General features: G+C 36.8%; 2 protein-coding genes, 1 long non-coding RNA gene and 1 pseudogene across 11 annotated transcripts; 1 reads left to right on the forward strand and 3 right to left on the reverse strand.

The window, feature by feature from the left end:
• Window positions 1-30,153: 30,153 nt before the first annotated feature.
• On the forward strand, window positions 30,154-62,341 carry LOC140877560 (uncharacterized; annotated as a pseudogene).
• A 7,818-nt stretch (window positions 62,342-70,159) lies between these two features.
• Window positions 70,160-70,867, reverse strand: LOC140877561 (uncharacterized). The gene is made up of 2 exons (XM_073281098.1): window positions 70,823-70,867; window positions 70,160-70,636 (listed from the first exon to the last, which is right to left on the reverse strand). The coding sequence occupies exons 1-2, from the start codon at window positions 70,865-70,867 to the stop codon at window positions 70,160-70,162; spliced, it is 522 nt and encodes a 173-aa protein (XP_073137199.1).
• Window positions 70,868-84,482: 13,615 nt separating this feature from the next.
• On the reverse strand, window positions 84,483-88,702 carry LOC140882153 (uncharacterized). 9 transcript variants are annotated; one of them, XR_012150150.1, is made up of 5 exons: window positions 88,489-88,702; window positions 87,069-88,291; window positions 86,270-86,295; window positions 85,654-85,797; window positions 84,483-84,730 (listed from the first exon to the last, which is right to left on the reverse strand). It is a non-coding gene; the product is annotated as an uncharacterized lncRNA (long non-coding RNA). The 9 variants fall into 9 exon arrangements; XR_012150149.1 differs by having other exon boundaries at window positions 85,654-86,010; XR_012150145.1 differs by adding an exon at window positions 85,905-86,010 and having other exon boundaries at window positions 86,270-88,291.
• A 31,636-nt stretch (window positions 88,703-120,338) lies between these two features.
• Window positions 120,339-126,321, reverse strand: LOC140882792 (nuclear pore complex protein NUP35). Its single transcript, XM_073288994.1, has 4 exons — window positions 126,164-126,321; window positions 124,951-125,557; window positions 124,314-124,425; window positions 120,339-121,569 (listed from the first exon to the last, which is right to left on the reverse strand). Exons 2-4 carry the CDS (start codon window positions 125,541-125,543, stop codon window positions 121,261-121,263), a joined length of 1,014 nt encoding a protein of 337 aa, XP_073145095.1. The 5' UTR covers window positions 125,544-125,557; window positions 126,164-126,321; the 3' UTR covers window positions 120,339-121,260.
• Between the last annotated feature and the right edge of the window lie 17,858 nt (window positions 126,322-144,179).

Raw genomic sequence — 144,179 nt, forward strand, 5'->3', positions numbered from 1 at the left:
CTTCGCTTAGGTTTTTATTTCTGTTGTTATGGGATTGATACAGCTTTTCGATATGGTTGTATAATCTAATTGGATTTTTATAGATTCCTTGCCTTGGGATTGTAATATTTGTAATGTTTCCGTAGTTTATTCTGATATCTGTTTAATTAAGTTAATTACATGCCTAAGTTCTGTTTAGTAGGTGATCCGTGTAAGGGTCGCTATATTTATGGTATCAGAGCGTGCAATAAGATTCTTTGGGACATAGTATTGATTTTGGATTATCCTTTGTAGGATTACAAGTTGGATTCAATAACGATATCAGTATCAGGAATTGGAATAGCAGGATGTCTAGGCTTTTCCAAGATCGTCATTGCCAAGGTTGGCAGCAGAAGTTCGTATTATGTGGATCCCAGCAGGATGTAGCTGGTAGAGAAGATTCAGTTTTCAATGCCAGGTGCTTCTCCAGGTTGAAAGGAATGTGTGACATGTAGTCATCCATTCTGAGTCGACTAAGGAAGCCACCCCGGAAGACTCTCCTCTAGTAGTTGGAGAGATTGACAAGAAAATCTTTTCTCATCTACCAGATAAGGAACCCAACAATATTTGAAGGATCCAGTAGATTAGCAAGATTTTATTCTTTGAAATCTTGTGAGGTAGAAGTTCTGCTGACATGTGTAGCAGACGGGAAACTTCACGTTCAAGATCAGTAGACGGAATGAAAGACTTTCGCATGAATTTAAATACTGTATTTGGTTGTAAACAGTATTTCAGTTGTAATCAGATGTATTAAAGATTTCAGTATTTGATGTACTCAGTTATTGTTGTATTGTACATCTTTCACTGTAATCTTTTGATTAAGTTATGTATTACATGGGATTGTAATAAAGATTGTATTAGAACATGGATTTGTGGTTCAAGTGTTGTAATCTTTAAGATTAACTTGGTTATTTTGAATAAAAGACTGATCACTGTTTTAAATGAGTACTTGGGAATTTTGCATGTTTTCAATGAATAGTTCTAGATGTTTTACCTAGAATATTCTATTAAGCCAAGTGTTTGCCAGGGATGATGTGACTCATCAAAACGCATGAATGTTTGTTCTAGACGTATTTTCTTAGAACAGTTGACTGCTTTGATCCTTTTAGGTTGTTACCTAGTGATGATGGATTTTCATCAGGATGACATATTAACTAATACCAAGAGTTGTGGATTGTGACCAGTACTAGACATGAGGGGGCGCCACCCTTAGTCGGTTATTCCTTTGGAAGTTTCTATACTTCGGAGATTGTTTGGAGGCCTTGGTGCTCCAGGGACTATATAGGGAAGGCTACTCAGTTTAGAAATTTGGCAACAATCACAACAGGGTATGACTTTGGATAGGACAGATACCAGGTGTAGTATCAAGGTTTAGTTATCGTTTATTTGAGATAAAGATGTTCCGTTGTCAGAACAGCCTTGAAATGGATTTTTCCTTGACAAGTAATTGTTCTGAGTAGATAAGTTTTTGATCTTGATTTGTGATATCGGGATTTAATCCAGGAGATTAGTTGAATTGATATTCAACAGGATTTAATTATCAGATGCTTGCAGACTCGGGATTTGAGTTGTGCCTCTACAGAGAATTTTCCTTGACCAATGATTTTGGTCCAGAAAGGAATGATTGCATAATATCATAGACTCAGGGATGAGTTATGCCAGGGTGCTCTTGACTGTCGGGTTCCGAGATGGTATAGTAAGTGCGACCTTATGCCGGTGTACTCTGAAAGGATTCTTTTGTTCCAGTTTGGCATTATAGGAAGACTTACCTCAGTCTCGTTGTTTGTATAGTCATAGCAATAGGTATAATTATCAGGAGAATATTCAGGATTTATTTGAGTCTTCTGGAGTTATACTTGGTACTGGATTAGTTCCAAGGGATTTGAGTTATCGTCTGACTTCATCAGAGATACAGACTTTCGTTTTCGTGGACATAATAGTCTTGGAAAGGATTCCTTGACAAGTGAATATTCTGGACGGGTAGTTCTCGCACGTGATACTGGGGGAGAACCAGGAGGTTTTACCAGTATTGTCTGATTCTATCAGAGGTATTTTAGTGATCAGGATCTTGATTACGAGATGAACAGGAAATTCTAAGTGATGAGTTTACTTAGGTAAATTTTCCTGTAAGAATTGGAATTCAATCGATGGATTGTCAAGAAAAGAAGAATTTTATCAGGGCACTGTAATGACTTATACTAGGAGACGTGAACTGTGATCAACGATAGACATGAGAGAGTATATTTCCATTGATATTCTGGAAGTCTTTTGTACTTCAGGAAAGGATGGTAAATTTACTCAGTCTAGAGATCATTGCAACAGTTATGTTAAAAATATAGTTTGGTGTCAGTTTGATAACCTTGAAAAGATACTCGATTCTATTGACAGATGTCATGAGCCTGCTAAATTACAGCATGGATTCATCAGTATGAGAATTCACTTGGTTGGTGAAAGCTGGGCACTTAGGTGTTCATGTATGTTTTGAAATGGTCAGTTAAACTGGTGCAAGTTTGGTGCCCAGTGACTATTTGCAATTTTATCTGAGCCAGCTTTGTATTCGTGAATTCGATATGCTCAGATGTCTGATTCGAAGACCCAACATTTGGCTCGCCTAGCCAATGAGGGTAGTACGTCTGGATTTCACTATCAGTCAGATGGTTTTCTGTGTTTGTCTGGTAGGCTTGTGATTCCAGAGGATGAAGAGTTGCGAGATGATATTTTGTCTCAGGCGCATCGCACTAAGTTGAGTATTCATCCAGGGAGCAACAAGATGTACAAGGATCTACGTACTCATTTTTGGTGGAAAGGAATGAAATGCAGTGTGTATCAGTATGTTTCGAGATGCTTGGTTTGTCAGCAAGTCAAGGAAGAACACCGACGACCTGGAGGTTTGCTTCACAGTCTGCCTATTCCTGAGTGGAAATAGGAGTTGATCACGATGGATTTTGTGACCCATTTGCCAATGACCTCGAGGAACTGTGATGCTATCTGGGTGGTGGTAGACCGACTCACCAAGTCAGCACATTTCATTGCCTATAGCCGAGAGTATTCTGTGGATCGTATGGCGCGGTTGTACATTCAGGAGATTGTTCGACTTCATGGAGTGCCTGTGAGCATTGTCAGTGATCGAGACCCCAGGTTTACTTCTAGGTTCTGGGGGAGTGTTCAGAGTGCGATGGGTACTACTCTCGGTTTGAGTACTGCTTATCTCCCGGAGACAGATGGTCAGTCAGAGCGCACTATCCGTACTTTGGAGGATATGCTTCGAGCGTGCACTATGGACTTTGTTCAGCCTGGCAAGATCATTTGCCTTTGATTGAGTTCGCGTACAACGACAGCTATCATACTAGTATTGGGATGTCACCTTTTGAGGCGTTGTACGGGCGACATTGTCGTACTCCACTCTTCTAGGAAGAAGTGGGGGAGAGACAGGCTGAGGGACCGGAGTTTATCCAGCAGGCGGTAGACATTGTTGATCAGATCAAGAAACAGATTAAGATTGCACATGATCGTCATGCCAGCTATGCTAACACCAAGCGTAGGCCTTTGCAGTTCGATGTCGGGGAGAAAGTGTTTTTGAGAGTGTCACCTTTTCGCAAAATTCTCAGATTTGGACTTAAGGGCAATTTGTCTCCCAGGTTTATCGGTCCGTTTGAAATCTTGGAGAGCATTGGCGATTTGGCTTATTGACTAGATTTGCCACCGCATCTTTCCAATATTCACGACGTGTTCCACGTATCTCTGTTGCGACGGTATGTGGCGGATGAGTCTCATATTCTACAGCGGTCTGAGGTTCAGGTGAGCAAGGATTTGACCTATGTTGAGAAACCTATTCGTATCCTGGATCATAAGGATAAGGTTTTGCGGAACAAAGTCATTTCTCTGGTTTTAGTTCAGTGGCAGCGTCGAGGCACTGAGAAAGCTACTTGGGAACTCGAAGACTAGATGCGCACAGAATATCCTGAGTTGTTTTGATTTCATTTTCGAGTTGTATTCAGTTGTAAACGTTTTATAAAAATAAAGAATGTTTCTGATTTCTGTATTACATTCAGTACTTAAGATCTTATTTCGAGGACGAAATATCTTAAGTGGGGTAAAATGTAGTAGCCCAGTTCCAATTTACAAGATTAATTGTTTAATTATATTTTATTAACAAGAGCACAAGTTAAGATCAAGAACACATGACATGAGTAGCTCGGGTCGGTCATGAGTAGCTCGGGTCGGTCATGGTTGTTCAACAATAGCTCGGGCATTAAGCAAGAGCTCGGGCATTGAGCTAGAGCTCGGGCATTGAGCTAGGGCTCTGGAATGTGTTTGTGCTTGACTCGGGTTGGGGCTTAGGGTGCTCAAGAAAGTGATGTGCAAGGCCAGGTTAGTGTTCGGTCATGGGAAGAACACATGGTATTCAAGTCGGGAATGGACACGTGGTTGGAGCTAAAACACGATTAGTGTCCTGCTAGGTGTCATGCACTCGATTGAAACCTGTCCCGGCTCATCTTCTATAAATTGGAGTCGAGGGTTCGGTCATTTTACACCATTTCATCTCACTTCTTAGTTCTACTCGGACCAAGGAGTAGCTCGGGAGCTCGGGAAAGAGTAGCTCGGGAGTTCGGGAAGGAGTAGCTTGGGGCTTGACCAGGAGCAGTTCAGGTCGGGCTTGACCAGGAGCAGTTCAGGTCGGGCTTGACCAAGAACAGTTCAGGTCGGGCTTGAAGGGAGAGGTCAGGTCGGGTCAGTCTTGAGACCAGGTCGGGTCAGGACTTGAACCTAAGGCAGCTAGGGGTTGTATTCTTCCAGCTTAGTTCAGACTTCGGTGTTAGGTACGATAGTACTGTTCGAGATATCCTGACTGAGTATGCATGTATTATGTGACTGCATGATTTATATGTCATTGATTTATGCTGCATTCATCTGCATATTGAGCTATCTCCTTCGAGATGTATATTAGTAGGGTTGTACCCTTTCTTGTTAGTGGATGGACTTCCATCGATTTGGGTCCGGCATATCCACTGGTATATTGGTATGGGAGCCACCTCCTGCAGTGACGGCACAGCGTGCTACATACCAGGGCCCGGTCTGTCTCTGTTATCTGATCTTTGACCTCGAGTTATAGGGAGTTCACTTTGCATGCATGTATACTCATACTCTCGTACTGAGCGTTTTATGCTCACGTCTCGTACATTGTGTTTCTGGACACCCTATTCTATGGGGCAGGTTTGCGATTGGACGAGGCGGGTGGTTCCAGGAGGGGCTAGGCAGCGGTTGGTCAGCTGGAGCTTTGCTTAGGTTTTTATTTCTGTTGTTATCGGATTGATACAGCTTTTCGATATGGTTGTATAATCTAATTGGATTTTTACAGATTCCTTGCCTTGGAATTGTAGTATTTGTAATGTTTCCGCAATTTATTCTGATATCTGTTTAATTAATTTAATTGCATGTCTAAGTTCTGTTTAGTAGGTGATCCGGGTAAGGGTCGCTACAAAAATAGTCTTAATTTTATTTAGAAAATTAAACTTTAGAGGTTTGATGACAAATTAAATAAATAAAGAAGGTTATAAAACACGCGCACACACAATCCTTAATAGGTTATCAATCAGAGAAAAATAGTCTAGAGGTTTGATTTCACCTGGTCTCGACAATATTCATTCCTAATCAATCTATTTTTCATGATTTCATTTCAATTAATAACCAAGAACACATAGATTATACTATTTCCCTCTCCCGAGTATCAAATAGAATGTATCAATCACAGATCGATTCTAATATCACTATTGAGAATCTACTTGTAATGATATGTGTAAAACATTGTTCTTTTTAGGCTCTATTAAAGCTATAAGCTCTCCCGAGTCATATAAACAATTAATAGTGTGAATTCTATTAATCCTATTCTAAATCCCCTCTCCCGAGTGCCGGATTCTGAATAAATATGACAAATCAATTTATGGCCAGTAAATTGAAAAGACCTTCAAAACTAGAATCACAATTAATTTAGAATAACTCAATTCATTAAAATCAACAATTCATAAATATGTCTTGACCAGGCTACATCAACCTCTAGACATAAAAATTTTAGTTCATGATAAAATTCATAGCAACACAAATCATGTTTAAGAAACTAGACATCAAATCAATAATATAAATTCAAGAGAAAGAAAACAAATTCAAATATTTGATCTTCCCTTGTCCGGACGATCTATCTTCGTCTTTGTTCTTTGATGTTCTTCCAACTTGTGCAGAATTTTCTCTTCCAAAGTCTCCAAAATCTTCTCCCGATCGATCCTTGATGTGTTTCTCTCTATGCGGCAGCTTCTCTCTCAATTGTGTGGAAAAGAATCCCTTTTATATGTGCTTCAAATCCAATAAATAAAAGCCCACGAAAGTCCGAAGGTTTCCTTCTCGAAAAACCCAAAAAACTAACTTTTGCGATGGCGCGCCCGCTCCTGAAGAGAGGGGCACCCGTGCATGACTCTCTGTCTCCGGATGCTCTAAATTTGCCCTGACGCGCGCCCGCGCGTGAATGAGGTGCACCCGCGCATGCCTCTCGGGTTAGAAAATCTGCATCGCGCGACAATTTTCAAAAAATCATATCTCACAATCTAACCGTCGGATTGAGCTGAAATTTTGACAGTAGCTTCAAAACATCCTAAATTTTATAGATGGTGAGGATTGGATTTTGATGCCTCAATAATTCCCAGTAATTTTCTGATGTTGATACTCCATAATGCATCATTTCGCTTCTTCTTGCTACTTTTGCACAAATCCTTGCGACTAACAAAAACAACAACTAATACACATAATATCCACTTGATACATCACAAAAGTCAAGCCAAATCATATATAAATTAAGTGCATAAATTGCACTTATCATAAAAATACCAGGAGTTGTGGACTGTAACCAGGACTAGATGTGAGGAAGCGCGACCCTTAGTCGGTATTACTCTGGAAGTTTTCATACTTCAGAGGTTGTGTTGGAGGCCTTTGTGCTCCATAGACTATTTTGGGAAGGCTAATCAGTCTGGGAATTTCGGCAACAGTCACAACAAGGCGCAACTTTAGATTGATAAATACCAAGCGTGGTATCAAGATTTGGTTATCGTTTGTTAGAGATACAGATGTCTCGTTGTTAGAACAGTCTTGGAATGAATTTTCTTTGATAAGTAATGGTTCTGAGTAGATAAGTTTTGATCTTGATTTGTGATTTCGGGATTTAATCCAAGAGATTAGTTGAATTGATATTCAACAGGATTTAATTATCAGATGCTTGCAGACTCAGGATTTGAGTTGTGCCTCTGCAGAGAGTTTTCCTTGACCAATTATTTTGGTCCGGATAGGAATGTTGCATAGTAATAGAGACTTGGGAATGTGTTATGACAGGATTGCTGATGACTGTCGGGTTTCGATATGGTAGAGTAAGTGCGACCTTATGGCGATGTACTCTGGAAGGATTCTTTTTCTCCAGTAAGGCATTCTAGGAAGACTTACCTCAGTCTCGTTGTATGTACAGTCATAGAAATGAGTATAACTATCAGGAGAATATTCAGGATTTATTTTAGTCTTCTGGAATTATACTTGGTGTTGGATTAGTGCCAAGGGAATGTGGTGAGTTATTGTCTGACTTCATCAGGATAAAAACTTTGGTTTTCGTGGACAGAATAGTCTTGGAAAGGATTCCTTGACAAGTGAATATTCCGAACGGGTAGTTCTCACACGTGATACTGGGGGAGGACCAGGAGGTTTTACCAGTATTGTCTAATTCTATCAGAGGTATTTTTTTAGTGATCAAGCTCAGGATTACAAGATGAACAAGAAATTCTATGTAATGAGTCTACTTAGGTATGTTTCTCTGTAAGAATTGGAATTTTATTGATGGGTTATCAAGCAAAGATGATTTTTATTAGGACACTGGGATGACTTATACTGGAAGACGTGAACTATGATCATTACAACAGTTACGTTAAAGTATAATTTGGTGTCATTTTGATAACTTGAAAAGATACTCTATTCTACTGACAGATGTCATGAGCCTGCTAATTTACACCATGGATATGACAATATAAGAATTCATTTGGATAGTGGAAAGATGAGAACTTAGGTGTTCATGTGTGTTTTGAAATGGTCAGTTAAACTGGTGTAAGTTTGGTGCCCAGTGACTATTTGAAACTATTTGTCTGAGGTAGATACATATGTTATAACCCCGTGATGGGGGAGTTATATATTCTTTTGCATAAAGAATGATTGGAATTGTTCACTTTTTGGTAGACTAATAAGATGAATATAGTACTCAGATATTTAGTTCTCAGAAACATTTCTGCAATCTTACTGGGATTATATTATCACCAATTGATCTAACAAGTGTTGGAATTTCAAATGAGTAATATCAGGATAGCATCAAGTGTTTAGAGATGGAAAAAGGACAGCAGCTTAGATCAAAAGTTATCAGATCTAGCAGGATTGTTGTCACTGATTTTTTGGGATGTCTAATGGATGCGTTAGACCATTAATAAGTCAGATTAGATGAGATCGAATCAGGGGTTAGCTAGATTGTTTTGATTTAAGGACTTTGCCAAAGAAGGATGAAACAGTTTTTTTCATCTAATAACGTAAGTCAGAATTCAGCAAGGAATTGTTATCTGTGGTAGGATAATCAATATTCTCATTTTCAGATGTTATCTCAAGTTATGAGATAGATGTCATTATATTAGTACTAGATATTGTACTAATCGAGTTTTGAGTCAATAAGAATATTTGTATTGATATTTCCAAGAAGAGAACCTGAGGGGTTCAGGAAATCGAGAATTGTGGACAACGACGTTGTCACATGTGTTATGACAAGTATTAGTCATAAAATTTGAGAATCCTTTTGGTGTACAAAGATTTGCGTACGAGATTCTTTCTGGTGGAAAGGAATGAATAAAAGTGTGTATCAGTATGTTTCTAGATGTTTGGTGTATCATTAGGTCAAGGCAGAACACCAACGACCTGGAGGATTGCTTCACAGTTTATCCATTCCTGAGTGGAAATGAGAGTTGATCATAATGGACTTCGTGACCCATTTACCTATAAGCTCGAGTAATTGTGATGTTATCTGGGTTGTGGTGGACCTACTCACCAAGTCAGCACATTTCATTCCTTATAACTGGGACTATAGTTTTGACAGGATGGCACGTTTGTACATCCAGGATATTTTTCGATTGCACGGAGTGCCTGTGAGCATTGTCAGTGATCGATACCCCAGGTTTACTTCCAGGTTTTGGGGGAGTCTTCAGCGCGCTATGGGTACTACTCTCAGCTTGAGTACAGCTTATCACCCAGAGACTGATGGGCAGTCAGAGCACACGATTCGTACTCTTGAATACATGTTACGAGCATGTTCTATGGATTTTGGTCTAGCTTGGCAAGATCAATTGTCATTGATTGAGTTTGCGTACAACAACAGTTACCATCGCAGTATTGGGATGGCTCCGTTTGAGGCATTGTACGGGCGACAGTGTCGTACTCCACTGTTCTGGAAGGAAGTGGGGGAGCAAGAGGTTGAGGGACCAGAGTTAGTCCAGCAGGCTGTTGATATTGTTGGACAGATCAAGAAGAAAATTAAGATTACGCAAGATCGATCGGCTAGCTATGCGAATATCAAGCGCAGACCCTTGCAGTTTGAGGTCGGTGAGAAAGTATTCCTGAAAGTCTCACCATTTCGCAGGATTTTGAGATTCGGTCTCAAAGGTAAGCTATCTCCTAGGTTCATTGGTCCATTTGAAATACTGGAAAGTGTTTAAGATCTGGCTTACAGGTTGGCGTTACCACCGTATTTGTCAAGTATCCATGACGTGTTTCATGTTTCACTGTTACGACGGTATGTGGAAGATGAGTCTCATATTTTACAACCGTCTGAAGTACAGTTGGATACGGATTTGACATATGTAGAGAGACCTTTGTGTGTCATAGGTCATAAGGATAAGATATTAGGCAACAAAACAATTCCTCTTGTTCTAGTTCAGTGGCAGCGCCGAGGCACTGAGGAGGCCACTTGGGAACTTGAGAGTCGTATGCATACAGATTATCCAGAGTTGTTTTAATTGTTGTATTTTCTGATAGAAACTTGTAAAATGAATCAGTTTGAATAAAATATGTTTATTTAGTATTTACTGCATTCAGTACTTAAGATTGTTCGAGCACAAAATATTTTAAGTAGGGGGAGAATGTAGTAGCCCTGTTCAATTTTACAAGATTATGTGATTTTAAACATGTTAGAAAATGACATATAATTTTAAAATTGTCAAAACATGTTCAATGATTCCTTATTTGCTGAAATTAAGTGGAAAATCAGATCCGGAACGTCCAAAAATGGTAGGGTAAGTCCCGGGGGTCCAAAAATGGTAAAAAAAAAAGGGTGTTCACTTCGGAGCCACCGTTGTGCAGATCGGAGTTGCCGGTACGAACGGAAGTTCCGATGCATCAATGGAGCTTCCGATGTACTGTCTGAAGAAGTGGCGATTTGAATTGTACACGTAGCTGCATGCAACACATCGGAGCTTCCGATGGCACATCGGAGCTTCCGATCTCAACCAGTTGCAGCCTGGATTCCATGCACAAATCGGAGCTTCCGATTGTTCTCTATAAATAGTGGCGGAAATGGCTCATTTTGAATGTCCAAAATCCTCTCCTTAACCCATTTTAGTTCGTTTTACGAGCTTTTGGGTACTATTATTTTAAGAGTTGGAGTAGGTATTAGTTTTTTTTAGCGGACAGTGTCCGCAGTAGCAGCCAGGTGGCGGAGCTCTGGCGAGGCGTCCAGGGGTCGTAGCTAGGCTATGCCCAGGCTCTGGGGCATGCGTCATCAGCGGGCTGACGACGGACGAAGGTATGGCTTTGGTTCCCTATAAAAAATAGGGAGTAGGCTATAGTTTAATTAAGGCTTTTAGAGCCTAGTAGGTGATGTTTGGCATGCTAGGTAATGCATGAGTTATTTATGTTGTAGTGATGCATGGTAGGCTTGAACCTAGAGGGAAAGCTTCTAGAATCTGACTTAGTAAGGTACGGAAGTATTTATTCGAGATATCCATATGAGTATGCATGCTTTATGTGTTTGCATGGATTATATGATTGAATTTTTTATATGACTTTATATATATAGCATGTCACGACTGTATGTTGCATACAATAGCATATTGAGCCTTTACCTTAGAGGTATTCTGTAGTAGGGGTGCTCACCCTACGAGTTTGTGGATGGTTGAATACGTAAGTCCGTGTCAGGTCACCTTTATGGTTGGACACATATACTAGTATCAGGTCACCATTATCCACTGGGTATATGAGCCACCTCCTAAGGCGACGGCGCAGCGTGCTATATACCCTGGGCCCGGTCTATGAGCTTGTTTCTTGACCTGAGAGTCTTGGTACCTAGTTCACTTTCATACATGCATACATAACACCGTATACTCATACTCTCGTACTGAGCTTATCATGCTCACGTCTCGTACTTTGTTGTATCTGGACACCCTATTCCATGGGGAAGTTCTGCGGCTGGATGAGGCGGGTGGTTCCAGGAGAGCTTAGGCAGTGGATGGCCAGCAAGGTTTTGTCTAGACTTTTGTTTCTGTTGTATTTGGGTTAATACATTGGTTTATTCGATATGGTTGTAAACAATATCTTAATTGTTGTTTAAGATTTCCGCTGTTATTTCTGATGATTTATTTGTTTAAGTTAAATGCATGTTTAAGCTTCTGATTAGTAGGTGATCACGGTGCGGGTCACTACAAAAAGCGTTTTTTTATTTTTTTATAATTTTAATTATATTAAATTAATTAATACAATAAATAACATATAAACCTAAATATTTTAAAATAAATACATAAATTTTTAAGTTATAAAAAATGTAAGTCTCAAAATAACAAATTATCTAGAGTAAAATGTTTGCGTTAGATCAGATTTCATCTCTTAGTCGCAAAAAAAGGAAATGTACAAAACAAATTTAATTTTGATGTATTTAAATGTTTTTTTAAAAAATATATATATTATTAAATATTTATCATTTAAAATAAAATTCAAAATTTAAAAATATTAAATAAAATTTTAATTTTAATTAAATATTTTTTAAAAAATATATTTTTTTTTCACGCTTTTTTCGAGTTTTTTCACGCTTTTTTGCGCTTAATATGGTCAACTAAGGGGTTGATCGTTTTTTCACGCTTTTGTCCAAAGCAAAACTTTTTGCTCACGCTTCACGCTTAAGCGGCGCTTTTTCGCATTTTTTAGAACACTATTATGACTGCATACTACAATATTTATTATATAGATGATCGAGAAAATTATTTTAAAAATATAATATAATCATATTCATATCCCTTTCATTCTTGAATTTTTTGTGATAAAAAAATTTGATGGCATAAGAAATCATTATCTACCTGTTTGCACATAAAAATTGGCAAATTTTGTGTGTTGCGAGCGTACCAGGCACAAATGTGCCAAAAATGAAATAAATATGAAAATATTATCTAACTTCTAAAAATCAAGCGAAATGTGAGTCCCGGTTTTGTTTTCGGTCTCAATTCCACCGGTTAAATGTCAAAGAACACTAAAAAATCATTAATAGCAATTGAAATTTCAACACTGCTACTAAAAATTTGAAAATGACAAGTGTTTGCAATAAAACAAAATAAAAGATGTTGCTAGAAAGCTCGAGGAACTACGAAATATAACTGAAAATATGTAATGGAAATCTAGAAAAATACAAAAACAATGATGAAATTTTGAAAATGTGCAGAAATATGCTGAAAAATTCGAGCTTTTGGAGCATGGAATTGTTGGACTGTTGGTTGTGTATTTTGTTCTGCATGAATGCCCCTTTTATATGATGGCTCCAGAGTCAGTTCCTCAACTGCTCACCTTCATTAGTCCATTACTTGCAGCACTAACAGCCCACTAACATCTCTACTAACTCTTAACTACTTTGACTTGGTATTCCACTCTCTCTTTCTCAGCTTGGTTCCTCGAGTGTCGAAGGTTCTCCGAGTGCCCAACTTCACCATCCCACTACTAATAACTGTTTTGACTTGGTCTTCTCCTCTTTCTCTGCTTGGTTCCTCGAGAGTCGATCCGGTTTCTTGAGTGCTCAACTGCACCATCCCACTACTTGCATTGTGGGTCTTGGAAGTTGTTGACCAATTCTTTGCAGTTCATGTAACTTTATTAGGCTTTAATTCATAGAGACCTATCATTAAAATTTTTAATTGATTAAATGATAAATTGATGACACAAAATAATTTATGGGTCAAACAAATGCCCCCCGCAGGCTTTTGGCTCAACGGGCCAATATGTCTGGATATAATACCACGCATTGAGCTGAGTTTCCTGCAAGATTTTGTTCCAACCGACCAATATGCTCGAGAAAACATGTTCCTTGATTTTGAAATGTTGTTCCTTTGCTGGTAAGTATCGCTTTGTGGCCCTCGGACCATGGTTCCTACTCATATATATGAGCAGTTTTTTGATGTCACATTTCCACAATGATATAAAATGTTCCTTGGCCCGTGGGCCATGGTTTCTCCAGTATGCGAGTAGTTCCTCGACCTTAGGATTTTGGCTCCTCCAGGACATAATGGGTTCATCGGCCCTCGAGTGGTTCTTTGATACACTTTGTACTTACTTTTGTACCTGTACAAAAAGTGTGTGATAACCAAAGGTTGAGGGAGATATGGTGTTCCCCAGGCATTCATAGAATTGTGTTATCGATTGATGGTTCCCTGTAACCCTACAGAACACTTTTGGTCAATGACAAAAAATTTTGAAAAACTGGAATCTTACTATTATACTTCATATTTTGGGGATTTCTTTTGCACACTTTCTCTTATCTCTTGGATGGTGAAGTGTATCGATCAGCATCATTCTCTTGATTGAGATTTACCAAGAGGCGTGTATCGCCTGCTGGGGAACCTCCACTGGATCCTCCACATTCTTGGGGTTTATGACTTTCCTCAGCAGTTTTCTTCGGGTTAACTGTCTGTTCCTGAGATATGGTGACTTTAGGAACAAATTCTTCACTAGATTTGATTTTGATCATCTCACCTCGCAAGAATGCCCATGGCCGAAATCACAAGCCTATGTGCCTCCTCCAGACGTTTCTTGGTGTTCAACATTATTTCCATCATCTCCAATTTCTCAGTGTTGATGGAATCGAGATGAACTGAACAGATCCTCGCACTTTTTGATCCATAATGTTCTGGTGGTTCCTCGGACTCTTCTTTCTGTGCAAAAAAATCGTCACCACCTTCGTTAGTGATTCCTTTGGTCTTTGACGACATTGGTCCCACTGAGCATGCCAAAATTATGTTTGCACATAAAAATGGCAAATTTTGTGTGTTGCGAGCGTGACAAGCACAAATGTGCCAAAAATGAAATAAATATGAAAATATTATCTAAATTCTAATAATCAAGCAAAATGCGAGTCCCGATTTCGTCGTTGGTCTCAATTTCACCGGTTAAATGTCAAAGAACACTAAAAAATCATTAATAGCAATTGAAACTTCAACACTGCTACTAAAAATTTGAAAATGACAAGTGTTTGGCCGAAAACAAAATAAAAGATGTTGCTGGAAAGCTTGAGGAACTACGAAATATGACTGAAAATATGTACTGGAAATCTAGAAAAATAAAAGAATAATGATGAAATTTTGAAAATGTGCAGAAATATGCTGAAGAATTCGAGCTTTTGGAGCCTGGAATTGTTGAATTGTTGGTTGTGTCTTGTGTTCTGCATGAATGCCCCTTTTATATGCTGGTTCCCGAGTTAGTTTCTCAACTGCTCACCTCCATTAGCCCACTACTTGTAGCACTAACAGCCCCACTAACAGCTCTATTAACTTTTAACTGCTTTGACTTGGTCTTTCCCTCTCTCTTTCTCAGCTTGGTTTCTCGAGTGCCGAAGGTTCCCCGAGTGTCGAACTTCACCATCACACTACTTATAACTGTTTTGACTTGGTCTTCTCTTCTTTCTCTGCTTGGTTCCTCGAAAGTCGATCCGGCTCCCCAAGTGCTCAACTGCACCATCCCACTACTTGCATTGTGGGTATTGGAAGTTGTTAATCAATTCTTTGCAGTTCCTATAACCTTATTGGGCTTTAATTCATCGAGACCTATCATTAAAATTTTTAATTGATTAAATGATAAATTAATGGCACAAATTAATTTATCGGTCAAACACTACCTTATCTTTGATAATTAGAAAATATATATAATTTGTTATAATATATTTTCTTAAATAAATTAATAACATTCCCTGACTATGATCAGAGAACCAAGTATTAATTGGCTCCATGGAATTTATTAACCCAATGCGTTGGTGTAATTATTTTTCGAATATTGGTACTATTAATGAATAAGTTTTACCGTACTACATAGTATATATCAAACCTGGCTAATTCCAAATTTCCCATGTTCTGCAACTCGAATCAGTATAATAAAGTTTATGAAATAATTAATATGGGATGCATGAAATATATTCTTCATGTTTAAAAAATGCATATATGGTAATATATATGAGGTTTTACTTTCTCAATATCCTTGATTGTGTTGAATGTTGATCTCAAATTAATGAGATTCTTATTTTACTGGTAAATAAAAATTAAATTAAAAAAAACTTGAATGAAGCTTTTTATTTAGCAAAGTCATATTTATTTGATTATAATTAACCACACAAAGTAAAGGTTATACAAATGAAAGAAAATCAATAATAATTAGTTCATTAAATTACATTAAAAAATAAAAGTGTGATAAGCTTAATTCATAATAAAAAACTAGTACTCGGATGCACACAACTTCTACTGTACATTTTTTTTTTACTGAAAATAATAATCTCTTCTATATTATTAACTTTGAAGCTTACATAGAAACTACATTTGGTAGGTTATGTCATACCATTTTTTATCTTCAAAATACCCTTACCCATAACTATCATAATTCTTTTTAAATAAAATAAATAATCAAAAATTAATAACAAATATCTTCTATATTATTAAGTTTGAGGCCTACATAATAACTACTTTTGGTAGGTTATATCATACAATTTGTAATTGTCTCCAAAATACCCTTACCCATAACTATCATAATTCTTTTTAAATAAAATAAATAATCAAAAATTAATAAAAAAACATAACATTAAATCTAAAATTTCTAAATTCTTATTATATTTCATATAAAGTTTGTTATACACGAAAAAAATTTAATTTATATGCACGCATCTTGTGCATAAATTTACTAGCAATAATAATAAATAATAAAATAAAAAATAATTTTTTTGTAAATAAATATCCCTAAAAAGGACAAAACAATATAGTGAAAATGACATTTTCGATAATAAGTAGTTATCAATGGACAAATAAAATGACATTTTGGTAATTAAATATATATTAAAGAACAAAATAAAAAAGAGTTGGGCATACCACTATATCAATCCTTCAACTTTAATAGAATAGAACGATAGAATGATATTAAGATAGAATGATTATAAATATGATTTTGTGAACAAATTAGAGTGTCTTGTGATAAAATGTGAATTGCGACAGGATTTCCCGGTAAATATTTAATTTTATATATAAATATATATATATATATATATATATATATATCTACTTGTCATGTAAACAATAATTTTAAATAAAAATATAGTTTATTTATACAAATTGACCTTTTTTTTCCACGGATTTTTTTAATGCTACGTACACTTGAAATATTTCTTGTACCCTTGTATCGACACCGAAAAGAATAAACATATAATCACCTTTTTGCAAGACAAATACGTTAATGGCTACACCAACACTCCTAGCAATGTTTTGGAAACTTTTAGATGCTAGCAGGGAATATTCTTCCTTTCATATAAAATGATGTTAATTGTCAATCACTCTCTAAATCACTTTACAATTTATTTATAAATACCTACCCACTTAAAACTTAATTTTTACTTCATGAAAAGAGAAAATTTTGTTTAAAAATACTCATTCTATCCTTCTCTATTAACATCCTCATCAACCACTAAACCAAAATACTAAAAAAAAAAAAAGTATGAGAGAATGAAAACTAAAAACAAAACCAATCCAAATAGTATTTATATAAAAATTCAAATAAAAATAAAAGAGCATAAACCTTATCATATACATGCTTATATCGATACAGGAGCAAGTATGTGTTTAGCAAGTAAACATATACTTTCAAGTCATTATTGGAATAAATATTACCAAAGATTAAAGGTTCGAATAGGATATGGATCAATAATCATGCTCGATACAATAGCAGAAAAATTAAAAATCGAAATTGAGGAAACAAAATTTATAATACCAATAATATATCAAATAGAATCAGGAATGAATATTATAATAGGAAATAACTTCTTAAGAAAATATCTTCCTTTCACACAATTTGAAGATCATATAACTTTAAACAAAGGATCATCAATGATTTACATTCCTAAAACACGAACAGCATTTCGTGTAGGAAATGAAGGATTTATAAAAAATTTCCACAAACGGAATACAAATCCAATAGAATTAAAAATAGAAAATATTCTAGCAATTAATCCTGAAAAAGAGATCATGAAGAAATTTCATGATATTTGTTCTGAAAATCCTCAGGACAAAATTAAGAAAAGAAAACAATTTATTGCTTCAATAAAACTTAAAGATCCAATATTACAATCCGCGAAGCACCTAGAAGATGCAACATGGATGATGTAAAAATATTTGAGAAAGAAGTTCAAAAATTACTCAAACTCAAGATAATCATTCCAAGTAAGAGTCCTCACTCTTCACCAGCTTTTTTATGTCAGCAAAAAAAAAAAACTGACAAGAAAAGAATGATAATTGATTATCGGAAAATGAATAGTGCAACAATTATGGATGGATATTACATCCCAAACAAAAATGATTCATTATCTTATATAGGAGGAATGCAATATTTCTCCAGTTTAGATTGTAAATCAGGATTCTGGAAAATTCAGCTAGACCCATAAATCCAATTACTTACAGCATTCAGTTGTCCAAAAGGACAATACCATTTGATAGTATTACCTTTCGAACTAAAACAAGCACCAAGTATTTTTCAAAGATACATGGATGAATTAACATCCTCATCAACCACTAACCAAAATATAAAAAAAAAAGTATGAAAGAATGAAAACTAAAAACAAAACAATAAACTTTGTTGTGACAAAATGAAATTCACAGTAAAAGAATATGGTTGTAAAACAAACATGTCACACAAACATTTAAAAAGACAGAAACAAAATAAATCTAATAAACCTTATAAATCTTTTAATAGAAAATTTATTCCCTATAAGAAAAAAAAATTTAAAAAGAATTTCTTCAGAAAACCTTATAGACGAAAATTTTATAAAAAATTTGATAATAAAAAACCACCTAGCCCAAAAGATAAAGGAAAGAGTTGCACATATTGGTTGTGTAATGAAGAAGGTCATTATGCAAATGAATGTCTAAAACGAAATGAAAAGAAAAACAAAGTTAAACTTTTAGAAGGATTATACATTCTTGGATTTTATCCCGTTGAAACAATTGAATGTTCATCAGAAGATGAAAATATTTATTACTTTGATGAATCAAGTGGATCAGATTCTGAATCAGACTCCACACTTGATAATTACGAAATTAATAATGCTTAAAGATAAGACAAGATCATTTTCAAAAAAAAACATATCTAGGTAATAAACTCAAACTTTTGTTTGGCTTGGGTACCTATTTCCAAGTTTCCCATAAAATGATTCATTTTTTTAAATAAATATTTCTAATACTTATTTACATTTTCTCGAGTAGTTTATTTTATATTCCTTCCTTAAAATTTCTGAATCCAAGCTTAATTACGTTGAATATTTTGTTTGATGTTATTTAATATATACCTGAATATGTCGCTTCCTCAAGATTCCCGCAATCAGAAAAGTTGGGAAAATTTACTCGCAACAACTCTCAAAGTCTTATGTCGTTTACTGTGAAAAATACAAAAGATTTAGTTGATCATGCTATAGCAAGATATATTTTTAATGTGACACGCACGTATCATTGGATTAATTAAAAAAAATTATAATTTTGATCTTTTGTGTTTTCTTTATTACGATTTTGATTTTTTATATTGTCAAATTTCAATTTTGATCAAATATTTTCATTTTTTTGAAGGTATGATATCTTCATTTTAGTTGTTCTATGTGCAAAATTTCAGTTTTGCTCCAATATATTTTATTTTAGTTATGTACATGTGTAATTAGCTCTTTGAAATTTTGAAATAAAATGATCCTCACTATTATATATTTCTGAAAACCATTTTAATTTATTTAAGTAAATTATTTTATAATCATCTATTACTATTTAATAAAGCAAGAGGGTGATATAGTAAACTTTTTGATATTTTTATGTGAACCTTTTGGTATTTTATGTGAACTTCCAAAAATAACCATATCCAATAAATAATAAATACACTATTTAGAAATTTCAATTTATTTTCACACATGTTTCCCACTATTCATACTTTACTTTTGACATATTTTAATTTCAAAATTCAAAAATTAACTCTCACATATATTACATGCTTGAGATTGGTTTCTTAATTTTTTTTTAAAAAAATTAACAACTTTTATCATAATTTATTTTTTAATATGATAATTTGATAAACATACGCATTGAGTGTGTGTAAGGCGCTAGTTTATAAAAATTTATGAATCCAATCTTTATTACGTTGATAATTTTGTTTTATGTTCATTAATATATACCTGAACACGTCGCTTCGACGAGATTCACGCGGAAAAACGTTGAGAAAACTTAGCTTACTCGCAACTACTCTCGAAGTCATATGTCATTCACTCTGAAAATTACAAAAGAGATAGTTTATGCTGCAACAGGGTGCATAAATTTCATGTAACCGGGGTTATAAAAAAACTTAATTAAGTCTCGCGCTTAAGCTTGACACTTCCCTAAAATGCCTCACTTTAGCCAAAAAAGGGGAAAATGTCATAATTAAATTGACCACATAAACACGTTTAATTACGCTTAAGTGTGACATTTTTAAAAGAAAAATCGATGGATAACGTTGTGACCCCATTCCAGAATCGCCAACTAATCAATACTTAAGCATGCAATAAAAATTTTAAAGAATAAAAATCAATAAAACCAGCGAAAACTAAAATGATACAACTAAAAACCACGGTGGAATAGAACCAGTACTGAAATCAAGTGTAGCCAAATGTTATACAATCCTATCAAATAATAGTACTTAAAATCGACTAATAGAAACCTAATACGGTACAAATCCAACTTTGCTTCAGTTCAACGACCGCTACCTCCCTGTCCGTCCAACCTAAGCCCTGCCCCATATAATGGGGTGTCCAGAACCAAAAATCAAGAACATGAGCTAATAACACTCTATACGAAAGTATGAGTATACATATTTTATGAATGTGAATGAAAATGAAAGGGTACTGGAAACATATCACAGTAAAACACTATTGCTCAAACAAACGGCCATGGTATATAGCACGCGAGACCGTCGCATCAGGAGGTACTTTCATACCATAATAATAAGTGGATAAAAGTAATCGGACTCGAATCCACGGAATCTATCCACAATAACTCGGGGCTGAGCAACCCTCTACTAGTAATATCAAGGTATAAGTTCAACATGATAATGTGTGTAGTAGTAATAATCGTGGCATAATAAATGCACATAAGTCATGCCAAATAAATTATGCAAACATAGAACATACATACTCAACCAGGATATCTCGGATAGTACATCCGCACCTCTATTAAGCCACTCAAGCAACATTGCAACACTGACTCTTTAGTCCAAGTCTATGAGCAGATAATCATCATATCACTTACTGTCTACTACAAGACATCTCCTACACACCTTGTACTAACCCAGTGACCAGCCTTAACCCCAAAAGCTCACGAGACCATCCCCTACTCCTAAAAACTTGGACAACCCCCCTTTAACACGTAAAATTTCTTCACCGACCACTCGGCGCTAAATAGCCCTTAACTTGACCAACCCTTAACCGAAACAACTCAAACCTGAACCGAAACAAACCTCACATCCTAGGATCGACCTGGGACCAGCCCACAACCACCCCTAGCGACCAGAACCATCCACCTGAACCGAGGAGCCACAGACACATCGCATAGGCACAAAAATCTGCACACACGCACAAGAGCAAAACACCTGCTTGCACCCCTTAACCTCAACCGACCAAAGACCAGCCCCTACACACACACCATGGACCCTCCCTAGGACCAGCCCTAGCCCCCGGAACAGCCCATGGTTCGACCAGCCCATTCCAAGACCCAAACTAACCCAACGACACTAACAACCAACAAACAAAATGTATCTCTTGCAACTCCTATTTTTCCAGCCCCTATAATAACCACAACCAACATCAAAACACCAATAAAACACAATAGAATCATGCTCAAACTCATAACTAGGGCATCCCTTAATCCATGTAATGCAATCATTCAAAAAAATGCATAAACAATCCAACATGAAGACTATAAAATTTTCTAACACCAGGCAACCTTCAAGGATAAAAAAATGACTCATTTTAACACCCAAAACACACAACAAATCACAAAAATTGAGCATGCCCCTACTGGAAGTTTGAAATTGCTCAAACCCTTGTCCAAACTTACAAAACTCACAAATACAAGGTAAGAACAACACATACAACATAATAGATTCACTTGGTGGCCAAAAAACTAATTTATACTTGCCTCGAATCAAAGAAAAAGAGTAAGAACAAGCTGGGAACGAGATGGAGGAGCTTACTACACGTTGGCCTAGATTTTTCGGTCGGCTTGGTGGTCTTGGGCGGGGGCTGGACGGTGAAGGGAAGAGGTGGCCGTGAGTTGGGGAAGAAGGGTGAGGCGGCTAGGGTTGGGATAAAAGGGTCTCTCCCTTTTTTTGTTTGAATAATAGTGTGTGTAGATACAAGTGTGTGTATAGGTGTAAGTATATATGTGGGTAGGTGTAGTTGTTATTTTTTTAAAAATACTACTAAAGTTGCTACTTGGGCTAGTGACAACTACTACACCTCACACACTAAAATTATTAAAAATCAATTTCATTGAAGTTGCAAGTTGGAAGAATTTAAATAATTTCTATAAGGATTTAAAAATACTAATTTTGGAAGGAAATTAAATAAACTATACAATTTTTTTTAAAATAAACAAGACTACTCGAAAATCCTAAAAATGAAGTTTTACCTACTTTCCACGACTCTTAAGGATTTAAATAAATTATGATGTTCGAAAATCCTTAAAATAATCATTTAATAAATTTCTCTAGTTTACTACATAAAACTCAAAAATAAATTATAACTCGCGACTCGGCTTCCGCCCGTCGGCCATTAAATAACGGAAACTCAAGAATTCTTTAAAAATTCATACTTAAACTTTTTGATGTCACAACGATAAATAAAATATTTAAATAATAAATGGAGCGGAATAAAAATCTTTAAAACCAGTTGGACACTTAAAAGCATTTAAATAAATAAGCTATAAATTTATAATAATTTAAATAACTAACCGATAAACTCAAGTCATTTTAAATAAATAAACTGGATAATTAAATTCATTTAAATAAGCAAGCTTAAACTTTTAAAATCATTAAAAAAATAAGTTTTTTTTAAAAGACGCCTGTTGTGGCGGGGGGTTAGGTGGACCCCTACCCATTTATTAGATAAAAAATAGAAAACAAGAGAGGGGGACTAGGCCAAGACCTCTCTTATGAGTTACAAGAGCACAAAAAAGAAATATAAACATAGAACCAAAAGCCAATACAAAAAGTCTAGCTACTGCGAATATAAGGCAGACCCGATCTGTCAAGTCTGCAAATCCCTCACATCTGCGCTTGGATATCCTTAGGCCATATAATAACTGAACCATTGACCAATCCCATATTAGCCAATTTGTTCGCCGCAACATTCGCTTCCCTATAGATATGTGACTTCCTCACCACTGAAGAGCTAATACTCCATTGAATTTGAGTTAAAATTCCAATGAATTCCCAGCACGTACAATCCGCATCGATAATGGATAGGGGCACCATCGAATCCACTTCAAGCCATAAAGGAAAAATATTGTACAACTGACAAATTTGAAGCCCCTTTAGAATTTCCAAGAGTTTGGCCCTTGTGTTTGTCCCAAGCCCAATCGAATCACGGTAATCAAGGATTGGCATCCCTGTATGGTCTCTAACAATCCCACCAATCCCCGATTCTCCTCCACCTTTGGAACATCCATCGGAATTTAATTTAAACTGCCCAGGAACAGGCGAAATCCACATGAGAACTCTAACAGAAAAAGTTCGAGTGGTGTTGTACGTGAGACCCAACGAACCAGCCACATGCTCAAAACCCCGCCAATGACCAGCCTTCAAAATCCCAACCCGACCAATAGAAACAATAAATTCTTGAATTTGCTTGATAATTCTGGTCGTATGGATGCGAACACCCCTATGCTTATGATCATTCCTCGCCTTTTAGAGGAACCAAATAATCAGAAATGGGATTATTTCTTTTTGCATGTCCATCTTTCCGCCACTCCTCTGCCACCTTCCAATTATCAAAAATTCGGCAGTGATGAACACAAAAAATACGAGCAAAGTAGTTCCAGACCGCCTGAGCAGGAAAACTAAAAAAAAATCGATGGCCAAAAGATTCCTGAACTTGGTAGCATTGACACACTGAAGCTAAGGAAATACCTCGAGACATAAGGATATCATCTACATGAAGTCTTTTATAGAACCATCTCTAGCAAAAGATAGAAATCAATGGTCTCAAGAGCTTGGACCAGCAACCTTTGTACCAGGAAACCTCCGTCTGCCTGTTACAAACCAATTCCCAGACAGATTTGACAGAAAATCTCCCATTATTAAAATTTTTCCAGATAGCACAATCTTTTGCTGCGCGATGAATTGGAACTTCCATAACACGGAATGAAACATCCTGAGGAAGCACAAGAGATCAAGAATCCAATTCCTGCCTTCCAAAAACCAACTGACTAATCTGTTTAACTGACTCTAGATAGGAACTAAAGAAGATAATGGACCATCCGGGAACCAATTATCAAACTAAAAGCTAATATCCCCATCACCGATTCTCCACCCAATTTCCAATTCAGCACAATTTCTTATCTTAATCATCCTACGCCAAGATGCAAAAATGTTTTGTATAATGCGCACTGCTGCCGAAGGATCTGTTATGCAATATTTCATATGTAAAAACTGACTCCATAACGGTTTCTCAGTCCCGAACCTAACCCAAAGTTTAATGGAAAAGACAGTAACTGTATCTTTAAGTCTGCGAATGCCCAGACCACCTTCAAAAATCGAATGACAAATCTTATCCCAAGAAACCTGTAGCAAACCTACCCGGATCCACCACTTAACCAGAGTAATTAGCGCATGCAATAAATAATTAAAGCACAAAGAGAGGATAGTTTAAATACAACAAATCTAATCGGAAGAATACTCCCGACGCCACATTGACCTTTTTACTTTACTTTAATAGGGGAGTTGGATGTCTCCCAGTCGCACACTACACGTCTAATGTTGGCAAGTGAGCCAGGGCATCCCCCGACTGACATTACATGTCTAAGTCACAATAAACTCTCCTCATTCATTAACATTATCTTATTTTTTTAACCTTTTCACATTTAACTTTTCATCTTTCCATCTTTTCATAATTTATACTTCGGGACTAAATCAAAAATAATTTGAAGTCAACTCACGCGAAGGATAAGGGCGTTGAATGAATGCAATGACACGGTCCACAAAGGATAATGTAAACTTTGAATTAATGGATGAATGATGTTTAAGTATCCACCCTTAGGCTTAAGGACCTTTCTAGCATCACTTAGACTTATACCCAAAAAGGGTCAACCCGAGCGTTTGGCCCGTACGGCCCATAACCTAGCCCATTCGTATCCAAAAGACCTCCCGTTCAAACCGACACCTCAAACACATCTTATATCACTCCTAGAATCAGTATTTACCCTTTTATGACAACCTGAACATCCCGATCAAATTAGTTTCCCGGACAGCCCATAACTTTCTGAAAAAATCTGCTCATGACACTTCAACTTAAACCATCCCTTTCCTACTTGATTCTTATCCGAAATAAGCCCAAATTGAACCGACACGACCCTAACATCACAAACCATCAGAAAACTCAGAGTATCTACTGTCCAGACCTCAAGAAGGTCACAAAAAGATCCCATTTCCTAGAAGCGAGCCGCATAGACTAGAAAATTCTGTTTTGGCTCTCCTATTACTAAGGCTTCCCAAACCCCTTCCTCATGGCCTACCATACCAAGAATCTATCCAAAAACCCTCCAAGACTCTCTAAATGACCAGCAAGATCCCTTGAGCTAGTAACTTGCCCGGTGCTAGCTCAAGTCAAATGTTTAACCTTACACTATCACCCGGCATCCACAAACACTACAAACCAACACACCATCTAAAATCCTCCAAGTCCAACACACTTTCAAGGTCACCTTTACATCCTAATAACACATCATGGGCAGCCCCTCAACCCCCTCATACATTTCATCAAAATTTTGATTTCAAACGCCCAAATTTCAACCGAATTTGCAACTTTTCGACATATAACTTTAAGAAAATAAAGTTACATGATACGTGGCTCAATTCCCATCAAATAAACATGCAATGGGTCGAGCCTAACCCATTAAGGCTACTGAATTTTCATCAATTCACCAACACATTTCAATTTATGCAAGATTTTCAACCCATTTCAATCCATAAAGCATTCTAGTAACAAAGCATGTAAATTTTCAAAATTCACACCTACACCTACTGAAATTTTGTCATAAAATCATCCCGTATGAACAAAAGTAATTGCAAAATTTGAAATTAAAGAGAAGGAAACAAGAAAACATATATTCCATGCTTGGGTTTCAATAGAGGAGCAAAAATCTTGCCTAGTTTCGTTTGTGCACAAGAAGGAGAAATAGAACCTGCTGGATGGCCATTTTGCAGCAGTTATGACCTGAAGGTGGCGGCTCCGGGACGTGGTGGAGGTGGAGGTCGGTCGACGGGGGCCGGAAATTCAAAGAAGAAGAAGAGCCGATGGTGAGGGAGAAGAAAGAAGAGGGTGGCGGCCACTTAAGAATTTTTGGACTAGGGTTTGAATATATGAGGTGTATTTTTAGTTTTGATGTATTAATGTGTATATGTATATGTGTATTGTATGTAAAGGTAGGTGTGTGAGTGTGAGAAAAATTTAAAAGTGCTATTTTACTTGTAAAGGTGCTAGTCCAAGTTTTACAAATTTAGCTTCTTCAATTTTTGCACCTACTTTAATTTATAAGTTTAAAAGTCCTAAAATTAAATTTAAAAAAATTAATTTTTACTAGTTCGAGTTCGGAAAGGCTAATTTTAAGAAATATTGAAAATTATGTTCAAGAATGCACTTACGCGATTTTTGGCACCCAGAAATTTTAAAAATGAAAATCCCTTTTTATTTTCCTCAACTCTCATAAATTTTAGCTCTCAAAATTAAAATTTAAGGTTTTATCGCCAAGTCCACCATCACCGTGTGCCAAAGCCAGAAGTCGTCGAATTCAAGAATTTCAAGAGTAATTAACTTAATAATTAAAAAAATAGACATTTGAAGGAATTGAAACAATAACTTAGAAATTAAAATCAACACTATAAATATTTTGATGTCACAACAATAAGTAAAATATTTAAATAATAAACATAACGATTAAAATAATTTAAATAAACTAAATGATTGTTTAAAAGTCATTTAAATAAATTAAATGATTGTTTAAAAGTCATTTAAATAAATACGTAAGCAGAATAAAAACCTTTAAAATGAATTGGACAGTTAAAAATATTTAAATAAATAATCTAGACATTTAAAATGATTTAAAATAACTAACCGCTAAACATAAGTTATTTAAAATAAATAAGTTGGACAATCAACAATATTTAAATAAATAAGCTAAACAGTTAAAATTATTTAAATAACTATTTAATAAGCTTAAGTCATTTTAAATAATTAAACGGAACAGTTAAGATCATTTAAATGAATAAACTAAACAATTAAAATCATTTAAATATGCAAGCTTAAACCTTTAAAATATTTAAAAAATTAAGTTGCATAATAAAATCATTTGCATAAATAAATAAATTTAAATAATTAAAAGCATTAATTAAATAGTTGGTACAATAAAATCATTTGAATAAATAATTAATCATTAAATAAATAATTAACATTTTATTAAGACATAATTCAAATTAAAGAATTTAAATCAATTAAACTTAATTCAAATAAATAATTTAGATTCATTAAACTTAAAAATAATAATCGTAATATTGATTTAATTTAATGCATGAGATTTAGTAGATTGGATTTTTAGGTGCTACAGATTTTCATTTCAGATTTTGATTGGAGTTTATCAATTCAAGTTTTCAAGAGTTTGAGTTGTTGAGAATTTCGATCGAGGTTGGTTAGGTTATTTGTTTTAGAATGTCGAGTTTGATCGAATCAAGTTGTTATGAGTTGATTTAGTTATACCATTTCAGGGATTTGAGCCTTTCCAGAATTTAGAAGATTCAAAGGTATGATCAGACAATGAAAAGAATTGAGATTGAATCCTCAATACGGTTATGAGATTTCTCGAGCCCTTAAAACCACACACTTACTTGCTTATATATTATTTGTTTAATTGATTTGATTCATGAGATTTGATATAATAACATGAGTGTATGTTCACTGATTATTGCTCGATGATTATCGATATTTATGTTCATGTTATATATATGAACCGAATATATGATATGAGATGAGATGATCATTTTGAGCAGAGATTTTGATATATATATATTGAGTTGCATCATCTCATTCATATTGAGCCAGATTTTTATTCAGATTTGATGGCAGAGTTGCCTTTGTGGTAGCGGACGTTTGGGTCTATGCTTGAGTTACATGGGATGCAGAGCAGCTCGTATGGCCAAAATACTCTATATAGTTGCGCCAAAGTCTGGGGTTGAGAAGCCCAACACCCACCCCGATTGGGAGAGTAGTTGGTAGTGTTGTGTTTCTTTTCCCTTGGGATCTCTATAGCCGAGACTCAGATTGAGCCAGAGTTTTAATAGCCCACTTATTCTTGAGCATGCATTTCATTGAGCATTATCCATGCGAGATTATTTATGGATTTAGATTATTGTTGTTGAAATGCTTAAATGCTTATGTGTTTGTCATTCATACTGAGTTTATTCTCACCGGTTTTCTGGCTGTTGCTTTGTCTTGTGTGTGTGCATTGCGACAGGTGGTTCAGGGTTGAGCTATAGAGGACAATGAGGGCTATGGGATTGAGAGTAGAAGTGGAGCTTCGGGTTTAGCAGTCAAGTTGTCGAACTTGTTTTTGAAAATGTTGAACATTTGTATTGTCGAACATTTTGTATCTTTATCTCATTTTTATGGTGTTTGAATTCCTTTTGATTGTAGGATGTGACCATGTATCGAGAATGGCGCTATTCCAGCTTTTGATGTTTAAAAATAAAAAAGAAGAAAACAGCAGGCTGTTCAAAGCAAGAGCGTAGATGCGCTATCTGAGGCGCGCAGATAGCGTAGCTGCGCGCCTTCTACGAAGCATGAGCGCAGCTGCGCTATCTGAGAAGCGCAGTTGCGCTTTTTTTGCGAGGCCCAAGCGCATCTGAGCTTCCCCCTGCGAAGCGTGAGCACGACCGCGCTGCCCCATCTTTAAAAAAAAATTTATCCCGATTTGTTTCTTATCGTGTTGTAGATCGAACCCGGGGTCCCACAACTTTGATGATTTGAGGAGTCGACTCACTACCGCGTCTGTTCTTGTGTTACCATCAAGACCTGGAGGCTATGTAGTTTACACTGATGCATCTCTTCAAGGGTTGGGCTGTGTGTTGACACAGAATGGACATGTGATTGCCTATGCTTCCAGACAGTTGAAGACCCACGAAGGAAAATACCCAATGCTCGATCTAGAGCTTGCAGCGAACGTATTTTCACCGAAGATTTGACGTCATTATCTGTATGGCGAGCGCTTCGAGATCTTTTCGGACCACAAGAGTTTTAAAAATTTGTTCACTCAGGCAGAATTGAACATGCGGCAGCATGGTTGGATGGATCTTCTTAAGGACTATGATTGTAGTAGCCCAGTCTCATTTTTCAAAACTAAATTTATTAAAAATGATTAAAGAAATAAGGGCTTAAAAATATAATTTTGAAAATTTGGTCTCTAGTTTCAAAACACTCTCTTTCAAGTTCAACTTCTAGTCACTAAGATCAAAAGGACTTCTCGGTATATCAAGTTTTTTCAAAACAACGCAGAATTTTGCACCTGGTTTTTATTTTAGCCCCATAAATTACTCGCAAACTTATCTATAACTAAAGATAGGATTCGGATTTCAATCCCCTCATCTATAGCACGGATGGAGTATCAACCCCATTTTGTTCGCAAACTTAGCCATGAATTGATGATTAGGATTTTAATCCCTTTCCAGGCCCGGATGGAGTTAAAATTTTTTCTTTTCTGTTAATTTTGCAACTTTTTAGCTACTCAATGAATTCAATAGAATTGACTACATCATTTCAAAGCTCATATTATTCTACTCGGTTTAGAATATAAATCACCAAAGTTAAGAATCGAATTATCCAATCCACTCACAATGTCACAAAGCTTCTCTAATCACTAGGGTGCCAACAATCAAGGCATAGCGCAATTTTGTGAGAACTCAAGATACAATTCACCAACTTTAGATTCCAATTTCTATTTTTTTCCTCATTCTTCATCATATGCCATTTTTTTCCATAAAAATGCACTTTCCAAATCAGTCTATCAATTCAGGTTCATTTAACTTTTTCACTTCTAAAATCAACAACACAGACATGCAAGAAACTCATTTTCACAAAAATATTAACCCCCATAAATTAGATATGATCATTGTCCCCAATGATTGAAATCAATTAAGAGCAAGGGACTCATACCTCCGATACCGAGCGTCAGGACTCGAAATCCATATCATCATCATCATCTCCGCCATCATCGAAACAATAATCATCCAAAACTGTAGTGTGTGACCATAGCAATGGGGTCGGGTATGTTGGATCAAAAGGGCTGGTGGCTGGGAAGCACTGAGCCAGAACGACATGGAACTCATGCTCATATGTCTTGTGCTGCAGTGTCATCTCCCAATAGGACGTCAATCTTCCTTCCAAAGAATCAAATCGATCAAAGAAAGCTTGCTCTAAAGGCGGAGGCGGATGGTGCTCAGTAGCAGGTAGCAAGGATTGAGGCGGGGGCTATAATGGCTACTGAGGATGTGGTGGCGGCAGAGGGTGCTGCTCAATAGCGGCATGCTGTGCCACTGATAATCGTGTTTTGTTTGCATATTTTAATGTTATTTTGGTAGTAGTTTGAACGCATTTATTTTTTTTTGTTAATGTTTTATCTTAGTTTTGTTTTATTTATGCATTTAGCTACATAATCTACTCCCGTGTTTAATGTGTAGGAATTATCAAGTTTTAAGAAGAAATCGGATTTTTGCAAAGTTTCATGCACTCGATTGGATATACTTTTAGGATCGAGCGCGAAATCTGAAGATTCAACGCAGTAGGTAACACATTTTTCATGCGCTCGATTCAAGGAACTCACGCGATCGAGCGCGGCCGAGGAAATTCAAAACAGTGGGTTCGTAATTTTTCTTGCGCTCGATCCTGCGAACTCATGGGATCGAGCGCGCTAGTCTGTTCGGGGAAGATTTTGTAATTTTGGAAACTCTTTTATTTTGGACTCAAGTTTTTATTAGGCTTTTATTCCGTTTTTGGGAGAGGATTATCAGACTTTGACATCTCTCTAAGGCGGCTAGGTTTTGTTCTTACAATTCTCTCGCACGTTTTCTTCCTTTCTTTTGAATTTTTCTTGAGTTTTTGATAAATCGTTGTAGCTAAACTTTTATTCTTGGTTGAGGGAGACGAAACCTTGATATAATTTATTCATGAGATTTGTTTTTCAGTGTTTAATTATTATTGAGTATCAATAGTTGATCTGTTTTTTTGCATGTTTGTATGCAAAATTTTCGGATTGGCCATCATAGGATTTTTCTATGAAAACTACAGCTAAATTAGAATTCAAATCCGTAATTGTTTGAATTAACTAATTTTCAAAGCAACTACGTTTGATATTTTCTACTGTTGAATTTATTAATTTGTAGGAATAACTATTGACTAGATTAAATACATCCGCTGGTGCATGTGTTGTCTAGATTCGTCAGTTTTACTTGTTTGAATGCTACCTTAGATTTAAATCTAGATCGCTGGAATTCGGGTTAATTTATTGGTAAGGGTTAATTTAGAACGCTGGTGTCTAGTTAACTAAGATTAAGGTGAAACTTGAATTTGATTTCCAATGATGAATATTTGATATGATTAAATATTTTTAGGGAATCGATGATTGAATGAATAAATATCAAGGGTTTAGTCGACTGATACCAAGGCTTGTCTCTTATTGATCTTTCTAGTTTAATTTTCATTCTTGCATGCTAGTGATTATATTTATCTTTAATTGCTTAATTTTAAGTAGTTAATTTCAAAACTCAAAAATCCCCTTTAGTTTATTTAGAACATATTAAATTTACCTTTCCTCGTGGGAACGATCCTTACTCACACTACTACATATTCGTGGTTATCTGATTGAGTTGGGTAATTTGGGCGTGACACGACTTAGCGCTACCAAATTTTGGCGCCGTTGCCGGGGAATGGTGTTTAATTTATTGTGTTCTATTTCTTTTTGTTTTGTTTTGTTTAATCTCACTCTCCTCTCTTTTTTTTTGTTTCTAGTTCTCTCTCGTTCATGCTTTCAGGTGATTTTGCTGAAGAAGACTTTCTCTACGACTCGGAGATTGAAAGGACTTTGCACAGGCGAAGAAGAGAACTTCGTAGGCAACAACAAGAGGAAGCTGCTCGAGCCGCATTCCCAGAAGAAGAGATGGCTGTTAATGCAAATTTGAGTATTAGACAATTGGGCACTCCTGATCCCAACAACAACCCTTATGCATTACTTTTCCTACATTAGAAAATAATGCCACTTTTGAGCTTAAATCTGGGTTGATTCACTTATTACCTGCTTTTCATGGTCTTGCAGGTGAGGACCCGAATAAACACTTGATGAAATTCCATGTGGTTTGCACGAGTATGAAACCCCATGGGGTTTCAAAGGAGCAGATTCAGCTGAGAGTCTTTCCTTTCTCTTTGAAGAATGCTGCTAAGGATTGGCTATATTACTTACCCTCTGGTTCTATCACGACTTGGACTGAGATGAAAAGAATCTTTTTGGAAAAAAATTTTCCAGCCTCTAGAGCTGCGAACATCCGAAAGGAAATCTATGGAATAAAGCAATACTCAGGGGAATCACTGCATGGATACTGGGAGCGGTTTAAGAAGCTTTGTGCTAGCTGTCCGCAACACCAGATAAGTGAAAATCAATTAATTCAATTATTCTATGAAGGTTTGTTGCCTCATGACAGGAGTATGCTAGATGCAGCAAGTGGAGGCATTTTTATGGATAAAATGCCGGTACAAGCGAGGAATTTAATTGAGAATATGGCTGCCAATTCTCAACAATTTGGCACCATCAGGAATGAGCATGTGCCAAAGAAGAACATCGAGGTAAATGTATCTTCCCTTGAACAACAGTTAATTGAATTGAAATCTCTTGTGCCTCAAATGGCTGTAGGGAATGGACAAACGGCAAAGGCATGTGGGATTTGTGCTGCAGTGGGACATGCTACTGATATGTGTCCCACACTTCAAGAAGAACCGGTTGAACAGGTCAATGCTACTGGAGGATTTCCTGGAGCACCACAACAGAAATATGATCCCTATTTCAACACATACAATCTTGGTTGGAAGGATCATCCAAATCTGAGATATGGGAACCCTCAGGCGAACCAATCTGGGCCTCAAGAACCACCGCACAATCAAGCTTATAGGCCACCGTATCCTCAACAACAGCAATGTCCTCAGATTCCAAATCCAGGTGAGTTTCTTGAAAATATTGTTAAGGATCTTGCTACTAATACTGTAACTTTCCAACAGGAAACAAGAGCAAGTATCCAAAACTTGAATACCCAGATGGGACAGCTCGCCACCGCCATCAATAAGTTGGAAGCACAGCATTCCAATGCTTTACCATCTCAAAAAATTCCGAACCCAAGAGAAAACACAAGTGCAATCACTCTAAGGAATGGGAAGGAGTTGAAGATTAAGGAGAAAGAAGTTGAAGCAGTGCCCAAGGAGAAGCCACAAGAAGAACCGAAGGCGACTGATGGAGAAGAATCCAAGGAAGAAGCACTAAGAGGTAAGTTTCCTCCACTTTCTGAGTATAAGCCTGTTGCCCCTTTTCCCTTAGCACTTAAGGAGTCTAGAAAAGATGAAGGGATAAAGGATCTTTATGAGACTTTTCGTAGATGTGAGGTGAATATTCCGTTGCTAGATGCTATTAAGCAGGTACCTCAATACGCGAAGTTTTTGAAGGAATTATGCACAGCAAAGAGGAAACAAACATTGAAGGGCTGTCAAAAAATGGTGCTTGGTGAGAACGTATCTGTTGTGATCCAAAGAAAATTGCCCGCAAAATGCAAGGATCCAGGTATGTTTTCTATCCCATGCACTATAGGGAATGTTAGACTCGAGAAAACCATGTTAGATCTAGGAGCATCAATCATTGTTATGCCATATTCTATCTATGCGTCCTTGAAACTTCGTTCATTGAATAAAACTGGAATTGTTATTCAGTTAGCTGATAGGTCTAATGCACCCTAGGGGAATAGTGGAAGATGTGTTAGTGCAAGTAAATGACTTGGTATTTCCTGAAGATTTTTATGTGCTCGACATGGAAAACAGTAATCACAATACTCCTATTTTGCTAGGCAGACCATTCTTAAAAACTTCCATGACTAAAATTGATGTTCACAGTGGCACACTCAATATGGAATTTGATGGAGAAGTTGTGAAATTCAATATTTATGATGCCATGAAATTTCCTGACAGTGATGACTGTGTATTTTCTGTTGATATTGTGGATTACTTGGCACAAGATTATTATGAGCATGCAGGAAAAGATGAGCTTGAGGTGGCTATTGTTGCACCAATTCAGCAGGATGATGGAATTGAATTCAGCAAAGAAGCGAAAGAGATGGAGAAAATTCTGAAAAGTTCTCTTGAACTACCTCAGTCAGTTAATGTCTCTTATATATCACTACCAATCTCTAATACTCGGCGTCTTCCATCTGTTTTGCAGGCGCCAGTGGTTGAACTAAAGACGCTTCCCAAACATCTTAAGTATGTTTTCCTTGGAGAAGGAGAAACATTACCAGTCATCATATCCAATAGTTTGGAAGCCGACCAAGAGGAACAGTTAGTCAAAGTACTGCAAGAGCACAAGACTGCTATTCGATGGACCATAGTAGACATCAAGGGAATTAGCCCTTGTACATGCATGCACATGATTTTTATGGAGGAAGGAGCGAACCCTCACGTCAGCCGCAAAGAAAGTTGAACCCACCGATGATGGAGGTGGTGAAGGCTGAAATTTTGAAAATTCTTGAAGTTGGAGTCATCTACCCGTTCTCTAACAGTCAGTGGGTCAGTCCGGTCCAAGTGGTACCCAAGAAAACCGGAATTACTGTGGTGAAAAACAAGGATGATGAATTGGTTCCCACCCACATTCAAAACAGGTGGAGGGTTTGTATAGACTATAGGAAGTTAAATGCTGGAACCCGAAAGGACCACTTTCCTTTACCATTTATTGATCAAATGATTGAACGCTTAGCATGTCATCCTTATTATTATTTTTTTGATAAGTATTCTGGTTATTTTCAGATTGCTATTGCACCGAAAGATCAGGAAAAGACGACATTCACTTGCCCGTTTGGCACCTTTGCATTTTGACGGATGCCTTTTGGACTCTGCAATGCACCGGCCACTTTCCAACAGTGTATGGTTAGTATTTTTTCAGATTTCATTGAGCATATCTTAGAAATTTTTATGGATGATTTCACTGTCTATGGCGATTCATTCGAAAACTGTCTGTCTAACCTTGCTCTTGTCCTTAAGAGGTGTGTCGAAACCAACTTAGTCTTAAATTCTAAAAAATGTCACTTTATGGTTGGGAAAGGTGTTGTGTTGGGTCATGTCGTTTCATCTAAGGGAATAGAGGTAGACAAAGCTAAAATTGATATTATTCAGTCTCTCCCTTATCCCACATGTGTGCGGGAAGTGCGTTATTTTCTTGGCCATGCAGGTTTCTATAGAAGATACATTCAGGACTTCGCCAAGATCGCATCCCCCATGTGCAAATTGTTGCAAAAGGATGTTCCGTTTGAGTTTTATGAACCATGCAAAACATCTTTTGACAAACTCAAAGACTCATTGATATCTGCACCAATAATCCAACCACTGGACTGGAGCCAACCATTTGAGATCATGTGTGATGCCATCGACTATGCTATGGGCGCAGTTTTAGGCCAAAAAGTTGGGAAAGCATCGCATGCTATCTAATACGCTTCGCGTATCCTAAACGATGTCCAACGGAACTACTCCACCACTGAAAAGGAGCTCTTGGATGTAGTTTTTGCATTAGAAAAATTTCGCTCTTATTTACTTGGTGCTAAAGTCATTGTTTATTCTGATCACGCAGCTCTTCGTTTTCTGATGGCAAAGAAGGAGGAAAAACCAAGGCTAATAAGATGGATACTACTCCTGAGCGAATTTGACATGGAAATCAAGGACAAAAGAGGGACGGAAAATCGAGTCGCTGACCACTTAAGCCGTCTAGTTCATATCGACGAGGAGCTGAGCTTGCGTGAAGAATTTCCTGATGAACAATTGTTTTCAGCAAGTGCCGAATTACCCTGATACGCAAATATTTTCAATTATTTAGTTACTAAAGGGTTTCCCTCTGAATTCTCCAGGAACAAAAGGACAAGGCGAGAAGCGATTCCAAGTATTATGTGTGGGATGATCCATACTTGTGAAAACACTGCGCTGATCAAGTTATATGTCGATGTATACCTGCGAGTGAGGTAATCCCTATTCTCACATTTTGTCATTCTCATGCAAGTGGTGACCATTTTGGAGCAAAAAGGACAGAGAGAAAGGTGTTGGATTGCGGATTTTTCTGGCCATCCTTATTTCGAGACGCTTACGTCTTTTGTAAGTCGTGCGCTCACTGCCAGAAGACAGGTAATATCTCCTAGCGTAAGGAGATGCCTCAACAACCTATTTTAGTTTGTGAAATATTTGATGTTTGGGGCATCGAATTCATGGGACCTTTTCCAAGTTCATATGGATTTATATATATATATATTACTTGTTGTTGACTATGTTTCGAAATCGGTGGAAGAAAAGGCCACCCGTACTGATGATTCTAAAATTGTTGCAGAGTTTATCAAGCACAATCTTTTCTCTAGGTTTGGGATTCCACGAGCCATTATCAGTGATAGAGGAACATACTTCTGCAACTGAACTGTGGCCAGTCTGCTGAAAAAGTACCATGTGACGCACAGGATCTCCACTGCATACCATCCGCAATCCAATGGTCAATCTGAGGTTTCAAATAGGGAGATCAAGTCCATCCTAGAAAAGACCGTGAATCCTACAAGAAAGGACTGGAGCGTGCGCCTGGATGATGCTTTATGGGCTTATTGAACCGCTTTCAAGACGCCGATTGGAATGTCCCCATATCGGCTGTTTTTTGGAAAACCATGCCATCTGCCAGTAGAATTAGAGCATAGAGCCTACTGGACTATCAAAAACTTTAACATGCAGAAGGATGAGAGTGGCGAGAAGCTACAATTGCAAGAATTAGAAGAGATCCGCAATGATGCTTATACCAGTTCAAAGATCTACAAAGACAAGACAAGACAAGACAAAGACATTCCATGACAAAATGATTTCTAGACGGGAATTTGAAGTCGGTCAGAAAGTTTTACTCTATCACTCACGACTTCGGTTATTTCCAGGTAAGTTGCGTTTACGTTGGAATGGTCCGTTTGTTGTAACTAATGTTTTTCCCCATGGTGCAGTCAAAATTCAAAGCTTGGACACATCCAAAACATTCAAGGTCAATGGCCACCGGCTTAAACACTACTATGAAGGAGTCCAAGAAAATGTAGGAGGGGACGAGCATGATATCACTCTAGATGCTCTGCCATTTGTCGAGTAATTCGCAGCATTCAGTCAAGCCAACGACCGTAAACAAAGGCGCTGACTGGGAGGCAACCCAGTGTTTCTATTCCTTTTGTTTTTATTTCGTCTTAGTTTTCTGTTTGTTTGCTTTGTTTTTATTTGGGTTTTTAAAATTTTGAAAAATTACAAAAAGTTTCACTAAAGGAATTCCACGCTCGATCCTACGTACTCATCGGATCGAGCGCGCGTTTTTTCCTCAACTCTCTTCCCCGGAAATTTTATTGGGCACGCTCGATCCTGCAAACTCATGGGATTGAGCTCGCGGAAATCCCAAATTCTCTGCCCCTGCTTTTAAGTTGCGCACTAGATCCTGCGTACTCATAGGATCGAGCGCGCTCCCCTGTGCATGATTTATTACCTTCTTTTTCTTTTCCCCTCTTCCTCCCTCATATTTCCCTCGGCCCCCTAGAACCCTAAACCCCCAAATTTTGAATTCTCTCAAATTTCACCAATTATTCTTCATCTTTTGCAGGCATCATTCCACGGCTTGGAATCATCATCCCTTCTCTCATCTCCACTTCCTCATCGCCATATTTTGCTAAGGAACGCCGGAAATTTCGGTGCACACAACGTGTTCGACGAATTGCCCCTATCACTTTTTCTGGCAATTTTTGCGACACCATGGCTCCAAAACGCAATCGAGAGATAGGCAAATCTTCTCTCCAGGGAACAAGGGCTCCACCCGCTTCACTAAACCTCGCCGGCCGATTCGTCAACCAAACGGCTCGGGATAGGTATGATCATGCTAAACAACATCGCTCCCTTATTACTGAGAGGGGTTTTGATCTTGAAGCTAACGAAAGCAAGGTGGCTGTCCAAATATTGAACCGTGGGTGGAGCACATTCTGCAAGCAGCCTCCCCCGGCCATTGTCCCTATTGTTAGGGAATTTTATGCAAATGCTGCGGAACGGATGGATGGCAAGGCCTTCGTGCGAGGAACTTTGGTTTCTTATACACCCCAGGAGTTGAATAGTCTGCTGGAGATGCCGGATGTCGATGATAGCCTATACCAAAGCATCGCCCTCGCTCAGGATTTACACGAGGTTCTTCTTCAATTGTGCTTTGTCGGGGCTGCCTGGCTGGACCCTGTTACTTTCAAATGCTTTAAGGAGAAATACCTACTTTTGAGTCCGGCCACTTGGTACTCCTTTGTCGCCCACCGTATGATGCCCATCTCCCACACGAGTGAAGTCCACGTTGAGCATTCCGTGCTACTCTAAGCTCTTGATCTTAATTTTCCGGTCAATGTCGGACGAGTGATTCATGATAAGATACAACATTCAATCAATTCTAGGACAACAGGTCTTTTCTTTCCAATGATCATCACACAGCTGTGCCTACGCGCCAGTGTGCAACCTCGACCCGACGAGGAATGGTTGCAACCAAAATGCCCCATTGACAAAGCGGCTATCGATGCCAAATGAGCATAACAGAGAAGCCAATTCATCGTGGAAAACCACTTTGTACCGGTCCACAATCCCGTACGCCCTGTGCCGCTTCCCCGCCGAACTACTGTCACTGTTATGGAGTTGGCCAACTACGCTCAGCACCAAAATGCATTCAATGCAGCTACAACTTCGAATCTTCAGACCTTGGACTAAATTTGTCGCGGCATCTCTGAGAGTCTATGGATCGACCCTACCACGCTTCCACCGGCTGTACCATTCCCACCACCTTTCGAGTTTCCATTTGCCGATCCTCTCCTTCCTCCCGAGCATGAAGAGGAGAACGACGCCAACCGCTAAACTAGGGGAGTCTTGTTTACTTTTCTTTGCATTGCATTCTGTTTACTTTTTGTTCTTTGATTTGTTGGTTGTTTTTTGTTAGTTTTGTTCTCGAGCATTGAGTACAATGCTTAGTTTAAGTGTGTGTGGGGGGGGGGGGGTGTTTTATGCATTCTGTATGCATTCATGCATTTCTTTTGTTTTTATTGCATTGTTGCATTTTGTTCATGTTAGTATCATATCATTGTGTTGCATTAGTATTGAGTTGAGAAAGAAATGGTAGCCTGGCCAATTATGAAGAATTATTTTTGTTGTTCAGCAACTGAATCAAATGCCTTTTTAACCAAAAATTTTGAACTGATGGAACCAAATATACGGTTGCACTCTTATACACTCGGTGAATTATGCTTAAATGTGAAATTTGAAACATACAAACATAGATAAGATTGAGGCATTCTTTGCATGTTTGGGCTTAAAGTTTTTTTTTCGTGAATTATCCTTAGCTTCCCTGTTGAGCTTTCACGTATACATGAGCACATGAGGTGTGTAATTATGAATTTTGTGCAAGATCATCGTTTACTGTTGATGATTTCTCTTTTCTGTACTGAATGAAATTTGTATGAATTGATGGTGAATTGAGACATGTCTAGAACAAGTTCGGACGACCCTCGAGGCGCAATACGCGTAAACTGTTACTTAGGAATAATGTAGACAATTTTTTCTGAATATCGTTTGAGCTTTTCAAGCCACCCACTGAATTATTTATCCCTAGCACCTTGTTTGAGCCTAATTGAAAAACGAGTGGCACGCATGTAAACGTGTGGTAAACCCCTATTCGGCTTTGTTTCAAGGTCCTACAACTACTACCTATAGCCTAAACACTATTTCCTACCTTAAAGGGAGTAAGTTGAATGTCAAATTTATTTTAATGCTCCTACGGTGTTTTGGGAATATGGAATGGTGTGAATTGAAGAAAACAAAATGGGTAGTTTCGAAAAAAAAATGAGGAAAAAAAAGTGGTGAAAAGAAAAAGAAAGAAGAAAAAAATTAGTTGGTGAAAAGCAATAAAAAGTTTGAATATCAATGAAGTGCAAAGAAGTTGAAATCCGAATAAAAAGGAGTGGACTTTAGAAAAAGAGCATAATTTACTCCCTCGTTGAATTCCTTTCCCTTCATTGTAGCCATAAGCCAAGTCTAACATTGCAAGCTAATTAAGACCTATTGACCGAGTCACTGTCGCCCAATATACTAGTGGAGAGGGGTTGCGAGAATCTTGCCTATGGATTGTCAATTGACACTTTCAATGAGTATGAATTTTTGATCGAAACACGCACACACTAGAATTCTTTGCATTTGACCAATTGTGAGTGTGTTGATTTGATTATTCATTCATTTTGATCCTATGATACCTTGAAAAGTTCTCATGATCTATGAATGTGTGAATTGAATTTGGAAGAGAGTGTTTTGATTTTGAGTTGCGGAGTTTATAAGTTTGTGCGTTGAAATTAGTCCGTGTTTTAAAAATTGTCAAAAGAATGTTAGTGAGTTGGATATGGATGGATGTGAAAATTTTGAAAATTGCTGAGGCCGGTGCTCCGTAGTATTTATTGATTCTTGTTTGTCCTGTTTCATTATGTTTTTGCATGACTTGCTCGAGGGCGAGCAAGAATTAAGTGTGGGGGTATTTGATAGTCATATTTTGTTTGCATATTTTAATGTTATTTTATTAGTAGTTTGAACGCATTTATTTGTTTTTGTTCATGTTTTATCTTAGTTTTGTTTTATTTATGCATTTAGCTACATAATCTACTCTCGGGTTTAATGTGTAGGAATTATCAAGTTTTAAGAAGAAATCAGATTTTTGCAAAGTTTCATGCGCTCGATCGGATATACTCATAGGATCGAGCACAACATCTGAAGATTAAACGCAGTAGGTAACATGCGCTCGATCCAAGGAACTCACGCGATCGAGCGCGACCGAGGAAATTCAAAACAGTGGGTTCGTAATTTTTCATGCGCTTGATCCTGCGAACTCATGGGATCGAGCGCGCTAGTCTGTTTGAAGAAGATTTTGTAATTTTGGAAACTCTTTTATTTCGGACTCTAGTTTTTATTAGGCTTTTATTCCATTTTTGGGAGAGGATTATCAAACTTTGACATCTCTCTAAGGCGGCTAGGTTTTGTTCTTACAATTCTCTCGCACGTTTTCTTCCGTTCTTTTGAATTTTTCTTGAGTTTTTGATGAATCGTTGTAGCTAAACTTTTATTATTGGTTGAGGGAGACGAAACCTTGATATAATTTATTCATGAGATTCGATTTTCAGTATTTAATTCTTATTGAGTATCAATAGTTGATCTGCTTTATTTCATGTTTGTATGCGAAATTTTTGGATTGACCATCTTAGGATTTTGCTATGCAAACTACAGCTAAATTAGAATTCAAATCCGTAATTATTTTAATTAACTAATTTGAGAAGCAACTACGTTTGTTATTTTCTGCTGTTGAATTTATTAATTCGTAGGAATAACTATTGATTAGATTAAATACATCCGCTGGTGCATGTGTTGTCTAGATTCGTCAGTTTTACTTGTTTGAATGCTACCTTAGATTTTAATCTAGATTGCTGGAATCCGGGTTAATTTATTGGTAAGGGTTAATTTAGAACGCCGGTGTCTAGTTAACTAAGATTAAGGTGAAACAGGAATTTGATTTCCAATGATGAATATTTGATAGGATTAATTATTTTTAGGAAATCGATGATTGAATGAATGAATATCAAGGGTCTAGTCAACCGATACCAAGGCTTGTATCTTATTGATCTCTCCAGTTAAATTTTCATTCTTGCATGCTAGTGATTATATTTATCTTTAATTGCTTAATTTTTAGTAGTTAATTTCAAAACTCAAAAACTCCCTTTAGTTTATTTAGAACAAATTAAATTTACATTTTTTCATGGGAACGATCCTTACTCACACTACTACATATTCGTGGTTATCTGATTGAGTTGGGTAATTTGGGTGTGACGCGACTTAGCGCTACCAGCCACTCTCTCCTTATCTCTTTGCAATGGCCCAACAAGATCAATCGGGACCCGAGTGGCTAAAATATGCTCATTGGCGTCCCAAATGTCACCATAAATATGACAAAGACTCGTGATAACTGAGGCGTGGACCATACTGATGGTCGTAGATCCCTTAATCGCAGCTATGATCGAGTCTTGAATCACTCGTCCCACATAAATTTTCTTCCAAGTCACAATACAATAGACAAGACTAGCACGAGCTTTGGAAAATTCATAAGTGTGACCGGAGGGAAGCATCCTGGCAACAACAAATTCATGCCAATTATTGGCCTCCCGGTTTAGATATCTCGAATGAAATGTGACCGGAACCCCTCGATTATTGACCTTGCAAGTTGCCTCATTAGATCATAATGTGCGAATCACAGTCTAAGCAGGAAATACCCCGCTCTTGAATTCCCTATATTCATCTCTTGAAAACCCGGGCATGTTATAAAGTGCATTAATGGTTTTCCGATCAAAGGCCACCCAACAACCCCTCACTTTAACTTTATAAACGTTAGGCTTGACCATCAAATTGTCATAAAACTCACGTACAATGGTCATGACTGCATCTGGTGGTGGTTTCACAAAAGCCTCCCAGCCTCTTCTTCTTGCTTCAACTAATGTAGGGGCATCATACTCTGTAACTCTCATGCCCCTCTCCTTATGCATACTCTTTTCAATCAGCTCAGTGTAATAATCAAAGGCCTTGGCATCACAAAAACGCCTTGTATCATAGGATGCCATAGACGAACCTTTTCCTTTTGTTTTTGGAGGCATTTTCAATCACTTCAATACACGCAAAAATATTTCTCTTACAATGTACCACAATCCCACAATTTGCAATTACCAACTCAACAATCAACACACTCACTTAGACAATTCAACAAGCATTTTACACGCCAAAACCCATGGAAATCTGCTTCCTCAGATTTCAGACAACAATTTGAATACCGTATAAGAAAAACCAATCACCTCTTGTATACGGAGCCCACAAGATCAATAAAGCAACAAAAATCTCCGAGTTGATCTGGAATTTAATCGGCCTAGTAAGAACCCTAATCCCCTGAGTTCAAGCGTCGGATGGAGATATGTAAGGCATGATAAATATTCTTTGATGTCGGTATAATTCTCAAGCCACGAACGGTAGTGTGTTAATTTTGGAGGAGATACGCCGCTGGAGCTTGTGAGGAAGAAATAAGAGATAAAAGTGAGAAAGTGAGAGAAGCCAGTTCTTTTTATTCTCAAATGCAAAGTTAGCGCAGACACACTTTAGGAATTGAAGCGCAGATTTCCTCATGTAAAACGTGCAGGTTCTCTTGTTTGAGCGCAGACGCACATATTGAAGGGCGCAGATGCGCATAACCCTGGGATGCATTCGCACAGATGCGTGGTGTTAAGCCTCATGCGCAAATCTTCAAACTAATTGCTAACAAAGACCAGCGCGGGCGCGCTTACAAAGAGAGGCGGGCGAGCATGACGATCGCTCTTCTCCTCATCGACTTATGCCGGTGCGCAAATGAGACGCACGGGCGCGCATGGGTGTCGCTCATGCACAAATATTCAGGGCACAAGCACGCGGGTGCGTAGACTGGATGGGGCATCCGTGCATTAGTCTCGACCCTGACATTCCAAATGCTGAAAATTTTAGAAAATTGGAGAAAATTTGGCTAGAAAATTCATAAGTTTGCACCATGAAATAACTACGTAACAACATTTAGAGAAAAAACTAAAGCAAAAACAAAATAAAATAAAATGAAATTTTTGGGTTGCCTCCCAAACAACGCTTGGTTTATAGTTTTCAGACTGACTGTCACCGGGCTTAGGCGGTTATCACTTTGGTTGGGGTCTTCTTCTTCACCCTCCAAACAAACTCCACAAACCGCTTTTTAAATTTTTCTTTCTTCTTCTAAGTTTTCTTCTTTGGTACGCTCGGCTCTTTCTCCTTTGGCGACTCTACCTCAATGATATATTTGTGATGGCAATCTTGCTTCTTAACTCGCTCAATCATTCAAAATTACTCGATGGGTGAATCAATTGCTTTCTTGAATATGTTAAAAATGACTTTTTCGCCTTCCACACCCATCGACAACTCACCTTTCTTCACATCTATCTTGGCATCAGCAGTAGCTAAGAATGGTCTTCCAAAAATAAATGGAGTGTTCTGATCTTCTTCCATGTTCATAATCACAAAATCGGTCGGAAAGATAAATTTATCCACCTTGATGAGCACATCTTCTACTATACCAAGTGGGTACGTGATGCTTCTATCCGCCAACTGCAGTTTGATCGATGTCGGTTTCATCTCTCCTAGCTCCAAGACCCTGTAAACAGAAAATGTCATCAAATTAATACTGGCCCCTAAATCACATAAAATAGTAGTAATATGAGATCCACCAATAGAACAAGGTATAGTAAAGCTCCCTGGATCCTTCAGCTTTTGTGGTATTTTTTTTTTAGAATGGCACTACACTCTTCAGTAAAGTTTACAACCTCATTCTCTTGCAGCCTCCTTTTCTTGGACTTCACCTCTTTGATAAACTTGCATAATTTGGAATTTGCTCAAAAGCATCAGCAAAAGGGATGTTAATATGTATCTTCTTGAAGATCTCCAAAATCTTTGAGAACTGCTCGTCCAATGTCTTCTTATTGAACCTCTGGGGATATGGAAGCTGTGGCTTAAACATTGGCTTTTCTTCAACACTACTCCTCTTTTTCTCAACAATTATCTCTTCAGCCTCAGAATTTTAAGCTTCCGTCGGCTTGTCACTCTCTTCTTCTCTTCCTTCGGCCCCTAATTCTTTTCCACTCCTCAAGCTGATAGCATTGCATTGCGCCTTTGGATTTACAATGTATTTCTTTGAAACTGGCCTTTATTCTGGTCCTTTAAAGCATTCGCCAGCTTTCCAATTTGAGTATTTATATACTTCATCATGACACTTATATTAACCATATGTGTCTCCAAGCTGTCGTGACAATTTTTAGTTCGCGCCATCCTCTTACAAGATTCAGTGAAAAAAGTGCTTACTACATCTTCCAATGATAGTCTTCCTTCACCTTTATTTGTATTGAACCCTCTGTAGCATCCATAACCTCTTGTACTGAGCTTGTTCAGGAGGTTGCGACTCATCGATGGCTACCGACACACCTGCTGAATCTGCAACACTCACCTTGTTCAATGCAGCCATTTTCTTAGTCAAAGAAGATAACTGAGCAGATATAGAGGTGAGAGGATCCACTGCATATACATCTTTCTTGACTCCCATACGTTCAGACGACCATTGAAAACTATTAATTGTCATCTGCTCAAGCATATCCTAGGCCTGAATTGGATCTTTAGAAAAAATGGTTCCTCCAGCCGTAGAGTCCACTGACATCCCCGTAGGCGTGTTCAAACCATTGTAGAAAAGCTCGATTTGCTCCCAATCTGAAAAATTATGGTTAGGAAAACGTCTCCACAAATCTTTATACCTTTCCCATGTTTTATATAATTGTTCAGAATCCATCTGCCAAAAAGTACTGATCTCGATCTTCAACTGGGTATACTTAGCAGGTGGAAAATATTTCGCAAAAAACTTAACTGCCCTCCTAGCTGCAGTTATTGTAGCCAACTCATCGCCTGATCCCTAAGAGAAAACGAAAACAAACTTAAACGAATTATATCTTCAGGAACACCATTCATCTTTACCGTATCCATAATTTCCAAGAAATTTCTGAGATACAAGTGAGGATCAACAGTAGCGCTCCCATTAAACTGGTTCTGTTGAACCATATTGATCAACACCGAATTTCGCTCGAAATTATTGGCATTTATGGTTCCTCGAGCAATTCCAGAGTAGTGAGCCTGGATAGTAGGCCGGAAGTGATCTCTAATAGGCACCAATGGAGCCTGTTGTGCATTATCTTCAGTCATCCTATTTAGTTCTTCTCACCTTAGTATTCTCAAAGCTCTTGCAGTTCGTTCGATTTCCAGATCAAACAGTAGAGAATTCGTGCTTTGAGATCTTCGCATAAACTACAATTCAGAATAAGTAGAAATAAATGAGTAACAAAAATTAAAATAAAGGAAAACTCTAAATAAAAATCCAGACTAATTGGTAACAAGACTAAAATAAAATTCAAAAAATTACTCCCCGAAAAACGGCGCCAAAAACTTGTTGCGTATTTTTGTGCCCCCAAGTGCACGTTGTCAAGTTTTAATAAAGAGTGAGTAGAGTGTCGATCTCACGAGGAGTAATGTGAAAATTATTTAGTACTTGTAATTAAAATAGTATAAACTTTATATATAAATTTAAATAAATAGTTTTGGTTTTCAACTTAAATAAATTCAAAAAAATTTCGCAAAGCTCGCACACAACTTTATAAAATATCAATGAGGAAAAATGGTCTAGAATTTTTGATTTCACCTGGTTTCGACAACAACTACTTCTAGTTAAATCATTTTCATGAATTCTATTCAATTAATATCCAAGAACAATTAAATTATATGATTTCCCTCTCCCAAGCAACAAATAATGTGTATCAACTAAGATTCAATTCCAATATCCCTATTAAAAATCTAGTCTTAGTGATATGTGTAAAACGATATTCTTCCTAAAGCTCCGTTAACGTTATATACTCTCCCGAGCTATATAAACAATTAACATTGTATTTTTTAATGTCCTATTCAAAATCCCCTCTCCCGATATATGATTTTGAATAAATATAATAATTCAATTAGTGATCAAATAATTGAAAAGACAATCAATACTAGAAAGAACAATTTATCTAAGAGAATTCAATCCAATAAAAATCCAAATTTGTAGAAGAGTGTACACAAGACTACATCAACCTCTAGACTAATAAAATTTAGTTCATAGTAAAAAACTGATAAAAACAAATCATGTTCAAAAATCTAGACATCAATTCAATAATAATAAGTTTGAAAAAAAGAAAACAAATCCGAATATGCGATATCGTGTCTGATCGATCGATCTTTGTCTTTGTTCCAGTTGAAGCTCTTCAGTTGATGCAGATTTTTTCTACAAACTATCACGTTCAAGCTCTCTATTTTTCTTTGATATGTGGCGACTGCCTCCTTATCTTGTGCATAAAATCTCCTTATATATGTGTTCAAGAATCTCACGATCAATCCCTAAATTCTAGACTCCAAACTTTCCAAAACTCTGCTATTTTCCATATATGCGAAGTAGCGCAGATGCGCTTGATATCATGCGCAGAAGCACTTCTTTTGTTTCTTCAATTCCCAGCTATATCGCATATGCGCCTTGTTTGAGGCAAAGATGCGCTTCCTTGATTTCTATTGCACACCCAAATTTACTCTCTTTCTAGCGCAGACTTGTCTTCTTTTAAGCGCAGCTGCGGTTCAAGAATTCCTATGTTCTAATTCTTCTATGCTTCTTCTGTTAATTCCTTCTCTTTTCTTCTAAATTCTTCTCTTTAGTCAACAACTTACAATTAATCCTGCATGCACACAGACAACAACTAAAACACATAAATCTGCTCGAAAAAAAAAAACCAAAGTTCAATTAAAATCATAAACAAATTAAGGCATAAAATGCACTTATCAAGATTTTGGGTTTTCCTCTTGAACGGGAAGTTGAGTTTGAAATAGAGTTAATGACAGGGACTTCAACTATTTTGCGAGCACCGTATTGTCTGGTTCTGTAAGATATGCGTGAGTTGAAGCAACAGTTGCAGGATCGCTTGGACAAGGGAAATATTCGTTCTAGTGTATCTTCGTGGGGAGCTCCTATTCTCTTTGTGAAGAGAAAAGATGGGTCTATGCGAATGTGTATTGATTATAGACAGTCGAACCATGTGACTATCAAGAATAAGTATCCTTTTCCTCATATAGATGACCTATTTGATCAGCTTCAGGGTACTTATGCATATCCCAAGATTGACATGCGATCTGGGTATCATCTGATGCGAGTTAAGGATCAGCATATAGCCAAGAATGCATTCCGGACAAGATGTGGGCATTATGAGTTCTTGGTGATGCCATTTGGGTTGACAAATGCTTCAGCTATATTAATGGATTTGATGAATCTTGTTTTAGGGAGTATTTAAACAAGTTTGTGGTTGTGTTCATCGATGATATTCTGTTGTATTCTCGTAATTTTGATGAGAATGCATATCATTTGAGGCTCATTTTGAAGACTCTTTGAGAGAGGCAACTTTACGCAAAGCTGAGTAATGTGAGTTCTGGATTGATCGCGTGGTGTTCCTTGGACATGTTTTATCTAGCCAGGGAGTTTTAGTTGATCCGGGAAATATTGATGCTGTGTTGAATTGGTCGCGCTCGAAAACGGTGGCTGAGATCCGTAGTTTTCTTGGTCTGGAAGGATATTATCGTCTTTCATCATGAATTTGTCGCAATTTGCTCGACCTTTGATGCAAATTACTCAGAAATGCATAACTTTTGAGTGGTCCTCAGAGTGTGAGGAGATGTTTTGTGAGTTACGACGACGGTTGACTTCTGCGCCTGTGTTCACACTATTGTCTAGTTCTGGAGGGTATGTTGTGTATACGGATGCCTCTCTGCAAGGATTAGGTTGTTTCCTGACTCACAATGCTAATGTGATTGCAAATGTTTCTAGACAATTGAAGATTCACGAAGGGAATTATCTAGTGCATGATCTTGATCTAGCAACTATTGTCTTTTTACTGAAGATTTGGCGTTATTATCTGCATGGCGAGAAATTTGAAATCTTCACTGATCACAAGATTCTCGGGTATTTGTTTACTCAGACATAGTTGAACATGAGATAGAAAAGCTGGATGGATTTACTGAAGTATTATGATTGCGAGATTAAATATCATCCAGGTGCTGCTAATCTTACTGTTGATGCTTTGAGTTGCAAGGTGCGAATATCTGCATTACAGTCTTGTCTTAGCTCCAGTATGATTCAGAATTTTTGCTCTTCAGGATTCACCTTTAAGCATAAGAAGGGAATGGTGAGCATTCAGATGTTTGCAATTCTATTTGAGCCAGCTTTGTATTCTCAGATTCAGGATGCTCAGATGTCTGATCCAAATACTCAGCAATTGGCTAGGCTAGCCAACACTGATAGTACTTCTGGATTCCATTATCAGTCAGACGGTTTTATAAGCTTATTTGGACGTATTGTAGTACCTGAGGATGACACTCTGAGAGAGGAAATTCTATCTCAAGAACATCGTACCAAGTTGAGTGTTCACCCGAGGAGCAATAAGATGTACAAGGATCTTCGAACTTGGTTCTGGTGGAAAGGAATGAAGCGCATTGTTTACCAGTATGTTTCAAGAAGTTTAATGTGTCAATAGGTTAAGGTAGAACATCGACGACCAGGAGGATTTCTTCATATTTTGCCGATTCTGGAGTGGAAATGGTAGTTTATCACGATGGAATTTGTGACTCATTTGCCAGTGTCTTCAAATAATTGTGATGCTATCTGGGCTATGGTTGATCAACTCACTAAGTAAGATAATTTCCTTCCGTATAACCGAGATTACACTTTTGATCGCATGGCTCGCTTGTACATTTAGGATATTGTTCGATTCCATGGAGTACCTGTGAGTATTGTCAGTTATAGAGTCCCCGTGTTTACTTCGAGGTTCTGGGGGAGTTTCCAGCGTGCTTTGGGTACTTCTCTTAGTTTGAGTAGAACATATCACCCAGAGACAGATGTGTAGACAGAGCGTACAATCCATACTCTTGAGGATATGTTACGAGCCTGTACTATGAATTTTGGTCCAGCTTGGCAAGATCATTTGTCATTGATTGAATTCGCGTACAAAACAATTGTCACCGCAGTATTGGTATGTCACCATTTGAAGCGTTGTACGGGCGACGATGTCATACTCCATTGTTTTGGGAAGAAGTTGGATAAAGACAAGTGGAAAGACCAAAGCTAATACAGCAGGTATATAGTTGATCGGATTAAGAGAAGCATTAGAACTGCACAGGACCGACAAGCCAGTTTTTCTAATGCCAAGCGCAGACCTTTGATGTTTTAGGTTGGTGAAAAAGTGTTCTTGAAAGTTTCACCGTTCCGCAGGATTTTGAGATTTGGTCTCAAAGGGAAGCAATCTCCGATATTCATTGGTCCATTCGAGATTTTGGAAAGTGTTGTAGATTTAGCTTACAGACTAGCATTGCCGCCGTATCTGTCTAGCATCCACGACGTGTTTCATGTATCATTATTGCGACAGTATGTGGCAGATTAGTTTGACATTTTACAGTCATCTGAGGTACAGCTGGATACAGATTTGACATATGTCGAAAGACTATTGCGTATTCGGGATCATAAGGATAAGGTGTTGCGGAACAATGTCATTCCTCTCGTCCTAGTTCAGTGGCAGCGCCGAGAAACTGAGGAAGCCACTTGGGAAATAGAGAGCCACAAGCGCTCAGATCATCCTGAGTTGTTTTGGTTGTAATTTTGTTTTGAGTATTGTATCTTGTAAAATATTCAAGTTGTAATACACAAGTGTTTGTTGATGAATGTTTGGAGCTAAATCTCATACGTCACCCCTTTTTCCACCTCGGAAGGTTTCACTCTAGAAGAATTTGTATATTACAACACTTTACAACATCCCACTCCAAAATTAATACTTACACTCACTGTTCTAAATGGAGGTCTAGGCGTCCGCCTAGGCGGTAGGCAGCCCTCGACTGCACCGCCTTGGCTTTAGGCGGCCCCAAGTTGTCTGACGGGCGAGGCGATGACAAGGCGGTCAAGGCGGGCGCTTGGGCGGGTGAGGCAGTCGAGAAATTTTAAATTCTAGTCAAAGGTCAAAGTCAACTAAATTTAAAAATCTAGTCCGAGTTTGCCAATTTTAAAACCCTAGTTATTTTTAAAACACTATCCACTTTCTTTTCTTTTTCACTTTTGCTTCAAGTCTTATCACCATCAACCACTAAGCCCACACGCCACCACCCGCCCGCTCGCCGTCGCCGCCCACTTTCTTTTTTTAAAGATGGCATTATATTTATGAAGCTTTTTTTGTGCATAAAGATTATTTAATTACACATATTACATAAAAAAATTATGACTATTTTTTATTACATTGCATGTCTATACACTACAAGAAAAATGGCAAACGACAACGCTTTTTCCGCGTTGTTATTGTCACGAAAAAGCATTGTCGTAGCCAGTGTTGTGAAAGACCGCGGTCAAAGACAACGCAGAAAAAGCGTTGTCGTTTTGAGCAAAGACAACGCATAATAAGCGTTGTCTTTGCTCAAAACGACAACGCTTTTTCCGCGTTGTCTTTGACCCCGTCTTTCACAACACTGGCTACGACAACGCTTTTTCGTAACCATAACAATGCGGAAAAAGCGTTGTGATATTTAAAAAAGACAACGCTTTTTCCGCGTTGTCTTTTTTAGCAACAAAAACACTTAAAATACCTACGACAACGTATAAAAAGCGTTGTATTTTCTCAAATAAAAAACAAAAAAAATAAAATTTAATTCACAAATTTTCAATATTATAAATCACTCAATATTCAAAATTTTTGAAAATTGAATCTAATATACAGTATTTCAATGTTATAAATTATTCAAATATAACAAAAATAATTCAAATATAACAAATAATCGAATTCTTCATGTTCATCTCGGCCATGTGCGCTATGCTTTCTGCCTCAAACCAGAGTCGGCGATCAGACCAACTCTCAGAATGCTAAATCCATTTGGAGGACTGGGAATGTGCTGAACAATAGGAGCAAACAAGAATAAAATTTCAAAGCCATGGTTATGAATGGCACAATAAATCAAACATCAAAGAAGAAAATTAAAATGAAAACAAATACATAATCCGCATACTGAAAATGTGCTACTTATCATCCGAAAGCTCCAGCCCCGCATCATTTCAAGCAACCTTCTCTTTCTTCCTCCTAATATAGAAATATATATAGCTAAAACATTAATGCAATACATTAACCTTCAAAATTAATGTTACTTTAATCAAAAACTACAAGCAAATCTCTTGTTACACAACTCTACCATCTATTGAAAAACATGTACTTCTACTGGAGATCTAAGACCAATTTGTCGGTCCACCAACATGTGTTTATGCCTTTAAAACTCTAAGCTCTAAAACCCTGCAATCAAGAGTAGATTTATTTCTTGAAGTCACGTGTAGCGTATTATATATGTTGGAAAAAATAGGTGCTGGAAAAACAAGAAGGATAAGGAACAACATGTGCAACATGTGCAGAATTTTATTGCTCATGTGCTGTGGCTTTTACTACTGGACCACAACCTTAATTCATGTTTCTTGATGGAATTTATGCATTTTCTCCTGATTTTGTGGTGTGATTAATTTCAAGACATCACATCATCAACACAATCAATGAATAAAGAACATATTTGAATAGAAAAATATAAATCAAAAAGTAAAAACCAACTCAAATAATTCTGATCCATAATGTAAATTTACAGATGACCCATATAGATTATTAAAGAAAACCCTCTTATCATACAAACAGATGAATATATCCATATTAAAATAGACTTATACTTGTTACGATCATTAAAGATCAAATGGTTGTCATTTGCTACGTCAAATCCAGGAGGGTTTTAAAGGTTCGAAAGTGAAACAAAAATTAATTAGAACTCTGAAAACCATGTATACAATAAAAAAGTAAAAATCTAAAATAATTTCAATCTTATCAGATCAAATAAATAATGAAAAAAAAACAAAACCAAACAAAGAGTTCTCCAAATTTTCTTAAACGAGGCTAAGGCTGTACTATTAGAGTCATGCATGCATGCCTAAAGAGGGTTGGCAGGGGGGGACTGAAGGTCACCTATTTACTAAAATATTTTTATGTATCATAAAGAGACAAAAAATTATGCCACATTAAGTTTTAACAAGGGAGCTTAACATGGCGTTCAGAAACTGTAATGATCATCTTTTCCTTATCATTTTAGTATGGTGGATTAGATTTTAACAACATATTAGATTTTATAGAATGGTGGAATTTACTTAAATTATAAGAAGTGCCATCTGAACAAATAAATGAGCGCCACCGGACATCGTAGCTATATTTTTGTTGAAATGATAATCTAAAATTTTGATTACTGGGAATCAATGAATGAGGACAAGAAGAACATTCAAGGACAACAAACACCTTGAGGAATATCATCAAAAGGAGAGTACTTAAGAATATATTCAAAACAAGACTTCGTTTGAGGATTTCCAAATTCTTAGTAATCCATTTTACATTTGAGAAAGGAGCTGAAAACAACCTAAAGATCGTGTTTCCTAAAAATAAATGTAGCAAATACTCCCACACAAACTGCTAAACAATCAACGGATCTCTATCCCCTAACACTAATGTAAGAATATACCTTGAAAAAAAAATAAGTCTATTTTTCATCATTATTTTCCGCAGCAGATTCCTTTCGACAAGTTCAAGTAAAACGGAACAAAAATTCCAGCACACGAAACTTACCAGAGTACTTGCATGAATGGATGTTGCATAGATTGATAGGTTCCTTGCTGAACTTCACTCCCGCGGTTCCATTTCAAAATTCCTTCACCAAGAAACAGTTTTCTTTTTTACGTCTAAGCCTCCATAAAATGCATTTAGAAGAACTAAAAACTTTAAATCATAACTCACCATCTCGGAGTTGGGCCTGTTGTTCCATAGTCTGCAGCCGAAACTTCAGCTCATTATTCTGGTTGGCCAGACATGCAGAATCTCGCTGAAAGCAAACAGAAACCCGCCCTCGAGAAAAAGTTTAAAACCCTTAAGATTAATATAAAATACATGCATGAATCATGAACTTAGATTGACTCATAATTGCCACAATTCACATCAACTTCCCAAAAATATTTCCTTTACATGCCCTTAAGATTAATATAAAATACATGCATGAATCATGAACTTAAAAAAATATCATCTTCCTTAAAATTATGCCCGTAAATATATATTTAATTCATTTTCCATAAAAATCATACTTATATCAAAATATACATATACATCTATTAAATATATATATTTACGCACTATTTTGTTTGTCACTGGCTAGTTCGAGTTGTTGCCTCTTAACTAAAGCCCTTAAACTCATATTCGTCTGATAACACTTAGATTGACTCATTAACACTTAAACTGACCCAATAATACTTAGACTAGCCCAATCACACTTAAATTGATCCAATTAGACTAATATTGGCCCAATACTTAGTCCAATTTAGAACTTAGCCCAACCAAATAAATTAAACAACTTAGGCCCATTAAAAAATTTAGCTCAATTGTTAAATTAAGCCTCCAATAACTATCTTAAGTCTCATAAGCTTGGCTCAATAAATAAATCAATTTATTTAAGCCCAAATAACACTTTATCCCAAATAAACAACTCAAGCCCAATAAATAAGTTAAACCCAATAAACATTTTAGACTCAATAACTAAATTAATCCCAATGAATAGACTAAACACTTGGACTCTTAAATAAATTACCCAGCCCAAAAATAAAATAATCCAGGCCCAAACCATAACATATGACCCTAATACATTTGACCCGACACGGATAACCCACTTGCCCGAGTTCTACCTAAGCTTCCCGCTAGATAGACCACCCTTACAACCATCCAACTGTTCATCTAGCCTACACTAGTTCAAGAAATCTTAAACCAAGACCCAAAGGGACCTAACCCTGCCATCAACCAGTGAACAACAACTAAGAATTAGACAGGACAAAAAAATCATTCACATTACATAAAAACACGAATGATGCATGAGTTAAAATTTGAACTATCATATCCACATACAAATGCAACAACACAATTTAATCATCAAAAAAGTAAATATACTGATCTAAATGGTGTGAGAAAGGAAGGGTATAACATGTCTTTGCGTTTAAAACGCAAGAAAAACCTATACAGTTGCGGTTGCGCATATCGGGACTCGGAAATCTCATAATTATCCAATTATGGAAGATCAAATCCATAATCTGCTGATTTCTGCCTCTAATTATCCTCAACGGGCTTCCGATCTGCGAAAAATCATATGATGGTCAAAAGTCAACCATGGTCAACTCTGGTCAAACTTTGACAAAATATTATCGAACTTTATTGTGCTCTCACCGCTTAACGATTTTGAATCACGACTCAAAACATGGATATTCAGATCTATCACGTCGAGATGATAAAAAATTTTTAACTCACCGGAGGTTGCCGAAAAATCGAAGAAGGCGGCGACGACGCGGCGGTCCGGCTGCGACGATTGAAACGTGCTCCAAAAATTATGAAATTTGGCAGGCTTGTATCTCTCGACGAGACGATTCCAACCATATAAGCCACGACCGGAATGGTGGTCTAACGCGCCGTAGATCGGTGATTTACAGTCCGATTCCGGCGACTTGGTTTTTGCTCCGATCTGCACAATTTCTGGACCAAAATGCTACCATGAGCTAGGGAAATATTCTTCACAACTCAAAGAATCGATTACTAGCTTTAAAACCAACAAAAACGAGCTCAAAACATCTAAATCTCACCGAAGAAGACGATGAATAGTGCCGACAAAAATCTGTGCAGAAGCCGTCTTTTCTAACTCAATTTCCCGACGTTCCAACCGTCCGATTTTCAATTTCTTTACACCAATAGCTTCTTCTTGATCTTGGCTACAAAGTGACCGATCGGATCTTTGATCGGAGCGCCGGTGAACGGTCAGCGATGGAAAACATGGGACTGCTACATTGAATCCAAAAATTGGGGAAAAATTGAGAAAAATCTATAATCTGTGTTTTCTTTAGTGTGTTTTGCGATCTATAGAAAATCAAAAATTTTCTGATCATGACTAATTTATCTGGTATCCAATTAGAAAAATTAGTCTCCGTTTAATATTTTTCCGGTACACACACCCAACCTCTATAAACACCATTTTCTGAAATTACAGTCAACTCGGTCAAGTATTCTTCTAAATTAAATTATTGGCATAAATAATTATTTTTATTTCCATTATCTCAATAATTATCTCAAAATGCCAATATTATCAGATATTCAGGAATAGCCAAACTCATTGACTAATTGTTACGTGTATTTTGTAAATACATTCTATAACTCATTTGGCAGTAATAATTTTTTTTTATTCCAACTCAATAATTATTTTAATATCCAATTAATTCGGAAATAAATTTTGGGACGTTACAGTTAAACTGACATTGTATTGTGGACAATCAGAAGTATTTGTTGTTTTTTGGTTGTTGAAGTTGGAACTTATTTGAGGCTATGTTGTTCATGATTCATTCTTACTTATGTCGTTGTTTGTATCTTGTTTTTGCATTTCTTGCTCGAGGGCGAGCAAGAGTTAAGTATGGAGGTTTTGACGAGTGCATTTTGTATGCATTATTTCGTGATATTTTTATGTCTATTTTGTGTGTATTCATATTTTTTTATGTGTTTTTATGTGTTTTAGTGCATGTGTATAATTCACTCTCAGAGTTAATTTTGTAGGAAAATGGATTTTTGAAGAATGAATTACGGAGTAGCCTTGGTTAAAAATTCATCTTATATTTAAAAAGATCCAAATCCGATCTCCACCGTTCAAAATGAATTCAAGATGTTTTGAAGCTGCTGTCCGAATTTCAGCTCAATCCAGCGGCTAGAACTTGAGATATGATTTTTTCAAGAAAACTACGCGTTGGAAAGAACACATACATGGACCCAGGCATGGACCTGGCACGGGGTCCGTTCACATCGCGAAATTTTAAGAATTGGGACAAAAAACTGCTGGCTCGAGCGCCCCTCGAGCCCGCTCGAGCGAGAATTACGGACAGGAAAATATAATACAGAAGATATCTCGCTCGAGCGCGCCTTGAGCCCGCTCGAGCGAGACGGCTTGCAGACTTTTTATTTTTGAAAACTCTTATTCGCAAAGGATGCAATCTTTTGAAGATTTGGGGCATATAAATAGGCTTTTTATCATCAGATGAAGGGTTGCAGACGTGTTCTATCATAGAAGAGAGACAGCTACAGGCTTGGGAGAGAAGATTTATCTTTTCTTTCTTCTTTTCTTTTTATTATTTTTAGTAATGATTAAAAACTTTGTTTGAATCATGATTTCGTTTATGGAGTAGTTTTTTTTTTTTCGATCAAGGCCACGTGATTGGGCCAGACAAATTTATGTAGAAAATTTGGATGTTTGTTTGGTATTTTTTAGACTTGATTTTATTGATTGTTAGATTTATATTTGTCTTGTGAATAGCCTGATCAACTGTTTGCTTGCATGTTAATCGATTCCAAGTCGACAGAGGAGGTATTGATTTCGATCACTTTGATAATCAACACATGGTTAAATCGACTAGAAATAGAATTTGGTTTCAGTGTGCGGTTTGGGTGTAACTGAATTTTCACAAATATTTAATGCATTCAAATTTGATTAGAATTATGAAAGATTAATCCGTCAATATTTGTGTAGGTTTGATTGTTCTAGAAATAGACCTTTGAACAAGATAGGAAAATTCCCGTGATCTAAGATTAAATTTGAATCATTAATCGACTACTTGTTACATGTTTTGTCAGGTATCTACGTGTGTCCTTGATCGAGCTTTTCCCATATTTGAAGTTAATCCAAAATTTCTGCTGCGTTTTTAATTGAATTTTTGGTAGCGCTCAGTCGTGTCGCGCCCAAATTACTTGACTCCAATCAGATAAATAAACTATGTAGCAGTGAGAGTAGAGATCGTTTCCACGAGAAAAGTAAAATTTAAGTGTGTTCTTAAAAATACGGAAATTAAATAAAAAGGTTTTTTGGATTTTTCTAACTACTATGCAAGAATTAAAATAAGAAAGATCAATAAACTAACGAGACTTGGTATCGGTCGACTACACCCTTGAAATTATTCATTCGATCATCAATTCCCTAAAAATAATTAATTCACATTGAATATTCATCATTGGAAATTTAATTTCTGTTTCACCTTAATTTTAGTTAACTAGACACCAGCGTTCTAAGTTAACCCTTACCCCCATAAATTAACCCAATACCAGCGATTAGATTTAAATCCACGGCAGCATTCAAATGAGTAAAACTGATGAATTTAGACAACACAAATACCAGAGATTGTATTTAATCTAGTCAATTGATGTTCCTATGATTTAACAAATTTAACAGCAAAAAATATTAATCATAATTGCTTCACGAATTAGATGATTCAAACAATTACGGATTTGAATTCTAATTTAGCGGTAGATTGTATGAAAGAATTATCAGGTGATCAATCTAGTAATCAAACACACAAGCATGAAATAAATCAGAACAACTCTTGATACTCAAATTGAATTAAACACTAAAAATCAAAATCTCACAAAGTAAATAAAATCAAGGGTTCGTCTTCCTCAACCAATTACTAAAACTTAGCCAACAATATTCATGAATTTTCTAGAAATATTCATGAAATGAAATTAAATCTAAGAAAATAGAGAAGAAACCTAGCCGCCCAAAAGAGCTCTCTGCCTTCTAGCCATCCAAAAATCTTAAAAATCCTCCCCATGACTCTAAAATTCTAGATATCTATTTTAATTAAGGCTAGAGCCCTTAAAAATAAAAATTCCTAAATTACAGATTTTTTTCCCGAAAAAAACCTTTTCGATCAATCGGACGAGTTGAGCGGATCGAGCGCCAGAAAATATACAAGCCTACTATTTTGCTTCTTCATACGGCCGCTGGATCGGTGAGATGTTCGGAGCGAGCGGTAGCAACTCTACCTCCAATTCCTTCGCACACAAGACCTGCGCAAACAACATCTTCCCATGCGTGATAGCGCAAGTCAATAGCTCTTCATGCGCAGATACCAAGCGCAAATGCGCTTCCTTCATCTTTCTACAATAGCGCATCATGTTGTGCAAACAACTTGTGCAAATGCGTTTGATTCTTCCTTGTTTGCACTACTTGTTGTGCAAATGCTCTTCTTATTTTCACTACTTGTTGTGCAAACAACATGTGCAAACCTTCATCCGCGCTCCATTCTTGTGCAGATCAGAGCTCTTGTTTCTTTTCTTCTTGAACTTGCAGCTCATTTCCTTCTTTTCATAAATCAAAACAAAAACATTCATTAGGAACTATACGATGAATTTAATCAATGCACGCTCTCCTAATCACACCAATTAACACACAAAAATATAGGAAAATATCATCAAATCAAATTTTTTTTTAATTTAATTTTTAGTTATAAATCTGAAATTACATCTCTTTTATTGGTTAGTTTAGATTAAGTAAAGATAATTCTATTTTGGTATTCATTCATTTACAGTCCCTGTGGGTTCGACATCTAGACCTTTGTCCACTTTACTATTACTTGACCTGGTACGCTTGCCAGTAGATTTTTAATCACACCGATTTAAGCGGTCATTGATGTGCACAAAGGGGAGTTGATTTTGCATATGAATGATGAGAGTGTGGTTTTTAATGCATTTCATGGCCTTAGATATCCCGTGGACAATTCTGATTGTTTCAGAATTGATGTTAATGATGAATTGGTTGAGTGCTCTTTGCAGGAACATTTGTCTATAGATCCACTAGAGATTTTCTTGACAGGAACGGCGCATGAGGAACATGAGAGTGAGGAAGTTCAAGAGTTCTTGTGATATTTGGATGGAATGAAGCCTCTTGCAAGATCCATTAATTTCAAGATAGGAGAGCTTGGACATGTCCCAAAACCGTTGAAGCCACCGGCCGAAGAGCCTCCTACCCTCAAACTTAAACGTCTCCCCTCTCATTTAAAGTATTTATATTTGTTGAAGAATGATAAACTGCCAGTAATTTTTTCTTCTTCTTTGACAGGTAGCGAGGAGGAAAAATTGCTAAGAGTGATCAGGGAGCACATTAGAGCCATATGATGGAGTTTTGCTGACATAAAGGGAACCAGTCCATCCATGTGCATGCACAAGATACTGATGGAGGCTGAGAACAAGACATCTACCCAGCCACAGAGGTGCCTCAACCCGGCTATGCAAGAGGTGGTGAAGAAAGAGGTGATTAAACTTCTAGACGCGGGTATTATTTATCCTAACTTTGACAGTGAATGGGTGAGTCCGATAAAGGTATTACCTAAAAAAGGGGGAATAACGGTGATAGAAAATGCAATGAATTAATCCCTACAAGGACTGTAACGGGATGGCGTGTATGCATTTACTATCGAAAATTGAATGATGCCAACCATAAGGATTACTTTCCCCTCCATTTTATTGATCAGATGGTTGAGATGTTGTCATGGCATGCATTTTATTGTTTTTTAAACGGCTATTCAGGTTATATGAAAATTCCCATATCACCTAAGGACCAACATAAAACTACTTTTATAGGTCCATATGGTACTTTTGCATATAAATAGATGCCGTTTGATTTGTGTAATGCCCCTGCTACTTTTCAGCGTTGCATGATAGCTATTTTCCATGACATGGTAGAAAAGTTCATTGAAGTTTTCATGGATGATTTTTCTGTGTTGGGTTCATCTTTTGATGATTGTTTATGCAACTTGGAAAAAGTGTTGAAAAGTTGTGAAGAGAGTAATCTAGTATTAAATTGGGAGAAGTGTCATTTCATGGTGCGAGAAGGAATTGTTTTAGGGCATAAGGTGTCAGAAAAAGGCGTAGAGGTGGATCGGGCGAAAATTGAAGTAATTGACAAACTTTCATCTCCCACGAATTTAAAAGGAATAAGACGTTTTTTAGGGCATGCTGGTTTTTATAGGAGATTTATCAAAGATTTTTCTTCTATTGCTAAGCCCCTAACTAATTTTTTGATAAAAGAGGTATCTTTTGACTTTTTTGCTGAGTGTTTATAAGTGTTTCAGATATTGAAGCAGAAGTTGACCAACACTCCAGTAATTGTAGTCCCAGACTGGAGTTTGCCATTTAAGTTGATGTGCGATGCCAGTGACACATAATTGGGAGCCATACTCGGGAAGAAGAGGGATAAAGTGCTGCATGTGATTTACTACGCCAGCATCACATTGTCAGCATCCCAGCTGAACTATGCCACCACTGAAAAAGAACTACTTGCAGTTGTGTTTGTGGTGGATAAATTCAAATCGTATTTGGTGGGGAGAAAGGTTGTTGTCCATACTGACCACTCGACGTTGAAGTACTTGATGAGAAGAAGGATGCCAAACACAGGTTAATTCGTTGGGTATTATTATTACAGGAATTTGACTTGGAAATTGTTGACAGGAAGGGATCGAAGAATCAAGTTGTGGATCACCTCTCTCGTATGGAGAATCAAGGAGTCAAGACGCAGGTAATACATGATGAATTTTCAGATGAGCGGCTATTTGAGGTAACAAATTTACCATGGTATGCAGACATTGCCAATTATCTATCAAGTAAGTTTCTTCCCCCGCATATGAATTACCAACAGAAGAAGAAATTTTTTGCTGAGTTGAAATATTTTTTATGGGAAGATCCATTGCTTTTTAAGATTTGTGTAGATGATATTATTCGTAGATGCATTCCAGCGGAAGAGGTAAATTCTATATTGTCACACTGTCACACAGGCCCGACTGGAGGACATTTTGGAGCGGGTAAAACTACTGCTAAAGTTCTAAAGTCGGGATTTTATTGTTCGTCACTGTTTAAAGATGATTATGCTTTTGTGATTGCATGTGATGAGTGTCAAAGAGTAGGAAACATTTCTAGGCGACATGAGATGCCCTTGAATAATATTCTTGTGTGTGAAGTTTTTGATGTGTGGGGTATTGATTTTATGGTGTCGTTTCCTGCATCTAAAGGGAATAAATATATTTTAGTAGTTGTGGACTATGTGTTCAAGTGGGTAGAGGCACTTGTTTGCAGAACTAATGACTCTAGGATGGTTGTGAAATTCTTGAAAAAATTTGTGTTTGCGAGATATGGTACACCTAGGGCCATTATTAGTGATGGAGGAACCCACATTAGTAATCACCAATTTGACACATTGTTGAGTAAGTATGGGGTCACTCACAAGGTAGTAACACCTTATCATCCCCAAACTAGTAGGCAAGTTGAAGTTTTGAACAGAGAACTGAAAAGAATATTGGAAAAAACTGTAAATTCCAATAGGAAAGAGTGGTCCAATAAATTGGATGATGTGTTATGGGCTTATCGCACTGCATTTAAAACACCTATAGGAACATCTCCTTTTAGGTTGTTAGATGGTAAATCGTGTCATCTTCCTATTGAACTTGAGCATAAAGCACTGTGGGCTACTAAATTTCTTAATTTTGATGCTACTGCTATAGGTGCGGAACGGGTGCTGCAACTGAATTAGCTTGATGAGCTGAGACTGGATGCATATGAGAATGCAAGAATTTACAAAGGAAAAACCAAAATATGGTATGATCAGAACATCATCTCTCGTGAGTTTGAAGTGGGCCAACAGGTATTATTATTTAACTCACGTTTGAAGCTCATGCTAGGTAAATTGCGATCGAGGTGGTCAGGACCATTCACAGTCAAGTGAGTGTTACCATATGGTAAAGTGGAGATTTCCAGTCCTTTGAATGGAGAATTCAAGGTTAACGGCTAGAGGTTAAAAATTTATTGAGGTGGACATGTGTATAAAACCCAGACCACAATTGATTTGCAGGACCCGAAAAAATGAAAGGGAAGTATAACGGGCTATAGACTATAAATTTAGCGCTGACTGGGAGACAACCCAGTGTTCTTTCCATTAAATTTTATTTTATTAGTTTTTAGTTTGTTTTATTTTCTTTTTCTCTTTATTTTGGAAATTTTTGAAAAGTTTTTGAAAAAATTGACCTCGCTCGAGCGGCAACTTCTTGTGCTCAAGCGAGACATTCTCAGGATGTAAAAAAATGTGTCCTCGCTCGAGCGGAAACTTCTGCGCTCGAGCGAGAATAATTCTGAATTTCAAAAATGAGGGATATTTTGGCTGCATGCAAGCGGAGCGTCCAATGTCCAATCCATGACGTAACTACTTATGCCATCTAGATGACATCATCCTGCACACCTGTCCATGCACGTTCCGAGCGTCCGTACCTTGCCACCCTCCGAACTCAAACAGAGAATATGATCCCTCCGAAGACTCGGGACCCTTCGGGTTATTTTAGAGTGTTCTGGATCCTTTTTAAAACTCCTTAGACCCATTTTGAAATATCTTAATCATTTTTTATGGTGATGCTTAGTCGTGTTGCGCCCAAATTAACCCAACTCAGATTAACTGAATAAACATGTAGTAGCGAGAGTAGGGATCATTCCCACGAGGAAGGTGAAATTTATTTGTGTTCTTAAAAATACTGAAAATAAACAAAAAAAGATTTTTGTATTTTGAAATTAACTACTAATAATTAAAAGCAAATTAAAATAAATTTTACCAACTGGCATGCATGAATTAAAATTAAAACGAATTAATCAATTAAAACAAGCATTGGTATCGGTCGACTACACCCTTGAAGTTATTCACTCGATCATCGATTCCCTAAAAATAAATAATTCTCATTGAATATTCACCATTGAAAATTTAATTCCTATCTCATCTTAATTTTAGTTAATTAGACACAAGCGTTCTAAATTAACCCTTACTAATAAATCAACCAAGATACAAGTGTTCAAGATTTAAACCTATGGTAGCATTCAAACTAGTAAGACTGATGAATCTATAGAACACAAGCACAAGCGGTTGTATTTAATCTAGTCAAGAGATATTCCTACGAATTAACAAATTCACAAGCGGAAAATATTAATCATAGTTGCTTCACAAATTAGATGGATCAAAAAATTACGGATTTGATTTCTAATTTAGCAGTAGATTGTATGGAAAATAATCAGGTGATCAATCCAATAATCAAACACACAAGTATGACAATCAATTCCAAACAACTATTGATACTCAAATAAAAATCAAACAATTAAAATCAAAATCTCACGAGATAAATAAACATCAAAGGGTTTGTCTTCCTCTACCAAGAATTAAAACTTACAAGATTTGAAGAAGAAATTAAATATAAGAACAAAAGAAGAAAAACCTAGCTGCCAGATGTATTCTTCACTCTTCAGCCATCCAAAATATTGATTTTCCACTCTAAAAATCGAGATAATATATTATAATTAAGGCTAGAATCCTTCCCACAAAAGTTTCCTTCTCAAAATATAATTCCCAAAATCCGCGTCTCGCTCGATCGGTTGAAACTTACCGATCGAGCGAGCAAAGTTCTGTCCCAACTCTTAAAATTCTGCGATATGCACGGATTCCATGCCAGGTCCGTTCCTGGGTTCGTGCATACCTTCCTTCCAGCACGCAGTGTTCTTGAAAAATTCATATCTCGAGTTATAGCCGTTGGATCGAGCCGAAATTTGGACAGCAGCTTCAAAACATCTTGAACTTCATTTTGAATGGTGGAGATTGGATTTGGTTATTTCTAGAATTTAAAATTAATTTTTTACCATTACTGCTCCGTAATTCATTCTTGCGGCTCTTCTCCTACTCCAAATTCTTCCTTTTTCTACGTTTTTCTTTCATCCTTTTCTTAATTTATTCTCTTTACCTTCATCAAATCACATAAAATGGTTAAGAACTATAAAATGAATTTAATCGATCAAAACGCACCTAATCCTCACAATTTAATCCAAGTAACATAGGAAAATGTCGACATATCAAACTCCTCCATACTTAAACTTTTGCTCGCCCTCGAGCAAGTCATGCAAAAACAATATGCAAACATAACAAAAACATAAGCAATGGTGAATCATGACATCATAGCCTCCGAATAGTTCCAACATACAAAAATAAACTTACGAATACTCTTGATTTTCCAGAATACACCTCCAGTCAAGTGTGAACGTGTGTGTGTGTCATGTTATTCCAGCTACATGAAACTTCAAAAGACATAGTTTTAAAACTGTTAGCCGACCTATGACACATCAGTGTGAGTATTACCATCAAGAGCCCCTTCCTCCCAACAATCTTTAAACACAACACAACTCTCTTGAGATATAATTACGCACCTCCGGATTTTACACCCGATTTTTCTTAAGCCCCAATAATTACCCGCATACTTAGCTATAACTATATAGGATTCGAATTTCAATCCCCTCATCTATAGCCCGGATGGAGCTACAATCCCATTGGGTCCGCAAACTTAGCCATGGAAAAGTGATTAGAATTTCAACCACTTTCCAAGCCAGGATGAAATTGTTATATCAAAATTTTTCAAATTTTTAAGCCCATTTAATCCGCATACTTAGTCAAGAACAAGGCGACTAGGATTTCCATCCCTTGTTCATAACTCGGATGGAACCAACTTTATTTTTTTCAAAAATTTTCATTAAAAAGTTTTAACAGGTGCGCCCAAGATCGTACATGCAATGTCATAAAAATCATTAGAACTCAAAAGACACTATCATGATCAACAAACACCTATTGTCGTGAAATGGTCCAACAGACACAAACATCATCAATTACTTCGCTACATTTCATTGGTCTAACATGTGTGCTTAAAAATATTCAGTACTCAACCTACGATTTCTCATGTCCAATCAAGAGGAAAAATTTTCACATAAACACTTTTTTAACAAAACTTCATCATCATAGGCTAGTGAATTTCAACAGTCATATTCATCGCTAACTATGAGCTCTAAAAAAATATTTTTTTTCTAAAACCGGCTACATCCTATCAATGACTGGCTAAGTGATCTCCCCCATTCTTAAGATCTTACAGTGTCTCCAATGTAAGTAAAAATAACACTAAAGAAAAAAAAACAAAAAAAATTAAAAGATATAGAACAAAATACTCCCCTTGGGTTGCCTCCCAAGCAGCGCCTGATTTTCAGTCTTCAGCTTGACCCTCATAAGAACTCCTCAAAGAGCCGCTGACGCCCAAAATAAGTGTCATATGACACCACAAATGGGTCTTTGTTCCATGTGCCCTCAAGCTTGGCTAGATGTACATAGTTTAAGCCCGTCACCTCAACAACACTCCATAGTAGCTGGTAAACATGGGAAGAGAACATCTCTGTGGGCTCTCGGAAGCCAAAATATTTTGAAACTGGTATTGATGACAAAAAAGGATCTTGGGAATGTGTGTATGATAATACTATCAATGAGCTCAAATCGACAGACTCTTGAACTCCATCATCCTCAAACTTGAGTGGCAACATATTTCCATCATACCCTATTTCTTCCAGAACATCTTCCGACTGAGGTTCAATAAGAAGAGAAGACTCAAACACCTCTAAATCTTCAGCATGATTCGATTCGCACTCCCAATCCTGCTTCTCCGAGTCAACAACATCGAACCAAATTAGGTTGGTCACTGCTTGAGTATCTTGATTCACTTTCTGTTCTTGGAGTTCATGGAGAATTGATCTCTTGATATTCTCTATGTGCTCCACAAGGTGGCATCTAGAATTGATTAGATCTTCTATAGCTTCCTCAGTCGATGCCACAAGCTTGCTCATTATATTCTCCAGCGGATGTAAGATCAATTGAGAACAACTTCCCTCCTCCTTTTGAAGCTAGAATGGTTGGTCTGAAAAATCCGGGTATTGAGTATCTTGTGAGTATTGGTGGCTCCATACCTGTGGTGTAAGATCCCAATATCTGTAATAGTCAAATTCTGCCATATCATCCAACAGGTGTATCATACTATCATCATCTCTGCAAAATAGTGGACTACCGGTTGTGAAAGATCCATTAATTACCCATCTTCTTATCACTGCATCCAAACCCTCAAGAAAAAATTTAAGGATAGAAAGGTTAGAAAAATCATGATACCGAAAGATGGTTGTCAAATCTTTGAATCTCTCCCATGCTGCGTAGAATGGCTCTCCGTGTTGCGGGATAAAACTTGTGAATACATGTTGATTTGACATCTCGAAGTATTACACCATAAGAATTCTTGCAAAACAGATTAAAAAACGGTGAATAAAATAAAAACAAAAACACAAATAAATTAAACGCCTTCCCCGGCAACGGAGCCAAAATTTGGTAACTCTTACTCGTGTCGGGCCCAAATTAACCCAACTCAGATCAACTGAATAAACATGTAGTAGCGAGAGTAGGGATCATTTCCACAAAAAAGGTAAAATTTATTTGTGTTCTTAAAAATACTGAAAATAAACAAAAGAGGATTTTTGGATTTTGAAATTAACTACTAATAATTAAAAGCAAATTAAAATAAATTTTACCAACTAGCATGCAAAAATTAAAATTATAACGAATTATCAATTAAAACAGTCCCTGGTATTGGTCGTCTACACCCTTGAAGCTATTCACTCGATCATCGATTCCCTAAAAATAATTAATTCTCATTGAATATTCACCATTAGAAATTTAATTCATATCTCACCTTAATTTTAGTTAATTAGACACAAGCGTTCTAAATTAACCCTTACCAATAAATCAACCAAGATACAAGCGATCAAGATTTAAACCTATGGTAGCATTTAAACTAGTGAGACTCATGAATCTACACAACACAAGCACAAGCGGTTGTATTTAATCTAGTCAAGAGATATTCCTACGAATTAAAAAATTCACAAGCGAAAAATATTAATCATAGTTGCTTCACAAATTAGATGGATCAAACAATTACGGATTTGATTTCTAATTTAGCAGTAGATTGTATGAAAAATCATCAGGTGATCAATCCAATAATCAAACACACAAGCATGGCAATCAATTTCAAACAACTCTTGATACTAAAATAAAAATCAAACAATGAAAATCAAAATCTCTCGAGATAAATAAACTTCAAAGGGTTTGTCTTCCTCTACCAAGAATTAAAACTTACAAAAATTGAAGAAGAAATTAAATGTAAGAACGAAAGAAGAAAAACCTAGCCGCCAGATGTATTCTTCACTCTTCAGCCATCCAAAAGATTGATTTTCCACTCTAAAAACCGAGATAATATATTATAATTAAGGCTAGAGTCCTTCCCACAAAATTTTTCTTCTCAAAATATAATTCCCGAAATCCACATCAACTCTTAAAATTCTGCGATATGCACGAACCCCTTGCCAGGTCCGTTCCTGGGTCAGTGCATACCTCTCTTCCAGCGCGCAGTTTTCTTGAAAAATTCATATCTCAAGTTATAGCCGTCGGATCGAACCAAAATTTGGACAGCAGTTTCAAAACATCTTGAATTCATTTTGAACGGTAGAGATCGGATTTTGTGCTCTCTATAATTTAAAATTAATTTTTGACCATTGCTGCTCTGTAATTCATTCTTGCGGCTCTTCTCTTACTCCAAATTCTTCCTTTTTCTGCGCTTTTCTTCCATCCTTTGCTCCATTTATTCTCTTTACCTTCATCAAATCATATAAAATGATTAAGAACTATAAAATGAATTTAATCAATCAAAACGCACCTAGTCCTGACAATTTAATCCAAGTAAACATAGGAAAATGTCGACATATCATTTGACTTAATCTAAACATGATCACATGATTAATAATCCATTAATCATTAATTCTGGATATGGGTCACTACAATCAGGCTCTTCATGGCCCTCTTCAAGAAGTAGACCATACCTCATAGGTGGTCTCGAGACCCTCTCTGATCTCCTAGGAGCTTGTATATCATCTCTTGTCTGTTTGGGTATGAGCTCTACAACCGTGGGTTTATCTCGAACCTCTTCGAGTTCTATCATCTCATCTTTTCTATCCAATAGAAATTCTTTTTCCAAGAAGGTTTCATTCCTAGAAACAAACACCTTTGTTTTTTGGGGGATGATAAAAATAATATCTAACCGAATTCCTTGGATATCCCATGAAGTAGCATAAAATGGATTGACTATTCAATTTATCTCCCACTGTCTGCTTAACATAAGCAGGGCACCCCCATATTCTAAGAAAAGAATACTTAGGAGGCTTTCCCATCCATATCTCATATGGTGTCCTATAAACTGCCTCTGAATGGACATTGTTCAACAACAGTGCCGATGTTTCAAGCGCATATCCCCAAAAGGATGGCGGCAACTCCGTGAACCCCATCATAGACCGAACCATGTCCATCAAAGTCTGGTTACAACATTCTGAAACACCATTCAACTGATGTGTAATAGGGGGAGTCCATTGCGAGAGAATCTCATCCTCCTAAGATACTCTTGGAATTCAGCACTCAAGTACTTACCACCTCGATCCGATCAAAGTTCCTTGATGCTTCGTCCCAAATGTTTCTCTACTTCATTTCAGAATTTTTTGAACCTTTCAAAAGCTTAATATTTGTATTTCATCAAATACACATACACATACCTTGAGAAATCATCGGTAAAGGTGATGAAGTAGGCATGTCCATGCTTAGTGGTGATGCTAAGTGGACCACACACATCGATATGGATCAAATCCAACAGACCTTTGTTTCGCTCCAGTTGGCCCTTAAAGGGAATTTTATTCATATTTCCTTTTAGACAGGGTTCATAATTAGTAAGAGAATTAATATCAGACATATCAAACTTGTCTTCTCCCACTAGCTTGTTCATCCTTCTTAGGGAAATATGACCTAATCAAGAATGCCACAAGTGTGCCAGATTCAGAGTATCTTGTTTCCGCTTGTGTGTTGTTGATATTACTTGGACATTATTCAATGGAATATCTTTCAATTTTAAATTATAGAGATCATTTTCCAATTCTCCTGTACCAATTAAACATTAATTCTTGTAAATATTGCAAACACCTTTGTCAAATAATCAAGAATATTCATCTTTACCAAGCATAGAAATGAAAACAATATATTTCACCAAATTTGGTACAAACAAAACATCTCTCAATATTAATTTAAAATAATTTTTCAACAATAAATTAACATCTCCCACAGATTTTGCAGCAACTCTTTCCCCATTGCTCATCCTCAAGTAGGTCTCACCTTCCCTGAGTCTCCTACTTCTTGTAATCACCTGCAAATCATTACAGAGATTTGAGCCACAGCCGGTATCCAAAACCCAAGAAGAAGATTTAATTGAAATGTTTACTTCAATGTATAACATACTCTTTCCAGAACCATTCTGGGCAAGATATTCCTTCCAGTTACGCCTCCAATGTCCAGGCTTCTTGCAGTAATGACAGACGTCACTTGTATTGTCAGTCTTTATTGGTGTGGCTGCCACAAAGGGACTCAGAGCTTGCCTCTTCAAGGGCAGTTCTTCTTGGGAGGATAGATAGAACGCTTCTTTCCCTTTCCAAGTGGTCTATTCTTTGCACCAGATGCAGAACCCGCATAAAGAACCGGCTTCTCCTTCTTGATTGTGGACTCATATGTAACAAGCATGTTTACCAACTCCTCAAGGGATGGCTCCATCTTGTTCATGTTGAAGTTCACCACAAAAGAGTCAAATGAGCTCGACAGTGACAAGAGCAACACGTCTGTGGTCAACTCGGCTGGCAACACAAGATCCATGCCAACGAGCTTGTCCACAAGCCCAATCATCCTCACTTCATGCTCATGGACCGAAGCTCCATCTCTCATGCGCAAAGTGATCAGCTCCTTGATGGTCGCATGTCTAAGGGGGCGTGTTTGCTCATCAAAGAGCTCTTTGAGATGCAAATGAATATCAGCAGCATTCTTAGCACCCTCAAAACGCCTCTGCAGCTCCTCATTCATAGATGCCTGCATATAACACTTGGCTTTAAAGTCATGGTCACACCAATCCTTGAACTTTTGCAGCTCCTCAGGACTGTAACCAGCCAGAGCCTCAACAAGGGGCGGCTTTTCAAGTGTATATGCTATCCTTTCTGAGTTGAAGATGATTTTCAGATTTTTTAGCCAATTGAGGTAATTCGGACCGGTCAGTACATGTTTGTCGAGTATTGCAGATAATGGATTATGAATCGACGCCATGTCAAAATTTTGTACTGAAAAATAATAACAGATAAATGTTAATGACTATTTTAAAATATTTAATAAGATATAAAGTATGGACTTTTACTTTATAAATTTTTGCTCTCACTGTTTTGAAATTTCACTACCCTCTATTGAAAACGAAAAACTCCTTTCATCAGTAGGTGCGTAAAGTCCAATTAGCCAATCATGATCTCGAATAATATTAGCCAATCACAATTCCTAAAAGGTAGTTTCCAATTACATCTCCATGCAACCCTCTACGTAAACTTTTGTCTCAAGCTTGATGAAAACCCAATAATATGACGTCGATCATCTTTACGTGTCAAGCCCTACCCATTGATGTTGAACCTTAATAGACGATCGTCATGAGTTCCGCCAATAATTTGAGCCAAAATCATGGGAGTTCCACGTAGTTCACATCACCATATCAATGGATGTCACAGCTTTCCGGTGTCCAATCCACCCCCCCCCCCCCCCCAATAATATGAGCCGAGCATTGACCGCGGGTAGCGTTCATCATGCACCCATTGTCGATAGAAGATAAGGAAATTATAAACACCTTTATAATTCTCTTTTTTGGGCTTGATATTTGTAACGCCCCGTTTTTATCTTAAATGAGTTTATTTGAGTTAATCAGAGATTACAGAGTAAAAGAGCCGAATTTTTATTGATCGGGGTCTATTTTGCAAAATTCGGATTTTTCAGGCACTAAAACGCAAAAATGAGATTTGTTATATTATTTGGTCTTGGAATTGGGTTGAATAAGTCTCATTGTCTTCTCCATCTTCTTCCCCATCGTGTTCTCTCCATTGAAGCCGCCCAAGACTCCTTCCAAGCTTTCAGATTTAGGTTTTCGGTTGATCCGTCCGTTGGAAATTATTTCTGAAGGCAGATTAGCGATCACTGCAGCGAGAGCTTCGTTATATCGTAAGCATTTCTACGATCAGATACATTCTAGTTTTCGGATGTTGTTAGAATCGTTCGAGATTCGAGTATGTTGTTCTTGGTAGAGTTCTGATCGTTTATTATCTGTCGGTTTTGAAATAGGGCGACGTTCGGATTTGTTATGATTTTTGGAAGCCTATTTTCGAAAATCTAGTTTTGAGATTTGAAGAGTTTTCCTTGTTGTTGTTGTCTTAGCATTGTTATGAGTTAGTATCGTTGTTGAACTACTGTCTGCATTTCCGGTTTATTCAGTTTATAGCCGTTATGCCGCTGTTTTGAGTTTTTGGGATTTCGAACCGTTTTTGAGTTGATGAACTTTGGCTTGTGAGTGATTGTTGTTGTTGATCATCTCTTGTCTTCGTATAGATTCGTTGGAGTTTGTTGAACCCTGTGTTAACAGCATTTGATCGTCAAGAGATTGGAAGAAGAACAGTAAAGAGATTTACCTTGAACCGTAGTTGTTGTTTAGATTGTATAGTCTTTGATACAATCTTTTGTTGTAGCTATCCAGAGTCGAAACTACTGCATTTAAAGGTAAAAGCAGTCATCGTTAGCGGGATAGCATACTCGGGACAGTTGGTTCTCGAATTTCCCTTAAAAATCACATATTGCATCAATACTTGTTCTAGCATGTTGAACTTGTATTTTGTTGATTGAATGAACTCTTATTATGTGGCTTATGTTTTATGTTTTGTTATGCATTCATCTTGAGCCAACTTTGATTTCAGCAGGCAGAACAGCCCTTTTTGTTTAGACGTTTTGGGAGCTATACTGTGAGTAGCCTGGGTGTAGAGGTTCACCTAGTGTCAGCATATTCCTTATAGTTGCACCAAAGTTTAGGGGAGTGAGATGCGTGGCACCACCTCGATTGGGAGAGTCGGTGAGTCGTTACGTGATCTTATCCTCAAGATCCCAAAAGCACAGCAGCAATCCCTTGTTTATCAGAATTGATATCCCTATTTTAAATACATGCATATCATTATCTTGAATTGATTATGTTGTCTTTAAAGCATGTTGTTGAGATATTATATGTATTACTTGTTATGTTGCTTTTACTGGGAATGTCATTCTTACCGGTTTATCCGGCTGTTTCTTTGTTTTGTATGTGTACTTGGCAACAGGTGGGGCAGGACCAAGTCAGAAGAGGCATGATTAGCTTCGAGATCAAGGGATAAAAGTGGGACTCGGTTTGAATTCGTGTCAGCATGTCTACCTAGTGATGTTGGAACATGTTTAGATATCTAACTTTGTTATTATGTTGTATTGTTTATGCGAGCTTTTTGATTTGAATGTGTTGGAATCAAGTTTCTGAGTTTCTGCTCTGTTTTGGCTGTGCAGCAGGGGGCGAACGGTCTGCTGTTTTTAGCAGACCGAGCTCCACCCCCCCCCCCCCCCTTTCGAGCAAGATAGCAGGCTGTTGTCCTGGCCTTGCTTGGTCTGCTATTTTTAGCAGACCGAGCGCATCCCCTGTTGAGCATAACAGTGGGATGCATGGTTGGAGGCGCTCGGTCTGCTGTTTTAAGCAGACCGAGCGCACCCTCTTTTAAAAACAAAAAAAATTCTTTCATTGCTTTCTGTCTTGGATCTTGTTTGCTTAATTGTTGTTTAGTCCGAGAGTAGTTGTTTAGAACCGAGGTCTCACATTAAGTGGTATCAAAGACTTAAGATTATTGGTTGAACTAGAGAGAGCGGGGTAGTTCGAGTCCGCTTGTATTGGCTCCTCGCATGTGTTTGAGTTATTTATGTGTTTATTTAATTCCATGCGAGCATGCTTTATTATTTGAGAATTAATTGAATTACATGATTTTGTGATTTAATTTATAAAGCATGAACTACTTGAGATATAACTGCTTCTGTTATCGACTGGTATCCGGTATTCTAAGCAGTTGTAAGGGCACCAAATTATAGCAATTGAGATATCTTGTGTCCTAACCTTTGATTATCAGATGGGTCCTCGTCGAGTTATAAACAGAAACCCAACGTAAGTTATTCCTACGACTGAACAAGCTAGTACTGAAACTATTCAGATGGATGCTACAGCGACTCCAATGGAAACCTTGCTGAAGAGGTTCTAGTCGTTTAATCCACCGTTGTTGTTGGGTACAGAAAATCCAGTTGACTGTGAGAGTTGTTTGGACAACATTGATCAGTTTTTCGATTCCATTGATTACACAGATGACCGCCGAACCAGGTTAGTCATTCATCAGCTTCGTGGTGTTGCTTAGAACTGGTGGATCATGACAAAGAGATCCATGGAGAACAGAGGTACAGTTGTTAATTGGACTCTTTTCAAATCTGAATTTTATAAGCGGTTTTTCCCTGTTTCGTACCGAAAGGATAAGGGAGCGGAGTTTGCCAATCTGAGGCAAGGAAATCTGAACATTGAGGAGTACGTAGCCAAGTTTGACAGCTTGTTGCGTTTTGCACCACACATTGCCGACAGTGAAGAAGCCAAAGCCGATCAGTTCATCAACGGCTTGAATCCCGACATCTTCACGTTGGTAAACACCGCTAGACCTGATAACTTTGCGGATGCCATGAATCACGTAAAGTGAGCTGAAGCGGGTTTGTGGAGACAGAGAGGGAATCAGATGGTACCTCAACAGCAGAGACAGTCTCAGAACCAACCGTCTCAGTATCAGAATCAGCCACCTCAGTATCAGAACCAACAGCAGAGGTATGAAGGTGGAAGCAGTGGGGAAGCAGAAAGGATCAGTACAAGGCAAGAGGGAAACAGTTCAAGAGGCAGGGGAACAGTTCTTCTAGTTCCAGTGGTTCCAAGCAGTTCGGTTCAGGACAGAGTTCTGGATCATCATCCTTGTACTGCAACACCTGTCAGCAACCGGGACACTTTTCTAAGGTGTGCCCTCAGCGTAGTAGAGATCGAGCTCAGAGTGGGAGTTCATCTAGACCTACAGCTCAGCCTGAGAGACACTCTTCGACAGTTCACTCCTTCCAGCCTCAGCAGCAAACAGACAGGGAGGTAACCCTATTGCGAACCAGCCTCCGAGACAGCAGGCACGAGTCTTTTCTTTGACAGAGGATCATGCTCAGGCAGCACCGAACAATGTTATAGCAGGTAACTGTTTGATTTTCGGTTATTCTGCTCATATTTTGATAGATACAGGTGCTTCCCATTCCTTTATCTCTAAGAAATTTGTGTTATTGCATGCTTTCCCTACTGAGTTGTTGCCTGCTGTAGTAGCTGTTACTTCACCTTTGGGTGGAGAAATTGTTTCTGTCATATTAGTCAGGAACTGTGAACTGTGTTTTGAGGGAAATTTTCTATAGTTCGACTGTATTGTACTTGGGCTGTCATATTTTGACTGTATTGTTGGTATAGATGGTTTAACCAGGTATAGGGAAACAGTCGATTGTTGTCAGAAAGTTGTCAGGTTCAGACCTGAAATGGCAGACGAGTGGAAATTCTTCGGTAAGGGTTCTCGATCTAGAATTCCTTTGATTTCAGTGTTATATATGACTCTTTTGCTACAGAGAGGTGCAGAAGGATTTTTGGTTTACGCAGTTGATGTATTGAAATCTAGCCCAGCATTGGTTGATATACCAGTGGTTAGAGATTTTGCGGATGTGTTTTCGGAAGATGTTCCTGGATTGCCGCCTATTCGAGAAATCGAATTCAGCATTGACTTAGTGTCAGGTACTCAACCTATTTCCAAACCTCCTTATCGTATGGCACCTATTGAACTGAAGGAGTTGAAGGAGCAGCTTGAGGATTTGATCGCCAAGGGATACATCAGACCTAGTGTATCGCCTTGGGGTGCTCCTGTTCTATCTATTCGGAAGAAGGATGGTTCTATGAGACTTTGTATTGACTACCGTCAATTGAATCAGGCTACAGTCAAGAACAGGTATCCTTTACCCCGAATAGATGACCTTTTTGATCAGCTGCAGGGTTCTTATGTCTATTCCAAGATTGATCTGAGGTCAGGTTATCATCAGCAGAGAGTGCGAGAGGAAGATGTTCCTAAGACCGCATTCAGAACGATGTATGGCCATTTTGAGTTTATAGTCATGCTGTTCGGTTTGACTAACGCTTCAGCGGTTTTTATGGGTTTGATGAACCGTATCTGTCAGCGTTATTTAGATGAGTTCTTCATTATCTTCATCGATGATATTATTATATAATCGAAGAACCGTACTGACCATGCAGAGCACTTGAGGATCGTCTTGCAGATTTTGCGAGTTGAACAGTGTTTGCCAAGCTATATAAATGTGAATTCTGGTTGGATCGAGTTGTCTTTCTCGGTCATATTATTTCAGGAGATGGGATTTCTGTCGATCCCAGCAAGATTGAAGCGGTTATGAATTGGCCTAGACCGACATCAGTACCTGAGATCTGAAGCTTTATGGGTTTAGCTGGTTACTATCGCCGATTCATCGAGGGTTTCTCTTCTATTGCCAAGCCGATTACCCAGCTGACTCTAAATAATGCGCGTTCTGTCTGGACTACAGACTGTGAGGCTAGCTTTGTTGATCTGAAGAGGAGACTGACCAGTGCTCCAATTCTTTCTATTTCGAAAGGTACTGGAGGTTTCACAGTCTATTGTGATGCTTCTAACCGAGGCTTGGGTTGTGTTCTTATGCAGCACAAGCATGTGATAGCGTATGCATCAAGGCAGCTGAAACCGCACGAGACTCGTTATTTTGTTCATGATCTTGAACTAGCTGCGATCGTATTTGCATTGAAGATCTGGCGTCACTATCTTTATGGTGAGTCTTTCGAGATCTTTTTTGATCATAAGAGTCTTAAGTACTTGTTTTCACAGGCAGAGCTGAATATGAGACAGAGAAGATGGTTAGATATGTTGAAGAATTTTGACTGTGAAATCAAGTATTATCCGGGAAAGTCGAATGCAGTTGCAGATTCCTTGAGCCAAAAGTTATGTTCTTTATCTCTTTCTACTATTGGTGTTTCTCAGTTGATCGATGATTCTTGCACTTCTGGTTTAGAGTTTGAAACAGATAGGGAGACTATCAGAGTGTTTGCTATTCAAGCCGAGCCGGAGTTTTTTATTGCGATCAAAGAAGCACTAAAGTCTGATCCGAGCATTCAGGATTCAGTAGATAAAGTTAGATTTGGGCATCAGTCTGAATTCCAGGTTAGAGATGAATTTTTTTTTGTGAATAACCGTATTGTTGTGCCTGATATTTCGGAGTTGAGACAGCGTATTCTCCGAGAGGCTCATTGCAGTAGGTTCAGTGTTCATCCTGGAGGCCGTAAGATGTACAACGATTTGAAGAACCAATTCTGGTGGAAGAGAATGAAGAGCGATGTTGCGAGGTTTGTATCTCGATGTTTGAACTGTCAGCAAGTGAAAGCAGAAAGGAAGTGACCGGGTGGTCTGTTGCACAGTTTATCTGTTCCTGAATGGAAATGTGATCACATTTCTATGGATTTCATCACGAAATTTACCACGATCCACGGTAGTGCTAGACTTTGGCACTAGTTGGCAAGATTTTTTGCCTCTTGTCGAGTTTTCTTACAACAACAGCTTCCAAGCGAGTATCGGTATGGCGCCTTTTGAGGCTTTGTACGGTAAGAAGTGCCGATCTCCGTTGTTTTGGGATGTTTTGTCCGAGTCACCTGATTTGGGACCGGATATGCTTAGAGATATGGCAGAACAAGTTAAGATCATTCAGTTGAGAATGAAGTCAGCTCAGGATAGACAGGCAAAATATGCGAATGTCATACGTAGACCTCTGAGTTTTGAACAAGGAGACCGTGTATTCCTTAAGATTTCTCCTTTCAGAGGTACGGTCAGATTTCGTAAGAGAGAGAATTTATCTTCGAGATTCGTCGGTCCGTACGAGATTCTCGATAAGATAGGCGATCTTGCCTACAGACTTTCACTTCCTCCGTCTTTATCGGGTATTTACGACGTTTTTCACGTCTCTATGCTGCGGAAGCATCATCCGGATCCTTCTCATATTCTTCAGCCTAACGAAGCCGAGTTAGACGAGACTCTGAGCTATTTTGAGCGACCGAATCAAATCCTTGATCGGAAGGAGAAGCAACTCACAACCAAGTTAATTTCGTTGGTGAAAGTGCAGTGGAGCCATCACGGCGTCGAAGAAGCAACTTGGGAGACAGAATCCGACATGAGACAGCATTTTCCTGAGTTATTCGGATGACGTGAGTTCTTCTTACTGTTTTAGTTCTTTATTCTATCTTATGAGTTGTGATTCTTGTTGATTTCGAGGACGAAATCTCTTCTTAGTGGGGGAGAATTGTAACACCCCGTTTTTATCTTAAATGAGTTTATTTGAGTTAATCGGAGATTATAGAGTTAAAGAGCCGAATTTTTATTGATCGGGGTCTATTTTGCAAAATTCGGATTTTTCAGGGACTAAAACGCAAAAATGAGATTTTTTATATTATTTGGTCTTGGAATTGGGTTGACTAAGTCTCATTGTCTTCTCCATCTTCTTCCCCATCATTTTCTCTCCATTGAAGCCGCCCAAGACGCCTTCCAAGCTTTCAGATTTAGGTTTCCAGTCGATCCGTCCGTTGGAAATTATTTTTGAAGGCAGATTAGCGATCACTGCAGCGAGAGCTTCGTTGTATCGTAAGTTTTTTTACGATCAGATACATTCTAGTTTTTGGATGTTGTTAGAATCGTTCGAGATTCGTGTATGTTGTTCTTGGCAGAGTTTTGATCGTTTATTATCTGTCGATTTTGAAATAGAGCGACGTTCGGATTTTTTATGATTTTTGGAAGCCTATTTCGAAAATCTAGTTTTGAGATTTGAAGAGTTTTCCTTGTTGTTGTTATCTTAGCATTGTTATGAGTTAATATCGTTGTTGAACTGCTATCTGCATTTTCGATTTGTTTCGTTTATAGCCGTTATGCCGCTGGTTTGAGTTTTTGGGATTTCGAACCGTTTTTGAGTTTTTGAACTTTGGCTTGTGAGTGATCGTTGTTGTTGATCATCTCTTGTCTTCATACAGATTCGCTGGAGTTTTTCGAGCACTGTGTTAACAGCATTTGATCGTCAAGAGATTGGACAAAGAACGGTAAAGAGATTTACCTTGAATCATAGTTGTTGTTTAGATTGTATAGTCTTTGATACAATCTTTTGTTGTAGCTATCCAGAGTCGGAACTTCTGCATTGAAAGGTAAAAGCAGTCATCGTTAGCGGGATAGCATACTCGGGACAGTTGGTTCTCGAGTTTCCCTTAAAAATTACATATTGCATCAATACTTGTTCTAGCATGTGGAACTTGTATTTTGTTGATTGAATGAACTCTTATTATGTGTCTTATGTTTTATGTTTTGTTATGCATTCATCTTGAGCCAACTTTGATTTCAGAGGGCAGAACATCCCTTTTTGTTTAGACATTTTGGGAGCTACACTGTGAGTGACCTGGGTGTAGAGGTTCACCTAGTGTCATCATACTCCTTATAGTTGCACCAAAGTCTAGGGGAGTGAGATGCATGGCACCACCTCGATTGGGAGAGTCGGTGAGTCATTACGTGATCTTATCCTCGGGATCCCAAAAGCACAGCAGCAATCCCTTGTTTATCATAATTGATATCCCTATTTTAAAGACATGCATATCATTATCTTGAATTGATTATGTTGTCTTGAAAGCATGTTGTTGAGATATTACATGTATTACTTGTTATGTTGCTTTTACTGGGAATGTCATTCTCACCGGTTTATCCGGCTATTGCTTTGTTTTGTATGTGTACTTGGCAACAGGCGGGGCAGGACCAAGTCAGAAGAGGCATGGTTAGCTTCGAGATCAAGGGATAAAAGTGAGACTCGGTTTAGAAGTCGTGTCAGCATGTCTACCTAGTGATGTTGGAACATGTTTAGATATCGAACTTCGTTATTATGTTGTATTGTTTATGCGAGCTTTTTGATTTGAATGTGTTGGAATCAAGTTTCTAAGTTTCTGCTCTGTTTTGGCTGTGCAGCAGGGGGCGCACGGTCTGCTGTTTTTAGCAGACCGAGCGCCACCCCCCCTTCCGAGCAAGACAGCAGGCTGCTGTCCTAGCCTCGCTCGGTCTGCTGTTTTTAGCAGACCGAGCGCATCCCTTGTTGAGCAGAACAGTGGGATGCATTGTAGGAGGTGCTCGGTCTGCTGTTTTAAGCAGACCAAGCACACCCCCTTTTAAAAAAAAATTTCTTGCATTGCTTTCTGTCTTGGATCTTGTATGCTTAATTGTTCTTTAGTCCGAGATTAGTTGTTTAGAATCGAGGTCTCACAATATTAATTCTGAATCTTATTCAAAATGAGGGTTTTTTATTTTGAAATAGTCTCATCATTAATTTTAAAAGCTCCTCATGTTTGTTCGTATGATTTCCAGATTCATGCAATTTTTTTTATTATAAAATAATAACGCACATACTCATTATTTATAATATATTAAGCATACATTATAAATACTAAATTAACAAGGATGATCAATCCCCCCCAACACTATTTGGCCCATATGAGCCAAACATGGGCCTAGGTCCAATCCTAGAAAATGCATGGGATGCAAATGAACAATTACATAAGCTTTCAATATTTACATGTCTTGGATCTTCATAATTCATCATGGCTCACCATCTTCCAATCTTGATCTTCCACTATCAAATATTTTATATTAAAATATCCATGAAAAATAAGGATACATCTCATGGGGTGGGAACGGGATATAAACCAAGCCCACTTTAAATTTGATAATTATTACAACTCATTCAACATAAAATATCCTAGCATACACGTAGCAATTCCTTCATGCATAATATCACATATCATACACAATCAATTAATTATCACAATAATCAATTGATCAAATATTATATATCTTGATCCAATAACTAACCAACACGATTATAAATTAAATTAACAAAATAAACAAACACCTTTGTTTAATTTCTAATTAATTTATTTATAATCAAATTTCTTTTAAATCACCATTTACTATAAATAATCAAAGTCTCACTTTAATTATTTATTTCATGAGAAAATACATAACTTAGGGCTCATGAAACTTGGATATCTCAAAACATATTTTGGAAACCCTAATCGTCATAGTCGTTTCCGGAGCTCCGTCGCCGGATTTTGGCCAACAAAATTTTTTTATTTTTATTAAAAAGGGCTGCCCCTTGCTGCCCGAAAATGGGCAGCAACATTTTTTCAAAAAATTTCAAAAAACAACCCATAAGTTGAGTGATTTCGATGTTCTCATGCGGTTATAAATTGACCTCATTACAATATCCAACAAATTCTACACAATAAAGAGTAACATATGCTTTGATACCACTGTTGGGGATCGGTTTCCTCTTGCCCAGAAACGCAGTGGAAATATAAAATTTTTATTTGAAAACCAAGAACTTGTGTAGCATTCAAAAACATTAAAGATCCATAGGATGTTTAAGAAATTTTTACCTATCAATCTTTAAAAGATTGATTATGGCTCCAACAAGTTGTGAACAACTTATCTCTTGAAAAGGTAGATACTATCTACAAGCTTTCAAGAGCACACCTTTCTCTAAATTGGAACAAGCTTCCAAGAGCACACCTTGCTCAAGATAGACTTCTTCTTCAAATTAGGTCCATGAATAGTCAAATTAGATCGACCCTAAATTTGCACTAGAATATTTAGAGCATTTTTCATTGAGAATTATTTTTCCTTTTTACCCAAGATGAAAGACAAAATTTGGAGAGAAAAATGGGAGAGGTGTTCGGACATATCAAGAGAGAGTGAAGTAATATTTTTTGTCTTGGTACTTCAAAAGTGTGTTATGACAAAATACAAAGCATGCATAGAAAAAGTTAAAGCATGCATAGAAAAGTGTGCATCTTGTCTTTTAACCCTTCATATTATCTCTCTCATGTATGGTATGTATTTTTATGTCAAACATATAGATACATGGCCCATGAACTTAATATTTTATTATTTATAAAAACTCAAATCCATTTAAGCTCAATCAATTAATTAAATTCAATTTGAACTCATTCAAGCTCACTAGTAAAATAATTACTCAACACTATTTTTATTTGGGATCTACAAGAGCCAATATTGTTTAATTAATACAACACTTAAATTAATTTAATTATTTGGACACTAAAAGGTCCACTAGTGTTTAATTAATTCAACTCTTGAATTAATTTAATTAAGTTCATAATAATAGTTTTTAAAATCACCATTTTCAAAAACTAATTATTTATTCAAGTCAAATTTTAATCTTATAACACTTTCACAAATTAAAAGTTACCTTCCCCTAAATTCTCTGTTAGAAGTCATACTTCTAATTTATCTCACTTATAAACTCTTTTATAAGTCGTTCAACACATTTAACTAATATCATTCTCAACAGAATCTAGAAAGCTAGTACTTGTGTGACCCTCAATGGTTCAATGATACACTAGCAGTGGGTTCACATCTCCATGTGATTCGGGATCAACAAGTCCCTATATGAGCTTATCCTATATAGCTCCATTCTTATTTATCAACTCCTTGATAATAAGACATCAGAAAACTCAAGTCTGATGGTACCCAACCAGTCATGTTAAACATCTAGCAGCATCGCTTACATGACTCCCTAGGTATCAAATGATAGTGCCTGCAAGAACCATTCAATTTTGGTTAGCGTACAGTACGGTCCCTTCAACTCATATATCCCGATCGATTTGGCAACCATTGGTTTATCGAGAGTTGCCATAGAATCGATAACTATGTGTCATGTCGTAGTTGCATCGAATGTGTAATTCAAGAAATTCTTTTCTTAATTATCACCTACTTTGATCAGAGATTTCAAACTACATATACATAAGATCACATAGGATATCCATACCCGAAGGTAAGCGGTGAATCCCCGACTACAATGCATCGACTCCTACATGTTTCGACACAACACCCAACCTTGCCACCTGATGACCCCAGTTGAGTCGGAGCAATTCAAAGTGAAGCGCTAGCACATAGAGTCTCCATGTTGTCCCGGTCATAAGGAATAATGGTGTACAACCATAAACTAGGATATTTCCACTCGATAAGTGAGAACCACTTGGAAAGTTCTTTAGGGAGGGTTGTTTAGTGCACTCTACAAGGAGAACCTATTTGCATGCTTGGACATCACTATGTCCCCTACCAATGAAATGTGGTACTCACATCGCAAATACTAGTCTCAAGCTCGAGCGACCTTTATCCTTTTTTTGGCGACTGAATCGACTAGAAACAGTTTAGAATATACAGTATTCCAAATATAAGTTTCATGATAGTCATCACATGACCATCTCATATTCTTTCTACTATTTATATATTCAAGGGATTTATATATGCAACTAGCATGGGTATATAGATAAAGATGTTTCAAATTAAATAATTCAAATATTATTAAAATAAATATTGTCATACAAGAGTTATTACAAGGATCCTCGCCAACACTTGGCTCGACGGCATCTAATATAACAATTATATCGTTAGCTTTAGTCATCGAGATATCTATTATGGAATAATACTGGTTTTTAGCCTCGACTGATTTTATTCAGTTGAGTAACTATTCAGTTGTCCAACTTTGTTCAATTGAGTTACTCTTTATCGGTTGTCTTATTTTGCTTTTAATTTTTGAACACCAAAACTTAAATTTGATCTCCAACAGCAAACTTCTTGCACAACTTGGGGTTAGTTAACCCAAAATTATATCATCAACATAAATTTTGACAAGAAAAAAGTGATCATCCTTAATGAACTTGAACAAAATCTTGTCCATTGTACCTATTGTGAAGTCATGACAAATTCGGAATTTGGAAATGGTTTCATACCAAGTAGCTTGGAGCCTATTTCAGTCCATATAGAGATTTTTTTAGATGATAAACATGATCTGAAAATTGATGACTGAAAAACCCAAGAAGTTGTTCAACATATACTTCTTCTTGCAGTTGCCCATTTAGGAATGCACTCTACACATCCATTTGATATGCTTTAAAATTCTTGAAAGATACATAGGCAAGAAGCATTCGAATGGCCTCCAGTCATTCCACTGGAGATAGGTCTCATCAAATTCAATTCCTTATTCTTGCCTAAATCCTTGAGCAACCAGTCGTGCTTTATTCCTCACAACTTTTCTATCTTCATTTAACTTCATGTACACCCATTTTATACATATGACTGATTGATGACTTTTTCTTGGAAATAAGTCCCAGACATGGTTACTTGTAAATTGACTCAGCTCTTCTTTCATAGCTTATATCCAGCTTGGATCAGTAAGATCTTCATCAATTTTCTTGGGTTCCATTTGAGATATAAATGTCGAATTAATAATGAGATTGATTAATTTCCCTCTATTCTTGACTAGACACTACAAGAAAAAAGCTCAACAACAACGGTGAAAAACCGTTGTCATAGGTAGTTTAAAACTGTTGTTAAAGGCTGTGTTGTTAAAGGAGGTGCTCAAAGACAACGGTTAAAAACTGTTGTCTTTAAGGCAAAGACAACGGTTTTACAACAGTAAAAAACCGTTGTCTTTTTTTTCAAAGACAACGGTTTTTAACTGTTGTTTTTAGCGTGTTTTTTTAATAATAGGACATTCAACAATAATTTTAAACTACATACGACAACGGTTAAAAACCGTTGTCTTTTTTCAAATAAAAAACAAAAAAAATAAAATTTAATATACAAATATTCAATATTATAAATCAATCCAAATTTAAATTTTTGAAAATAAAATTTAATATACAATTTTTCAGTATTACAAATCACTCGAATTTGAATCGTAATTCAATACACACTAGAAAATAGAACTATAACTAATCTTGATAAACTTGGAACCCTCGTTTCAGCATAGATTAGCATCCATCTTGTGCTAGCTAGTACTGATTTTACAACTACATATTCTTGACCTGATATTTTCGTAGACGCCGCAACAATCTCTTTTTCTTTAATATGTATATCCAAACTATAAATTAATTATTCAACCAAAAAAACCCATAAACATAATTCATTTAATAAATCAAATAAAACACTAATTATCAACAGATAGTATTGTATTATGTATATAAAATCTTTTTAAGTAAATGTTAATAATGGATGTCGACTTTCCACTACATAAATAATCAGTATATTAACATAGGTCTCAAAGATCAAATAAAGAGTTCATTAAAATTTCAACTAAAAATCCATAAATCCTATGAGTTGATGAAAAACAAGGTTGGAACGAGCTAAAATCACCTCAAATCAAAGCTAACACAGGCTGGACAAAAAAGTATTAAACTTAAATAATTTCTTAGACTCATACGAGTTAAAAAAATTCATATTCAATTAAATGTTGGCATTTGGAGTTTTCATCATCTCTCTTTCCACTTCTCTAACTTTTTACACTTCTATGGTTAAGGTTCTAATGTTGCCCGTCGATGTAAGAGTTACTGCACTCACTAAGCTATGCTATTCAACCAAAGTTTAAAAGTTAATTAGCAAGAAAAATACTCGTCTACATGTTTATTTTTAGCTCTTTCATGGGATTTTCAAAGCAAGCTTCCACATGTCCTAACAAACAAGAACTAAAGCAGGTGTTGACATCCTTTTGAAGTAATTTCTAAAGCAAACAAATAACAAAAAATTACTTGGATGTCAAATTAAACATATGAAAGTAAATGATCCATACAAATATGTATACTTGATTAACGAGTCTAGAAGTGGAAAAATTAAAATATTAGATCTCTGTTTAGGACAAGCTATGGCCAGTGAATCAGGCAAGAGAAAAAAAATGATCCAGCCAAAGAAGGACGCAGGGGGTGATAAAAATTAGATATGAACGCCTGGTTTTGACATATACTTTTTCATTACAGGACAACACAGAATACTTAATATACTTGTCCATACCTTGTGTCCGATAAATGATAATGTGCTCTCTTGTTTTCAATGGTGGATTCAGAGGGCAATCGACTTTTACTCTGGATGGCGGCTTCGAGAGTGGACTCGGTGAGCAATCTATCCACCAGCCTCAAACTCTTCCGATGATTGAACCTACAACAATATTCCAATTAATACATCAATATGGTGCAATAAATGCGACAATAACTAATTTAAATCGAGGCCAACAAATCCCATTTCTGGGCAATACCTATATATACCTAAAAAAACCGCTTGAAACACGTATAAGAAGCTGAAAATGATCTCAAATATTGTCACTAGAACAAGGTTCAGTTACGATTATTTTGTCACTAGAGTGAGTCTTCCCTGCGCAAGATGACGGACTAGGTTTAGTGGCTTCATAATTTCTGTTTTTTGGTCAATTCCATATGCATCATATGTAAATAAAGTTTAGCAAGATATCACAATCACCAATATGCATATATTAGGAAAATAATCGACAGATAAAATAGATAATCATATTATGGTGCTGGCATAAAATAAAAGGAGCAAATAGATCCCACACTATGCTAGCTAGTGATCCAAACAATTAGGTGAAATACAAGATTAGGAAGAAAAATCAAACCTTCGTAGTTAATTCCAGCACAAGATCTGTACAAAATGACAAGCAGAAAGTATTTATCAAAATGAGCAATAAAACTCAACTCAAATTCCTAAATTTACAACACTAAATGTTTAAATTCAGATACTATTTCAAATGGAAACAGATCAGTACAAATCAAGGGCTTATTGTGGAATCTGGTTCATCCATTGTAACTGAGGCCGAGGTATCTGCTCTGGTGCAGGAAAATTACTCGATGTGGGAGAAAAATTTAGAGATTTAAGACATACCAATTATCCCAGAAAAGTACAAAATAATATGATATATTTGATCACAATGTTCTCATAAAACGTTCCACATATATAAATCAAGAATCAAAATATATAAATATAAATCTATAAAAAGAAACAATGACCCGAGAATTCTCATAAAAGCCGCAACGATTTTTCTTTTATTTTTCTTTGTATATCCAAACTGTAAATTATTCAACAAAAAAAAAACAAAAAAAATCATTAACACAATTCAAGTAAATAAATTTCTAGCGAATAATATCTTTAAACTCATACTTAAATAAATATACTTTGACAAATAATATATTCAAACTCTAGATTCATTTCTTCAAGACCCCAATAAACTAGTTAGTAAATGAGAAGATACAAAATGAGAAAGAGACTCATCATTTCTGGCTATGTATACTGGCACAGTCGCACAGACAAGAAATACATATGGACATTAAAAATCACCAGTTATAAAATGTATATTAGAACTCATGCCACAGTAATGTAATCAAGCAACACAAAACATCAAGAAATCGAAACTTCACCTAAATAATTTCAACAATCGTTTGAGTCACAGCAAAAGCTGCCCTCTCAGTATAAAGTCCTCGAGAAACAATTCAGTCAAACAGCTCACCACCCTCACACACTTGGAATTTTCTGAACGAGTGCACATTAACTCTGAATTGTGAAAAGGAAAAACTATATCTACCACCAACAGAGATCTCACCAACAGACTCAAAACGAATCCTCAAGCAAATTGTCCCAAATGTCTACACTTCCACTAGAGGAATCTTCTGCACCAAAACAATAAGGCCCAAGTTCAGAAATGAGTTCTTTGTGTCCCGATAGTAGTGGCAGATAACCTGTTTTCGCCTAAAGAGAAGTGCTTACGTGAGATTATATGAAAACTGTTCAAGAAATTAAGTAAGTTTTGGGACTAATAATACAGAACCTCCTGCCCCGATTTCATGTAAGCATTGAGCAGCAAGAGAAAAGGGTCGACAAGTACCTCAAGATTTCAGTTCGGAACTTGAGCTCCAAACTCACTACTCAATCTAGATCAAGTTAGTAAAATCTGTCTTCTGAACCGAGAGATACTGAATAGCATTATAACTTTAAGTTATCCTCAAGATTCTCGAGTTGTCTCCAATCAAAACAATGAAATTAAAAACAACAAATATGGTGTCTTTTAATCAATTAGTTTCCAATATATATATGATGGTAATTAAACCGAAATAAAAATAAAACTTTTATTGAAAAAAATACATAGAAAGTGAGATTATGTGTGTGTATTCCAAATTAAAGACAAAATACTTGGATCTAATCTAATTCAAGAAAAAAATCTACAACGAAACTGGTCCTTATCAATACTAGCGAGAGGGAATTTCTCTTAATAGAGGCCAGCTAATTCCCAATACATGGACCTCACACCAAACCTCCAATTCAATGAAAATGGAATCCATATCAAATAAAAATTATAAAAAATGTGACTCGTCCATTTTCATATGATATCATGTAAAATAGACAAAATCAAGTTTAATGCCTAAAAATGCATCCATAGCCTCGGTTCTTTTCTTCACATATTTCTCCAAGTACATGGCTCCATCTTCCCTTGAATCGTGTCAGTAAAATCAAGAAAAAGAAGCATAAAAAAAACATTCCTACCAAATTGTCGTCATCTCCTACGCATCTCTGTCTCCGGCCCGAATAAGTATTTCTTATCTTCGTAATATTTCTTTTTGGTTTCTTCTTTCTTGGAATTTTGTTTCTGTAGAAGTAGGAAAGGGCAAAGTCAATAAATTACCTATTCGCATTCATATTGGCCGTACAAAAATCTTAGAATGTTTCCTATGAACGCAACCAAACAAGAAATCATGAATAGATTAAAAGATTTCGATTTATAAGCAGTAAAAATTCTCACAAGACGTTACACTACTATTACAAGGTCAAAAATTCGAAACTAACTAAGATTCGAGTGAAAATTTGAAGTGGATCGTGACTGGGAAATCGTGCAAGTACTGAGCCGAAGCCTAGCGATTCCAACCATAATCGAGATCTCCAAGAACTAAGCAACCTTCTCCGGTGGACGTCGCACCTTCTTCGATGACGTACGACAGTGGCCAGGAAAAATCGAAAGGGAGAAGAAAGGGAGTCGGGTTGGATGATTTAGGGGATTAGGTTTAGCTTCTTTTCCTTTTTGACTGAAGTTTTTTTTTTCAATATTTTTATAATAATAAATAATAATAATACTAATAATAATAATAAGAGAAAATTACACTTTTAGTCCTTATACTTTCACATCAAAACGTTTTTGGTCCTTAAATATTTCAAAGTAACACTTTAGTCCTTAAACTTTATAAATTGCAATACAATTAGTCCTTATAGATTTTTTAATGATTAAATATATTTTTGGGGACTAATTTATTATATTTTTAAATTATAGGGACCTAAATAAAATAAACATAAAAAATAAAGATCATAAATAATCACATATCTACAACATAAACATTTTTTAGTAACATATTTATTCTTTTTTATAATATTATTATATGTAAATAAAATTTATTACGATTTTTTTTATTTAAACAAAAAATATCTACTTTAGAATATGGAGTTTTGCATAACAATCATTGAATATATTTTTTAAATTAAAATATCTTATACATATTTTAATAAGAACATTTTTTAATGTGTTTTCTAATAATTTTTTAAATAAAATTTATTCAATATTTTTGATACTGATATTAAATATGATTAATTATTTAATTTTATTTAATAATAAGATACAAACTAGATCAATTTTTTTAAAATACCAAATATAAATATGTAATATATATAATTATGTTTGAAAATATTAAACATTAATAATAAATTTAAAAAAAATAAAAAAAATACATATGGTATAAAAATTATTCTTGAAACTCTAATTTTAATTTTAGTTTTTAATTTTTTTTCAATCTGAATATAAAGATAAAACATAAAATATTTCTTAAAAATAAAATTTCATTTACTATTTTTATGTTTTATCTTTTCACAATATTTCATTATTAATTTTATTCATTTTTAGTCACTAAAATTAAATAATATCATAAATTAGTCCTCACAAATATATTTAACTATAAAATTAATGACAAGGACCAATTTTGTTACAATTTTTAAAGTTTAAGGACTAAAAGTGTTGTGTTGAAATGTTTAGGGACCATAAGTGTTTTGATATGAAAGTATGAGGACTAAAAATGTATTTTTTTCATAATAATAATAATAATAATAATAATAATAACAATAATAATAATAATAATAAGGGGTAAGTGTGAAAAATAAAATCAAAGACAACGATTTTCGTAAACCGTTGTCGTAGCCCTTAAAAAAAACACACATAGACAACGGTTTACAAAAACCGTTGTCGTATCCCCTAAAAAAGCGCTCATAGACAACAGTTTTCCAAAACCGTTGTCTTTGAGGGGTAAAAGACAACTGTTTTTAAAAAACTGTTGTCTTTAATTTTTAAAAAACGCTTAAAGACTATGGTTTTTGTAAAACCGTTGTTAAAAGGTAAAAGACCACAGTTTTGACATGAAACCGTTGTCTTTTGAGTGTTGCTGAATCAAGATTTTCTTGTAGTGAGATAAAAGGGGTTTACCTATAAACAAGGTTTGTGGATGATCTTTCTTCAATTTGTAGTCTGGATCATCTAGGTTGACTGGTGGAAGTTGATCAGTTGGATTGGATTCAGTTGCATTATCCATGGCTAGATTGACATCAGTTGTCTGTCCATTAATGAGGTTCTAATCAATTGCCTGTGCATCAACTGTTTGAACGACTGGATCAACTCGATCATCTGGTTGATCTACAGCATTAGGGTTTGGAGAATGAAGTGCCCCCAACTGGACATCATCTTCATTATCGTCTTCCAGAATAACTTAGGAATATACCCTCATCTGACTTAGCATCAAATGCCGTCAGATAACTTTTACCGTTTTTGTGGATGAAACACATGCAAACAAACACCTTAAAATATGATACCACTAGCTGCTTGCCATTTCAGGTCTCAGATGGTGTCTTTCCAAGCTTCTTATTAATCATACATCTGTTATGCGTATATCAATCTGTGTACATCGCCTCTGCCCAAAAACATTGAGACACCTTAGAATCAGCCAACATAGTTCTAGAAGCTTGTTTCAGAGTTATATTCCTCTTTTCTGCAACACCATTTTATTGTGTTGTTCTAAATGCTGAGAAATAGTGTTTGATCTCATGATGTGTTTTAAAAATTAAAACAATGTTTGATTCAAAAATTCAATTCTCATATCACTTCTTATTTTGTCAATCCCAAAATATTTTTCATTTAAAAGGTGTTTGAAAAGCTTGATCAGCTGAGAAGCAGTTTTGATCTTTTGATTTTAAAAATATGACCCAAGTGAAACGAGAATAGTCATCTACAACTACAAGAGTGCATTTCATTCTCTCTAAGCTCATGACTGGTATAGGACCAAACAAGTTCATGTCAATAGTCCTAAGCATCGGGTTTATGAGTTACACCCCTTGTTCTTAAAAGATGATCTAATTTGCTTCCCAAGCTGACATGTTGAGCATACTTTGTCTTTTTTAAAATATAATTTTTTTCAAACCAATGACCAAGGCATGTTTCAGACTAGCAATAGCCTTATAGTTAAGGTGGTTCAGTTCTTGTGACAGTTCTTCTGTTGATTTGAAGCTACAAATTAAGCATAATATTTCGACTGGTTGGTCCATCAAACTGAATTTGTAGGTATTTACACCACCTATTTCTTGTTAATATTGAATCACCAGAGGAATATTTCACCAAACAACTGTGTTTTATGAACTCGTCTGAGTACCCTTTGTCACACAATTAACTGATCCTTATCAGATTGTACTTTAAGTGATCAACTAATAAAACATCCTCAATGATATTGTTATCATGGATAATATTACCCTTACCCACAGTTCTACCTGTGGAATTATCACCAAAAGTGATTTTGGGTCCACTACAATGATTCAGTTGAGTAAGAAGTCGTGCATCTCCAGTCACGTATCTGGAGCAACCACTGTCAAGGTACCAAATTGATGATTGTAATTATTTTGATCTTTTTTCTACCTACAATCACAAAGTTTAATAGCATGTTCCTCATATCTATTTGGGTCCATAAGGGATTAAACCTTTAGGTACCCATACTTTGATCGTCTTACTGGACGACCTCTTTGTGGATCTCAAGAGGTGTACGTGTGCGCATATGAAGTAGCATGATGTGTTCTATGTGTGCTTGAAACTGTGTGTTGTTTGACCTTATCCAGGTCTTTCATTTGCCTAGCTATTATTCTCTGAACTGGTCTTCAGTTGTCGTAGTTTCTATGTGAACCATTCATTGAGTAATGCTTAGCTCAGCTGGTCTGCGGGAGCTTCCAGCCGTGCTTGAAAGTCGAGATCTTTGACACATAGCCAATCCCACACCTTCTTCTAGTCACTTGAGCTTCAAAAAGCTTATTAATCTTTGGGGCATGGTCACCATGCTCATATCCCATAGTGGATTTCACAAAGTGAATAAATTTTTCTTTCCACATTTCTATTTTTGGGCGAGTACTCAATTCAAGCATTCATTGTTGCTAAAACCCATATCAATCTTGTCTCCCATGGGTCTTTGCAACTCGTGCATATTTGTTAAAGTGACTAAAGACTTATTCCAGACCTTTACTACATCATTCAGATTTTGGTTCTCGGAGATCATATTCTAATAGTCAGCATGTACTCTATCATTTTCAATTTTATCATGGCAATCTCTACTTCAAGACTGATCTTCCCGATTGGCTGGTCCTAATTGAGCTCAGTTTATATGTCTTGCAGGTCATGTTGCTTAGCCTTAACCTCAGAAAATGATAAAGCTATTCTTTAGTACTCATTTAGCATGTCATGAAGTGAAGTGATCAAGTCTTCTCATGTAAAATTATCTGTAACGCCCCGTTTTTATCTTAAATGAGTTTATTTGAGTTAATAGGAGATTGCAGAGTTCACGAGCCGACTTGATTTTGATCATGGTCTTTTTTTGCAAATTTTGGAAATTTCAGGGACTAAAATGCAAATATGGGATTTTATATATTATCTACACTTAGATTTTTATTTGAGAAGTCTCCTCTTCCTCCCCAAACCGTGAAGCACCATTGAAGCTTGGGGAAAAGCCTTCCAAGCTTTTCCAATCTCGGTTTCCGGTCGATCCGTCCGTTAGAAATTATTTCTGAAGGCAGATTAGCGATCACTGCAGCGAGAGCTCTGTTATACCGTAAGTTTTTCTACGATCAGATACATTCTAGTTTTTGGATGTTGTTAGAATTGTTCTAGATTCGAGTATGTTGTTCTCGACAGAGTTCTGATCGTTTATTACCTGTCGGTTTTGAAATAGAGCGACGTTCGGATTTGTTATGATTTTTGGAAGCCTTTTTCGAAAATTATGGTTTTGAGATTTGTTGGGTTTGCCTCTTTTTGGTTGTTTTGGCTTTGATATGAGTTGATATCAGTATTGAACTGCTGTCTGCATTTCCGGTTTGTTCAGTTTATAGTCGTTATGCCGTCGGTTTGAGTTTTGGGGATTTCAAACCGTTTTTGAGTTGTGATCTTGACTTGTAAGTTGATCATGGTTATTGATCATTTATTGCTATCTGAACAGATTCGTTTGGAGTTTGTCAAGCCAGAGTTAACAGCGTTTTGATCTTCAAGAGTTGGATGAAGATCGGTAAAGAGTTTTACCTTGAGCCTTGTTGTTGTTTAGATTGGTTAGACTTTGATACAATCTTTTGTTGTAGCTTTCCAGAGATTGGAACTACTTGCCTTGAAAGATAAAAGCAGTCATCGTCGCGGGATAGCATACTCGGGACTGTTGGTTCTCGAGTTTTCCCTTTTAAATCACATATTGCATCAATACTTGTTCTAGCATGTGGAACTTGTATTTGTTGGTTGATTGAGTTTCGTTATGTGACTTTTGCTTATATTTATGCTATGCATTCATCTTGAGCCTACTTTGTTTACAACGGGCAGAACCGCCCTTTTTGTTTTAGACGTTTGGGAACTATGATTGAGTGGCCTAGGTCGTAGTCCTTTTGCCTAGTGCTAGCATACTCATTATGGTTGCTCAAAGTCTAGAGGAGTGGGATACGTGGAACCACCTCGATTGGGAGAGTCGGTGAGTTGTTACGTGATCTCATCCTCGGGATCCCAAAAGCACAGCAGCAATCCCTCGTTTATCAGATTTTATAACCCGTTTTAAAGACATGCATTCATTACGTTAACATTGATTACTTGTTACCTTGAAAGTATGTTTATTGAATTTATTACTTGCTATGTTGCTTTTACTGGGATTATCTTTCTCACCGGTTTATCCGGCTGTTGCTTTGTTTTGTATGTGTACTTGGCAACAGGTGGGGCAGGACCAAGTCAGCGAAGGCCTGGTTAGCAACAAGAGGGAGAGCTAGTAGTGAGACTCAGTTTAGAAGTCGTGTTGGCATGTCTACCTAGTTGTATTTGAACATGTTTAGATATCGAACTTCGTTATGTTATTGTATTGTTTATGCGAGCTGTGTTGAAAGTTTGTCGTTACAAATCTAATACTTTTGAGCGGTTGTGTAACCCTAAGAATTTCATGTATTAGTTGGGGAACTTGTGATTGTAATGCATGATAAAATGTTTTTGGTTTTGGACTCAAGTTCTAGCATGATTTCTGCTGTTTTGCTCTGTTTCTATCACCGCTCGATCCGCAAGATCTTGCGGATCGAGCGAGGGCAAGCTGTGCAGTCCTCTGTTTCAAATTTTTGTGGCTCGCTCGATCTGCAAGATCTTGCGGATCGAGCGAGGGCTGGGTTTTCCGGGCAGTAACTTTGGCAAAAGTTGCTCGCTCGATCCGCAAGATCATGCGGATCGAGCGAGGCACTTTAAAAAATAAATAAATCTTATTGCTTTTAACATTTGGTTATTGTATGCCTTATTATTGTTTAATCCCGAGATTAGTTGTTTGGAACCGAGGTCTCACATTATCAGAGCTAAAATTGAATACATGTTCACTTGTTGATGGATGACTGTCATCAGGCATGAGACACTGAACTTATTCATCATCACTCGAACTGGTTGAGCATTGACTTTGAGGAATCACTGTCAGTTTCTGCTCACTTTGCTTTTCTATCTTAAGCTACAAGGGATTCATGTTTCTTCTTTTATGATTTCTTATCATCTCTAGAACTTCTTCTTCGATCAACTTGATTTTCTCCCTTTTTGATTGCTCGTGTGTCATCTTTATTTGGCTTCATCTAGTCGGTTATGAAATGACCACTCTTTCCACAATTGTAGCAAGCTCCTGATTTTTCAACTGGATCCTTCTTTTGATATGATTTTTTGAGTAGTGGTTGATGGAGAAATTACCCTGATTCTTCCTTAGGAACTTTTCAAATTTCTTCACAAACAATGACATTGCATCATTGCTCAACTTTTAGTTAGTCTTATCAACGGAGACTTATGGTTCTAGTCTCATTGCTGCAAGTTCTTGGGTGACTGAGGTGGTCTATTGATCAACTTCTCTGCTTTGATGTTCAAACTCATAGTTTTAAGTCTGCAAAATATCATGTAACTCCAGCATGTTAAAATCTTTTGGTTCCCTCATGGCCATTGTTTTAACATCTCATTCTTTGGACAATCCTCGCATAACATTCAGAATCACTTCTCTATTGGGATATATCTTTCCAAGTGCTGCTAGCTCAATGACAATGATGTTGACTTGTTCATCGAACTCAGTCATAGATTCTCCAGTTTTCATCTTGACGTTATCAAATTTTTGGGTTGTAACAGATAGCTTATTTTCCTTCGTCTGCTCATTTTCTTCACAAATTTGGATCAATTTTCCCAAATCTCTTTAGCAATCTTACAAATCTTGATCTTGATAAAGGTGTTTTTATCGAGAGTTATGTACAAAATATCTTTGCCCACATTTTCCAAGTTTTTTTTCTTCTTGTCATCAATAGTCCATTCACTTCTCGGCTTCTCTATCGTCTGTGGGGCACCACATCTAATAGCAACAACAATGTTTGCTTTTGTTATGGTAATGGGAACATCTGTGATGACATACCACATGTCATCGTCTCATGCAGCTAAATGATCTTGCATTCTGATTTTCAATCGTCAAAATCCTCTTTTGAGAACATTGGAATCTTGTTGTAGGACAACATCTTTGATATGTGTGTTCAAAGTAAGAAAGAGTCTCTCTCTGATGAAACTTGTTAAGATAGAAAAGTGCGTGTAGAGGAGAGGTGAATACACCACTTGATTTTTCTGCAATTTTATGACTAGGTTCAGTCGTGATCAGAACTGATTACTTGTTTCTTCCTTTATTGTCAATGTCAATCTATCAACAATGATATGTGCGGAAAAAGATCAACGAACAGATTGAACACTAATGAAGATAACAAAGGAAATGTTTATGCATGTTAGGAGATGAAAAACTCCTACGTCACTCATTCTTCATCTTGGAAGGATTCACTAGAATATTTAAGTAATACAACTATTTGTTCAACCCCAATTCAGTAAAGACGTTGTTGCGTAATTTCTTGCTCGCAAGAGCACGATATGTGATAAACAATATTTTTACACAAGCTCTGTTAAAGTTATACACCCTCCCGAGCTTATAAAAATTAACAATGTATTTTTTATTGATCCTATTCAAAATCCCCTCTTTCGAGTACCGATTTCAAATAAATATGACAATTCAATTACTGATCAAGTAATTGAAAGACAATCAATTCTAGAAAACACAATTAAATTAAAGGAATTCAATCCAATAAATTAAAGAGTTGTAGAAGTCGTCTCCACTAAGCTACATCATCCTCTAGATTTAAGAATTTAGTTCATGATGAAAAAGAAACTTAAACAAATCATGTTCTTCAAACTAAACATCAATTCAGAATTTAAAAACTTAAGTAAAGAATAACAAATCTAAATAAGTGTGTCTCTGTGTCTAGGTAGCGCAATCTTCGTCTTTGTTCCTTCTTGTTCTTCAGAATTTAGCAAATTTTTCAGCTCTTGATTCTCCCTCGATTTCTCTCGTTCGTGTGTGATATGTTTTTTATGAGTGCAGCTGCTCCCGTTCTTGATGCTCTTCAATTTCCATTTTATACATGCTCAAAAGCCCGTATAATAAAGCCAATCGATCCCTATCTTCAGATTTCCAAACTCAATTTTTTTCCCAAAATTACGCAGTAGCGCTATAGCGCTACATATTCAGTGCATCCGCTCTTCTTTCACAAACACCCAGCGCAGCAGCTCTCCTTCATCAACACTGTAGCACTTAATTTACTCTTTTCTGTCCATTCTTTGCATTGTAGTACTAAGTCCCTTGCGCATCAGCTCTTCCGCCTCGGCAAAGTAGCGCTGCATATCTTTTTCTCTAACGCAGCAGCGCTTTCCTCTTGAACCACAAGCGCAGCAGCGCCTCTTCCTAGAGCAATCGTGCCTCACTCACTCATAATCAGTGCAGTAGCGCTTCTCCTAGCACTCTAACGCTTGCTCCAAGACTTCAATTTTTTCATTTTTCTTCTATTTTCTCCATTTTTTTGAATATCCTTGCATATCACACAAACAACAACAAAAACGCATAATTCCGCTTGAAAAAACGCAAAATCCAAGTTAATTCATATGCAAATTAAGTGCATAAAATGCACTTATTAATCCTCGAAAACTTAGATTTTTGCTAGTCCCAAGCAAAAAAAAACAAATGAACTAAAAAACGAAACACACAAGAAAAACATGAAAATTAAATAATCCAACAGGCCTCAGATGTTCATCATTTAATCCACGTGTGGCTAATTTTCTCAAGAGTTCTCGTGTGTGTCTGTGTGTGTTTAGCCAATCTCATCTACCCACCTGAATTTCGATCAAATCATGCAACCAGTAAGTCTCACAGAGTCATTAATCTTCCCTCTAATTTCAACACAGTCTCATCAAGTTCAACCTTTACTCACAAAGATCAAAAGGACTGTTTCGGGTAATCTTCAAACTCAAGAATATTCAACAGGAGAACAAGTATCCAATATATATATATATATATATATATATATATATATATATATATATATATAAGAAAACAAATCTCAGGATTCAGACAAAGAAAATGGATAATTTCAATTTGTGCGGTATTGAGTAGGTTGAATTTATCAATTACATTGCATTACCAAATATTTATCTGGCTACTTCTACTCCATACATTTTCCATATTTTTGCATTTTTTTTGGATTAGGATTTCAATCCATTTTATTTCAATATCTTCCCTCACCTTAATTTCTCCATTTTTTTTTCTTTTTTTCTTTTCACTTTTGCTTTTTAGCTATCATTTTGGTTTTGGATTTTTCATATCAAGGGTATCAAATGAATAAGGCTAAAAAGGCTCAATCGACTCAACAAAATTGCCTAAATCATCTCCCTGTTTTTAAAAGTTTACCTCGGTTTCAAGTGTGAATCACCAAAGTTAAGAATCAAGTTATCTAATCCACTTACAAAATCCACATAATTTTTTATAATTGTCAGGAGTATCAACAATAAAGGCTTTAGGGCATAAAATTGAGAACTCAAGATATAATTTCGCCAACACTCGATTATATTTTCTTTTTCTTATCCCAACTCATCATCATAGGCCATTTTTCTATTTTTTTTTAGTATTTTTTCTAGAAAATAACCAACAAAATGAAAGACAACACAACGAAACACACATCAATAATAAACATAAACAACTCAACAAAAAAGAAAACAAATTAAACAGACTAACATGCGGGAACATTTCAACTCATTCAATCATTCAAAACACTTCAACACTTCATTTTTGAAAAACACTTCAACATTCAAAAACATTCAACAACACTTATTTTTTGCAAAATGATTCCTCCCCCACAAACTTAGATATGATCATTGTCCCTAATGAGGTAACGATAAAAGAACGAGGGACATGTACCTAAGTCACCGAGCATCAGGACTCGGCGTCAACACCTTCACTACCATCACTTGCTCCATATAAGGGTGACACATCATCATCTGCAGTCGTGTGCGACCATGGTGGGGGAGTTGGATAAGGCACGATTGTGGCAGGGTAATTATGAGCAACATTGAAATCATGCACATACGCCATATGCTTGAGCATCATCTTCCAGTGCTTATTTATGCGGTACTCCACGTCATCCAAATTTTCATGTGCGTTGCATCCTCTGGCAGGACGCGAGTGTGGCGATGGGGGCGTTGTAACATGAGAGGTGCTGGTACAGAGGGCTGTGATGGCTGCAGTTGCTGAGATTGTGAGGCGGCACCGGAAGGTTGACATCATTCACGTGGAGGTGGATACTGGTTCTGCTGCTTCTTTGTCCTTCGCAAGGAATTAACCAAATCAATGGGTGCGCGTGTAGAGATATGTTGTTCATTATCATCCCACACAACCCCAGCAAAGTGACAAAATTTGGTAATCAGAGAGGCATGGGGTATACTGATGGTCGAGTACCCCTTGACAGGTGCAAGAATAGAGTATTGGAGCACTCGACTGGCATCCACTGATCTCCTCATCTGGATTCAATATATGAGACTAGCTCGAGCTATTGTAACATCCGTAGTATGCCCCGTTGGCCAAAATCTGGCACATACAAACTCATGTCAATTATTGGCCTCCCTCTACAAATAATGGGCTAAGAATGTGACCGGAGCCCCTTTCGCATTGAGTTTCCATTCCGCACCCTCATTACATAGAGTTTGAATCAATTCATCAGTTGGGAACGGACCACCTTTGAATTCCCTAAAATCATCGTGTTCAATATTTGGCATCCCATAAAAAGCATTGATAGTGCGCTGATCAAACGCCACAAGATGGCACCTCACCTTTACCTTGTATTTCTCATGCTTTACCATGAGATTGGCACAAAACACCCGGACGATAGACATAACCGCCTCTTATGGTGGTTGGATGAAGGAATCCCATTCTCGTCGCCTAGCTTCTACTAATGTCGGAGCCCCCTTTTGGCTATTATCCATTCCCCTCTCGCGATGCCTTGTTTTATCCATGAGCTTGGTATAATTCGTTGCCGCCTTGGCATCCCAGAATCTCCTATTATCATAAGCTTCCTGCTCTATCTCCAAAGATGTTGAAGCCACACTCTTTCCACGTTTTTTAGGGGCATGATAACTCAAGCAACACGCACAATTCACCGCAAAACAAATAAGTGTACTCCCACATGCCAACACCGCAATGGCAACAATATTTTCACTCAAGCAAAACAATAAACACTTGTTATTCACAACTCCAACTCCTCTAGCTTTTCAACTTTTCAAGCAAAATTGATTATACCCAAATATAAGCCAATTACCTTACACAATATGCAGCCTACACGCCCAAAACTCAGCAAAAAATTCGTGGCTTTGATGTAAGAACAGCAAATTTTTGTGTGCAGTGAACCCTAGCACCGAGTTGGGATTTGCAGAGAGAGAGAGAGAGCCGATGCGATTTCTCAGAAAGACTAAGTTTCCGTAATGATTTAATCACATAGAACCCTTTTGGAATGGATTTGGTGTGGGAACCTTGAAGATAGCCGGTGATTTGAGTTTCAAGAGAAGAGGAGAATCAAAGTGTTGGAACAGGCGTTCTCTGATCACACGGATGTGATACCCGGAGCAGCGGAAGTTTAAAAATTTTATTTTTCGATATGGAACGATTCCATATCGTGGGTATCAAATCCTAAAGATTAAAATCTTGCAAGTAAAAATATAAATACACAATTAAATATTTTTACCTCTTCAAGCTAAGGCTTGATTATGGACTCCAACACAATTTAATCTGCTCTTCTTGTAAATCCCGGGAACCGATGACTATCACGATCAACCTCCGAAATTAAGTCCACGAATAAAAAACTAAAACCTTCTGATTGATTGCACTAGAAATCAATCAGATGTTTATCGAAGAGAATAAACAGATTTGATCTGTCAATTCAGAATGTAATTTTTCACAAAAATTACAGACTGAATTATCTCAAAAAGAAGCAGAGGATTTTCAAAAATTCCTCTTGAAAATATATGTGTGTAATTCAAAAATTGCAAAACTGAAAGCTTATGATTTTCGAACACTACACATGTATTTATAGATAATTTCTAGACTAGATTAAGTTATAATTGTATTAGGACTCTAACTCCTTAGGTCCCACAATCCATAACTTAAGCCCAACAAGCCAAGCCTGTTATTATAGAAATTAATATAAAATTTATCGTGACTCCGATTGATAAACTGATTTTACCAATGTGCACAGAAACCATTTCTGCATTTTTTAAACTCAAGATAATTTTTCTGAATCCGAATTCAGTGATTTCCAAAAATGCTCATCCCTATGTCATTTTAGGAAATTCCACTCCCTTTTAGTTAAGAAGTCCAACTTCTCTTTCATTAAATTTAACTATCTCAACGGGGTTTAGTAATCCATTACTTGTGTGACCCTCAATGGTTCAGGGATACAACTAGCCGTGGGCTCACAAATCCTTGTGACTCGGAACAACAATTTCCGACTTACCCATCGAATCATGGTAAGAGCGCCTAGCAACATCGCCCCATGATTCCCTAGGTATCACTGATAGTGCCTGCAAGAACCAGTAGATTTTGGTTAGCGTACAGTACGGTCCCTTCATCCATATATCCCGATCGAATCAACAACCATTGGTGCATCGAGAGTCGTTCGAGATTCGATAACTATGCATTACATCTTGAAGATCAAATAGTGACATCGCATGTGTTACTAGAAAAACCGAGTAACCTAAAACACATCATGTACTCTGGCCAGAGATTCGTCACACTAATATCTCCTCAGATCACATAGGATATCCACACTCGCAAGTATGTGGTGAATCCTTGACAACAAAGCATCGACTCCTATATGTGTCGTAACTGTACCCAATCCCGATACCTGATGACCCCAATAGATTTGGTAAACGAGTCAAAGTACAGTACTAGTATATAGAGTCTCAATGATGTTTCAAGTAGTAAGGACTAATGGTGTACAACCAAAACCGCGGACTTATCCACTCAAATAATAATAACCACTTGCAAAGTCCGAATAGAGTAGTTCGATCATTCATCATATGAATATCCATTTGCATGCTTTGAACATCTCCATGTGCATTACCAATGAAACATGGTACTTGGCATCACAAATGCTAGTCTCAATCTCGAGCGATCCTTATCCTTATTAGCGGACGGCTCAATTGACTAGGAACTGTTTAGAATATACAGTGACTATAAGATGTGTTTCATAATAGTGATCTCTCTTTATTCACTATCTCATCTTACTTACACTATAGTATATTCAAGGTCTTTATCAAAACAACAATAGTATATCACGATATAACAATATGAAGAAAGACAAAAAAAAATGCCATTAATGAATGTAAATTATATTAAACAAATATTGTTTATACATAGAGTCATAAAAGCCCTTAGCCACAAGTTGGCTAACCAGGCACCCACTCTTTCAATCTTCCACTTTCCCTAAAGCCAAATAGTCATACTACGTAATCCCGTTGCTTCGCGATGTTTGTCAAACAATGGTCCTGGCAAGGGCTTAGTAAGTGGATCAGCAATATTGTCTGTAGAGGCCACTCTCTCGACAGTGATGTCTCCTCTTTCCACAATCTCCCGAATGATGTTGTATTTCCTCAGTACGTGTTTGGATCTTTGATGAGACCTTGGTTCCTTTGCCTGAGCAATGGCACTAGTGTTGTCGCAGTACACCGGAACTGGACCAACAACTTCAGGAATTACGCCCAACTCTGGGACGAAATTCCTCATCCAAACGGCCTCTTTAGCAGCAGCTGATGCTGCAATGTATTCTGCCTCAATGGTGGAATCCACTGTGGTGTCTTGCTTGGAACTCTTCCAAGAGACAGCACCGCCATTGAGCATGAATATAAATCCAGAGGTTTACTTCGAGTCATCCACGTCGCTTTGAAAGCTAGAGTCGGTATAGCCTTCCAATTTCAATTCTCTTCCTCCATAAACCATGAATGTATTCTTAGTCCTTCTCAAGTACTTAAGAATATCCTTCACGGCTTTCCAATGCATTTGACCGGGGTTGGCCTGATATCTGCTCGTGACACTCAGAGCAAAGGCTACATCCGATCTGGTAGATATCATCCCATACATAATACTACCTATGGCTGACGCATATGGTATGTGTGTTATTTTCTCTATCTCTTCGTCAGTCTTGGGACACATAGACTTGGATAGATAAACTCCATGACACATAGGTAGATGTCCTCTCTTGGACTCATCCATAGAAAACCTTTTAAATATGGTGTCGATATAGGTTGCTTGAGTGAGTCCTATCATTCTCTTAGATCTATCTCTATAGATCTGTATCCCTAGAATATAGGAGGCCTCACCCAAATCTTTCATCGAGAATCTACCTGATAACCATATCTTTGTTGACTGCAACATCCCTACGTCATTCCCAATGAGTAGGATGCCATCAACATAAAGCACTAAGAACGTCACCGCATCCTTAACTACTTTCTTGTACACGCACGGTTCCTCCGGGTTTTTGATGAAACCAAAGTTCTTTATTGTTTCATAAAATTTCTGGTTCCAACTTCTTGATGTTTTTTTGAGACCATAAATTGATCTCTGAAGCTTGCATACCTTATGCTCGCTTTCCATGGATGTGAATCCCTCGGGCTGCATCATATAGATTTTTTCCTTAATGTTTCCATTAAGAAATGCAGTCTTCACATCCATTTGCCATATCTCATAGTCATACCATGCTGCTATGGCAATAAGGATTCTTATGGACTTGAACATTGCGACTGGTGAAAAGGTTTCATTATAGTCAACTCCTTGTCTTTGAGTATAACCTTTTGCTACCAATCATGCCTTGTAGGTTAGTACCTTGCCATCAGGCCCAAGTTTTCTCTTGTAGATCCATTTACACCCTATTTAAAAAATTACATCGGGAGGATCTACTAAATACCAAACTTGGTTTGTATGCATCGAGTCTATTTCCGACTGCATAGCATCAAGCCATAAATCCGAATCCGCATCAGATATTGCTTCCTTGAAGTTTCTTGGATCACATCCAAAGTCAGGTTCACTTTGATCCCCTTCAAGAAGAAGACCATACTAGAAGTCCTGTCGGATCTCCTAGGTGTAGGCGTGTCCACTGAAGGTTCTTGAGGTGTGGGATCGTTATTTTGTATCTCGGGTTCTTCTCGAATTTCTTCGAGTTCCATCATCTTGCTTTTCTTATCTAATAAGAACTCCTTCTCCATGAAGGTAGAATTCCTCGAAACAAACACTTTTGTTTCATTAGCATGATAGAAATAATATTCGATTGAATTCTTCGGATATCCTACAAAATAACATAAGGTGGATCGACTATCCAACTTATCTCCCACTGTCTGCTTCACGTAAGCAGGACATCCCCAAATCCTTAAGTACGAATACTTAGGAGTTTTGCCATTCCATAACTAGTATGGAGTTTTATCTACTATTTTAGTGTGGACATTGTTCAACAACAATACCGCCGTTTCAAGCGCATAGCCCCAAAACGAAGGTGGGAGCTCAGTGAAGCTCATCATAGATCGAACCATGTCCAACAAAGTTCGATTGCGACGCTCCGAGACACCATTCAGCTGAGGTGTCATAGGAGGAGTCCACTGAGAGAGAATCTCATTCTCTTTTAGATAGCTCAAAAACTCGGTACTTAAGTATTCTCCACCTCGATCCGATCAAAGGGCTTTAATACTTCTACCTTGTTTGTTTTCTACTTCAGCCTTGAATTCTTTGAACTTTTCAAATGATTCAGACTTATATTTCATTAAATATAAATACCCATACCTAGAATAATCATCAGTAAAGGTAATGAAGTAGGTGTGACCAAATTTAGTACCGATACTAAATGGTCCGCAAACATTTGTATGGATCAAATCCAACACGTTTTGACTACGCTCAGGCTTCCCTTTGAAAGGAGATTTAGTCATTTTTCCTTTTAGGCAGGACTCACAAGTAGGTAGAGAGTTAATATCAGACATATCAAACATGTCCTCTCCCACTAGCTTGTTCATCCTCCTTGAGGAAATATGACCTAGCCTAGCAAATCCCATTTACAAAATTACAAGAAAAACCATCTCTATCAAGCATAGAAACAGAAATAATGTTTTTAACTAAATCTGGCACAAATAAAACATCTCTCAATAATAACTTAAAATTGTTCTGCAAAACTAAATAAACGTCTCCCACTGCTTTGGCTTCAACTCTGGAACAATTTCCGAGCCTCAGCTGGGTCTCACCCATCCTAAGCTTACGACTTCTTGTCATCGCCTGCAAATCATTGCAAATATGAGATCCACATCCGATATCCAATACCCAAGAAGTAGTATTAAGTGAAACATTTATTTCAATGTAAAACATACCCTTTGCAGTTCGCAACTGCTCGAGGTATTCCTTGCAGTTACGTTTCCAATGACTGGATTTCTTGCAGTGATGGCAAACATCTCCAGATATGTTCACGTTTGAAGCTTTTGTCTTGCCCTTCTTCTGTGGTACAATTTTCTTGGGTGGGGCAGAACGTTTCTTACCCTTTCCACTTGGCCCCTTCTTGGAGTAAGAAGAGGAGCCAACCAAGAGTACCGGTTTATTCTTCTTTAATGTGGCCTCATAAGACACAAGCATATTGACCATCTCTTCAAGGGTGGCCTCTATCTTGTTCATATTGAAGTTCACCACAAATCCGTCAAATGATGAAGGAATTGAAAGAAGTAACAAGTCCGCATTTAGTTCATGCTCCAATGTCAAATCGAGTGTTACCAACTTTTCGATGAGCCCAATCATGTGTACCTCATGCTCACGGACCAAAGTCGCATCTCGCATGCGGCATGTCATGAGCTCTTTGACGGTGGCATACCTCTCCGACCTTGACTGAGCTCCAAAAAGTTCCTTGAGGTGCATGTGTATGTCAGCAGCATTCACGGCATCCTCAAATCGCCTCTGGAGTTCATCAGACATTGAAGCTTGCATATAGCATTTAGCTTTGATATCATGGTCCCACCATTGATCAAGTTTTGCCAATTCTTACGGACTTATATTAGCCGGTGCTTCCTTTGGAGGATTCTTTTCTAACACGTAGAAAATTTTCTCTGAGTTTAGAACAATCTTTAATTTACGGAACCATTCCGTATAGTTTGCGCCAGTCAATTTGTTTTGTTCGAGAATTGAGTATAGTGGATTTCGCGAATTCATTGTAATGAAATACTGAAAAGAAACATACAATAATCAGTGATTGTTTAATTAATCTACTAAGACATAAAATATGGCGAGATTTAATTTTATGAATTTCACTCCCACTATTTTAACGATTTCACTACCCTCTAGTGAAAACGGGAAACTTGTTTCCTTAGTGGGAACATGGAGTCCAATTGACAAACTATAGTCCCGAATAATATCAGTCAACCATAATTTTCAAAAGGTAGAGCCCAATTGCTTTCAAAGCAACCCCCATGTTTTTACCTCATGTCCAATAAGGGCCCAATAATATGATGTCGTTTAATATGACATGTCAAGATGACCCATCAATATTAAGTTGTGATGGACGGTCGCCATGTGGATCCCCAATAATATGAGCCAATCCCATGGGAGTTCCACCCAACTTACAACATGTGTCGATCCAATGTACAGCTTTCCGACGAACGGGCCCCCCAATAATATGAGCCGGACCGTGCCCGCGGGTAGCATCTCATACATTGATCGTTGATGGAAGGTAGGAACATTTAAACAATATTTAAATTTCCTTTTGTTTATCTTGATATCAATTTTAAATCATATTTAAAATGAGGGATTTTTAATTTTGAAAATTGTCTCATCATGCAATATTTGTATGCTTGCGGGATTCATACAATTTAGTCTAAGCATGCATACATCAATAATATCATATATTATTTAAAGGATGATCGATCCCAATCACTAATCGACCCGTGGTTGCCAATCACGAGTCTAAGTCCAATCCTAGGTGATATGCAAGTATGCAATGCAATCCTATTACATTGAGCTTCCAATTTACATTTCTTCGGTCTTTATTGTCTGCTGGGCCCACTTTTGTCTTCAAATCTTTATCTCCCACTAAGTCTAATAAATTTACAATAAATTTTGATGACAAGTAGGGGATACATATTTAAGGGTGGGAACGGGCCATAAACCAGGCCCACTTTTTATTACAAATGACAATTCAAATTGGGCTATAAACCAAGCCCATTAATAAAACCCAACAACAATAAAACCAAATGTAAATAACCTAACATACACCTACCAAATTGGTCATGACAATCGATCATCCTTTTATCCAATAATTAATTCAATAATTAAATAATTGGATAACATGCAATGGCATCATAATTAAAAAAAATAAAATCAAATTTTATCTTATCCTTTCATAAGATCATATCTTATCATCAATTGTACCAAAATAATTAATTTTATAAAATCTAATTTAACGGATAAAATTTATAAATTTTCCAAAAATTCAAATTTATCCAAAAATCAATTTTAAAAATTTCGGACTCAAACAATTTGATCTGATGCCTCGTAGACCAATCAAAAATAATTTTCGATCGGACCAAAAACTAAAATTTCAAAAATTTCAAAAAATCCAAAAAATCAAATTTTAAAATTTTCGGATTGCCCGGGACATTCCCGAGCAGCCCCGCCTCCACGTGGGATAGGGCTGCCCATGTGGAGGTGGGCAGCGACGATCGCTGCCCAATTGCCCTTGTTTCAAATTTAATTATCGTTTTGTTTTCCAAAAACCGAGGCTAAAAATTTTGTACAATCGATTAATTTTAATCGTTTGATCAAAGATTACAACCTGTCTCTGACGCCACTGTTGGAACAGGCGTTCTCTGATCACACAGATGTGATACCCGGAGCAGCGGAAGTTTAAAAATTTTATTTTTTGATATGGAACGATTCCATATCGTGGGTATCAAATCCTAACGATTAAAATCTTGCAATTAAAAATATAAATACACAATTAAATATTTTTACCTCTTCAAGCTATGGCTTGATTATGGACTCCAACACAATTTAATTTTCTCTTCTTGTAAATCCCGGGAACCGATGACTATCACGATCAACCTCCGGAATTAAGTCCACGAATAGAAAACTAAAACCCTCTGATTGATTGCACTAGAAATCAATCAGATGTTTATCGAAGAGAATAAACAGATTTGATCTGTCAATTCAGAATGTAATTTTTCACAAAAATTACAGACTGAATTATCTCAAAAAGGAGCAGAGGATTTTCGAAAATTCCTCTTGAAAATATATGTGTGTAATTCAAAAATTGCAAGACTGAAAGCTTATGATTTTTGAACACTACACATGTATTTATAGATAATTTCTAGACTAAATTAAGTTATAATTGTATTAGGACTCTAACTCCTTAGGGCCCACAATCCATAACTTAAGCCCAACAAGCCAAGCCTATTATTATAGAAATTAATATAAAATTCATCGTGACTCCGATTAATAAACTGATTTTACCAATGTGCACAGAAACCATTTCTGCATCTTTTAAAGTCAAGATAATTTTTCTGAATCCGAATTCAGTGATTTCCAAAAATGTCCATCCCTATGTCATTTTAGGAAATTCCACTCCTTTTTAGTTAAGAAGTCCAACTTCTCTTTCATTAAATTTAACTCTTTAAATTTAACTATCTCAACGGGGTTTAGTAATCTATTACTTGTGTGACCCTCAATGGTTCAGGGATACAGCTAGCCGTGGGCTCACAACTCCTTGTGACTCGGAACAACAATTTCCGACTTACCCATCGAATCATAGTAAGAGCGCCTAGCAACATCGCCCCATGATTCCCTAGGTATCACTGATAGTGCCTGCAAGAACCAGTAGATTTTGGTTAGCGTACAGTACGGTCCCTTCATCCATATATCCCGATCGAATCAACAACCATTGGTGCATCGAGAGTCGTTCGAGATTCGATAACTTTGCATTACATCTTGGAGATCAAATAGTGACATCGCATGTGTTACTAGAAAAACCGAGTAACCTAAAACACATCATGTACTCTGGCCAGAGATTCTTCACACTAATATCTCCTCAGATCGCATAGGATATCCACACTCGCAAGTATGTGGTGAATCCTTGACAACAAAGCATCGACTCCTATATGTGTCGTAACTGTACCCAATCCCGACAACTGATGACCCCAATAGAGTTGGTAAATGAGTCAAAGTACAGTAATAGCATATAGAGTCTCAATGATGTTTCAAGTAGTAAGGACTAATGGTGTACAACCAAAATCGCGGACTTATCCACTCAAATAATAATAACCACTTGGAAAGTACGAATAGTTTAGTTCGATCATTCATCATATGAATATCCATTTGCATGGTTTGAACACCTCCATGTCCATTACCAATGAAACATGGTACTTGGCATCACAAATGCTAGTCTCAATCTCGAGCGATCCTTATCCTTATTAGCGGACGGCTCAATTGACTAGGAACTATTTAGAATATACAGTGACTATAAGATGTGTTTCATAATAGTGATCTCTTTTTATTCACTATCTCATCTTACTTACACTATAGTATATTCAAGGTCTTTATCAAAACAACAATAGTATATCACAATATAACAATATGAATAAAGACAAAGAAAATGCCATTATTGAATGTAAATTATATTAAACAAAGATTGTTTATACATAGAGTCATAAAAGCCCTTAGCCACAAGTTGGCTAACCGGGCACCCACTCGTTCACAAAGAATAATGAGCGGCTATCCTCTTTTAATTTTAGAAAAATCGACCTAGCGCGGCAGCGCTTGATATGAAGAGTAATAGTGCTTCCTCTACGTGAAAGTTGCGTAGTAGCGCTGGTACGAAGCGCAGTAGCGCTTCTTCTACGTAAAATTGATTCATTTTTTCACCTTCAAAAGAAATAAGAATTTATCACATCGATGTCTAGTAGTGAAAAAAGAATTAACTAAACAAAAAAAAAACTAAAGAAAATAAATTAAAGCATAAAACATGGGTTGCCTCCAAAGAAGCGCTTGGTTTAAAGTCATCAGCTTGACTGTCCCCTATCTTTATTCTGGGTCGTTGAGCAGAATGCCTTTGACATCCCGCACTTTTTGTCCCAAAATAGTGTTTGACCCTTTTCCCATTCACCTTGAATGTCCTCCCATCGATACATTTTAGCTCGATTGCTCCTTGCGGATATACATTAACCACTGTAAACGGTCCTGACCATCGCGACTTGAGCTTACCTGGAAACAATTTCAATCGGGAATTAAATAGAAAAACTTGTTGTCCCGGCTCAAATTTCCTTCGCAATATTTGTTTGTCATGCCACTTCTTCGTTTGTTCTTTGTAAAGCTTGGCATTTTCATACGCTTCATTGCGAAATTCTTCCAACTCAGTTAATTGCAACTTTCTCAATTCACCGGAAGCTTTGAGATCCAAATTTAGCTTCTTCACAGCCCAAAATAGCCTTATGCTCAATTTCCAATGGCAAATGACAAGCTTTTCCAAACACCAAACGATAAGGAGACATCCCAATTGGCGTCTTGAATGCTGTTCGGTAAACCCACAAGGCATCATCCTGCTTGATAGCCCAATCCTTCCGGTTTGTTTTGACTATTTTCTCCAATATCTTCTTGACTTCCGATTAGAGATCTCCACTTGGCCATTTGTTTGCGGATGATATGTGCATGCCACCTTGTGCCTAACACCATACTTAGTGAGCAAGGTATTAAAAATTTTGTTACAGAAGTGCGTACCTTCATCACTGATTATAGCTCATGGAGTGCCAAACATGGTGAAAATATTCTTTTGCAAAAATTTCACTACAACACGAGCATCGTTAGTTGAGCTGGAAATTGCTTCCACCAACTTCGAAACATAATCCACAGCTAGTAAAATATAGGAGTAACCAAAAGTCTGAGGAAAAGGACCCATGAAATCAATACCCCAAACATCAAAAAGTTCAACTTCCAAAATATTTGTGAGAAGAAATTCATGTTTTATAGAGATATTTCCAGTCCTTTGACACTTATCGAATGATTTTACTAAGGCATATATTCATAAACAAATAAGGCCAGTAAAAACCAGATTGTAGTACCATAGTTGCAGTCTGTGATGCTCCAAAATGGCCTCCGTATGGTGCTGAATGGCATTGCTCCAAAATATCCTTCTCTTCTTGACCCGCCACACATCGTCCGATTACTTTATCCGCGCATCTTTTAAACACATATGGGTCATCCCACAAAAAAACTTGATGTTGTGAAAGAATTTCTTCTTTTGATGGCGGTTCAATTTGGAGGTAAAACAACACTAGACAAAAAATTAGCAATATCAGCAAATCATGGGAGAGTAGAATTTACCTTAAAATTTTGTTCATCCAGAAAAACTTCTTTTATAACATCCTCTTCTTTGACGTTCTCCAACTCAAGTCCAGACAAGTGATCCGCCACTTGATTTTCACTCCCCCTTCTTGTCCTTGACTTCAAAATCAAACTTTTGTAGTAGGAGAATCCACCTAATCAAACGTGTCTTTGCATCCTTCTTTGCGAATAAATATCATATCATTGCATGTTCAGTGTAAACAACTACTTTAGTTCCAATCAAATAAGGCCTGAATTTATCAAAAGCAAAAACTACTACAAGAATCTTTTTTTCAGTAGTGGTGTAGTTCTGTTGGGCTGCATCCATAGTGCGACTCGCATAGTAAATTTTCCTAAACATTTTATCCTTTCGCTGGCCCAAAACTGCTCCAACAACATATAAACTAGCATCGCACATCAACTCAAAAGGCTTCTTTCAATCAGGGACGACCATTATAGGTGCGGTGATCAATGCTTGCTTGATCTTCTCAAAAGCCTGCAAATAATCATTATCAAAAATAAAAGTGGAGTCTTTTTCAAGAAAATTACATAAGGTTTTAGTAATCTTAGAAAAATCTTTGATAAATCGACGATAAAACCCCGCATGTCCTAAAAAACTTTTGATGCCCTTTATGTTCCTTGGTGGTGGAAGCTTTTCAATTGCAACCACCTTGGCTCTATCAACCTCTAATCTCCTTGATGACACTTTATGTCCAAGTACAATGCCCTTTTTGACCATAAAATGGCACTTTTCTCAATTAAGAACTAGGTTCTTTTCTTGACATCTCTGCAAAATAAGGGAAATGTTATGCAAACAATCATCAAAAGATGAGCCAAATACCGGGAAATCATCCATAAAGACTTCCATATTCTCCTCCACCATATCCGTAAAAATAGCCATCATACACCGCTGAAACATAGCCGGTGCATTACAGAGCCCAAAGGGCATTCACCGGAAAGCAAACATGTCATAAGGACACATAAAAGTAGTCTTCTGCTGATCTTCCGGTGCTATAGCAATTTGGTTTTAACTGAATAACCATCTAAAAAGCAGTAATAACAATAACCAGCAAGTCTATCAAGCATTTGATCAATGAAAGGAATTGGAAAATGATCTTTATGAATAGCCTTATTCAACTTCCTATAATCTATACATACTCGCCAGCCAGTCTTTGTACGTGTGGAAATCAATTCATTATTTCAATTTTTCACCACAGTGATTCCACTTTTCTTAGGCACCACTTGAACAGGAGATACCCAACTACTATCAGATATAGCATAACTAACTCCAGCATTCAACAACTTCAAAACTTCATTTTTCTCAACTTCTTTCATGGCGGGATTCATCCGCCTTTGATGATCCACATAAGGAGTATAAGATTATTCTATTAAAATTTTATGCATGCATATGGTAGGACTAATTCCCCTAATATCAGAAATCGATCATCCTAAGGCAGTTTTAAACTTCCTCAGGACCCTCAATAATTTATCCTGTTCATCTAAAGTAAGATAAGAAGAGATAATTACCAGATATGTCGAATTTTAACCTAAGAATGCATAGCATAAATGGGCAGATAATTTCTTGAGATCATGAGTTTCTAACGGTACCTCTTTGACATCATTATCCAAAAATTCTTTTTCATCCACATTCTTGTCTATCGATGTTCCAATAAGAAACATCTCCTGCTCTACACAAGAACACTTAAGTGTTTCTATTTTCCTCTCCCGAGCAACAAATAGAATGTATCAGTTAAACTTTGATTCCAATATCCCTAGTAAAAATCTAGGCTTAATGATATGTGATAAACAATGTTCTTACAAAAGCTCTGTTAAAGTTATACACCCTCCCGAGCTATATAAACATTAACAGTGTATTTTCTATTGATCCTATTCAAAATCCCCCTCCCAGGTACCGATTTCAAATAAATATGACAATTCAATTCTTGATCAGGTAATTGAAAGACAATCAATTCTAGAAAAAACACAATTAAATTAAGGGAGTTCAATCCAATAAATTAAAGAGTTGCAGAAGTCGTCTCCACTAAGCTACATCATCCTCTAGATTTAAGAATTTAGTTCATGATGAAAAAGAAACCAAAACAAATCATGTTCTTCAAACTAAACATCAATTCAGAATTTAAAAAGCTTAAGCAAAGAATAACAAATCCGAATAAGCGCGTCTCTGTGTCCAGGTAATGCGATATTCGTCTTTGTTCCTTCTTGTTCTTCAGAATTCAGCAAATTTCTCAGTACTTGATTCTCCCTCGATTTCTCTCGTTTGTGCGTGATATGTTTTTGATGCATGCGGTTGCTCCCCTTCTTGATGCTCTTCAATTTCCCTTTTATACATGCTCAAAAGCCCGTAGAATAAAGCCCATCGATCCCTATCTTCAGATTTCCAAAATCGATTTTTTTCCAAAATTACGCATTAGCGTTATAGCACTACATATTCAGCGCATCGGCGCTTCTTTCACGAACACCCAGCATAGCAGCTCTCCTTCAGCAGCCCTGCAACGCTTAGTTTACTCTTTTTCGTCCAGGTTTAGCGCTGTAGAGCTAAGCCCCTTGCACATCAGCTCTTCCTAGCCTCTTCGTCAAATTAGCGCTGCATCTCTTTTTCTCTAGCGCAGCAGCGCTTTCCTCTCAAACCACAAGCACAGCAGCGCCTCTTCCTAGCGCAGTCGTGCTTCACTCACGAACAATCAGTGCAGTAAAGCTTCTCCTAGCGCTGTAGCGCTTGCTCCAATACTTTAATTTTTCCATTTTTCTTCTCTTTTCACCATCTTTTGAATATCCTTGCATATCACACAAACAACAAAAAAACGCATAATTCCGCTCGAAACAACTCAAAATCCAAGTTAATTCATATGCAAATTAAGTGCATAAAATTCACTTATCAGACTTAACATTGCCTTAACTGAAACTTCTAGAATCAATACAAAGATCAGTCCTCGTCTAAAAGTACAAGTGTGAATAAAACACTAGAAAAACTTAGCACAAAATGATCCTTAATGATCAAATATTTACTTGAATGAGTGTGCTATATTAGTTGTATAAATTTAGCATTTTTTAGAGTGCTTGACTGAATTCTTGATCATTTAGATAGCTTTGAGAATGTGTAAGAGTTGGAGAGTGTTCTTCAACTGATCTTCAAGACTATTTATAAGCATTGGTCTACAATGGTCATAAATTCTTACACAAGTATATGTTCCTCTCAATAAATATCTGTTTCCTTGTGTTTTAAGTCTTCAGGGAACAATCTTTGAAAAATAGTACATTCTACGCCCTATCCCTACTGCGACGTCTACAGTGTTTTGTCCTTGTCCATAAATGGTAGCAGTTCAAATCTGAAGGACTCTGATTTTTTATAGAATGTTTAGTGATTGAAATTTACTTTCTTTAATATTCTTGATAAGCTTCAGTCGCCATAAAATTTAGTTTAGCACCCTTCACTTGTCAAGATAATCTTCCAATTATGGTTCAGTCAAGGTGCTGAGTTCAGTCGCTATTTCCAGTCTTCAATTCCACAGCTAATTTTAGTTTTGAAACTTTCGATATCTTCAGTCATCTAGTTCAGTTTTACAAATCTATTTAGGCTTAGGATTGTTTCTTAACTTCGCCTGATTAGTCCAGTTGAGTAGCCCAGTTCAGTTGTCCAAATTCGTTCAGTTGAGTTACTCAACTTGGTTTCTTAATTTCGCATTCACCATTTGTTTAACACAAAAACTTGATGATTGATTTCTCAACTATACATTTATATTTCACCCCTAGTATGTTTCAATGACTCATTTGGTGTTGGATCTTGTTTCTCTCGTGCCCGGAAACGCAGAGGAAGTTTAAAATTTTTATGTAAAAACGAGGACTTGTGCAGCATTCAAAAGCATAAAACATCCATAGGATATTTAAGAAGTTTTTGCCTATCAATCTTAAAAGATTGATGATGGCTCCGACCAAGTTGTGAACAACTTAGTTCTTGAAAAGGTAGACACTATCTATAAGCTTTCAAGAGCACACCTTGCTCAAAAAGACAAGCTTCCAAAAGCATACATTGCTAAAAAATGGCTTCTCCTTCAAATTATGCCCACGACTAGTCAAACTAGATCCATCATAAATATACACTAGAATATTTAGAGTATTTTTCATTGAGAATCCTTTGCCTTTTACACACAAGATGAAAGACAAAAATTTGGAGAATATTAGATGGGGTGGACATCCATATGGTGTGTGAGAGGAGGGAGAACGTTTTCTTAGTTCTTGGAGAAGTTGTGTTATAACAAAAGTTAAAGAATGCATAGTAAATTGTGCATCTTGTTTTGTAACCCTTCATCTCCTCTATCACATGTATTGTATGTATTTTAGGTCAAACATATACATACATGGCCCATGAACTTAATATTTAATTAATTATCAAACTGAAACCCATTTAAGTTCAATCAATTAATTAAATCCTATTTGAACTCATTCAAGCCCACTAATAGAATAATTATTCAACGCTATTTTCATTTGGGCTCTACAAGACCCAATAGTGTTTAATTAATCTAACACTTGAATTAATTTAATTATTTGGACTCTACAAGGTCCACTAGTGTTTAATTAATTCAACTATTTAGTTAATTTAATTAAGTTCATAATAATAATTTTGAAAATCACCATTTTCAAAAACTAATTACTTATTCAAGTCAACTTTTAATCTTGGAACACTTCCACAAATTAAAAGTTACTTTCTCCTTTATTCTCCTTTAGAAGTCATACTTCAAATTTATCTCTTATAAACTCCTTTATAAGTCGTTCAACTCATTGAACTAATTTTATTCTCAACGGGATCTAGAATATCAGTACTTGTGTGATCCTCAATGGTTCAATGATACAACTAGAAGTGGGTTCACATCTCCATGTGATTCGGGATCAACAAGTCCCTATATAATCTTACCCTATATAGCTACATTCTTATTTATCAACTCCTTGATAATAAGAACTTGAGAAAACTCAAGGTTTATGGTACCCAACCAGTCATGTTAAACGACTAGAAGCATCGCTTACAAAAATCCCTAGTTATCAAATGATAGTGTCTGTAAGAACCATTCAATTATGGTTAGCGTACAGTACAGTCCCTTCAAATCATATATCCCGACCGATTTGACAACCATTGGTCTATCGAGAGCTGTCAAAGAATCGATAACTATGTGTCATGCTGTAGTTGCATCGAAGATGTAATTAAAGAAACTCATTTCTTAATAACCACCTACTCTGATCAAATATTTCAAGCAACAAATACATGAGATCACATAGGATATCCATACCCGAAGGTAAGCGGCGAATCTTTGACTACAATGCATCGACTCTTACATATTTCGAGACAACACCCAACCTTGCCACCTGATGACTTCAGTGGAGTCGGTAAACAAGTCAAAGTGAAGGGATAGCACATAGAGTCTCCATATTGTCTGGGATCATAAGGACTAATGATGTACAACTATAAACTAAGATTTTTCCACTCGATAAGTGAAAACCACTTGAAAATTCTTTTAGGGAGAGTTGTTCAGTGCACTCTACAAGGAGCACTTATTTTATGCTTGGATATCACAATGTCTCCTACCAATGAAACGTGGTAATCACATCGCAAATACTAGTCTCAAGCTCGAGCGGCTTTTGTCCTTCTTTCTGTCGGCTGAATCAACTAGGAAAGTTTTAGGATATATAGTATTTAAAATATGAGTTTCATGATAGTCATCACATAACCATCTCATATTCTTTCTATTATTTGTATATTCAAAGGCTTTATCTATGCAACTAGCATGGTTATACAGATAAAGATGTGTCAAATTAAATAATTTAAATATTATTAAAATAAATATTATCATACAAGAGTTATTACAAGGGCTCTCGGCCAACACTTGGCTCTACGGGCACCTACTCTAACATTCGGGTACTATATTTTTCTTGTCTTGACTCGTTTACATCCAGAATTATTTTCGTATATATATTCTATTATTTGAGTGTACGAACGTTCCCCACCTACTGAGTGTTTTTCCAAACACTCACCCTTTATTTTCCTTCCCAGATAAGAACAAAGATCCATTGGACAAGGATGAAAAAAAACATGTTTTGGGGTCGGTGATCAATTTTCAAGACAAAAAGACGTCAAGAATTGTTTATAATTTGGTTTCCTTTATGTTATCGCTTCTGAAATCACATTTCGATTGTAAAAGACAAATCCGTTTTATGTAATAGACTGGCTTTATGATCTTTTGATGAACTACGAGTCTTATTGTTGCAATATTAAATTGTTTAACAACGTCGGTGCTGCGTCTCAGTCTCGGAGCGTGACAGAGGTACCCGTGGGAGATAGGGTTTAATGATACTGTCCGGGTGGAAGGCGTGTCTGGCCATGCAGGGAAGCCTTAAATTTGCTGGTACTTGTGGCATATTGAAGTCTTCCCTGGCCATTCAATACATGGAGACTAAATCAATTCATCGTCAACCACGTCCACCGAAAATCAAGGGACACGTTCCCTCCCACGTTTACCAATCATGGCTAGACCATGACATGACCCACGTCCTTGCATCGTGTCCTCTATCCTTTCTTGTTCGGTTGTGTGCAGACATCACTCGGAAAAGGTTCATTCTACCCATTCAGAAGCTTAAACAAGGAAGACACTTTACCTAGGAGGTTTCCCACTCTAACCTACCCAATTTTCTCGGGTATCATCAATATATTTTTAGTTTTTGCATTAATAAAACATTAAAAATATTTTAAAATAAAAGTTCAAATATAATCCTAATAATTATCATCTCTAATACATGAGTGTCCACTTTCTTGATATCTCCGTCCAATGTTTTCTAGAAATTTAAGCATCGTAAAATAAAGGAGCAAAACGCACAGCTCCCCCTTATGAAATATAAAAAGAGCATGTTTATACCTTCAGAAAAATAAATAGGTTTTCTGTCTCCCCGTACCCTTGTTGAGATTGATGCACATGCACATACATTGCATCTATAAATCTATATTTTGTACGATTTTTCGAGGAATATACTTGCCCGTTAATTGTCTCCTAAATTGTGATATTGTATTCACGTGCTCCATTCTTTCACAAAACAAAAATTGCAACAGCCTTTGGAAGCGCAAAAATAAGATCGAAATGTATTTTTCAAACAGAAGCGGGAGAACACATGTGAAGCCTAATATTGATTCAAGATTCCCTCCAACACCTTCATGGTCCTTTCAAAGGATGGCTAATATTTTTTTCTTTTTTTAAAAGGATGGCTGATATTAGGGTTGTTTCTTATGAGAAAAAAAAAATCAAAAGGTATGATGTATTATTGTTGCTTAAACAATCAGTGTGGTTTTTTTTGTTGTTGCAAACCAGACTATGCTTCTTGCCCAAGGAACAGGTGGGACTTTTAGAAGCCACTTATGGGTTGTTTCAAGGATAGAATCAACCTTCGGATCTACTCGGGCAATCTCATTCGTCACTAAATTGAACTCATTTTTATTTCCATTGTTTCAAATTTCCAGAACAAATCCTTTAGTTCTAAACTACTAAATATTTTTTTAAAATTATTTTACATATGTCTTAGGCTAAACCTATGCTCAGAATCATGAACCAAATCTTTTAATGTCTCTATCAACTTTTTTGTCTACCACTTATAAATGTCCACCTGTTTTCGCCCAACTCTCCTATTTCCTCCAATAGTTCACTAAGAAACAAAGTCCAAGTATCTCTATTCTTAACCTCAACAATTGCAATTGCTATTGGCATCATACAATAATTATCATCTCTTCCAATTGCTGCAAGTAGCTGACCCCATGTACAGTCTTAAGGAGGCAACCATCAAAACCTATAATTGGTCTACAGTTGGTTAAAAAGTTCATTTTCAATCCACACAAAGAGTAATGCAGTTTTCCAAATGCTGATCCAACACAATTTTCTCTTATCCTGATTATAATTCAGCTACCAGGATTATACTTCAACACGGTTTCGCAATAATCCCTAAGGATCTCATATTGCACATTATTAACCCCCTGATACTTTGAAGAGCATAATTCTTAGCTCTCATTGCTTTCAACTTGTTAGCATTTACACCACATTTTTACACCACATTATTAACCACACTAGCTCTCCTAATGTAATTAATCAATGGATCTGTCTTAACGTACATGAGATTCACAACTTGGTCAATTTTCTTGGCCAAATACTTGTAATCTGCAAGCCAGTTTGTTGCTACTTTAGAACATGTATGTCTACCTTTCAATGTTTTGATATGAAAAGTTGGTCCATCCATTTTTAATGAAGCATGAATCTTCCACTAAAATTATTATTCCTTGCACACGGCTGTTATCCTACTTTTTTTCATTTTTATAAAACACCGCTTCAAATCCCCCTTTAACACTAACATCAGACAACACAGATTTAAATTCTCTTGCAAATTTGAATTTCATACATACAATCATTTTAAATTAATCATGTCAAGCCCCTCTTTGTAAATAGGATGTTTTGAAGAATTATCATCAAATTCATATACATTTAAAATCTCATCATCATCATCATCATCATCATCAACTGGGTCATTGCACCATCCATCATCAATATCTCTTCCTTACTCTTACTATTTGTCTTTCCATCATCAAAAACCCCTTCATCAATAGACCTTTTACTAGCTAAATCTAAATTACCATCACCAGATGACATTGAATCTCCATATTCTTTGTAGGATTAATCAGAAAAATCATCAAAGTCACTCAAATCACCAAAACCAATTATTTCTGGTTCATCACTTCTAAGAGAATCATCTACATGAACATCACCTACATGTTTATCTCTTTTAGGTTCATTAAATTCCCTAACATGTATGTTGTTACCTCATGAATCAAGAACCTATAAAGGCTTTCCCATTGTCTCCTCAATCCAAAAAATCAAGTTATCTTCATTTTGTAACGCTCATACAACAGTCTTATATCGACATCCGTTTTAATCTAATAAGACCTTTTTCAATCACAATTCCAGGCAACTCAAAGGAAAACCTAACATTTAACATATTTTCCCACACAAATTTTACAACTCATACAAATCATATAAATTTAACATGTCCAAATTCAAATGTTTAATTTCATACTTAGCCCCTCCGACGTATTGCAATTTCGGGCAAAATTCAAACCGACCACCATACCAAACATCAACATCGATTAACAAATACTCATGAGAAAACAAGAAATATGAATTAACAACCAAAAATACTTACCTTTCTAAGACAACAAACGAAAGACACTTGTCAATTTATTGAATGAATAAAATTGAAACATACAATCTGAATATATAGAAATTGTATCCGATCCACAGAATAAAAAAACAGTACAGTCTACTTTAAATTCAAAACCCTGTCTAAGTGACTAATTATCTAAAGTTTATTTTAAAATATTCAACAATCCTAATAAAAAAGGTAAAAGAGATGGAAAGCTAAAAAAAATTATTAGTCCAGCCAATAGACCGATAAGACGGAAAGAACAACATATCTGAATGATTCCAGTCACCTTATACAAGATTTCTGAAGAATAAACTAAGAAAGAATATACAAGAAACATGAAGGGAAGACAAACAAATTCAATAGACTGACGCAAGGAGGCTTTGTTGTGCTTTTTCAAAAGAATGCTTCTTTCTCCATACGATGCTTTGCTGCAACTTTTCGCTTGAAAAAATTAGGGCAAATAAGAGTTACGGACAATTCAAATGTTCTATATAATTGAAGGATAAAATTGTTATCTATAGCTCATTTTTCACCTTTAATTAATTTGGGACACGTGTGTTAATTTTGAAAAACGTTTGGAGATGGAAAACCTATTTATTTTTCTTATGGTATAAATGTGCTCTTTTTAAATTTCATGAAAGGATGCCCTGCATTTTGTTATAAAATAAAGATACCGACATCAAGAAGGTAAATTTATATTTTGGCATTCATCTCAAAATTCTGAAGATAGAATTTCATGTTATAAAAAAAAAACAAAACAAAACAAAACCGAAGGAATGCCCTGCTCCGGCTTGAAGATGAAGGAAAATATCACAAGCCAAAATGAATTGAACAATTAATAATACAAAAAATCTCTTCAAATTTAGTCAGATTTTCGTTTTAATTTTTTGTAAGAGGTTTCAAGTTCACGCAGCACTTATCAAAATCTAGCGAGTATCGACGAGAAAACAAAAAAAAAATGAAACTTTAACCGCTCAGCAATCTTGTAATGAATTTTCACCTCGCATGGTTGAATAAATATCAGCTGAAAAATCACCAAAACTGAAAACTAGACACCAAACATCAAGTCCATAACCTTTGACACCATTGACTTGGCAGGAGTGGCCATAGTGCCAGCAGATTGTCGAGCACTGGGATTGCTATTCTGGAGATTGTATGGATAAGGGGAGACTTTGAAACCGCTTGATTCTGAAATCGTATTTGAAGTTGTGTGTGTGAATGGCATGAACCCTTGATTGTGGAGCCTCTCGTTCAATACATGACGTTGCATCGGATCAACAGGCTTCACTCCTATAATAAGAACTCCATTTATTTCCGAGCCGTTTTTCCTGAGCGCCTTCTGAGCATCAGAATGATTCTGCGCAAAGATTTGCAATGCATATTAGATATACCACTAATTGGCATGTTCAACTGTCAGTTGACATGAATATACCTTGATATTTCAAGTACGAATATAAGCAGCCAGGTGAATCTCAACATTTTAATGCCCAAAATCGACGTTTTGCTACTTGAAACAGAAAAGTCTACTGTAAACTAATAATACATGAGTATAATATGGGGTGCAATTAACTGAAAAAGGCAAAAAGCTTATGACAGTTAACTCGAAGGACAACCAACCAAAAATTTGCCATCTTACTCATTGTAACAATATTAATAACTCTCATCCATAACATAGAATCAAGGAAACAAGGCAAGTGCACCACTGCTTAATTGTGCTAGACATCATACTCAAATGCATTACTTGAGTCAACTGTACGGGTCTTCTAAATAAATCAGGATCTACATTTGAGTGTTTAACTATCATTGTAATGACCCGAATCCTTGTTTGAATAAAGTATAATTGAGGATGGGATTAAAGAATTATTAATTAAGCATTATTAATTAATCGGTTAATTGAGGATCAGCATGTGGGGATCCACCGGTCAATAATTCAGATTATCTTATCCCAAGTAATCCAACTAGACGAATGAAACTGTGACACGTGCCAGATAAGATAGAGTCAGGATCTTCTAAACTAATCCGGATCCAGCCCATAAATAGGAGTCGTTTTCATTGATTTCCTTCACCGATTTCCCTCGATTTGTCTCCCGAGTTCTAGCCATATACCTTAGCTTTTCTAGCCAGCTCTAGCGCAGTTTAGTGTTGGGAAGCTTCAGAGCTAGTGACGGCTTGAGGAAGGGTCACAATCAGATTGAGACGTCATCAGCGAGTTGACGACGAACGTAGGTATAACCCTAAAACTTTCAATAGTGAGTTTCTGGATCTGGTATGATAGTAATTTCAGTGTTGGTATTGTTTATGTTCAGACATGTAAAATTTGGTCAGATTGTTTAGTGAGATACGTGACGTACTGACTGAGATATTCAACGTAGTATACACACTTATATGTTGCATTCTTATCTGTTGCATATTACATGATTTACTGCTTTGGCATATTATACATGACACATCACATTGGACCTAATATCTTTGAGATATACCTTATTGTTGGGGCCGCTCAGCCCTGTTCTGTTTTGTGGACAGTTGGTATCAAAAGTTACAGTGTCCGACGGGACCCGCGAGCTCTGATGACCCTGGACATTGTAGGTCCACGTCTTGTTAAATGTGGGAGCCAAAACATGTCTCGGGCAGATCAGAGACTACACACTCAAACGCCTCTAGACTGAGCATGAAATTCTAGACTTGATCCTTGATATCTGAGCATATCGCATTTGTATACATCATATTGGTTTGTATACTCGTACATTCTCGTATTGGGCCATTTTCGCTCACGTCCTTGTTTTCATCTTGGACAACCCATTCCATGGGACAGGTTTAGGTTGGGCGGATCAGACGGTCAGGCCAGTGGCTAGAGCAGTTGAGTTTTCGGTGGTGATCCAGTTGAAGTTGTTTGGTTTCTCGTGCAGAGTTCTGATTTCTATTGTGATTGTATTAATGTTTGAGATTTAGATTATCATCCGTGTTTTCGTTTGGGGTTGTAAAAGTACTTAAGTTGTTTTCCGCTATTTATTTGATGTTATTGTTAAGTTTAATTATGCATGATTATTAGTCTGTTTAGTGGTGTCTCGGGTAAGGGCGCTACAATCATGCATTGGACAATGTCAAAATGAATAACACAACTCAGATACTTCAACCCTAAAACAATAGAAGTACTTGCTTTTTCAAGGATAACAACAAGATATTTCTCATGACAGGTTTCAAGGTTTTGAATCAAATAAAAGCCTTCTCATAAACTTGAGAATAGATGACTCAGATTTACATAACAACTTAAAGTTGTGTCAAATGACTCAAATGGAATGCTACTACATCAGTAAATTCGCCTAAACCATGTCAATAAGAGGATGTATTTTGAGATGTGCATAACCAAGCTAAGCCGGCCTTCATTCAGAACAAGACACGGGAGGGGAAGGGTAGCAAGAAGGATAATTCATTTATATATAGGGTGTGCTTGGAACAGATGATGAGATTATTAATGTATGGATACAATATTGGATTATTATGTTTCATGTGAGGATTTTTTTTACCTGAGATAAAAAGGATTCGTGTTTGGTTGGTTTGTTGTATTGAGGATAATAGTGTGAATAATTTGTTGAATGACCTAAATACCCCTTTGTAACTTCATAAACTACAAGAAACACTTGTCCAAAGACCTACATATTCTTCTTCCTACACTTCACCGCTCGTCTTTCTCAAACGGTTCGTACTCCAAAAGCAAAAGTGAGGCGTTTTGCAGTATCTTTCAAGATTTGTTGGTTTCAACTCTATTTCAATCGCGGCCATAATATATAATTAAAATAAAAAAGCGGATCAGACTGACACCTCCAAAGAGCTAATGATCCAAAACTAATAATAGAAAGTGTGTCTGCAGCAATTTTCTCCGCAAACAGTTCAACACAATCACATCTCTTCCCCAATAGCTACCTAAGATGTGAAATTTAATTGTGCCAATGAGTTTATAAAACATGCTGGACAAACCACAACCTGCTCATCTAACAACACAAAAAGACTAGTTAAGCTTCTAAAAACAGCCTAATAGAAAACGTATAAAGTATAACACATCTGGAAAACAACATATTGTGTTAGTAATACTAAGAGTATAACCTGATATAAAATGTGCATCCAATTAGCTTCTCTTGGCCCAGGAATGTGCTTCAGAATCACCCCACACTTTTCAAACTCCCGAAGAACAAGATTGGTATCAGCTGGTGAAAATCTGGAAAACAAATTTTAAAACATGATCACAACTTTAAACACTAAAAAAATGATAAAAAAATGATATTCCAAACCTTGAATTGTTTAAACAGCGAGCTCAGTCTTCTTGCATAAAATGGGATGGAATGTTCTTTCAAAATTTGAAAAGATCAAGACCACATATATTATTTAAAAATTGAAATTTACTTCACATAAAGTCATAACAAACAGGTTGAAGCGGTTACCAGAATAACTGTATCACATAAATGCTGGATTTGATCAATTAAGTTGAGCTTGATCCCCGAAAAGACCGACAAGGTATATTGAAAAAAAATCTCAACAAAATTTAAAATACAGCATCTCAAACTACAAATACCAGCATATTATCAAATATCAGTCTATTGTTTACCAAATGATATACAAATACTAGTAGATATTATCAGATACATTTGGATGATAGCTAAAAGATTATAATAAACTCCTCAGCACTGATACATATAATGTAAATGCCACTCAAACACAGAAAAGAGAAATCATCGAATCATACCCATAAACAGTAACCCAAACATCCTCGTCCAAATTCCCCACCGGTACCAAACTTTTATTCAGTTCAGGTCTTGCAACCTCCCTAGGCGGTGGCAGCACTAACAAGGCACCGGGTTGAACCACACCTTCAACCGGAGAACCCTTCCCCTTGTCTTCTTGCTCCGCAATACCACCACTCTTTGGAGGTGACCACCAGCTAGAATTCATCACAGGGCTCTGCTGATTATGCTGCAGTGACTGCTTACTGGTTCCAGCGTACGAAGTGCTTACCTCAAATTTGTTCTTTGGAGTTGAAAATTCTCTGACCAAACTCTGTGTGGGTGTTCTAGGATCTGATTTTAATTCTGGAGACACTGCATATTCCAGAATCCCTGATTCAGGAGAAAAGTCAGATCGGTCCTCGAGAGTAAACACAGGTGGAGGAGGAAGATCAGAGTTCGCAAAATTTTCGCGCCATAGAGCAGAAACTGCAGCTGCCTGACCAGGAGTAGTGAATTTTCCCCCAGATCGTCTAGATGACACAGGGGATGCTAAATCTTGAAAAAACAAAGATTGCCGCCCAGATCTGGGGGTTCTATTGGCACTTGTGTTCATCTCTTTATGGGCCCCTAGATATTCACAAATTCAAAAAATAAAATAATTAGACAGCCCAGAAATAAAAGCACCATATACAAATATACAAGATGTCCCATACCAGAACGTGAACCATGTGTAATATCATATTACATTTGGCATAACAAATTTAGGACACGAATTCTTAACCAAAATAGTAGATTCCATGTTGTTTAACAGAAAGAACCAATTACCACAGATTCACTACAATAACTTCTTTCAGACATGAGAATTCATAATAGTTACCTCACTTTAACCGAACAAAAGAGCAAGGAAAAATTGGCAAACTCGCATTCATAAACTCTTGTAAAGCACGACTCTACAGAAACAACAGCACAATCAGCTAAGTGGCTTATACTTATTGCTTAACCTACTTAGTAATCCGACATGACCAGAAAAGATTATACGAAATTAAATGATCATGGATATACAACATAAAAGGGTAGTGTAACAGTAACACACACACACACATACAAAAATTAAAAAAATAACGCCAAAAAAGCTCAAATTGCGAATTCCATAACAGGATCTAAAACAACATTAAAGGAAAAATAATTCAAATATTTCATACGCAATAGGACATAAATACAGAGGAAGCATACCTGAAGCTCGTGCACTAGCTTTAATGCAGAAAAATGATTTGGATTTCACTTCTTGGAGGGTTTCCTAAGCCATTCCTCGATACAAATAGAGCAAAGTGGGAGGGAAATTGTAGAACCCTAATTCCTAATTTTAACATCTTAATATTAATATGAAGTTAACGCGTGAGCTCGACTACGTCTGAAATTTTTCAAAATTAATCGAAATGACTAAACATGGATCATATAGGGCCCAATAAAAATGGGCATCATCGTGTTCTTAGTTTGGGCTCCAACCATTTTGGTCCGGATAATGACACCCACACATTAGCTTTCATCAGTTTTGATCCATAAATGTAATTTCATTATTATCTTATGTATTTAATTTTATCTAATCTAATTATCAATAATTAGATTACATGAAAATATGTTGTGTTGTTATGTTTTAAAAATATTCAATAAAATTCTTATCGATTTTGTTTATCGGAAATTATTTTCGATTTTAGTAGTTGTTTTTTTTATTTGATTTAAATGAAATGGAAGTATTTGACATATTTATCGGCCTACTTCATCTTTCTTGACAACAAATTGTATTATTTATTCAAGATCAAAACTCAGATTTCTCAAAATAAAAGTCGAGTTGACCACAAAAGCAAAGCCTCGCACTCCCACATGAACGGGGAGGAAGATGAAAAGGCAAAATAAACAATTTCTTGTGCAATTATATTTGTGGTGAGATAAATACGGCTGAAGTTCATCACCGTGGGATGGTTCAATAAGTCATGAATATCATTTGCCAGATTGCGATATATACCCTTAGCTCATGTCTAGGATTTGTAACTATTTGTACAGCCAATAATAAATCTGAAGTGTAGTGACTTGAATTCTGTTTTATATAATTATATGTTAAAACATTATTACAGGATCATTAATCAAGAATATTAGTTGAATCAGCATCGGGAAGTTTGGAAGGACCCGATAAAGTTTGGAAAGAACCGAACTAGTTCGGAAAGACCAAACTGGGTTCGAATCTTTCGAACCTAGAGAATCACATGGGTTTGTGACGTGTTGATTTTTACCTTGACATGTAGCAGTTCGGATCTTCCGAACCCAGGTTTCCAAAAACGTGTCAAATCGCTAAAATAGGCGAAAAACATATGGAGTTCAGAGCTTTGGAATCCAGTTCGGATTTTCCAAACTTTGGTATATAAATTAAACAAGAAGAATTGCGTAAATCATTCTTATTATTTCTACTAAAAAAATCATAATAAAAGGTAATAAAATCACTAATTGATCTCAAGATAATTTCCTATTCTAGATAATTCACAAAAAGGAAACTATACAAATTAGTATCTACAATATCTCCTAAATATTTCTGAAATCTTCAACATTCCCCCTCAAGCTTAGGAATAGATATCTCTCATTCCAAGCTTTCTACGAAGATTTTCATGATTTTTCTTTGTGAGACTCTTGGTTAGGATATCAGCTTCTTGATCATAAGAGGAGATATAGGATAATTTAATGTCTTCTTCTTCCATTTCATCCTTAATAAAACTTTGGTCTAACCTTACATGTTTCATTCGGTCATGATGGACTGGGTTGTGCACAATGCTGATAGCAGATTTACTGTAACTGTACAACTTGATAGGTGAGCTGATAGTAATTCTCAAGTCTTGCATTAACCATTGTAGCCAAATAACTTCACACATCCCTTGTGCAATAGCTCGATATTCAGCCTCGGCACTACTTCTTGCTACCATGGTTTGTTTCTTGCTTCTCCATGTAACCAAATTTTCCCACAACTTCGAGCAAAAACCAGAAGTTGACTTGCAGTCATCACTTCCAGCCAAATCGGCATCAACATATGCCTCAATGCTTCGGTTATTATTATTTTTTAAGAACATAAGTCCTCGGCCAGGATTTCCTTTGAGATATCTTAAAATATGATTCACTGCTTGTAGATGGCTTTGAGTTGGAGAATGCATGTACTGACTTACCACACTGACGGCATATGCGATATCAGGCCGTGTGAGAGATAAGTATATTAGTCTGCCAACCAAGCATTGGTATCTACCAATGTCTGCATAAGGTTCATTCTCCTTAATGCTGCTCTTCCAATTTTTTTCCATGGGGTTCCTGCCGGTTTGCAACCCAATTTTCCAGTTTCTTGCAACAAATCAAGAGTGTATTTCCTTTGATAAATGAAGATGCCATCTTTACTTCGAGCTATCTCCATGCCAAGAAAATACTTTAAGGATCCTAAATCTTTTATTTCAAATTCTTTCCTCAATTTTCCTTTGAGCTGAAGAATCTCAACACTGTCATCACCTGTAATTAGGATATCATCCACATACACAATGAGGATGGCCTTTTTTCCACCTTCTCCTGCTTTGATGAAAAGAGTATGATCTGCCTTTCCTTGACTATATCTCAGTCGCATGAGAGTGGAGCTAAATCGAGTGAACCATGCTCATGGGGATTGTTTCAACCCATACAATGATTTCCGCAGCTTACAAACTTTCCCTTGCTCATGTTCTGACTGGAAACCAGGTGGAATCTTCATATACACCTCCTCTGAAAGAGTTGATCCCCCCCTAGCCAAGTTGTGGCTAAGGGCTTTGAGAGTTTCTTATTGTAAACAATCTTTGTTTAATATAATTTACATTCATTAATGACATTTTTTTTATCTTTCTTCATAATGTTATATTGTGATATACTATTGTTGTTTTGATAAAGACCTTGAATATACTATAGTGTAAGTAAGATGAGATAGTGAATAAAGAGAGATCACTATCATGAAACACATCTTATAGTCACTGTATATTCTAAACAGTTCCTAGTCAATTGAGTCGTCCGCAAATAAGGATAAGGATCGCTCGAGATCGAGACTAGCATTTGCGATGCCAAGTACCACGTTTCATTGGTATGAAACATAGAGATGTTCAAAGCATGCAAATGGATATTCATATGATGAATGATCGAACTACCCTATTCGAACTTTCCAAGTGGTTATTATTAATTGAGTGAATAAGTCCGCGGTTTTGGTTGTACACCATTAGTCCTTACTACTTGAAACATCATGGAGACTCTATATGCTAGTACTATACTTTGACTCGTTTACCGACTCTATGACGGTCATCAGGTGTCGGGATTGGGTACAGTTACGACACATATAGGAGTCAATGCTTTGTTGTCAAGGATTCACCACACGCTTGCGAGTGTGGATATCCTATGCGATCTGAGGAGATATTAGTGTGACAAATCTCTGGCCAGAGTACTCGATGTGATTTAGGTTACTTGGTTTCCTAGTAGCACATGCGATGTCACTATTTGATCTTCAAGATGCATTGCATAGTTATCGAATCTCGAATGACTCTCGATGTACTAATGGTTGTTGATTCGATCGGGATATTTGGATGAAGGGACCGTACTGTACGCTAACCAAAACCTACTGGTTCTTGCAGACACTATCAGTGATACCTAGGGAATCATGGGGCGATGTTGCTAAACGCTCTTACCATGATTCGATGGGTAAGTCGGAAATTATTGTTCCGAGTCACAAGGAGTTGTGAGCCCACGGCTAGCTGTATCCCTGAACCATTTAGGGTCACACAAGTAATGGATTACTAATCCCCGTTGAGATAGTTAAATTTAAATAGTTAAATTTAATGAAAGAGAAGTTGGACTTCTAAACTAAAGGGAGTGGAATTTCCTAAAATGACATAGGGATGGACATTTTTAGAAATCACTGAATTCGGATTCAGAAAAATTATCTTAACTTTAAAAGGTGCAGAAATGGTTTCTGTGCACATTGGTGAAATCAGTTTATCAATCGGAATCATGATGAATTTTATATTAATTTCTATAATAACAATCTTGGCTTGTTGGGCTTAAGTTGTGGATTATGGGCCCTAAGGAGTTAGTGTCCTAATAGACATATAACTTAATCCAGTCTAGAAATTATAAATATTTGATATGCAATTTTCGAAAATCACAAGTTATTCCAAGCTTGATTTTTCGAAAATTACACAAAATAGGAAAAGGATTTTTCGAAAATCCACTTTCCCTTTTTGAGAGAATTCAGTCTGTGATTTTTATGAAAAATTACATTCTGAATTGACAGATCAAATCTATTTAATCTCTTCGATAAACATCTGATTGATTTCTAGTGCAATCAATCAGAGGGTTTTAGTTTTCTGTTCATGGACCTAATTCCGGAGATTGATCGAGCAAGTCATCAGTTCCTGGATTTACAACAAGAGCAGATTTAATTTGTTGGAGTCCATAATCAAGCCAGAGCTTGAAGAGGTAAAATATTAATTATTATTATTATTTTACTTGCATAATTTAATCGTTAGGATTTGATACCCATGATATGGAATCGTTCCATATAAAAAATTTTAAACTTCCGCTGCACCGGATATCAGATCTATGATCTGAAAACGTGTTTCAATAGTGGCGTCAGAGATAGGTTGCCCTCACATCAAACAATTAAAATTAATCGATTGTACAAAATTTTTAGCCTCGGTTTTTGAAACAAAACAAAATTTTAAATTAAAATTTTTTTGAAGGGCAACACGGACAGCTCTCGGTGCTGCCCAAAGGGCAACGCACGGCACTGCCCAGGGCAGCGATGAGCTGCCCAGCTCCACGTGGGCAGCCCTTTCCCACGTGGAGGCGGGGCTGCCCGGGAACGTCCCGAGCAGCCCAAAAAATTAAAATTTGATTTTTAAAAAAAAAATTTAGATTTTTGAAATTTTAGTTTTTGGTCCGATCGAAAATTATTTTTGATTGGTCCACGAGGCAACGGGTTAAATTGTTTGAGTCCAAAATTTTTAAAATTGATTTTTGGATAAATTTGAATTTTTGGAAAATTTATAAATTTTATCCGTTAAATTAGATTTTATAAAATTAATTATTTTGGTACAATTGATGATAAGATATGATCTTATGTATGTATTAGATAAAATTTGATTTTATCTTTTAATTATGTTGTCATTGCATGTTATCCAATAATTTAATTATTGAATTAAATATTGGATAAAGGATGGTCGATTGTTATGACCAATTTTGTAGGTGTATGTTAGGAAATTTACATTTGGTTTTTGTTATTGTTGTTGGGTTTTATTAATGGGCTTGGTTTATGGCCCAATTTGATTTGTCATTTGTAATAAAAAGTGGGCCTGGTTTATGGCCCGTTCCCACCCTTAAATATGTATCCCCTACTTGTCATCGAAATTTATTGTAAATTTATTAGACTTAGTGGGAGATAAATATTTGAAGACAAAGGTAGGCCCAGCAGACAATAAAGACAGAAGAAATGTAAATTGGAAGCTCAATGTAATAGGATTACATTGCATACTTGCATATCACCTAGGATTGGACTTAGACTCGTGATTGGCAACCACGGGTCGATTAGTTTTGGGGTCGATCATCCTAAATATAATATATGATATTATTGTTGTATGCATGTTTAGACTAAATTGCATGAATCCCGCAAGCATACAAATATGATATGATGAGACAATTTTTCAAAATTAAAACTTTTTCATTTTAAATATGATTTAAAATTGATATCAAGATAAACAAAAGGGAATTTAAATATTGTTTAAATATTCCTACCTTGCATCAACGATCAATGTATGAGATGCTACCCGCGGGCACGGTCCGGCTCATATTATTGGGGGGGGGGGGGGGGGGGTTCGTCGGAAAGCTGTACATTGGATCGATACATGTTGTAAGTTGGGTGGAACTCCCATGGGATTGGCTCATATTATTGGGGATCCACATGGCGACCGTACATTACAACTTAATATTGATGGGTCATCTTGACATGTCATAATAAACGGCGTCATATTATTGGGCTCTTATTGGAGATGAGGTAAAAACATGGGGGTTGCTTTGGAAGCAATTGGGCTCTACCTTTTGAAAATTATGGTTGGCTGATATTATTCGGGACTATGATTTGTCAATTGGACTCCATGTTCCCACTAAGGAAATCGATTTCTCGTTTTCACTAGAGGGTAGTGAAATCGTTAAAATAGTGGGAGTGAAATTCATAAAATTAAATCTCGCCATATTTTATGTCTTAGTAAATTAATTAAGCAATCACTGATTATTGTCTGTTTCTTTTCAGTATTTCATTACAATGAATTCGCGCAATCCACTATTCTCAATTCTCGAACAAAACAAACTGACTGGCGCAAACTATACGGAATGGTTCCGTAAGTTAAAGATTATTCTTAGTTCGGAAAAGGCTTTCTACGTGTTAGAAAAGCCTCCTCCGAAGGAAGCCTCGGCTAATACAAGTCCGGAAGAGTTGGCCAAACTTGATCTATGGTGGGACCATGATATCAAGGCCAAAAGCTACATGCAGGCTTCGATTTCTGATGAACTTCAGAGGCGATTTGATGATGCCGTAAATGCTGCTGACATTCACAAGAACCTCAAGGAACTTTTTGGAGCTCAGCCAAGATCGGAGAGGTATGCCACCGTCAAAGAGCTCATGACATGCCGAATGCGAGATGGGACTTCGGTCCGTGAGCATGGGGTACACATGATTGGGCTCATTGAAAAGTTGGTAACACTCGACTTGACATTGGAGCATGAACTAAACGCGGATTTGTTACTTCTTTCTCTTCTTTCGTCGTTTGACGGCTTTGTGATGAACTTCAATATGAACAAGATAGAGGCCACCCTTGAAGAGATGATCAATATGCTTGTGACTTATGAGGCCACATTAAAGAAGGATAAACCGGTACTCTTGGTTGGTTCCTCTTCTAACTCTAAGAAAGGGCCAAGTGGAAAGGGTAAAAAACGTTCTGCCCCACCCAAGAAAATTGTACCAAAGAAGAAGAGCAAGACAAAGGCTTAAATGGGGAACGGATCTGAAGACGTTTGCCATCACTGCAAGAAACCCGGTCATTGGAAACGTAACTGCAAAGTATATCTCGAGCAGTTGCGAACTGCAAAGGGTATGTTTTACATTGAAATAAATGTTTCACTTAATACTACTTCTTGGGTATTGGATACCAGATGTGGATCTCACATTTGCAATGATTTGCAGGTGATGACAAGAAGTCGTAAGCTTAGGATGGGTGAGACCCAGCTAAGGCTCGGAAATGGTTCTAGAGTTGAAGCCAAAGTTGTGGGAGACGTTTATTTAGTTTTGCAGAACGATTTTAAGTTATTTTTGAGAGATGTTTTATTTGTGCCAGATTTAGTTAAAAATATTATTTCTGTTTCTATGCTTGATAGAGATGGTTTTTCTTGCAATTTTGTGAATGAGATTTGCAATATTTACAAGAATTAATGTTTGATTGGATGTGAACAACTTGAAAATGATCTATATAACTTAAAATTAAAAGACGTACGAATTAATTATGTTGATAAACCGGCAACAACAAATAAAAGGAAAAATGATAGTCAAAACCCGGCAAACCTTTGGCATGCTAGGCTAGGTCATATTTCCTCAAGGAGGATGAACAAGCTAGTGGGAGATGGCATGTTTGATATGTCTGATATTAACTCTCTACCTACTTGTGAGTCCTGCCTAAAAGGAAAAATGACTAAATCTCCTTTCAAAGGAAAACCTGAGCGTAGTCAAAATCTGTTGGATTTGATCCATATAGATGTTTGCGGTCCATTTAGTATTGGTACTAAATTTGGTCACACCTAATTCATTGCCTTTACTGATGATTATTCTAGGTATGGGTATTTATATTTGATGAAATATAAGTCTGAATCATTTGAAAAGTTCAAAGAATTCAAGGCTGAAGTAGAAAATAAACTAGGTAAAAGTATTAAAGCACTTCGATCGGATCGAGGTGGAGAATATTTAAGTACCGAGTTTTTGGACTATCTAAAAGAGAATGAGATTCTCTCTCAGTGGAATCCTCCTATGACACCTCAGCTCAATGGTGTTTCGGAGCGTCGCAATCGAACTTTGTTGGGCATGGTTCTATCCATGATGAGCTTCACTGAGCTCCCAACTTTGTTTTGGGGCTATGCGCTTGAAACGGCGGTATTGTTGTTGAACAATGTCCACACTAAAGCAGTGGATAAAAATCCATACGAGTTATGGAATGGCAAAGCTCCTAAGTATTCGTACTTAAGGATTTGGGGATGTCCAGCTTACGTGAAGCGGACAGTGGGAGATAAGTTGGATAGTCGATCCACCTTATGTTATTTTGTAGGGTATCCGAAGAATTCAATCGGATATTATTTCTATCATCCTACTGAAACAAAAGTGTTTGTTTCGAGGAATGCCACATTCATGGAGAAGGAGTTCTTACTTGATAAGAAAGGCAAGATGATGGAACTAGATGAAATTCGAGAAGAACCCGAGATACAAAATAACGATCCCACACCTCAGGAACCATTAAACGACATGCCTCTTTCTAGAAGATCCGAGAGGACTTCTAGACCTCCTATTCGATATGGTCTACTTCTTGAAGGGGATCAAAATGAACCCGACATTGGATGTGATCCAAAAAACTTCAAGGAAGCAATTTCTGATGTGGATTTGAATTTATGGCTTGAAGCTATGCAGTCGGAAATAGACTCGATGCATACAAACCAAGTTTGATCTTTAGTAGATCCTCCCGATGGAATTGTTCCAATAGGGTGTAAATGGATCTACAAGAGAAAACTTGGGCCTGATGGTAAGGTACTGACCTACAAGGCACGATTGGTAGAAAAAGGTTATACTCAAAGACAAGGAGTTGACTATGATAAAACCTTTTCACCAGTCGCAATGTTCAAGTCCATAAGAATTCTTATTGACATAGCAGCTTGGTATGACTATAAGATATGACAAATGGATGTGAAGACTGCATTTCTTAATGGAAACATTAAGGAAGAAATCTATATGATGCAGCCTGAGGGATTCACATCCATGGGAAGCAAGCATAAGGTATGCAAGCTTCAAAGATCAATTTATGGTCTCAAACAGGCATCAAGAAATTGGAACCAGAAATTTGATGAAATAATAAAGGATTTTGGTTTCATCAAGAACCCAGAGGAACCATGCGTGTACAAGAAAGTAGTTAAGGATACTGTGACATTCTTAGTGCTATATGTTGATGACATCCTACTCATTGGGAATGATTTAGGGATGTTGCTGGTCAACAAAGATATGGTTATCAGGTAGATTCTCGATGAAGGATTTGGGTGAGGCGTCCTATATTCTAGGAATACAGATCTATAGAGATAGATCTAAGAGAATGATAGGACTCGCTCAAGCAACCTACATCAACACCATATTGAAAAGGTTTTCTATGGATGAGTCCAAAAGAGGACATCTACCTATGTGTCATGGAGTTTCTCTATCCAAGTCTATGTCTCCCAAGACTGACGAAGAGATAGAGAAAATGAGACACATACCATATGCATCAGCCATAGGTAGTATCATGTATGGGATGATATCTACCAGACCGGATGTAGCCTTTGCTCTGAGTGTCACGAGCAGATATAAGGCCAATCCCGGTCAAATGCATTGGAAAGCTGTGAAGGATATTCCAAAGTACTTGAGAAGGACTAAGAATATATTCATGGTTTATGGAGGAAGAGAATTGAAATTGGAAGGTTATACCTACTCTAGCTTCCAAAGTGACGTGAATGACTCGAAGTCAACCTCTGGATTTGTATTCATGCTCAATGGAGGTGCTGTCTCTTGGAAGAGTTCCAAGCAGGACACCACAGCGGATTCCACAACTGAGGCAGAATACATTGCAGCATCAGCTACTGCTAAAGAGGCCATTTGGATGAGAAATTTCGTCCAAGAGTTTGGCGTAATTTCTGAAGCTATTGGTCCAGTCCCGGTGTACTGTGACAACACTGGTGCCGTTGCTCAGGCAAAGGAACCAAGGTCTCATCAAAGATCCAAACACATACTGAGGAAATACCACATCATCTAGGAGATCGTGGAAATAGGAGACATCACTGTCGAGAGAGTGGCCTCTGCAGACAATATCGCTGATCCACTTACTAAGCCCTTGCCAGGACCATTGTTTGACAAACATCGCGAAGCAATGGGACTACGTAGTATGACTAGTTGGCTATAGGGCAAGTGGGAGATTGAAAGAGTTGATGCACCGCTAGCCAAGTTGTGGCTAAGGGCTTTGAGAGTCTCTTATTGTAAACAATCTTTGTTTAATATAATTTACATTCATTAATGGCATTTTCTTTATCTTTCTTCATAATGTTATATTGTGATATACTATTGTTGTTTTGATAAAGACCTTGAATATACTATAGTGTAAGTAAGATGAGATAGTGAATAAAGAGAGATCACTATCATGAAACACATCTTATAGTCACTGTATATTCTAAACAGCTCCTAGTCAATTGAGCCGTCCGCAAATAAGGATAAGGATCGCTCGAGATCGAGACTAGCATTTGCGATGCCAAGTACCACGTTTCATTGGTATGGAACATAGAGATGTTCAAAGCATGCAAATGGATATTCATATGATGAATGATCGAACTACCCTATTCGAACTTTCCAAGTGGTTATTATTAATTGAGTGGATAAGTCCACGGTTTTGGTTGTACACCATTAGTCCTTACTACTTGAAACATCATGGAGACTCTATATGCTAGTACTATACTTTGACTCGTTTACCGACTCTATGATGGTCATCAGGTGTCGGGATTGGGTACAGTTACGACACATATAGGATTCGATGCTTTGTTGTCAAGGATTCAGCACACGCTTGCGAGTGTGGATATCCTATGCGATCTGAGGAGATATTAGTGTGACAAATCTCTGGCCAGAGTACTCGATGTGATTTAGGTTACTTGGTTTCCTAGTAGCACATGCGATGTCACTATTTGATCTTCAAGATACATTGCATAGTTATCGAATCTCGAACTACTCTCGATGTACCAATGGTTGTTGATTCGATCGGGATATTTGGATGAAGGGACCGTACTGTATGCTAACCAAAACCTACTGGTTCTTGCAGGCACTATCAGTGATACCTAGGGAATCATGGGGCGATGTTGCTAGACGCTCTTACCATGATTCGATGGGTAAGTCGGAAATTGTTGTTCCGAGTCACAAGGAGTTGTGAGCCCACGTCTAGCTGTGAGCCCACGGCTAGCTGTATCCCTGAACCATTGAGGGTCACACAAGTAATGGATTACTAATCCCCGTTGAGATAGTTAAATTTAAAGAGTTAAATTTAATGAAAGAGAAGTTGGACTTCTAAACTAAAGGGAGTGGAATTTTCTAAAATGACATAGGGATGGACATTTTTGGAAATCACTGAATTCGAATTCAGAAAAATTATCTTGACTTTAAAAGGTGCAGAAATGGTTTCTGTGCACATTGGTGAAATCAGTTTATCAATCGGAGTCATGATGAATTTTATATTAATTTCCATAATAACAGGCTTGGCTTGTTGGGCTTAAGTTATGGATTATGGGCCCTAAGGAGTTAGTGTCCTAATAGACATATAACTTAATCCAGTATAGAAATTATAAATACATGATATGCAATTTTCAAAAATCACAAGTTATTCCAAGCTTGATTTTTCGAAAATTACACAAAATAGGAAAAGGATTTTTCGAAAATCCACTCTCCCTTTTTGAGAGAATTCAGTCTGTGATTTTTATGAAAAATTACATTCTGAATTGACAGATCAAATCTGTTTAATCTCTTCGATAAACATCTTATTGATTTCTAGTGCAATCAATCAGAGGGTTTTAGTTTTCTGTTCGTGGATCTAATTCCGGAGATTGATCGAGCAAGTCATCAGTTCCTGGGATTTACAACAAGAGCAGATTTAATCTGTTGGAGTCCATAATCAAGCCATAGCTTGAAGAGGTAAAATATTAATTGTTATTATTATTTTACTTGCATAATTTAATTGTTAGGATTTGATACCCATGATATGAAATCGTTCCATATAAAATTTTTTAAACTTCCGCTGCACCGGGTATCAGATCTATGATCTGAAAACGTGTTCCAACATCCTCATCAAGGTGACCATTCAGGAACACATTTTTGACATCTAGCTGGTGCAATTCCCAATCCAAGTTTGCAGTAAGAGACAACAACACACGTATTGAATTAAATTTTGCCACTGGAGCAAATGTTTCTTCGTAGTCTATTCCATATGTTTGAGTAAACCCTTGGGCCACCAACCGAGCTTTGTATCTTTCAACTTCTCCATCAGCCCTATACTTCACTATAAACACCCATTTACTTCCAACCACTTTCTTATCCTTGGGTAGATCCACTATATCCCATGTTTCATTCTCATGCAAAGCTGTCATTTCTTCCGGTACAGCACTTTACCAATTTTTATCTTTCAAAGCATCATCAATATTTTTGGGAATTTTCACACTGTCAATTTTTGTTGTAAAGGCCTTAAAAACAGGAAACAACCTTTTACCAGTTAGAAAATTTGCAATAGGATGCATAGTACAAGATCTTACCCCTTTCCTTTGTGCAATTGGAAGTTCCAAATCTTTGCAAACAGAAGGTTCCAATTCTAGGATCGATGATTGGTTGTGCTAAGAAGGCTTTGGTTTGCGAGAGTAGGTCTGAAGAGGTTTCCTTGAAACTACCTCCTCATGTACTTCTCTCCCCTGTTCATGAATCTGGATAGGACTTGAAACAAGTATAGGAACTGAATTTATAAGAGGAGACACATCTTCTGATATGGGTAACGATACAGTAGGATCCAAAATACTATTCTCGTCGTTATTTTCCCCCTAGAGAGGAGAGCGAGAGTAGAAAAAATTATTTTTAAAGAAAGTGACATCCAAAGAGACAAAGAACCTTTTTTGTGAAGGTAGTAGCACTTGTATCCTTTCTGGGTTGGGGAGTATCCTACAAAAACACACTTGAATGCCTTGGGATCAAGTTTACTTCGGTTTGGCTATTTGTTGTGGACAAAAACAGTACAACCAAAGATTTTTGGGGATAAAGAGCTGAAAAGATTAAGGTTGAGAAAACTGGCAGTTAGAGCACTCAAAGGAGTTTTGAATTTGAGTGTTTTCGAGGGTAAACGGTTTATCAGATAGGTAGATGTGAGAATCGCCTCCCCCTCAATAGAAATTAGGAATGAAGCTAGTGAACATAAGGGACCTAGCAACTTCTAACAAATGACGATTTTTTCTCTCTGCCATCCCATTTTGTTTTGGTGTATTGACACAAGAGGTTTGATGGTGTATCCCATTTTCTCCCAAGTACTGGTTTAATTCACTTGATAGGTATTCCTTTTCATTATCTGTGCGAAAAACATGAATATTGGACTGAAATACATTCAAGACAAATTTATGAAATTGTTTGAACCAGTAGAAAGTTTAAGATTTGTCCTTCATGAGGTATACCCAACACACCCTTGTGTGATCATCGATAAAGGTTACAAACCATTGAGTTTTAGTGAGATTCAAAGTTCTAGCAGGTCCCCATATATCACTATGGACTAGCTGAAATGGTTTTGAAGGCTGATACACATGCGTAGGGTAATTGGTACGAGGTTGCTTTGCAAGTACACATTGTTCACACTGAAAGGAATGTTGATCTTTATTGATAAAAAGATGAGGATACAAAATTTTCATATACTGAAAACTAGGGTGTCCCAAACGTTGATGCCACAACATTACATTAGAGTTAGAAACAACTAACATAGAAAAATTGGGTGACTTAGACTGGCTAGGATTCTTTGTTTCCAACAGATAATACAATCCATCTTTCTTCTCAGCAACTCCAATCATCTTCCCCGAAGAATTGTCCTGAAATTCACAATGAGAAGGAAAAAAAGTTACAACACAATTCATATCCTCGGTTAGTTTGCTTACTGACAGGAGATTGTGAGATAAATTTGGTACAAATAACACTGATTTTAGTGTCATATTTGATAGACAAACCAAGCCCTTCCCCACAGCAGGTGATACTTTTCCATCAGCAACCCAAACATCAATTTTGTTGTTGCAACTGTTATATGTGTCAAACACGGCTTTTTTTCCAGTCATATGGTTTGAGGCTCCTGTGTCCACAATCCAGCAATCTGTGTGTTGGGATTTTGAGAGGAAATTCTGATGAATTATACCTGTTTTAGCCATAGCGGCAGTAGGCATTTTTGAGGTTTGAGTTGCAGATCCCGTGGATGCTCTAGTTTGTTGCAACAGTTGACGCAACATGTCCAAATCCTCGTTGGAGAATTCTGGTCCAGTAGCAACGTTAGAGGTGGACTCATCAAGATGGGCTGATTTGGGCAGTCTTTGTTGCTTCTTGGGCTTCCAATCAATGGGCTTTCCATGAATTTCCTAGCAAGTATCACGAGTATGATAGGGCTTTTTGCAAAAATCACACACCACTCGACCATCAGATTGATATCCACGGGCTACTTCTGGTTTATACGGCACTGTGTGACGATCTTGATTGAAGAGATTTCCGTCTTGTTTGTGCGCAATCAGAGCACAACCCTGGGCATCTAAGGAAGGGGTCTCTTGTCGCGGGGAATGCAACATAACACGTCGTCTACTTTCCTCCCTTCGAACTTCAGCAAATGATTCCCGAAGAGACGGAAATGGTTTTGTCCCCAGCAACCATCCACGAACTTCATCCAAATCATGATTAAGACCTTGTAAGAAATCAAAGGTGCACTCCTTTTCAAGAATCATCTTGTATTTTGTTGCATCAGTTGTGCAGGGCCATCCTATGTCATAAAACAGATCGATTTCTTGCCATAAGTCCATGAGAGAGTTGAAGTATTCTGTCACGTTCAGATTTCCTTGCCTTGTGTTTCGAAGTTTCGAGTGAATCTCAAAACATTGTGAAGTATTTTCTAAGTCCGAATAGATTTCTTGTACAGCTTCCCAGATTTCCTTAGTTGTCTAGTAGTACAAGTATGTGCGGCCAATGCTTGGCTCCATAGAGTTTATGAGCCAAGCCATAACAATGGAGTTTTCGGCTTCCCATGAACTATAGCTTGGATCAGTTTCTGATGGAGCCTTTTTTGTACCTGTCAAATATCCGATCTTCCCTCTTCCCTTGATTACAAGAATGACAGATTGAAACCACTCTCGAAAATTCAACCCATTGAGCTTGTGTTGGGTAATTTGCAGCGAATGGCTGCCAAATGAAGGATTCGAGGATATTGGGTTTGGCTGAACCACCTGGTTTACCACAGTGGAGGATTCTGAGGCCATATTATGATAGGCTGTAAAACACGCAGAGATGCACACCTAAGATCAGTGGCTCTGATACCATGAAACAAGAAGAATTGCGTAAATCATTCTTATTATTTCTACTGAAAAAATACAGCTTTTATACAAGATACATAATCATAATAAAAGGTAATAAAATCACTAATTGATCTCAAGATAATTTCCTATTCTAGATAATTCACACAAAGGAAACTATACAAATTAGTATCTACAATATCTTCTAAATATTTCTGAAATCTTCAACAATAAATATGGGCAAAATCCCTCAATTATGCAAAAGCAAACGGTTTTCAAGTCATTCAATTTATATTTAAGCATTTCTAACTAGGGCTGATCACAATTTTTCAATAACTGTCCAAACCGAGTACACCGTCCCACACCGCACCACTTTTTTCATTTTTTAAAAATAACTGCAGTTCTTTTAAAAAATATGTTTTTTTTTTACCCAAAACCATCCGCACCGCACCGCTTTACCTTATATAGTTTTTTTAAATAATGTTATTAACAACACCTTAATATATAATATATTCTTAATTTCTAACTTGCACTCCGTCACTTTCTCTTGCAATATTCCTTCAGTATTTTCTCTCCTTTCTTTCTTAGCACAACAAATATTTTTAAAAGCTATTTTATAATCGTGACTAAAAATTAAACTTAAAGCATCTTATTCATCTATTTAACTTTATTTTTTATGTTATTTATTTTATCTAATTATGTTTTGTACTATTTGTGGTTATATTATCTTTAAATATGATTTTTTTTCTATTATTATTTTAAATAATTTAAGATTTTTTTCATTCTACTTATTATTAAAAAAAAAATCGCAAACCGACTGCAACCGTTTAAAACCGCTCAAAACCGCGAAACCAATTTTATATGTAAAACCGCAATTGCAAAGGGCAATTCGGTTTAAATTTTTTTAAAAAAACCACAAAATCGCACCTTGATCATCCCTATTTCTAACAATATTACAGAGGCTTGGGCAATAACAAGGTACTACTGAAATCATGGTAAAGCTATGCTCAAGTTGTGGACTCTCGACATCAGCGGGCTAACGATGGATGAAGATATAGACTTGAATCCTTAGTAGATATTGGGAGTATCTATTGGATTAATTCAGCCTTCTAGATAAGATATAGTGATGTGGTGTCCACTTGATCCATAGGCTTAGAATTTATACTCTGTGACCAATTGTTAGAGGCATATAAGTACTATTCAAGATATCCATGCTTGAGTATTGACCGGCTAAATTGGTGTGATTAAAAATCAACTGGAAAGCGCACCAGGTCAAATTATAATATAATGGATAAAGGTCCAGATGTCGAACCCACAGGGACTGTATAATTATAACTACCAAAATATACTTATTTCTGCTTAATCTAGACTAATAAAAAATAACGATTTCAGATTTTAAACTATGAATAAAAATTGCAGTTGAAATTAAATTAATTAAAAGTCAGTTGGAAAATTTTGGATTTAAATCAAATTTGGGAAAAACTCGATCAAGGACATACGTAGGTACTAGACAATTCATGTAGCAAGCAGTCAATCTAAAACATCAGACTTAATTTTCATTCATAGGAATTTTCCTAATTTGTTCGAAGGACTATTTCTAGAACAATCGAACCTATTCGAATATTGATGAACCAATCTTTTGTAATTCTAATCAAATTCGAATGCATGAATAACTGTGAAAATTCAGTAAACACCTAAACCGCATAATGAAACCGAATTCTATTTCTAGTCAGTTTTACACTATGTTGATTATTGAAGCAATCAAAATCGAAACCTCCTCTATCGAATTGGAATAAATTAACATGCAAGCAAATAACTGGCCAGGAAATTCACAAGACAAATATGAATTCAATAAACAATAAATTCAAATCAAGTCTGAAAATCTCAAATAAACAAACAAGTTTTATACATAAATTGTCTGGCCCAATCACGTGGCCTTGATCGAAGAAAGAAAACTACTCAAAGTTCGACGTAATTTAAGAACAAAAGTTTTTAACTCCAAACATCAATCCAAAATAAAATGAAAAGAAGAAGAAGAATTGAGATGGTGATGATAGCCGCCTCTTGCCTTCCAATATGTTGTGTAACCCTTATTCTGATGATGAAATTGGTATTTATATGTCCAAGGGTCTTCAAAAGACAATATCCTTCCCGAGCAATAATTTTTTTTTTAAAAAACTCTGTACGCGTCGCTTGCTCGAGCGAGATAGGGTGCTCGCTCGAGCGAGCAGTCTTCTGCCCGGAAGGTAAAATTCAACATCTCGCTCGCTCGAGCGAGCATAGCCTCTCGCTCGAGCGAGAGGTCTTTTGTCTCGATACCTTTGATTTCTCATCTAGCTCGCTCGATCGGGCATTGCCTCTCGCTCGAACGAGCACTCCTCTAGAAAAAACTTACAATCTCGAGCTCGCTCGAGCGAGAATATCCCTTCGCTCGAGCGAGTGATGCTCTGTCCAAAAATCAAAATATTGCCAAGTTTCCCTACAAAACAGACCCGGAAGAGTATTATGCAAATGAATGAATTAAACATGCTAAAACTAAATAAAACAACAACAAAAACATATGAATGCATGCAAAACTAACACCAAAAATATGCATATGAAACACAGTTAACAACTCCCCCATACTTAAACTTTGCTCGCCCTCGAGCAAGACTAAACAAACACACAACCAAGATCAAGAAATACTATGGAGCAATGGCCTCAGCAAAAAAAATTTTCAAAAACAATTCAAATCCAATCCAATCACATCAAGCCTACAAACACGTAAAAGTTTATAAATAAACTAGTTCATCGCATAAACTTATAATCTCTTCAACTCATGTTTCAAAGTACTTTCATC

The sequence above is a fragment of the Henckelia pumila genome, chromosome 2 (genome assembly GCF_033568475.1).
Source record: "Henckelia pumila isolate YLH828 chromosome 2, ASM3356847v2, whole genome shotgun sequence".
Taxonomy (NCBI): domain Eukaryota; kingdom Viridiplantae; phylum Streptophyta; class Magnoliopsida; order Lamiales; family Gesneriaceae; genus Henckelia; species Henckelia pumila.

Excerpts from the sequence above, each read along its gene's own strand:
- LOC140882792 (XM_073288994.1), bottom strand. The coding sequence starts at position 125,543 with ATGAACACAAGTGCCAATAGAACCCCCAGATCTGGGCGGCAATCTTTG. Across the intron at positions 124,426-124,950 it reads GTTTGGGTTACTGTTTATGG|ATTTTCACCAGCTGATACCA; the intron begins GTATGATTCGAT and ends TTTGTTTTCCAG. Across the intron at positions 121,570-124,313 it reads GGATGCACATTTTATATCAG|AATCATTCTGATGCTCAGAA; the intron begins GTTATACTCTTA and ends ATCTTTGCGCAG.
- LOC140877561 (XM_073281098.1), bottom strand. The coding sequence starts at position 70,867 with ATGGCGTCGATTCATAATCCATTATCTGCAATACTCGACAAACAT. Across the intron at positions 70,637-70,822 it reads CTGCAATACTCGACAAACAT|GCATCTATGAATGAGGAGCT; the intron begins GTACTGACCGGT and ends TGTTATATGCAG.